This window comes from Monodelphis domestica, chromosome 3 (genome assembly GCF_027887165.1).
Source record: "Monodelphis domestica isolate mMonDom1 chromosome 3, mMonDom1.pri, whole genome shotgun sequence".
In the NCBI taxonomy this organism is placed as follows: Eukaryota; Metazoa; Chordata; class Mammalia; order Didelphimorphia; family Didelphidae; genus Monodelphis; species Monodelphis domestica.
In genome coordinates this window covers 405,949,707-406,093,885 of record NC_077229.1, presented here as the reverse complement: position 1 = coordinate 406,093,885, position 144,179 = coordinate 405,949,707, and the positions used below count along the sequence as shown (strand labels likewise).

The 144,179-nt window shown below is 35.6% G+C and overlaps 1 long non-coding RNA gene across 1 annotated transcript; it reads right to left on the bottom strand.

Moving 5' to 3' along the window:
• Positions 1-44,288: 44,288 nt before the first annotated feature.
• On the bottom strand, positions 44,289-140,043 carry LOC103101926 (uncharacterized). The gene is made up of 6 exons (XR_001628566.2): positions 139,889-140,043; positions 139,504-139,714; positions 53,537-53,590; positions 52,393-52,498; positions 49,017-49,192; positions 44,289-45,840 (listed from the first exon to the last, which is right to left on the bottom strand). It is a non-coding gene; the product is annotated as an uncharacterized LOC103101926 (long non-coding RNA).
• Between the last annotated feature and the right edge of the window lie 4,136 nt (positions 140,044-144,179).

Sequence of the window (144,179 nt, the reverse complement as noted above, 5' to 3'; positions counted from 1 at the left end):
AGCTGAAAACTGCAAAACTAAGAAGTCATTTTGTGTGAGATTAAGCCCTCATGAAATGGAGCATTTGAGTCATTGGATGGATGTAGAAAATAGCAGAATATAATCAACAGGCACTAGCATTTTCATCCTAGACCCTCCAAACAAATGAGTGTTTAGCTCTGCTGCAAATGCCCAGATGGGTTTCCAGCTCTTGGAGCATCCTGAACAATCTTTCAAGTGTCCTAGGCTCCAGAAAAGCCCTGAACACACTTTGCCCAGAGCTCTTTTGTAAACTCCCATCTCTATTAAGGGTGATGTAGTCTATACAGTTCAGATTCACTTATACTTAAACTACTCAAAATGGTATTTGGTGAGAGTCATTTGAGGCCCCTAAAGCCTTGAGTAAGTTTAATGAGACTTTTTAAGCTTTTGATTCTTTTAGGAAGCCAAAAAAAAAACATTTGACAAACAGACACCTTTGTTGGCTGCCAGATATTTGGGGGTTAGATTTTTAAATGTAGAATCCACAAAGTCAGCTTAGAAAATGACTTTTTTTACCTAAATTGCAGAGAGAGAGAGAGAGAGAGAGAGAGAGAGAGAGAGAGAGAGAGAGAGAGAGAGAGAGAATGTGTGATATTTCATTTTGGTCTCTCATAAGAGAAGATTGTGAAATGTGACCTTAACCGGGGTTGAGGTGAGGGGTACTTGAGAGTCTCTGTTATCAAATGGCTCTGTATCCAGCCTTGGATCATTACTAGATCCTGCACAGACTAATTCTTTGTCCCTGAATTCCTGACTCCAACCTCACAATGAAACACTTAAAAGCCTATGAATATAAGACATTGGTCTTTATAAGGGCATTTAAATTGTTTCTAAACATGGATTGTCCTCCTTATCTATTTTGGAATTTTGAAATCACAATCACAGAACTTCATTGTGAAAAAATGTCAAAGTTCATCTTGTCTTTTTCTTATTTGAACAAAAATCATCCAACCTTTCATTTAAATCCCATCTCAGACATCAGTGCTTCCAGAAGTCTTCCTTGATATTGATGCTCCACTAACCAGACCTTTGAAATTTGGTTTGCTCTAACTCTGATTTCACTTTGTTGAATCAGAACTATATCTCTCTTGTTCTAGTTTATACTTATTTATTATGATCTGCTAATCTGGGGCTTTAGTGCTCCTGATCTCTGATTTTATTTCCTTATACCAATGTAAGTGCCTTGAGGGCAGAGACATTTCATCTTTGCTAAGCACGGGGCCTAAGATATTAAAAATATTTGATAAAGGTTAATTGAGTTGAGTGAGTGTGCTTTACTGACATGTCAACTGTATTTTAAGCTTTTAACCACCCTGGAAAGGAACCCACAACTACAAGTCATCAGTGCATTGTTTAAGGTACAGATTATTAAATACATAAATATTATATATATGTGAAAATAAAGTATATAACATATAAATATATCATATAAAATTATATAACTAGATATTACATAAAATTAGAAATATATGTATTTTTATATTATACTACAGGTGTCTGTTAGCTATGTTATTAGGAACAAGTTATTTAATCTAAATCTCAGTTTCATTGCCTATAAAATAGGGGTAATAATAATAACTAACACCTTACTTATAAAATTATTGTGATTATCAAATGAGGTCATAATGTATTTAAAACAGTTGAAATTATTTTCATTTTTAGTTAGGAGACTTCTATTCTTTGCTTTCCTCTCCTTCTATTTTCCTTCCTTTTTCTTAAGTGGAATTAAAGCAATCCTATGCCTTCATATTTATATTGGTGGGGATCATACATACCTATCAAAATATCACCATTACTTCAATAGTGAAACAGAAATAAAGCACAATGAACACCATAGATTTATAGCGACTGTGAGACCAAAACTTGAATCCTCCCAGGGATTTTCATGGTGGTCAGAGATGAATTGATTTTTCTTTTGTCCATCTGTGATGGCTGCACCCCAAGTGACCTGTCTAAAATACTGAAGATTATAAAGTCAATAACCAATGCCATCCCAGTTCCCCCGTGTCTATCTTTTATCTTCATGTTTCTCTTTTAGCTACCCCAAGTCTAGGAGATCATATTTTATTATTAGAACTTATATGTATTCACTAAAGGGTGTGATGCACAAATGGCAACATTTCATACATCTGGCAAGATTTGGTAGGCAAGATCAGAATACTATATAAGAGAAACCCCCTTCTAATGACCTTCAAAACATGGCATGTGTAGCACTGCCTATTCTACTTACATTTAAACTTTAACTTCTGTTGCTTAGTTTAGAGAAGTCTGTCACAAGAGAAAATTAAGTACTTCCTTCCAGTATGACTGAGAGATTTGAAGGAACAAGGCTTCTTGGAAGCCAAAGTTTTAGTCTACCTTTGAAAAACACCAAACTACACAACGATTTACTGAGACAAATAATAAAGGTAAGTACTTTCAAACACTATCCAAATCAACAACAATTTTTTCATGTGAAGGTCTTATCCTGTTAGGAAAGAAGGAAACTAATGACTAATAAGTAGTTCTTAAAGGTAAGGAATATCACTCATTCTTAGTTACACACCACTGCACACATTTCGTTTCAAAATTTAGAAAAAATAATTTTGATTAAGATTATAGCCTTGTTTTTGAAATACTCCTGAAATAAAAGAAGGTATAGTTTCTGAATGAAGCCAACTGCCATACTGTCCAAGTGCTCTACTTTGGTATGATGCTAGCCCTGCTACTTGCTACCTGTTTGACCTTGGCAAGGTCTGTTGAACTTTCTTTGTCTAGGTTTTCCTTTCAGCTTCAAATCTATGATCCCATTGATCATATTTATCATTTGTCAATTACCTATTTGTCATATTATTTATAAGTAGTATCTAATTAAGTTATTAGAGAGGACAGCAATTTTAATATGGGAGCTCTAATCTTTCTTTGACAAATCATTGGTAACCTATATATAGACAACTGAATAGAATTAGTTTACAAATAAGGAAAAAATATAATTAAGTGCAAAATATATGGCATACAATTGAAGTAACATAATCCTAAACTAATCAAGAGATTATTAATGGTAAAGAATTCAAAATTCAAAACAGAAATAGTATAATAGTATCAATACTAATTATAATAATTTTCTAAGTTTTTTAAAAGTTTAAATGACAATGTTTAAATGACAAATCTAGTGCCACAAGAAGATCAAAAGTACCTCAGTAAGCAAGTATTTGACTTGCTAAGCAGAGAAAATAATGACCAAAGGTAATACTGTTTAGAATATATCTTTTTTTAACAGCTTTCAAAGAAAGAAGGTTGATAATTATAGTAGTTTTGATTATTAAGAGAAGCAATAGATAACAAAAACATATTTAAAGAAGAATTGGCATGATATTAAACTAAGAAAAATAATCTCAAGTATATTTTAGAATAAAAACAGAAGGGTAACCAAAAAATACAAAAAGATGGAAAAGATCTGCACTTTCCTAGAAGAAATAATATTCATCTTCAAGGACTATGGACCTACTGTTCTTAGGTGAGAATGTCATAGTGATTGATTTGCTTATATGTAGAATTATGAGGGATTGAAGTGATTGATTTGCTTATATGTAGAATTATGAGGGATTGAAATGCAAGCTTCCTGAAAGAGAGGCAGATATCAAGGATTAGAACAATATATTTAGCACCTTATCAATACCCACAAAAGATACCAAGAAAACATTAGCTACTGAACCATATTCCTATTCTCTAGTCTATAAAAACTTTTATAAAAACCAACAATACACAAAAAATAGAAGAAACAAGAAGGTATTGTAAGTATAACTCAACAATGGATAATATTACCATTTTGCAATTAAAAGGCATAGAAAATATAAGATAGAACTGTTATTTTTAGTGATTGTGAAGTAGCATTTGATGCAATAAAATAAGAAATCATTTATATATCACATTTGAATATCACAAACATTCAAGATGCCTTAGAAATCATTGCTATATATATATATATATACATATATATAACCCTATTCAATGATCTCCTCTGATCATAAATATAAGATGAGGCATAAATCAGAAAGAAGTATACATGCCAAAGATGTTCATCACTATAATAGAGGAGATTAAGTGGATAGTTGAAATTGAAGAGGGATTGATTATTTTCTCAGGATGGCAAAGTCATTTATTTATGCATGACATTGTGATACCTAAATCAAGTCCTTGAATGATAAAGAACTCCTTAAATGAACAAAATGTTGCTAATGAAAAGTTTTTGGCTTTACTATCCACATAAGAAAGATTAAATGGATGAAATATAATTATTACTCAAATTGTAAAATGCATTTGCATGACTAATTTATAGAGTATATATATATATATACATATATATATATATATATATATATATATATATGTATCTGTGAATGGCACACAGATGTTACACAAATCTTCGGATAGAAGGTTCCTGAGATAAACAACTGGAGAGCAAGTTGGATTATACCTATAAAATTTCAAAGATCTTTAAATGATCCCAATTTTCCCATGAAAACAAAAGTTCCAGTATTGTAATACATGCAAAACAAAATTTTATTCTGAAGAGTTAAAAAAAAATTATTATCAAGAGGTAATGGTGGATGTGAACAGGCTACATCACATATTTGAAGAAAAACTTTGAAAACCAGATTTTTGTAAAAGATTACATTAAGGAAATTTAAGATAAGAAAAATGGGCAATTTATATGGCAAGAATGAGGGATGACTCAGACAGCCAGTGTGCTCTATTTGTGTTCACAGGATGTCAGGAGAAAGAAAAGTCTCCAACATGTTGGTTGGACTCTCTGTGGCAAACTTGTGAGAAATGAAGTCTGCCACGCGGAATGGCAGAGACAGATGGATTGTGAGCTTCACTGATGGTGAGAACTTACAAATGTATGAAATCACAGATACATTTGAGTATTTCTATAGGAGTTCTGAAGGTCAAAGAAAACAGGAAAGAGTGATCGGCAGAACAACATTGTCATCCATTTCTGTTTAATGAACTAGTAGCTTGTTTTGAATCAGGAGAGTAAAATTCAAGATGCTGATTATCTTAGGTGACTCCTGAGGCACAATTCTTCAATTTTGGTGGTCTGAGCTACACCGTCAACCTTGGTTTGATGTACTCAAACCAACATGGAAGTTAGGCCATGCCAAACATATCAAACCTGATTTAACCTATTTACCCAACATGGGGATTAGCAAGTTTGGAGTTATAACCCAGGACCAGACAGGCAAACCAGGAGTGGTCATCTCATTTGACATAGAGCTAGAGAAGAACTGAAAGTACAAAACCAACATGTTTTCATATTATTGGGGGATAACCAAAATGCTGACAAAGAACTGGTTTATGTGTCTTAGCTATAGCTCTAATTACAATTATAGTAGCACCAACCACATGCTTTGCTACTCTTTGCTAAAAATTCTGATGTTGGGAACAATGTCAGACTTTTTCAGCTTTGGTCTAGTTGTCAGTAACACCTTCAGTGTTCAGTAGAGTTCAACAAGAAAGTTCAAACATGAAACTCATGAATGGTTTGACAAGGAACCCAGTTCCTTTAGGAAAAGAAGAACCAAGACCCAGGTGTTTCTCTGTGAGTTGACCCAGGAATCTTCATAAATAGACTTCAGCTTAGGGTATTGAAAAAGCCTCTTTTTCACCCAGAAGCATGGTCAGTCATAGGAATGAGCAGGTTAGACTCACATCTACATAGTATGATTTAAGAAGTGCCAGAAATAACACCCTCCCCTTCCTCCTATCTAACATTCTTCACTTAATTCAACCTAAAATTCCATCAGAGATCCATTTCATGTTCAAAAGCTCATCTTCTAAAATATAAATGTCCCTGGGAAGGTTAAGCTGGGCTATGAGTCATTCACTCCTTAATGTGAACAAGCTTAATTAGATTTCTTGTCTCCTAACATGCAGTTAACCTAGTGTGAATGACAGGAGGCAGTGTCTGTATATTTATAAGAGTCTAGAGACTTCTTAGCCTGGAGAAGAGAAGACTTTGGGGGGAACATGAACACAGCCTTCAAGTATTTGAAGGGCTGTCATGTGGAAGAGGGATTAGACTTGTTCTACTTGGTCCCAGAGGGCAGAACTAAGAGCAATGGGTTGAAGTTGCAGAAAGGCAGATATGGGCTTGATGAAAGGAAAAATGTCCTAACAATTAGAGCTGTTCAAAAGTATTACTAAAAGAAAGGAAGCTTTCTTTGGGGAGTTAATTTCTGAGGTCCTGGGGGAGGAAGGCAGGCCTGACTAGAGATCCATAGTAAAAAGAATTAGGCAGTTAGAAGAGAACATGAAGGTACTGAGCTCCTGAAGGTTATGAAAGACTAAAATCAAAGTAATCTGCAGAAAGGACTGTGGGAAGGTACCAATGACCACCTTCAACTAGTAACAATTTGACTAAAGGCAATGATGCCAGTTATGCCTTTTAGAAAATCCTATGCTACAAAAGCTTTAATTCACAGAAACTGAATTACCCTGTGCTTGAATTTTTCAAAGCAGAACTGAGACATGACTAAGAAGAGAATTAACTATTGGTGTTGACTTAGTTTTAGAAAGCATAAAAATGACCCTTATATTTCTTGTATTTGGGTAGTCGTCATTTTCCAATCTCCTCTGACCTGATTTATTTATGAACTATTTAATGTGGCTAACAGGGAGCTGAACATAGCCCTTAGAAAAATGTTGTCATAGGCCTTGTTGCCAGCTGATTAAAAAAAATACACTATATGCTTAAAGAGAGACATGGTCTCCAATTATTCTTAGGATCATTTTCTAGGCATGTTCTTCTCACACTTTGAAGATGTATATATCAAAATGTAGACTTCACTTTCCTTTTCTATGACCCCCTAAGTTGATTTGTAGAAGGGATGGGAATAGAAACATACATAATGCTCACAGAATATATTATCAGTCAGGTGGGAGGCTATGATAGGGATAGGGTTAAGAATAAAAGAAGTGAAAATATAAAAAATATTCACTAACATTATGGATGAAAATCCACTAGGTATTAAAATGGGGGGTAAGGGGAAGGACTAGAGAAAGCACATGAATAAAAAGGCAATTAGTAAACATGAAGGATATTTTTTTTAAAGTTTATTTTTACAGGACCTTTTATTTCATGGTTATAGGGAACTTCTAGGAAGGAAAAATCCTCTACGAATATAGATCAATCAGTATGTGCTCTGATATTTATAATCTTAATGAGCTAACCTAGATTTTCAAGGGGTTAAGTGCCATCTACAGGTTCACAAATCAAGTATGTATCAGAGGTAAGACTGAGCCCAGGTCTTCCTGCCTTCAAGGCTAGCTCTCTACTCACTCTACTCTACTCACTCTACTTGCCTTTCTGATAAAATAATAGAACAAAAATTTACCTTTAAGTTAGCCAAACACATCAATGGCAAGAATTAAGCATTTGAGTCATGTTTGTTACCTGCAGCGCCCCAAATCAGGAAATCTCAATAACAAATATGGTATGTGGAGAAACCTAGATTTACTTCTAGGCATGCTGATTCACTTTTTTGTAGTGGTAAAGATGCAATTGTAGCAGCTTTCTTACTCAAGTCACCTCTTTAGCAAGCTTCCACAGAGAATGAAATTTCTCAATGAGAACTTTAATTTTTCAACTAAGCTTTTGTCCCCTCTAGGTTAATCTTTTACAATTCAACAACCTCCTGTCCCTTCTACTGCCTAACTCCATCTACCACTTATCTAGAACATATTTGGTCTCTAATTTCACAGTATGATTGAGTTTTTCAGCTATTTTTCTCTCTCACAGCAAGGGGATCCAAAGCCAAGAGGGCCTGACTAAGAATCCACGTATAAATATGTGGAAATATGCTAGCAGTCATTGAAATGAATTGGGCAGAAGAGAAATAAAGGAACCCAAATGGGAGGTGGACACCAAAGACAAACTGCTCTTCCTTCTTTTCCACAAAACAGTCCCTAGAAGGATGAGAATGGATAGAAATCTCATGGAGCCCTTAAGCAATGTTCTTTTCTATTCTGTCTGAAGACTTGGACTCTTATCTATAATCAGCAGCTTGTTGTCATGTCCTACCATGGTACTAATAACAATTGAGATAAGCACCTTGGAAATAGATAGATATAACCATGAATCGACCATTTGTGTTCATGGAACCTTTTTCCAGTAGTGGAATAAATATGTTGGAACATACCTCTTAACTACTTGTTATTCCACATATTTACCCTTATTGCTAAAATAGATTACTATTGTTTTTTAAAAATTCTGTTCTCTCAAGAGAAAATGAATATACATCACAGTATATCTTGGAAAAGAGAATTTAAAATTCTCTGTTTTTTTTTTTTTAAGTTAATGCAATCAAGAATTTGAAATACTCCTCCTTTTACACTTACTTAGTAAGAGCCTTTTACACTAGAAAAAGTTCATACCAAAGACACATGCACTGCCCTCTGGGTAATGCCAGGCAAATTGGGAGGCTGCGATTAGTTCCTGTAAAGTGGAAGAGAGATAGGAAGTGATGTGTAGAAACTGCTTATAAAGAGCCAGCCAAAGGACTCCTGAAGATGCATGGATTGGAGTATGGTTTGACTAACAATTCAAAATTGGCTGAAAGATTTTTTCAGCTAAGCTCTAAGTATTGCACCTGAAGATCCTTTTGTTTTGCATGAGGTTGGAGTGCTTGCATTTCAAAATGGAGACTGGAAAAGAGCTGAAAAATGGTTTCTTGATGCATTAGAAAAAATTAAAGCCATTGGAAATGAGGTAAGTTAATAAATGGGAACCTTTGTTGAACAACTTGGGCCATGTATGCAGAAAACTGAAAAAGTATGAAGAAGTTCTAGAGTACCATCGTCAAGCCTTAGTGTTGATTCCCCAGAATGCTTCTACCTATTCTGCCATAGGATACATCCATAGCCTAATGGATAAGGCATTGGCCTCCTAAGCCAGGGACTGTGGGCTCGAGTCCCATCTGGGGTGCCATCTGTCTTAAAAAAAATTAAAAAAGAGAAGTTTCATACCCCAACGGAAGTTTGTATTTTTGAGAGGAGAGGGGGGAAAGAGAAGAGAACCCCCCTCTCAAAGCAGGTTTCAGGTGAGACAGCAGATGTAACGAGTTGGCTCAGAGAGAGGAGAGGGGGTTTGAAGATCTTCCCCTTCTGCCTTCCCTCCTTAGCTAAAGTTGCTCTCCCTAATTCATTCTTCTCCCTCTTGTTCCCCCTCCACTACTCGAGACCAAAAGGTCTCCCCTTTGATCCATTCACTCACACCCAGCTTGGGGAACAGATAACTTTTAATGTTAACTCAATCAGGTAATACAAAAGGAATAATGGGCAGGGAAGAATGGGAAAAGTAAAGTGGGGAAAGGGGGTCCCTGTCTCTATCTAAACCCTTTTTCTCCCTCCTTAAGTTTTAGGGGAACTCAGGCCTTGGCAGCCTGAAACCCCCAAGAGAAAGTCAGGTTGACTCACCCTGGGCAACAGGAGCTGAGGTAAAGTCTGCTCAGGTTTCTCTTCAGAAGACCCTTCAATTGGGAAGTGTTGGGGAGAAAGATTTCCAGTCATCAGCAGGGAAAGTGGGTAACCCTCAGGAGAAAGTCTTTTTCTAGCTTTTCTTTTTGGTGTCTCAAGGCCTAGGGCCCTCACTGTTCTCCAGCCAGAGTCTTCTCTCCTCAGGATTCCTCCTGGGGCCCCTTCCCCATAGAAGTGATCAATTTCACATAGTCTTCAGCTTGGCACTTTCTCTCTATTGCCAGCCTCTGTCACAGCCTCTATTCCATGCTCTTATTTCATGAGAAACTTCTTTTTGCCCCTTCATTATAATGATAAAACAATAGAGATGCAGAATTCAAAATGAGGGATCCCATTGTATTTTGCACTGGGCAGATGATATCTCCACAATTATGTTTAGTTCTGGACTCATATTTTAAAGGTACCTAGATAAACTAGAGTGTGTATAGAGGAAGACAACCCAAGTAACGAAGGAACTGAAGACTGTACCAAATTAGGATCCATTACTAGCTCCAAGGCAGAAAAATGAAAAGGGGTGGGCAACAAGAGTTAAGTGACTTGCCCAGGGTCACACAGGTAGGAAGTGTCTGAGGTTATAAAATGAGAAATTTTGAAAAGAAACTCTTAGAGAAGACTTAGTGAAGACATGAGCTCTACTTTCTATAGTCTGAGGGACTATCATGTTTGAGAGAGATTAGACATTTTGTGATTAACATCAAATGACACAATTAGGATCAATGTTTGAAAGGTACAGAAACAAATTTATACTTGATGCAATGATAATAAAAAATTCCCAATAATCTTTGTCCTCATCATTCTTATCATCATTGTCATCAACATCAATAAAATAGTTAACATTTTTATAATGTTCTTTGGTTTGCAAAGCACTTTACAAATATCATCTCAGTTTATGTTCCCAATAACATTGAATGGTATGTATTATTATTATAAATAATTTATAGATGTGGACAGCAAATAAAGTTTAAGAGAATTGCCCAAGATCATTTAGCTAGTAAATGCCTGAGAGCAGATTTGATTTCAGTCCCTCCTAACTCCAAGTTTAGGAAGAAAAAATAAATGACTTTCCTCTTAATTAGAAGAAAAAATACCATCACAATAATTAAATCTGGACAAAGTTGCAATAGTCTTCTTTGTGACAGTGAATTCCCTACAAGCAGAAGTCTTCAAGTAGAGGGAGAAAAGATTTTTGTTTAACCATGAATTGGGCTAAATTTTGACATTCCAGTTCTGAAATACTATCTTTCATGATCAAAATGCTTTTCATGGTAAATATTTAAAAAATTGAATGTTTAACCACAGGCTTAAAGGAGGAGATAAAGAAAGAGACAGAGGGAGAGGGAGAGATAGAGAGAAACAGAGAGACAGAAAAAACAGAGATAAAGACAAAGTGAAAGAGATAAAGAAGTATTTTCGTGGGATATATAAATTGTTATAAAATTTATAATACATTTGAGTGGGGTTGGGGTGGGAGAAACAGAAACTGGGAAACCCCAGGAGAAAGCCTGCTATTTTATGTCCTTCCTGAAGCATAAAATTCAGCAAAAATTCAATAGTGCTGTCAAAAGCCAAATAGGCAGGTCGATGTGTTAAACAGGAAGTAGTGGCACCTCCAAGAAAAAAGACAGAGCCTTCTAGGCATGCTGGGACATAAACTCTAATGATTTCCCACCTTTACATTTAACCAGTCCATAATGGATTCCATGTCTAGGGGATGTGTCCTGCTTAATTTTAAGACTTTGAGAAGAGAGAATTTACCTACAATAACTTTAGCTCTATAGTCCTGAAAGTTTCACACACCTTACATGAGCTCTAGAAGGTTCGTCTAGATGGGAAGAAATGTCATTCTTATAGATCTCCTTTCTCTTCAATAGTATGGAGTTTCTGAGAATGAACCCTTACACAGGGGGACCATAGACAGTTTTCCCCCCTTCAGTAACCACTAAAATTGGGGTAAGGCAACTTGGTACATGCAATCATCTTGTCAACGTGGAATCTAGAAGTCCCCAAACTTGTAGCCTAGAAAGATTTAGTGATTCCCCAGTTTTATTTAGCTCTGAGGTGAAAGCCTCAGGTTTGAGTCTGTTCCTGTGAGAAATCCACAATCCACTTCTGATGGTGACTAAGCCCAAGCTAAGGTTGAGTGATTCTTTGGCACTATAGGCAGTGCATCAGTCTCACAAGTTGAAGGTCCCAAGTTTGATCCCCAGAAGAAGGGTATGATTTCTGGGAGAGTCTTCTGGAGACGAGAAGTTGTTTTTTTTTTTTTTAAAGTTTGTTCTGATAAGCCTATGCTTCTTGTTGGACTAGGGACTAAGCCTTCTGGCTTTTGGATGTTTCCTGTGACTATTTTAGCCCCTACCCCCATCATAATTGGGGTTTCTGTGTTTTGGAAGTACAGTGAGTATTTTCAAAGTTTTCTTTATTAGGTACCTTGGGATTGTATAAATTTAAAATTTTGAACCCTAGAGACTACATTTCCCACAATCCCCTTTTCCTTTTCAAGTACCTGTTGATTGAAGTTTTAGTTTCAGTTTCTCTCTCTCTCTGTCTCTCTCTCTCTCTGTAGGTGTGGTGGTTGCTCTGGCTTTGTACTTTCCCTTTTGTTTCAGGTTAGATTTAATAAATATTATGAAATATAATACTTGGATTACTGATATTAATTTTAATCTTTATAGGATCAAACCCCTAATCTTTAGTTGCTAGATGGTCAATTCTGATTTTAAGACTTGGTTTTCCTCTGCCAATTTTTAGTTCTCCTTTTTCAATTGGCCTATTTCTTCTTGAGTCACTTTCATTTCTCTTCCCCACTTTTCTTCTACTTTTAATAATTGTTTTTTTTAAGTCTTTTTTGAGCTCTTCTAGAATCTGTGTTCAATCCATATTTTCCTTTTGGACTTTGGTTGTGTTTCCTTTGTTTTCTCTGTTCCCTTCTGTGTCTGCACCTTGCTCTTTGTCTCCATATAAAGTCTTTAGCGATAGATGCTTTTTTGATTGCTCATTTTTCTTTTCTAATTATAGATAGGCTCTGTTTTCTTGGGGTGCCCTCTTAAACTTCAGTCCTTCCTTGATGTTATTTTCAGCTTATTTTCTGGGTTGTTCCTAGTACCAGATGGTCTGAGGGCTGACAGCACTGAGAGTCCCCTCCCCTTGATGATTCAATTGACCCTTGAGATGGTGATAACTGAAAGACTGTCCTCAAATTAAAGTGTATGCTTTTAATCTCAGCTGGACCTTGATCAGGTCAGATGCTGATCAGGTTCTAGCCCCAGGTTTAGGCTCAAGATTTTTTTATCTCAAGGTGATCTTGATTCAATCAGGCACACCCTTGATTGCCCTGTCCTGGAGCTCCATCCTTAGTTTTGAGCAAAAAAGATACCAGGGAGGCTTCTCCTGAGAACTGTGTCCTCACCCCAACACCAGACTGGGATTCCTGGCTTTGCTCTGGGCCCACAGGGATAAGACCCCCTTCAGCCCAGATTGCCCTGGACTGGAACTCCAGACTTTTCCACTGGTTTGCAATTTCAAGGGATATTAGTTGGCTTGGACCTCTATTTGCCTGGTAGGATCTCAGGGTCTGACTTAGCCAGGACTTAAGTTCAGAACCTGTGAGAGCAGATGAGGTACTGGGGGGTGTGGTTTACTCCTCATTGCTGCTATGCCCCCTTCTAGCTCTGCTCACCTCTTACCTCATTTCCCCAGATGATCTCTGCCTACCTTTTGGGTTTTTCTTTTTTTGAAGATTTTTCCCCCTAAGTCTCTGTTGATTCTTTCATTCCTGTATTCATTTTGTGACTCTTGGTCTTACAGGATTTTTGTGGTTAAATGGGAAATGCTGCCCTAGTTACTCCTCCATATTGGCTGCACCCCTAGAAGTCTCAGGCCCTCAAACCACTAATCCTGTCCCCTACTTATATCTCTGTAACAAAGAGATATATTTCTCCCCCCAAAATTAAAATAAAACAAAGCTAAACAAACAAACAAACTTAGATATACTTTCTTTGGACTACAAATTGAAATGACATGTAAAAAACAATATATGGGAAAAGTCATTTCTTCTCAATTCCACTCATTTAATCAAAACACATTTAAAATGCCTATATGTGTCAGACACTGTGTTAGCCCCTACAATAACAAAGAAAAAAGGGAAATAATTGTTTTTCAAGTAAGGGGTCCTGATGTCTACTTAAGGGTAGAGACAACATTCACCTGTATAAGAATTGAGAAAAGAATTCAAAGTAGTTTTGAAGTAACTTTTCAGTAGGAAAGCACTAATAGATGATGGGTCCAAGATATCTCTTCTGTAGAAGTTGGAACTTAAACTGAGTTTTTAAGAAAATGAGGGGTTCTAAGAAGCAGAAAAAGTAGAAAAGGCCATTCTAAACATGGGGGACCAACCAGTGCAAAGCACTACAAAGAAAGATTGAGTACATGTGAGGTAAAACAATAGGTCAATAGGCATACATCCTAGACTATGTGGAAGTCATTGTGACCAATGCTTTAAAAAGTAACTAGGGGCCAGAATTCAAATACTTTAAAATGGCAAATAAAAGTGTTGCTTTTTATCTTGAAGGCAATTGGGATCCACTGAAAATCAAGGGAAAGAATCAATGATACCAACAACTATGTATTTTTTAAATACTCTAAATCCTTAATAATTAAGGAAGGGAGTGGAAGGCTTCTCTAAAGTTCTACCTGTCAAATTGGAATGATGTCAAAAAACAGAAAATGACAAATGTTGGAGGCACAAGGGAAAAGAGGCACACTCTGGAGATAATGGAGAAGTCCAGCAGAGTAGGCCTGTGGCTTAAATCGTAATTTTCAAACTCATCTGAGTGCCCGTCAAAACTCTAAAATTTATCATCCTAATTTTTAAGCCTTATCTATAGATATTCTACCCCTCTGCCAAAATCTAGTGGTCTCACACATTCACTAAACACTTACACCTCAAACTTTTTGCTTACAATCATACTATGCTTAACTGTATATCCTCCTTCCCCTATTCCTCTGGCATGTTCTCAAACATTCTTTAAAGTCCTAGAAATGTTCTCCCATTCACTCAATATTAATCTTTTTTTCTCAAACATATCATACAATGACAATGTGTTTAGTGTGTCAATATTGTGTTTTTCAGTCATTATAATGAACCAGAGTTATTTTTGTTGATTCTTTATGGTATTTATTTACTAGACTACAGTATCTTGAAGGCAAGAAGCCTCATTTAAACAGGGTGTATCTCCCTCCAGCTTTTAACATAGCATACTGTTGTATGTAGTAACTGTTTAATAAATGTTTGTTGTTGCTGTTGTTTTTTGTTTTATAATAAAATCCTCAATCAAGGCCCTCCACAACCAAGCTAGATTACTGTTCAACCTTTGTACACAATTCAAAACTTTTTCCCCTTCTTTTTCCTTGTATCATTTTTTAGCCTCTCCTTCTGCATTGCCATTCTGTCTGGTAGAGACTCAATCAACACTACCAGAGCCCTAAATATTATATATTTTAATATGAAAATACTCAAACAATTTTTGATTTATGCAAATTCACATTGTACAATTTAAAATACATAAAGAATCCTGAAAGAAATCCCCATTCTTACATAACAACTAGGCAAACTTTGCTAGATAATACTGTGTTCTCTCTGCTCCAGTCCACCAACGCTGTACTCTGGGATGTCCCACTACTCAGTCCCTGCCCACCTACAGAAATATATCCTACCTTACCCTTCCCCCCCCAAAAAAAAACCCTGTATGCAAAAGCAGAAGAATAATGCCCCAAAGACCCATGTATCTTTCTTCTGTCTTTGCCCAGTCCTTAAATTGTCTGTCCTCTCATATTTATACATGTCTGGCTCCTGTGAATATGCTCATCTCTACTTCTTCCTTCTGCTCTAGCTTCTCTGGACCCTACTTGTCCTTGAACCACCAGTCCCCTCCTTCTATGGACATTTGATTCCCTTCCAGTCTTCCTCCTTCCCTAAATCCATTGGCAAATTTTGATTATGTAAAGGAGAGGTTTACTGAACATTCTGCTTATATACTTCCTTAGATCTTCTTCCTTCTTTTTGGTTCTACCTCTTATATTCATATCCTGTTCTATTATAGATATCTATGTGTAACTCAACCCCAATCTTCACCACACACATACACACACACTCTTTGAAAAGAAAAGAAACCTGGAATTATTATGAATATAATGATTTACTCATTCATTCATTTGTTTATTATCTCTAGTAATACATTCCACAATGATCTGAAATCAGTATACACTTTAAAAAATGTTGAATTTTTAAATCAACAATAGCACTATATTCCTATTAGTTTTGACCCCATTGATGCAGCCAATTTCTCATAGTCCTCATCTATCAGAAAGATGGAAATTCCAATCAGGAGGTAGCCCTAAGACCCAGTTCTTCTAGGCAGATTTGTGAATCAGCCATTCCTCTATTCTCAAGATCATAGTTTATTGTACAATCCCAATGAAGCATCATCTTGAACAATCCTCTTGATATAGTAGAGAAAGAAGGCAGCGCCATCATGATGTAGGAGGCAGCAATTAATTATACTTAATGTCATTGCTCTGGTGTTTTTTTAGGATTTTATGTTTCCAGTGATATAGATACTTACTCATGAAATACTTCCAAAAACTTTCATTTATACTTGTATCTGCTACAAATTCTAATTGCTTTTACCTGAGGGTTCACAAAATCCCATAAATGTATAGAAATAGAAAGGACCTTAGTGACAATAGAATCCCATCAATTTTATTAATTAGTAATCAGATTAGGGAACTAAGATTGAGGGAAGGTTATGACTTTCCCAACATCATCGAACTAGACTTTCCCAAGGTCACTAGTGGCACAGCTGTTGCTATAATATCAAACTTTTTGGTTCCTATTGCAGTGTTTTTCCATTACACTCTAGTTCTCCTATCCTTGAATTCTGGTAACAGCTCAAAAATCATGTTTATTCTCCCCATATCCTATATGCAAGAGGCTTATTTGGGCACCTCTACTGTTGCAGTTACTGAAAACCTAATTTCTTGGCTGTTAGGTATCACTAGGAATGAATGCTATGCTAATAGCGTTTATAACGCACTGTGTGTATAGGGAAGCAATACTGACTCACAATATAACAAGTTAAACTGCATGTTGTATTAGCATTATTCTTAATGCTAATGTAATGTCTAACCACGAAGGCAGCATTGTTAGATTGTTAGTACTGTAGATTGTAATGACAAAAGGAATTAGATGGGTTTTCTATGTTAAATCAATCATTAAGCAGTGCTATAATTATTTGCTGTTGGGAACACTCTTTTTTCTATTGTAAAATTGACACAGTCTATGAACGTAATTGCTGTGTTTTCATCCTAGGGCCCTTTAAGATTAGAGTCTAGGAGGAAGATGTGGCACTTCTAATCCTTGTGACATTTCAGAGGGACTATCCTGGCAGGAATAATATCACATCACCGTGTAATTAATCAGTCCATTTTCCCATGGTCGGTAAAGCCTGTGTTTCTTCTTGTATCTGGGAGGCAGAGAGGTGGCATGCTCAAGCCTTCCACAGGTTTAATTACAATGTGATGTGATGTTGAGTCCAATTATATTCTTAGCCAATTTGGCCTCTTCATATTGCATATTCAGACCATTCTGCTGATATCTAGTTAAAAACATTTTAAGCAGAAGTGGATCTAAGTTTGAAGCTGTCAATGGGTATGTATTACCTGCATTTTGCCCTGTATGAGAAAGACATCATTCCAAGAGTCTTTAAAAAGAAAGAACGTACGATGGTAATGACGATATCAAAATTTAAAAAAAAAGAAAGGAAGAAAAGGGGAGAAAAGCTCATGAGCTGAAATGGCATACCATTTTTTTTCAAGATGATGAAACCAGTATAGTGCTGTAAGTTTTATTAATGGATGGAATTGTTTAAAGAAATGGAAAGAGCCTTTATTAAGAAGTGAAGGTGGATTTAAATGCACTTTGATTTTGCAATGTGGACAATTCCATAAGTATTTGGTCACTTTTAGCAGCATTATTTTAAAATTTCTGCCTAAACACAGGGTTTAGACATTGTTCTTGCCCTCTGTGAGTTTTATTGGCATCAATACTATCATGATCATCAGCACGATCAACAAACATTTATTAAGTACCAATGGGAAGGCGTTCTCATTTCCCTGACTGCAACTTTCAAGAATAGGAATGGTGGAAGCCTTGGAAACATTATCAAGCCTGTGCTTACTAGTAAAGTCAGGAGGGAGTGCGATAAGTCTGGCTGTGTTCTGGTTTGTCCCTCTTTTCCATAATTGAACCCACAAGATGGAACCATGAAGAGGGAAAATCTTCCACCCTCAAAGGACAGGGTCCTCAAGGAGATACATGAAACTCACACAAACTAAGGGGCAAGAAGGGTCATCTAACCTTGCCATAGTTAACAAGGATTCCCTGGGGCTGCAGGTGTGAATGATTACAGTACCTTCTCAATTCACAGTGACTACAGAGCGAAGAGTTCTCTCTGCCTGGCTACATGGAATGTCTTTAAAGGATCAGAAAACACTCAGAAAAGAGCTGCCTTTTCTGCTGGCTTTATTCCCTGACCAGTAAATCAGTGTGTAAGAGAGAAGTAGGGAATGAAAGTGTGGGCAGCTCTGCTGATTCAGAGAACTACCTCATTGGTGTGGTGGCCTTTTTCTCTCCCAACAATCCTGGGTGCTTTCCATTATTACAAAGTGGAGGGGGTGCCATCAGACTCTGCTTGTATTTCTCCCCCTTCACTTTCCCAACGTACAGTGTTTTATGTTCACGTTATTTTATGGTCAACCTATTTTGTTATAGGTACTTTGGTGTATGCAAAAGAAGTAAATTATCCAAATCCCACCTTGTAGGAATTCCAGGAATGTTGAAAGACATAATGATATTATTTCTCAAAAGCATGACAAGGCAATCTAGGCCATATATCAGAAATTGAGTAGTACAATAGTCCCACACCTGGAGTCAGAAGACATGAATTCAAATCTTGCCCCAGACACTAGCTGTCCCTAGGCAATTCCCTATATGTCTTTCAGATTTGATTTCTTCATCTGTGAAAGGCTAACAACCGTCCCTACCTCCACAAATACTGTAAAAATAAAGTTAATATTTACAAAAGACAAGTCTTAAAATGCTATTTAAATGCTAGTTACTGTTAATATGACCAGAGAAGAGCATAATTACCTTAGGAGTCCAGAAGGAGAGAACATTTCCTTTCGTAGCATTGAGACTTCATGAAGAATCTAGGCCATGAATTAGGCTTTTTCAGGATGGCTAATATTTTGAAAGGCCAGCAGGCTGAGGAAGGATGTTCAAAGGCTCAGAGAAAAAGGCACAAGTTTTATTCTTGTGATTGTAAAGTGACTCCATTAAGCTAGAGCTGAGTTTTTGTGTAGAGAGAAAGAATGGAAAATACTTTGACTCTAAGCCACAGAAGGAATTAACATAAATACAGACGTCTAAGAACCATTGCTACAGGATGAATGATCAAAGTATATAAACAAAGAGTTGTACAAAGATGATTTATCAACTATTAGAAAGCATGTAAAAGATCACTAAGAGAAATAGAAATCAAAACAACTGTGAGATGTCATTCTACATTGAACCAGTTGACAAAAATGACAAAAGATAGTAAACACAAAAGTTCTAGAGGCTTGCAGTAAAATAGGCATACCAATATGCTATTGGCAAGAGCTGTAAATCATTTCAATAACTCTGGAAAGTAATTTTGAATTATGCTAGGAAAGCAACTAAAGTGTCCATACACTTGGCCCTCAAAGAGTTCAAAGGTAGAAGCAACGATCCCATATATGCCATAATATTAATAGCAATACTTTTTGTGGACTTAATGAACTGGAAATAAAAGAGGAGCTCATCGCTTTAGAAATGGCCAACAAATAATGATGAATTCATATAATGGAATAGTATTGTACTAAAAGAACTATTGTTATTTGTTTTCCTATTTGTATAGGAAGAATTCTGAGAAGTCTAGGGAGACACAGCAGGGTAAAGTATGCAGAACTTGGAAAACAACACAAAATGAATGAATGAATGAATGAATCTGTGAATAAGGATTTATTAACTATTTCTTACATAAAGCTTTTTTTTTTCATTGTTTTTAAACCTTACCTTCCATATTGGAGTCATATTGACTCCAAGGCAGAAGAGTGGTAAGGGCTAGGCAATGGGGGTCAAGTGACTTGCCCAGGGTCACACAGCTGAGAAGTGTCTGAGGCCAGATTTGAACCTAGGACCTTCCATCTCTAAGCCTGGTTCTCAATCCACTCAGCTACCCAGCTGCCCCCCTTACATAAAGCTTTTTGATAACAACAGTAAATACAAATAGAAAGGGAAAGGCAATTCCTTCTCTCTATAAATTCATATTTTGATAGAGAGACAAAAATAATTTTGGAAATTTCTCTTGTCAGGCAGAAGGAAATGCCCCAGGATCCCTAGGGTACAGAAATAAAACAAATACTAAAGAAGTACACAGTATGTCTGATAATGTATGCAGAAAGAACAACCTAAAAAAGGAGTTAAACTTTTAAAAAATATATAATGACCAAGATTCGACTCAAAAAAAAAAAAGAAAATGTAACTTCATTTCAGAAGTTGACTGAAGTAGTTGCTCAATATTGCATATATTTCCAAAGAGACTTCTTTATTTTTATTTTTTAATCAGTTAAAAGAGAGAATTTTCTGGGAGGGAATAGATACATCTGTGATGAACAAAACAACTAAAAAATAAACCCAGAAGGCATTAATAAAAATAATAATTAAAAATAAAATGGAAAGGCAGGTTGCTGGCCAAATTCCATCCCAAGATGTTTAAAACTTTTCCTATAATGTGTAGCCATTGAAATTTCTTATTCAGGATAGTGGCAAGATGAAAATAGTGTTTTATGAAAACATGGAAGTATGATGTAGAAACTGGATCATTGGAAACTGAAAGTAGGCAGAGGTCTGTCCCTTATATGCAGCCTTCAAAGTGGTCTAGCCTGATGCAAAATGATCTGGAATAAGGGAATGAATGAGCAAGCAGGTGAAAGGAGTGGATGGAACCTAATGTGGTATGAGAGAATGGAGCACACTCCTCCCACCCTGTAATAATGGCATTTTGAGAGTTGGAGAAAAACATGAAACCAAATATTCGACCAAAATGAAAAACACCAACTTTGCTTTTCAGCTTTCAATACAAGTAGGAGGGGACGAAAGAATTTGAAGTCTTTAGGTGGAAAAGTGACACTTTCCCCTATAAATTTGAACAGATCAATGCCAGGAGGCTAGATTGGGAGACCAAAGCTTGCTCCTAATTGCATTTAGCAGGATAAACATAAACGGTGGCCAGAAAGGGTTATTGTCTGTGGCAGGCCCTGTTTAACCATCCATCATCCATTAGGGCAAGGCCATGGAGGAATACAATAAGGCTGTGATTTTGAAGAATCATAATTCAATTTTTCAAGGCAACAGAAGAGATAGTGCAGAGTAGATGAGAAAATCAGAAAATATTTATGACTTTTTATTTGGTTGACTCTTATTTATTTGGTTGTTTTTCATTTGACGAACTCCCTCTCCTCAACACTTCAGCTCACACCGATGAATATGTATGTTCAGAAGCTTCCCTGTGGAAACATTAACTTTACTCACCCATGGTCAGTTATGTCGACCTTGTGTACAACAAGTACAGTGGGGAAAAAATCACCTTTGACTCCCTCCTACTTATTAGCCCTACAAACTTGACCAGGTCAGTTTAACAACTCTGAACACCAGGTTCTGCATAAAGAAAAAGATACTGGGGGAGGATGAACCAGAAGGTCCTTTCTAATTCTAAATGTGTCACCCTCAGTTTCCCCCTTTAGTATTCTTCTTAATCTTCTAAATAATTTTCCTCTTTTATTTCTAAACTTTGCTTTCCCAACTAGCTTTTCATCGTGATGTTAATGGCTAAAGTACTATCACTCCCAGGTTCCCTGGAGTATTTTCAAATATGCAGGAACTCTTCAAGATAAAGGAGTCGAGGTTGCAGGAGTCTTCCAGGTAGTAGGGGTAATATTTGGCAGCAGATAGCTGTACTATCAAAGCCCCTAGGACCTAAGCTGTCTACCAGCTCTAGTTTTTGCCTCTACCAGGAGCCCAGATTTGAATTTTTCTTTTTCCATATGGCCAGTCATTTTCATCCCATTCTTCAATGCTTCCTGTTGCCCCAGGCATGGACCTACCTCAAAACTGAGATGAAGGTAAGGATGAAGAAGGGAATCTTTTCAGATTGTCCATCAAGTAGGCTTTTGATTCTTTGTTTCTGGTTTGAATTTTTACTTTTTATTTGGCTACAGCAAGGATTCTTAAGAAGTCTGAGTCTTACTGAAACCAGTAAGGTTGCCCAGATTTCCTTCTCCCTGAAGCTCATTCATTCCAACCTCTACTTACTAACTTCCATGTTTCTTGTCATGTGTTGAGCATTGTGGTGATACTGTGAACCTAAAATATCCCACATTTGTGGAGCTCGCAATTTAATGGAAGATAGCAAATGGACTTCAATATAAACAAGACAATAACAAACAGGTGTTACATGATTATAGGACAAATGAGTAATTGAGGATATGTCGTATCATTTTTTTGGGGGAAAGAGATCAACCCCATTTTCTTTGGTTAGTTTCAGAAGGTTTCACATAGAAACTTGTTTTGAGCTGAGACTTAAAAGCTAAATATTATCTAGAAATGTAGGGAAGAAGGTAGAGTGCATTGCAAGTTAAAAAAACAGTGTGCACCAACATTTTATTTACATGTATGAGATTTGTGGGAAGAATAAGAGGTACATAAAGATACCTCAGAGCAGACTACATGTGTATGAGAGTATGTATATGTTTATACATGTAAGTGTGTGTGAATGAGTGAACAAAGATAAAGTCATGGACTCTCAAAATTGGGAAAAACCTTTGACATCAACCTTCCTCTCAATACAAATATCAACCATGAAAGTCAATTCCTCCTAACTGCTTCTTTTCTCCAGTCTGATCATGTTACTAAATTCCCAGCCAACTATGGGGAGAAGACACTCACTAATATAAACATTACCCGCCATAACCAAAGTCAGTATTTTGGGGTCTGAGGATTGGGTTGCCTCCTGACACTCAAAGGAAAGGAAGAAAATTAAGCAGTATGCTCAACCTGAACATGGTACTTACTCTATTGGACTTCATTGTGAAATAAGGTTGCAGGAGGAGAAGGGCAGATGGCTGGTTTTGAAATGATCCATTATCTGCCAGATGTGAAGGAGAGACTTCTGGGGTATCATGAGTTGTTATTGTTCCCCTCCAATATCAATTTGCTTTTCAATTTTAATTCACCATTTAAAGTAGGTTAATTCACTACACAAATATAATCAACATTTTCATACCACATTAATAATCCTTTTTTTTTTTAAAGAACTTTTAACAGCTCAATTCCTTAGATCCCAAGTCACCCACCCAACGATGGCATGTTAAGGCAAAATCTAATTTGCAGTGAGCAGCTTGAGGCCAGAGAAGCACAGACAACAATAGATAGAACACGGCTATGTACTACATTTTTTTTCCCATGGATGCACTCAGCAGATGGATATTTGTCTTCACTTAGATCTTTCATTACTTTAGATGAATAAAACAATTCTAATATTATGATATGTATTACTTCCACAGTGGGTACCATCACAAATCTCCTCTTCTAAAGAGATGGACAATGTTTAGATTCAATCATACACACTCATAAATAGACACACACATACACACACACACACACACAGACAAATCTCATACCACATTTATGTGGAAAGAAAAAAGGCACGGTTTCAATGTTATATATATTATTTACTGCATTTTTTATATATTAGCAGACTGAAATTTAGTCTGACCAAATACTACTTAATCAAAAAATAAACAGTCCTTTACTAAATGTCTAATATGTTCGGGGAGCTGTAGTAGCTGCTAGGGAAACAAAGGGAAAAATAAAATTGTTTCAGAAAATTATTAGTTAATGAAGATTATCTCCATCTCCTGATAATCTTAATCATGCTGTCATGGAAGACTGAGAATTTATGTGACTTATCCAAATTCACATAGCTAGACTCAGGTTGAACCCAGGTTTCTAGTATCTAAGGCCAGCTCTCTATCCATTACACCATGATGCTTCTCAGTAAGGCATGTGACAAGGAGACAGAAGGATCAGGGACACTGGGGAAATTGGGAAAATCTTCATTTAGAAGGTGGTGAGTTGAGTTTTGAAGAAACCTAAAGGATAAAGGCAAGAAAAGAGAATTCAAGACAATGGAGATAGCAAAGGCAGAGAGATAGGAGAAGAAATCTCTTTTTGAGGACCAACAAGTAGGCCAGTGTACAGAGTATATGGAGTGGAATAATGTGTAATAACATTGGAAAGGAAGAGTGGAGCCAGATTGTGAAGGGGTTTCATGAGGTTGTATTAGAGGGTAAAAGGTAACAAACAGGTCTGTGCCAAGGATTACTAAGTGATTAATAATTTGAGATAAATTCAATGACTTAGGTAGGGAGGGTTACAGAGCAGGGAAAAGTGGTGCTCTCAACACAATACCCTGCTCTCAATATGGAAAATAACCTTTAAACCATCCCAGTGTTAAAGTCAGAGATCCACGGGGGCAATTGATTAACCAGTCAATCAATAAGCATTTATTAAGCATCTGTTCTGTTCTAGGCACTGTGCTAGGAAGGAGTTAGTTCAGGATCTGAGTTCAGGATCAATAGGTCCAAATCCCAGGGACTTTGACATAGATCAAATTCAGGAAAACAATATAAACAGGGAAACATAGTTCCTGAAGATTTGTCTTAAGCAAAGAATCACACCAGGGGAGTATTCTTTTTCACTCACCTGAAGGCAGAACAGTCGTGAGATCAGAGGGGGAAATTGTTGAATGTGGGTCCAACAATAACATTTCTGATTCTAGCCTGCCTACACAAATATACTAGCATATTTGTAGAAGCTTATTTATCATGAAAAGGTTGACCATTGGATGAATATGCCTTTTGATCAAAGCAATACATTAAGATCATCTACTAAAGCATTAGAGAGCAGGTGTGAGTGTGTTTGTGGGATGTATTGTAGTTTGTTCATACAATTAAAAAGTCACTGCATTTACTATGCCCAAAGGGTGCTAAAAGACTGTCTGCCCTTTGATCCAGCCATAGCATTGTTGGGTTTGTACCTCAAAGAGATAATAAGGAAAAAGACATGTACAAAAATATCCATAGCTGCATTCTTTGTGGTGGCCAAAAATTGGCAAATGAGGGAATGTCCTTTAATTGGGGAATGGCTGAACAAATTGTGGTGTATGTTGGTGATGGAATACTATTGTGCTCAAAGGAATAATAAAGTGGAGGAATTCCATGGAGACTGGAACAACCTCCAGGAAGTGATGCAGAGTGAAGGGAGCAGAACCAGGAGAACATTGTACACAGAGACTGATACACTGTGGTACAATTGAATGTAATGGACGTCTCCATTAGTGGCAATGCAGTGATCCTGAACAATTCGGAGGGATCTACGAGAAAGAACACTATCCACATTCGGAGGAAAAACTGTGGGAGTAGAAACCCAGAAGAAAAACAACTGCTTGATTACATGGGTTGAAGAGATATGATTGGGTTTGTAGATTCTAAATGAACATCCTAATGCAAACATCAACAACATGGAAATAGGTTCTGATCAAGGTCCAGGAAGGGTGGGAAGAGGGAAGGGAGGAATTGAATATGAATTTTGTAACCAAGGAATAGTGTTTGAAATTGACCAAATAAAAATAAATTAAAATATTTTTTAAAATCACTGGATTTTACAATTGTTAAGTCCTCAGTGTCTGTCTAGACTATACCATATCCACAAAGTAATCTACACTATAATATACCTAAAAGTGGTCATCTGCACTCTGTTTGAAGATGTTCAGGAAGGGGGAATATACTACCTTTCAAAGCCATCCATTCCCAAAATTTCAGTTCTAATTGTTAAAAAAAACAAACTTCAATTAAAAGAAGGTCTGCCTAGATGCTATAGATCTTCTGAAGTTTGACCAAGAATAGTTTTAATATAGATCCTACTTAATACACATGACTATGAGTTAGGATTTGTGAAGGATACAAGATTTAAAAAGAAAGACTTGTTTTCCTACCCTCATGGAGCTTATAATAAAGTTGAAGAAATATATTTAACTCCAAAAACAATTACAAACAGAACAAGATATGATATGATTCAGATTCTAAAGGCAATCAAAAGTCATAAAGTAGAGAAATGCAATAGGCAAGGAATGCTACAGAGAGGACATGAGTTTCAAGATGAGAACTTCATATAATGAGTAAGATTTAAATAAGCAGAGGGAGATATTCCAAGATGGGAGAGAGATAAGAGAGATATGAATGCATCACAATATATTATATATGATATAATACAGTATAATATAGCACAATATGATACACTTATTAAGTATCTCTGCTGTGTGTAAAGTACCTAGCAAGGTGCTGGAGAGATTGAGAAATTCTTCTTGCCCTCTAAATTCTTCAAATCTAGGAGGAAACTATGACACAAATACAGATAACTATTACAAGCAATATCATATGAGAAGTGCATCTAATATTTGCTGTAATATGGTGAAATATCTCATAAATGAAGCTATTATTAACTGAGAGAGATCCCAGAATTTCACATTTCAGTTGGGCATTAAAAGAGAGAGAGAAAAGCAATAGAATATAGAGTAAGAGGAATTTGAGGATATTTTTATTTAGGAGAGCCCATGGAGAAGGGAAGGCAGAGTCAAGGGGAAGGAAAGATAAGATGACATCCCCAGTCCAAAAATTTTGCCCAAAATTTTGCTTAAATAACATAAAACAATCATTAAAAAGATAATTTCCCTCTACCACAACCAGGTATGCACACAAATAAATTTCCCATCTGAGAAAAAAAGGAATGATATTGGTAGAAAAAGCTTCTTGGACAAAGTTTTGTTAATGTACTACATAGAGAGCTGTCTTTCAAAGCCTAAAAAGACTGCCTGATAATATAACTACTGCTTTCTGGTGGTATTTGCTGCTTTTGGATAACTAAGTCATGGTCAATTTTCACAAATCTATGAGTTAGATGCATTCAATCATTTACCGAGTGCAAGTTCTTGCCTTCCTCAGCTCAGCTTAATTGACAAATAAATCCAGGTTTTGAATGACCCTAAAACAGATCATTAATAGGAGGGACAGTGGAAGGAGTTTGATAACAGCTTTTATATTCCAATTATAAAAACTTTTACAATCTGTGAGCAGTATATTAAAGCTGGTCTAACCAACAAACTAGCAATTGTCACTCTTACAAACTGTACCCAAAGTGTCAAACATTTAAATTAGGTAGGATTTAAAATGACTGACTTTTCACATTTTAGATTCATTACACTTTATAGTGGTTGATAGAATGTATAGAAGAACTAAGGTTTCTGTTTTCCTTTCTTTTCTTTTTATTTTTTCTTCTGAATATCTGTGTATGTGCAAGTATCTAACTCACACTCTGAATGGAGATTTACTCAAAGAAAATCCTTAAAGACCTTGGCAGTTTCATTCGTATGGCCATGTCTCCCAGAAGGCAACACATGGTTCAATGAAATATTTTTTTACCTCATCCTCCTATATACTCTGTTCTCTGTGTATTTTGGGTTGCTGATCTCTCTGAGTTTCCTCCTTCATTATTACCACTCCTTCATTGTCTCCTTTGCTAGATTTTCATCCAAGTCACGATTACTAACTATGGATATCCCTTAAGGTTTTGTTACTATTTGCTCTATGTATTTTATCACTTGGTAAACACATCAGTTTTTTATTAATTTAATTATTATCTCTATGCATATGTATAGACTTCCAGACCTAGATATTTGGCCCCTATTTCTTCCTTGAGTAGCACTTCTATGTCCAACTACCTATTGGATGCTTTAAACTGAATACCATCTAGGCATCTCAAACTCAATGTTTTCAAAACAAAACTCATCTTTCCCCCAATATTTTCCTCCCAGGTTTGTAACCTCCTTGTCCATTTTGGCTACTTTCTCACTCATCCTATGTATCCGGTAAATTGCCAGATCTTGCCATTTCTACCTCCACAGCATCCCTCACATCGGTCGTCTCTCTGCATTCACAGGTCAGTGTACATTTAAAACTTACTGAGTAAGGCTTGCAACAAACAATACTATTTTTTACTGATATTTCACACTTTCAGTAAGAATATCAGGGGAGACTTTGTCATATATACATACATATATATATAAAACCTAAGAAAAGTACATTCATGAAGTTCTCTTTAACTTTGTTGTTGTTCCATCATTTCAGACCTGCCTGACTCTTTGTAACAGCATTTGTTTTTTTCTTGGAAAGATATTGTAGTGGTTTGCCACTTCCTTCTCCAGATCATTTTATATATGATGAAACTGAGGCAAACAGGGTTAAGTAACTTGTCCAATTTGACAGCTGCTTGCTGACTTAGTTCATATGTGAACTCTGGTCTTCCTGACTCCAGACACAATGTTGTTTCCCTGTTCCACTTAGGTTCCCATCCCCTTAACTTACTAGGCCAGAGAAATACAACTGAAGCTAGTCTGCATAGACAGTTTATTGATGAAGTCATGTAAGTTATTTTTTTTTAATTGAACTTTCCCATGTATGTCAGCCCCTTCTTCCCTTCCATGTACCATACAAGTCATAACCCAACAAAAAGATATATATTTCTATTTATCAGCTCATTCTCTGAGGTCCATATTCACCAGTTACTCTTCAAATATTAGTTCTGTAGTTGTACATAGTATTCTTTTCATTTCATTCTTCATTATTCTATGTAAGTCTTTCCAAGATTTTTGGAATTAATCCATGCCAGTTCTTTATTAATACTGTCCCTATTCCTTATATACTCATTGGATATCAGCATAATAATCATTAGTTCCCATTTATATTGTGTTTAAAGGTTTATGAAGTACTTTCCAGATATTACTTTCTCTTTTAATCTTCATAACAACTTTAGGAGGTAGGAGATATTATTGTTAATAATAGTTAAGGAATATGCTGTTATTGTTATCCCTCCAAAAAGTAAAGCATGTGGAGACTGAGTGCACTGTTCTCAAAAGGAACCCCAAATAAGCCTCCTCTCCTTCAATATGACAGTTTTCAAGCCCTAAAACTCCTCTACTTCTCAACTTTTACTCTAGAAGACAAATTGCCAATTATCCTAGCTCAAAGATATGGTGGATCTACCTCCTTCAGATATTTTATGAATCTACATACATCTCAGGATTTAGGACGGTGGAAAAAACGTTAGAAAATAGCTGTTGATGTTTTGTTTTCCAGGACCAAGACAAGATGGCAGAGTGGAAGAGGGGAATCTGGAAACCATCATGAGAATCCTCATCAAATAATATTAAAATAACCCCACAAAACTAATACAGGAATGAAAGAACCAACAAGGAGACAGAGTGAAGCAACTTTCATGAAGAGAACAACTTGAACAGTAGGCAAAGAACATCTAAGGCACTGAGTGGAGAGGGGAACATAGCCAGCAAGAGGCTACAGCAAGGAGTAATGAGCAAGCCAATAGCAAGCCCTTCCCCTCCATCCCACCTCTGCTGTGCCAGGTTATGAACCTGGGTGGAAGCCAACATCCATATTCTGAGACCTAACCTGGGTCAATAGGGGTCCAACCCAACATACACCTCTTAAAGTTCCAAACAAACCTGCGGTAAGGTCCAGAATTCTAGGCCAGGGCAGTCTGTGCTATGCATCCTGATCTGTCTGGACCCAGAGCAAGGCCAGGAGTCCAAGCTCCAGCTTATAGTGAGGACACAGATACAAGTTTGGAGCAGTCAGTGAACTTAGAGCTGGGTCCCCAAGTCCCTGGCAGAGACAGTTCCCAAGGTACTGGCTTGAGGAGGAACCCTGACTAACCCTTGCCAAGCTCAATGTGGATCCCCAGGGCAGGGGAATCTGCTATGTGCTGTGTTCCTGGCCTAAGCAAGCCCAGAGTAAGATCAAAAGCCTACATCCAAGCCTGAGGCTAGAATTTGAGCTGTCAGCAGTCTTAGGGGTAATTAAATCAGCAGTGGGAGGTGGTCAGAGCTCACAGCCCAGATGCCATCATACCATCTTAGAAGAACTGTAACTTAAAGAAACCCAGAAATAAGGCTAAGGAAGCACTATGTTTAAGAGGGTACCCTAATCTCCAAGAGAATAGAATCTACCTTTAAAAAGGCTGGGAAAATGATCAAACATCAAACAAAAAGAAATACTTCTAACCATAGAGAATTTTTATGGAGACAAAGAGTAAGGCACAAACACATAAGGGGACAATGAAAGCAGAACAAACACATGCAAAACCCCAAAGAAAAAATGAATTGGACTCATATTCTGGAAGAGCTAAAAAAAATTTAAAAAATCAAGTAAGAGAGGCAAAAGAAAAATGGCAAAGAGAAATGAAAGCAATTCAGAAAGAAATGGGCCAAGAAAAAGAGGCTCAAAAGCTCTTAGAAGAGCTTTTGGAAGATGGAAGAAAATTGTTGCTTAAAAATTAGAATTTTTCAATTAGTAACTAATGACTTTATGAGACATCAAGAAACAATAAAACAAAATCAAAAGAATAAAAAAAGTGAAATATATCATTGAAAAAATAACTAACCTGGATAATAGATCTAAGAGAAACAATTTAAAAATTATTGGACTACCTGAAAACCATGATAAAAAATAATAATTTAAAAAAAGCCTGGGCAGCATAATACAAAAAAAAAATTATCAAAGAAGACTCCCCCAAAATTCTTAAACAAGAATGGCTGAACAAATTATGGTACATGTTCGTAATGGAATACTATTGTGCTTTAAGAAATGATGAGCAAGATGATTTCAAAAAAAGCTGGAAAGATCTGTGGGAACTGATGCAGAGTGAAAAATAGAAGAACTGGGAGAACATTGTATACATTAACAGTAATGTTGGACAATGATTATCTGTGAAAACTTGGCCACTCAACAATACCATGATTTGTGATAATCCTGAAAGATGTCTAATAGGGAATGCTATCCAACTCCAAAGAATGAACTGTTGGAATTGATTTTCACATCAGCATCTTTTTGGCTTTATTCTGACATTTTGACTTGTTTTGGTTATATATGACTTTGCTCTTATAACAATGACCAAATGTGTTTTGCATGGCAATAAAAAAAATAAAAATAAATATTTTAAAAAGACATGGGAGGCTCTTTGCAAAAGGGGAGAAGATACCAAGAGAAAATTTAGTGATGTAAAAAAATCAATAAAAATTTATCTAAAAAAAGAAAATAGCTGTTAAAAAGCTTCATATTAAATATGTAGATACTGAAATTCAGAGGCTACCTGATTTGTCTCTGTTGACAGTCTTCTTTCCCAATCCCATATATTTTTGTGGTTTCTATATGAAACATTTCTCAACACATTTCAAATGATAGGCATTCTGAAAAAATATCACCCCTTTTATCTCTTTTCTTCATCAGTTTTGTTTTTCTAAATAGTGCTACATTTGAGCATTCCTTGGAAAAGAGATTCTCTGGCATTTTGAAACCCCAATTTTTCTAAATAAAACAGTTTTGTATTTTAAAACTCTGTGCTAAATTAAAATACTGGAGCCTTCCTTTGAAGGAGAAATTTGTGTTGATACATACATGTGAATACATTGAATTCCTCTGTCTATGAAGAAATAAAATCAACATGATGAAAAAAATATGGAGCTCATGTTATACTTTTTTATTGGAAAAAATACCAGAAGTGGGTTCATTAATGTCAGGGATGGCTAGTCTTACTTTTAGGCATGGAATAAGAGAAATTATATCTTGCCCATCATCTTTCATCTTTTCATCTGAATTTCACAGTTTGGGAATTTTTGCATCTAAATCATCAAAAAGTGTTTTCATGTGTTTCTTCTAGTATTTCCTAACAAAATAGATACTGGAAGGTAAGATTATAAACTATTACCTACTATTAGAAACTTGTTTTTTTCCCCATTTCTTATTTGTGATAGGCAATTGGGAATAAATAAAATGTTTTAGGGATGTGACATAGTACTTACAGCTGGAAATAGTAACAAAAGAAAATAAAAGCAAGGGAGAAAAATGCCAAAGTAGAAAAAGTGCTTAAAATTGCTAACTAATTGATGGAGTAAGGGAAAAATGACTGGAATTTTCCCAAAAGACAGATTTGTCTAATTCTTATTAGAAAGAGTCACCTGGAATGAAAAATTCATAATTGGAAGAGAGCAGAAAATCTTGAAGGAGTAGAGAATGATACTAAAGGCTATCTTTATATGTTGTATTTAAGTTCGTGGAATCCCAGGGGTAACTCTATACAATGTTAAGAACCACTTTCAAATGTCAGAGGATTCTGTTCTGAACATGTTTGAAGAGAAGCTCCAAAAAAACAGAGAATTCATGTCAAATCTTGAATGAGTCACTTGCCAAACTCCAAAATGTTAGCTTCCCTAATTGTTATTTTCTTTTTTCTTTTCATGAATACCAAGTTTAGGATTTTACGGGGCTTACTCATGTAAAAGGACTAAAATGTTTCAGGTGAATATAACAGATCAATGTTATTCAAGTTAAATGTCACATAATATTTATGAAACATTAGGGGGTAGAACTTTATCTCTGCTTTCCTTGAATCTCTTTGGTATGTTGCTTTCTTTTCTTTAAGGGAATCCCACTTGTTGTGTGATGACTTTTTCATGTTCAGCTACATCCAACATGTTATAAGCTCCTTAAAGGCAAAAACTATACCAAATCATAAATTTATTCAACATAGTGACTAGCAAAGTAGATTGCACACAGTAGGCACTCAAAAGTGGTCACTGTAGTATGAATGAAACAAGAGGAATTAAATTAGATGACAGAGTAAGAAAGAAACCCTATCTATCTATTCATCCATCCAGTATATTTTGAGTGGCCATTGTTTACGCAGTCTTGCCCTAGATAGTGTTGGAAATACAAAAGACAAGATGCTGTTTAGCACTTGAAGGTCTTATAATCTAGTTGGTGAGATTCACATGTAAGAAGCAGCTGGCGAATATAAGCAAGTTACAGATAATATAGTATTGACTCGTAAACAAGTACTGTGGAGTGCAAGTCAGAAGAGGTAGTGATCAGCACTAGGTGAAGTCTGTCAACAAAGACTTCTGGGAGGAAGTATGTCTTGAGTAGGCCCTTGAAGAAAGTGATGGACTTAGTTGAGGAGGGTCATTATAGGCAGGGAGAAGAGCATAAATAAAAGCATAGAAATAGGACAGTGCTAGCCAATTTGGGGAGTCAGAGTATGTACCGAGAAACATTATGGGCTGGGAATCTAGGAAAGGGACCTCTAGATGTGACCTAGGAAATTCATAACTTCTATGGATTACTTTTTTTAAATCTAAAGTATGAAATAATTTAACTAAGTCATAATTAACATCCTCTTGAGCTCTAATAATAGCTAACACATTAAGTTTTCTTTTTCAAAATGTATTTACATAAAATATTTCATTTTTACCATTTTCCTATCCATTTTTCACTTGACTCCTTGGCCATCAGCTCACCATTTCCCTAACCCAAATGCCCTTATCTCCTCATCCTCAGCATTTTCTGATTCTGTATCTAAAATTAAAATCAATGTCACTATTGTATAGAGATGGTGAGTATAGCCACAGAGAACTATAGTATATCAAACCATTCCCCCATAGTTCTACTCACTCTTCCTATAACATTACAAACAAAAACAATCCTCACTTTCTTTGCTTCCTTTCTTCCTTCATTAATCCCTCTTTTCCTTCTTCCCTTCCTTCCTTCTCCCTATTCTTCTTTCCCTCTTACTACTCTTCTACCATCCTTCACTCCCTTCCCTCTTCTGTCTGCCCCTTTTTGTATTCCTTCCGTCCCTCTTCCCTTCCTTTCTTACATCCCATCTTCCTTCTTCCTTCCCTTCCTTCCTCCCTCCATTCACTCTCTCCTTCTTTTCCTTCTGAAACAACCTAGGAGGATTATGTGACACATTTCATTATTCATATTTTATAGCTGAGGAAATTTAAATTCAGAAAGGCTAAATAACTTGCCCATTGCCACATAACTAGTAAATCCAGAAATGGAATTTTCCTATTTATATCTCTCTTCACTTCAAGTTCAGTGCTCAAAATGTTAATTTTTATGGACACTGGTCTGGCAGGAGAGAGCTAGGTACCTCCTTGGACAATAATAAATGATAACACTGAAAAGACAATGAGAACATATCTTAGAGAAGTGCTTTGTATGTCTGACTAAGTAGTTAAGGTTTGATTTAATTTGTTTATCTGTATATCTGTTTATCTAACTATCTATTTCTCTATCAATTATCTCTATTTGTCTGTCTCTATGCAGCTATTGATCTACCTGTTACTATCTCAATATTTCATCCATCTATCTATTCTTATATCTATGTATTTATCCATCTATCTATCCATCCATCCATCCATCCATCCATCTATCCATCTATCTATCTATCTATCTATCTATCTATCTATCTATCTATCTATCTATCTATCTATCTATCAATCTGTCTCTTACATTTATCACCTAGCTCTCTCTTGCCTCTGTAGTATTATTTAATCTAGGCCATCGGTATCAGTCTTTTGAACTGTAGCATCTTTTTTTTTTTTTTGGTCAGGGCTTCCTAGAGTGTGACTTTCTTCACCCCAAGGTAGCAACATCTTGAGAACATTTTATCCCACTTCTTTCTCCCTGACTGCCATAGCCTTTTGAGCAGGTATTTCAAAGTCTGTCAGAATCAAGGGAGAATGAGAGAAAAAGGCTGGGAGATGGAAATAAGAAGACAAGGCAAAGAGACAGGAAGTGTCAAGGTGGCCAGCCATTGTGATAATTTCATGCTTTTATCCCTTTAAATGCATGTTTTGGGTAATTTTATTTGGGAACTTTGGTCTGACTATTGAAGATTATGATGGTTCCATATGTTCTCATTCGTGATAAGCCTTAACTGTGTCCATGTCAGGGTTTTAAAAATATATAATTAAAAAAAGAGATTTTTTCCCCCCAGCTCAGATGGGCTCACTATGGATGCCAATAGTAATCAACTAGACTTTAAATCACTTTCTTCTCACTTCGGCCAGCTCATAATACTTTCAATCATACCCCACATAAAGAGAAGTCCATTTATTTCTTCCTTTTATGTATGATATGAGAAAAGTTAATTGTCCTCCTAAGCACAGAGAGGTATGAGGATCTCTCTCCCTCCCTTCTCCTGTATAACTGCAAAGATATTATATATGAGCTTATTAATAATTGACATTTATATAGTTCTCTAAAGTTTGCAAAATATATACATAAATTATCCCATTTGAGCCTCAAAGCAACCTGATGTATTAGGTATGACAATATTATTATCCCCATTTTACAAACGTGCAGGTGAGGAAGGATCTGAAAGGAATGACATTTGTATGGTCATACAACTAATTTATCACAATATCCACTATATTATGCTATCTCGTGGAGGAGCTCCACAAAGTATAAGAAAGATAACGCATCTCAGAGTTGTATGATAGGATAATAGATATAGAGATGGGTAGAATAATAGAAATCATAGCATCCATTTGCCTATTTTAAACATGTAGGAATTAAGATACAGTATAAAGTTTGTATATTTGGAGCCAGAGGATCTAGTAAATAAGAGAGGAACTAAGTAAATAACAGAGCATGGATTTGACATCCACTCCTCTGACAGTCAGGCATATAGTGATTGAATTACAAATGCTTATTGAGTCCAAATCCAGTTTTTGTACTTCTTCATACAATCTCTTGGAAGATACCTCAGAGGTCATTTGATCCACCATGCATTCAATCCATAAACCATGAACAATATTCTTAAGAGCTCATATAGCCTCCACATAAGGAGCAGGGTTTCATTCATACATCTGTCTTGGAGAATGACTATAGGAAAAATGGAATTTCTGTAGATGGAACTTTAGTCTAATCAACCAGTGAACAGAGGAAGTTCCTAGAAAGTAACCCCATAACAGTAATGGCAAACCTATGGCATGATTGCCAAAGATGGCATGCAGAGCGCTCTCTATGGGCACACGGCCTCCCTCCTCCCCACACCACCCTAGTTTATTACTAGAAAGGCAGAGGGACTTGGGTGGAGCTGCTCTTCCCCCTCTCCACCAAGCCTGATGACAATTTTCCAGATCCCCCTACCCTCTGCCCAGCAGCCCAATGGGAGTGCACGGAGGGTAAGGTGGGTGGCTCACAGGCTGCAAAGCTGGAGGGGAGCAGAGTGCTAAGGCGACTCCCCACCACCTTTCTACCCATGCTGAGGAGATTCCTCACTCCATCTGCCCCTCCACCCAGCAATCCAATAAAACCACTTCCTCCCTCCCCTGTGTAGGGTAAGGTGGGGGGCAGGGAACACTTGACATTTGGTGGGGGGGGGGAGGAGCATGGCACTTGGTCTCTCGGAGGGTATGGCATGACACTCAGTCTGGGGGATGGGGTGGAGGAGCCTGGCACTCTGTCTCTAAACATAAAAAAAAAAACTGTAAAAAAAAATCACTACCTTATAAAGTAATAGATTTTCATACCAGTCACCTTTTCTGCCTTATCCCTGGTCATATCACCAATCTATGGAGCTTTTTCCAAGGAATGTTATCAGCATCTACAGGGTAGAACAATTCTCCCTTGTCAGCTTGATTATTTCTTCAGCATGTGCCAGGCAAGTTAAACCAGCACCAGCATCTTGACCACCATCTTTCCTCAGACACTGATAGACACTGCCCCAAACCAGAAGACAAAAGCTTCTGGGATAATAATGTTTCCAATGCAGTGCCCTCAGACATCATCCTAGAAAACAACTCCTGTGGAGATACAGCCTAGAAAATAATACAGCAGGTACTAAAGCCATGGTTATTGAAGACTCAGAAAAGAAAGTTCTTGCAATCAGAGCCCTTGGCACTGTCAAATCGTTCAGCTGCAGAGACTGGTGTGCTTTTATCAGTGGGTGTGACATTAAAGAAGAAGCACTAACATCTGCTTTGCTGTTCCATCCTAAAGATCATGTGACCACTCCATCTGATTTATAGCTGAAATCTTCCATATGTGTTGTCTGCTCCCATTAGATTGAGCGCTCCATGGGAGCAGGAACTGTCTCATTTTTTTTTCTACTTGCATTAACAGGACTTAGCAAAATGCTTTAAGCATAGTAATCATTTAATAAATTCTATATTTATCCATTTGTCATATGGAATTGACAAAGGGGCAGGGGTATAGCAAAGAAGGGTAATAGGGTTAGGCCATGATTACTTCTAGAATCATTGAATTCCTTCCATTCATCAGTACTACTTTCCAAATCCTTCTCTTTTAAGCAATTAAAATACCAAAGTAAAAGTGTATTTATGTGCTACATGGAACTTTATTCCTTGAGATCCTCTCTGCTCTTCTAACTTCTCCTACCTCTGAGGAATTAATCCTTAATGTGAACCATCACTACTGATTGCAATAGAAAGACTATGATGTCATAAATGGGAGATTATGACTTCACAAGGGAAATAAGAGAGAAAGACAGACAATTTCAAGAAACCACGATCCTTTATTTATGAGAATGTCTTTGTTAATCAGGAGAGGAGAGAAATACCAAACATATAGAAAATGACAGCAGAATTGTAGCTAAATAAAATATTCTTCAAAATTATCCTACCAATGTCACTTTCTCTTTAGAGGATTCCATAGAAATGTTATTGCACAGGATAGAGTTTAGATTCCAGATCTCCCCACAATCGGCCTTTGAGTAAAACTGAGCTCTGGAGTAATCAAAATTTTAATCAGGCCCCAGACTCTGCTTTGTTATCCTTTGCCTACCATCCTGAGCAGAAATCAAACTTCACTAAACTGCAACCCCCCCCCCCAAACACTTTTATGTACGTGAGTTTCTAGTTATAGTCTTATGAAACCTTTATCCAGAATATTATAGTCCAGCATTGACTTTCCTTTCTTAGTCATCTTTGACTCCTAAGTGGCATCCTGGATAGATAAAGCTAGAGGCCCAGACTGAGGAAGACTTAACAAGTTAGAAAATAGCCTCACTCACTGGTGGTGTGATCACAGGCAAGTCATTTAACCTGTTTGAGTATCCTCATCTATAAAATGGGGAAAACAATAGCAGCCACTTCTCAAAGTTGTTGTGAGAATCAAATAAGAAAATAATTATTAGATGCTTATCACATTACCTGGAATATAATAAGTTATCTGTAAATATTATCTATTACTATTATTATTATTACTATTATTATTATTGGCCTGAAATTCACTTTATGTTTAAAACTGAGTTTGTTTAACAAACTGACTGAACTGGCTGGTTGTGTTAGCATTACAGAAACAGAACTTTTGAATTGGAAATTACCTTTTTCTTTTTTAAAATAAATTTATTATTTATACCTTTTATATTTTTTATTTTAAAAATTTTAGATGGCAATTCTGTCCCTCCTTCCTATCCCAGCCCTACCCACTAGGAGGTGCATATTTTAAAAATGTGTACCCTGAGGACTTCATTTCCCAGAATTCTTTACTCTTCTTGAGTCCCCTTGTCATGTGTCCCTTGTGTTGCTCCCTGGCATGGGTTTGTTTATAAATTTGCTGAAACTCACACTGCCGGGCTTTTTGCTTTGGCTGGAGTGGGGCAGGTTTGTGGGCCTCTGGATCTTTCCTCTACTCAATCGGCTGAAGGAACCCCTTTCTCTCTCACTTTGTTGTTATTAAATCTTATAAATTTAAATACTTGGGAGTATTCATTTTTTGTCTTACAGAGGGCAAGCTAATAATATCAATTCTACATATGAAATCATGCAAAATATATTTCCATACTAGCCATATAACTAAAAATAAATTTAAAAAGCAAGAGTAATATACTTCAATTTGCATTCAAGATATATCTGTTCTCTTTCTGGAAATAGCATTTCTTTCATGAGTTCTTTGAAATTATTTGGATATTGTATTGATCAGAAAAGCCAAATCTTCTCACTTAACTTTTTTAATATTTATTGGGAAAGGAAATGGGATGATTGGAAAACAGAGAATAACAAGAGGTTTTTATGGGGTAAGGAGGAGTTAAGGGGAGAGAGGGAACACTGCTTGGTGAGGCAAAGGAGGGAGAGAGGGAGATGCCCCCTGCTGAGAGGAAACAGCAGGGGTCCGATAAGGTCTTTTATTGCCTTGATGACTGAACTGATTTTCAGCTCCCTCTATGATCAGAAAAGATAGTCCACTTATCTGACTGCGAATTCAAATAATATAAAGTTTAATAATCCAGTTGGAATTGGAGTTTTTCCTTAGCTTCAGAGTATAGGGCCAGGCCCTAGAGGCTGGTGGAGGGTTTTCCCACTTCCGTCTCCTCTATATCAGTCCAGTTTTGTATACTTCAGAATCTAGCAGTAGACAGAAAGCAAACAAGAACATATCTGACCTTCAGAAGCCTGTGTCTTCTGGCTGAACCAAGAAGAGCATGCCACTCCAGACTGGGCTGACCACGCTCCTCTCTCCCAACACCCGGAAGCAAGTCCCACATGGCAGGAAGGAAGTGCTAGTCACAAGACCCAACTGCCACTCCCAGTTGGCCCCTTCCCCCACAAACCATCAGTATAATTTCCTTTCCACACTTTTATCAGTTTATATAGATCTTCCCATGTTGTTGGGTTTTTTGTTTCTTTGTTTTGCTTTGTTGTCTGAAACCATCCCCCTCATCATTTGTTTTATAGTATAATAGTACTTCATTACAATCTTAGACCACAACTTGTTCAGTCATTTGATGAGCATCATCTCAGTTTCCAATTATTTGCCACTACAAAAACAGTTGCTATAAGTATATTTGTATATATATATATCTATATATATATCTATATATAGAAATATATATCTTTTTCCTTTTTAAAAATCTCTTTGGAGTAAGACATTGTAGTGGTATTGCTGGATCAAAGGATATGCACAGCTTTGTAGCCATTTGGGCATAGTTCCAAAATGTTCTCCAGAATGTTTGAACCAGTCCACAAACACATTAATGATTTAGGCACGTACATATTTTCTTTTAACTGTTTCTAGCATTTAACATTTCTATAGGTGTGAGGTGGTACCTCAGAATTGTTTTAATTTGCATTTCTCTAATAAATAGTAATTTAGAGCATTTTTTCATAGAAATAGCTTCAAGTTCTTCTTTTGAAAACTTCCTACATATTCTTTGTCTATTTATCAATTGAAGTATGACCCTTCATTATTATTTTTCTTTTTTATAGATTTGATTCAATTACTTATGTATTTGAGATATGTGGCTTTTATCAGAGAAATTTGATAGAAAAATTGTTGCTATTATTTCATTGTCTATGGCACCTTTTAGCTCAATGTAGTTTCCTTGATTGCCTCTTCTAATTTGGTTTATTTTTGCTTTTGCTTTGTCTGAAATCATGATTGTTACTTTGTGTATATGTGTGTGTGTGTTTAGCTGAAGTACAATACATTCTGTTCTGCCTCTCTGGAAGTGACCTTTTTGAGGGATCATATAATTTAATCCCCTCATTTCCATGGTGGGGTAATATAGATTCAAAAAGGTCCAAGTTATGCAGCAAAGTGAAAGCATTTAGTCATTAGCAATTGTCCTTAGTTTTCAAATTACTGATTCTTTATTTGAATGATATGAAACTCCTACTAATTATTTTTATTTTAGATACCAATATGGCATATCGGTTACCCATCATTTGTCCCTTGTTTTCCCTATAGGAATGCCTCATTATTTTTGTGATACATTTTTCTAAACTAATTTTTCAGCATCTTATACCCAATTCTTCATTTTTAATGCATATTGGTCTGGTCACATTTACTTAATCACACCTATCCTCTTCTACCAAAATAAGTCCTGCTAGTACTCCTTTTATGAAGATGGGAAAACACAATTCTTAATAATTTACCCTGTTACTGTGGCTGAAAGACTACTATACATCATCCTTTGATCTGATCATGTACCCTAAAAGCATCAGGGTACTGTCATCTATCATTGAACTACACTTTTAGGAGTTAGGACCCCATAGCCTTTGCTATAAAGGAAAAAAAAACAACTTTTCAGAGAGAAGAAAATGAAAAAAGTTCTAGTGTATTGAAGACTGTAAAAAAAGGATACTTTTAATTATAAAACTCACTTTTTTTACTAAATGCTATTTTAAAACTTGCCAGAATAAAGACAAGAAAACATTCATCCAAAAAAAATCTTTCAGAATTCAAAAAATTCATAAATGCAAGTCACTTGGCCCCTATTGTCTAACCCATACCACTTTTTAGCATTTGATTATATACTTAATATCAATTTTAAGATAGAAGTCAACGGTTTAAAAATCATAAATGGATATATAATAATTCAACACAAATTTGAACCATATCATACATAATGAATTTATTTCCTTTATTTTATTCCAGTGACAAATTTACACATAAGTTTTCCAAGGTTATGTGATTCCTATTAATCTCCCTCCCCCTCTTGGAGTTGACAAGAAATTCCACTGGGTTATACATGCATTATCACTCAAAATCCATTTCTATATTATTCCATAATGAAAAATTAATGACTTTATTTAAGGAATAGAGATTAAAATGCTTCTATGAACTATAATGGTTTAAATGTTATTTAAACTACATTTATATCCTATCGTCTATCTAGGTTAAAATTAAGCAAATTTGACTGTTCATCAAAGACAGGCTTATATTCAGTGTGATCTGTGATTTCATGAAGAACCAGAATATATATATCAAAATATTGTGAACTCTATCCAAAACAATGGAAAATAAAAATTTACACCAGAACATATTGCATTTCTTAAAGATGTAAAATCTTGTAAGGACCAAACATTGGTCAAAAAATGTCATTACTTTACTTTTTATCAAGTAGTTTACACAACTATAGAATGTGAATTCCTCGAGTCCAAAGTCTTTCTTACTATTATATATGTATTCCATTCTTTGAAACAGTGTATGTTTAATAAATATTACATTCATTCATCCACACATTCATTCATTTTAATACTCTGTGTTGTCCCTTTGGTTGACCTTCAATTTTAATTCTTCAGACAAAGTAGTATTTCATGATTGTCAGTCTTAAGAAACTTTCTAAATGTTAAGTAAATGTAAGTATGTGTAGGTAAATAGGTAAATGTGTAAATATAAAACTCTTTTCATTATCACCATAATAATTATATTTCAATTATTTGATATTTAGAATATACTTCTTAGTATCATTCATAGCTCTTTCATTTCTATAGATGTCTTTGAAACTTGTAAGCACCATAGAGGCCAGTATCATGCTTTTTAATTCTTTGCATCCTCAAACTATTTTAGTTTTCTACTTATAGCAGGTGTTCAAATTATTCTTATTGATTGAGTGGCTGTATGTCATATATCTGTATTTAAATTCATGTATCAATGCTATTTGAAAGTTAAGTAGGAGAACTGGAAACTAAAGGGTTGTTTATCAATTGGGGAACATTTGACCAATTTGTGGTATATGGTTTTAAGGGAATACTAATGTGTTATAAGAAACAATGAAGTATGATTTAAGAAAAATCTGGAAAGATCTACATGAACTTATGCAAAGTAAATTATGCAGAACCAGGAGAACAATGCTCACATTTAAGAGCAATGTTATATAATGAACATTTATGAATGACATCTATTGATAGCAATACAGTGATCCAAGAAAATCTTCAATGACCCATGATGAAAAATGCCATGTCTCCAGAGAAAGTACTCATTGAATATGAAGGGAGACACAAATATACTATATTACACTTTGTTTCTTCAGTTTTCTTTTGTTTGATCAAGTTCTCTTTCACAAAATGACTACAGATGCACTCTTTGTGGTGGCAAAAAACTGGAAAATGAGGGGATGCCCATCAATTGGGGAATGGCTGAGCAAATTGTGGTATATGTTGGTGATGGAGTACTATTGTGCTAAAAGGAATAATAAAGTAGAGGAATTCCATGGAGACTGGAACAACCTCCAGGAAGTGATGCAGAGCGAGAGGAGCAGAACCAGGAGAACATTGTACACAGAGACTAATACACTGTGGTACAATAGAATGTAATGGACTTCTCCATTAGTGGCAATGCAGTGATCCAGGACAACTCTGAGGGACTTATGAGAAAGAATGTATCCACATTCAGGGGAATAATTGTGGAAATAGAAACACTGAAGAAAAGCAACCGCTTGATCACACAGGTCAATGGGGATGTGATTGGGGAAGTAGATTCTAAAGTTTAGATTCTAAATGATCACCCTAGTGCAATTACCAATAACACGGAAATAGGCCTTGTTCAATAACACATGTACAGCCCAGTGGAATTGAGAGTCAGCTACAGGAGGGGTTTGGGGGAGGGGAGGGAAAGAACATGATTCTTGTAACCATGGAAAAATATTCTAAATTAACTAATTAAATAAAATTTTCAAAAAAAACTAACCCAAATGACTAATATGGAAAGATGTTTTACATGATTACATATGTAAAATCTATATCAGATTGCTAGCCATCTTATAGGTGAAAAGGGGGAGAGAAGAATTTGACTGAACCTTTTTTTAAAAGAAGGTAAAAATTGTTGTTTTTTTATGTAGGCAAGAAAATATAAAATTTTATAAAAAGAAAGTTAAGTAGGAGCTGTAGTTGTGTTTGTGTAGTTCTCTCTAGATTGTGTGGGGAAAAATAGCTCCACCTACCTTCCTGGCAGCCTAAATGGCTGTTGTCAACATAGGATAGGTGTCTGGCATCATCCTAAACTTCTCTAGCCCCCTGACATTCGTCATCAGTATTCAATGCTAGGATGGAGGGCAAAGCCAGGAGGGTATATCAGTCGTGAACCATGAAGCATGCGGCCTGTTGTCTCCATGTTCCATGCTGCCTGGTCTTCCGGGTGAACTTTGCTAGGGGTCCTACATGGTGGTGACAGAATTGCAAGCTAAATGAAGCAACAAGGAAAGTAATCACTCTATCTCTCTCTCCTTCATACTTTTCCCTTACTCCTTTCTGATTGAAGAAAATCATTTAATCAAGGCTAGTCTCATAATTTTCCCTTTTATAACATAGAGAACAAAGTACAGTGCCATATAGAACCTAGTATCTCATATTTTTTTCTTTAGTGTTATAATTATAATGATGATATCCAGAATATATCAATAACATGCTTCCAAACCATGTTTTTTGACTTGTGTATGTTACTTTGGAGAGTCATACAAGTTTAAAACATGATCCTCCAGACAGTTTAAAATCAGGATTGAAAAAGCAGATTGGTCCTCTTTGAGAAACAAAGTCAATATAGTAAAGTCTTAGATAAACCCTTTGCATTCAGAACGGGGCATTCAGATTTCACATTTACTTATGTTTTAATTATTTTATTCAGTTATTATAGCATTGCTCTAAGAAAAAATCATTTTTATCATTTACACTTTGCAGTTAGAGAAATTAAGCATGGATATATTAGCATGATCCATATTCTGGATGCAGAATAAAAAGTAAAATTACTTGCCGAAACATTAGTACTTTGTTAGTAGAGGTGTGAGATGGTTTAGGCATATACAAAATGTTACTCAACAGTCTACATCCTGATATCCCACTCCTTGACCTATATTACAAAACAAATAAATGAAAAAGTTAAAAGGCAAAATATAAGTAATAGAATATTTATTATTGTTGTTGTTCAGTGTTTTTATAATTCCCAATATTTTGTAGGATTTTCTTTGCAAAGATAGGGGAATGGTTTACCATTTCCTTTTCTAGCTCATTTTACATATTAGGAAACTAAGGAAAACTGGGTGAGGTGATTTGCCCACAGCTAGGACGTGTCTGCTGCTGGATTTGAACTTAAATCCACTTGGCTCCAGGCCTAGTGCTCTATCCACTGCATCACCTAGCTGCCTCAAACAACAAAATCACAAAACACCAAAAATATTTATAGCACATCTTTATATAACAGCCCAAAAATAGAATCTAATGAGGTTGTCTCCTACTGAGGAATAGCTAAACACATGGTGGAATATTAATAACAATGGTGAAATATATTAATATGTTGTAAGAAGTAAAAAATTATTTTAGAGGAAGCTATGAAGCTCTTTGAATTGACATATAGTAATGCACAAAAACTGTATAGTACAAGTACACAGTGTGCAAAATTTGAATAATTATACAATAGTAACAATATATACCAAAAGAATTTTGAAAAACTTTAGAACTGTGATCAATGTAATAATAAATCTCAAGTCCAGAAAAACCTGACATTGAAATAAAACACTCAGCTTCTGCCAGGGAGGTAATGACCTGAAAATTAAGATAGATAGATAGATAGATAGATAGATAGATAGATAGATAGATAGATAGATAGTCAAGCATGGAAAATGAGAAAATAAAAAAAAATTGGACATTTTGTGTGTGTGAGATGATGCTTTTATTTGTTTATATTTGTTTAATATGAGAACAGTGGGAAAGATATTACAAATCCTCATAAAAATATTTTAAAGTAAAAAATAAATACTTACCCAAGTTCTCACAGTTAGTAAATGAAAAGTTAGTACTTGAACCCATGTCTTCTCATACTAAGTCCATTACTTTCCTGCTATACTACACTGGCATTTATATGTAGTACTCCATGATGGAAGAAACCATGTCTTCTACTTTCATTTTCCACATTATTAGTACAGATACAAGGCTATAACATAGTAGGTGCTCAAATAAAAATGTGCTCATTGTTTTTTATGCAGCATTTTAAGAATGTCTCAAGTTGAAGGGAAAAAGATTAGGGAACAAGTCATGTTAACTGGTTCATCCATCCTGTTTGAAAACACAATGTCCTTTAGGAGATTAAAAGTAACCGCTTGACCAAATCATCATCCACTAAGCTGCCTGAATGTAATTTAGCTGGTGATTTCTTTTCCCCATTAAAATGAAAGTGAATCAGTGCTTATACATGGAGAGCAAGTCTTACGAGCTGGGGTGACTCCCTCCACTTGCAGAGCCAAGACCGAAAAATTGCTTTGCTGCTGCTCTTCCAACTGTAGGAAACTGTCATGGGATATCTCAAATGCGAATGACTTGACAATTCAGAGAACAAGACATGAGCCATTGCATTCTGGCTTGGAGATGACATGGAACTTGTCGAGTAAGGAATATGAGCTATTGTCTGAGTTGCTCCCTTCATCTTCCATTCACATAATCTCTGGTCAATCTGGAAACAAAGGATAACAATAATAATGACTTTCATTTATGATATAATTTTACATTTTTCAAGGTGCTATTTCATTTGCCTACCACAATCTTTGTATTTAGAAGTGACTCACAATCATGATCATCTTGATCACTATCATCATCATCATCATCATTTCTCTCCTCTGTCAGTCCCCATCTCGCTTTCTGCCTCTCTGTTTCTCTTTCTTTCTTTCTTTCTTTCTTTCTTTCTTTCTTTCTTTCTTTCTTTCTTTCTTTCTTTCTTTCTTTCTTTCTTTCTTTCTTTCTTTCTTTCTTTCTTTCTTTCTTTCTTTCTTTCTTTCTTTCTTTCTTTCTTTCTTTCTTTCTTTCTTTCTTTCTTTCTTTCTTTCTTTCTTTCTTTCTTTCTTTCTTTCTCTCTCTCTCTCTTCCTTTTTCTAGCTCTATTGTAATTTAATATAAGAATGTAGGTACAAAGAGGGAGAAATGATGCCAAGTATTTTGTTACTGCCTCTTTGAATCCCCAAAATATTTTTATTCATCTCACCAGATTGAGTCTTTTAGTTGCGTGTTTGTTCAATTCTGAAACCTCTAAGTTGTAAGTAAGATAGTCCATCTACTACTGCCTGTTCTCTTTCTTACATGGTCCAGCCAGAATCTCTTCTTCTACAAATTCTAGTAGCATTTAGACTCCTTGAGGAAAGCAGTTGTCTCTCAATGCATGTATTATTTTATATCAATATGTCCAATACCTAAAACAAGCATTCAATACATAATTGTTGAATTGAAGAGATTTTATTAGCCCTATTTCAAAAATAGTAAAACAAGTTTTGTAGCATATTGTGGAATCAAATATTATCAGACCAATAATGAAAGATTTAGGAACTAGAGTCCAAGTTTACAAATATTTCTATTGCTTTTCATTACCTCCCATTGCTTCTACAGTTAGTCCATCCCTTTGAAGTCTGATTCCAGTGGTTGGAAATGTCTGAGGAAACCAAGATCTACACTGCCCCTCAATAGGCTAAGCATAGATTTGTGACAGAAATTAAAAGATTTTTTTTACAAAGTATTATCTAAAATGTGAAATTACTTAAATTTATAGAACTATGAAATTAGCAATGTACTCATCTTTCTTTTTCAGTCACACACATAGACAGATACACACAGTGATTTATTGATTAGCCATTTCAAGGAGAAGGGAAAAAAAATCTAAATTTCGCTCCTTATCTATCCCCGCCAAATGCAGCCAGCCTTCTAATTTCACCTTTCCTCTGCTATATGATGCCAAGAAAGGATGGCAAGTGTGCACCTAATCTCTTTTTTCTAATTGGAAGGTATCTCCTAAGTTTGTTCTCTGGACAAGCTCTTTAATATATGGACTCACCATTTTGCATTCCACTGTAATTTTGGTAACTATATCATATATTTTAACATGTGTGAAGCCCAAGTTAGAAAATATTTGATTCTTCCTTCAACAAATGAAAGGGAGAAAATTATATCCCTCCCTGGTCCCTGTTGATATGAATTATTTTAGTGGAAAGAGGGAAATGTTCCCACATGTTTTCCTGACTTTAAATATGGCATAGCAAAAACTTCCAAGGAAAAGTAGATGATCAAGTGAGAGTATTCCAAGGAGCTTGCCAGTTAATTTTTGTCTCTTACTACCTTATGACCTTCTACCATTCTATGAATGACTCCATATAAAATCCCTATAGGTAATTAAGAATATTTTTCTCACCTTTAATATTAATGGGAAGTATGATTTTTGATACTACACCACCATATTTTCTCAGAAGATCTGGGGAAAACTCAGTGGAAAAACATAACTTCATGAAGATATCTGGATCCCTCAGTGGGTTGTTTTAACTGTAAAATGAATTTCTTCTAACTAGGGTAAAGCAATAATAAATATGTAGTATTAAAATTGTCTTGTTATTGAAAAAGAAATTATAGTAAAATTAAGTTATCTTTTAAAATATTTTAAAATTGTGATTACATTAGGTAAGAGGATTTCCTTCCAGGTTACAGATAAATGATTTATCTACCCTTTATAGTATCAGTAATTATACGGATGGATATTGAGAGGTCTCATGACATGTATGAGATCACATAAAGTGTATGCAAAAAAAAATAGGCCTTGATCTCAGATCATCCTTATTCCAAGGATGCTTCTCTGTCCACAGTGTCATTTTATAAATTAAGTAATGAAATACATTATTTTCAGACAACACTTACCTTCTTGAAGAGCACACACATGCATGTGCAGATGTTTATAAAATATGTACACATTTTCTAGATATAATCATTGAATGATCTTTTAGATTAAAATCTAAAGATATAAAATATAAGCCCTTCCTACTTGTTAGTTATTTGTCTGAAAATTCTAATTTCTTCATAATGGAACAACACATAGTATACTGAATTTTCCAAGTCTCATCATGCTTAAATTATTATGATATAAAAAATTATAGGAATCACAATTAAAAAACCTAATTGAACTGGGTATTGTTAAAATCAAAGTAATATCAAAATTTCTTTGATCCTAAAGATTGTATTTGGTGATACAGAGCAAGAGGGGTCTAGTAACCGAAGCACTAGAATTGGGGTCAATAAAATTTAGACTTGAAATTTGTCTTAGACACTAGGAAGTTATGTGACTGTAGGCAATTCTCTTAAAATATCTGGGTCTCAGTTTCCTCATTAGTAGAATGTGGATGATGATAGCATTTATTTCATAAGGTTATTGATGGGCACAAAACAGATCTTTTCAAAGTCTTAAAGTGCTATATAAATGTAAATTAATGTTATTACTATTAATCAGGTCATTAATTTGGAAAGAGAGCTGACCATTTTGTACTTTTAACTTCAAAATATGACCAAGCAAGGTGATCTTTCTCTTGATTCATTATTAAGGAAACAAAGAGTTATTAAGTGCTATAACCTGTTGGTGTGTATTTTACTCTGTTCATATAAACCAGTGAAGCAAGATCAATTTCCTCCTCGGTTGAATTAGTTTTCTTGTGGGCACCTCAAGCATACATGAAAGTACGGCTTCCAAGAAACAAATTTATTTTCCTGAAATGATGGTCTTTATTGGCAACATCTAGTTCTTTTAATTTTACAGTTGGTTTCCCAGTTATGATCTCTGTTTTCATGAAGCATGAGAAAAATCCTAGAACAGTTCAATGTGCTTACCATAGAGTTTGTGAATTAGTTGCTCCTTCAAATTGGCAGCAGATGCACACAAACTGCACTGTTGGTAATCCAGTTCTCCTTTGCTTCTTCTTCCTTCTCTTCCTCCTGCTCACTGTATCCCCCTGGGTATCAGGAACACTTTTTTTTTTGCTCTGCATTTCCTCTTAGTCATGGACCTGATACATTTTGGTGCAGAAATAGAAAAGTAGATTCTGAAATAGTGTTGAGTCTATCTAAGTCTCAGTTTCTCCAACTACAAAAGAAGACAAATGTTTCCCTTATCTCTGACGCTGGCAGCATTCAAGCAATAGTTTAAGTTTGGGTCCATGGATAATCATCTCATGCCCTGCTGACGAGTCTATTGAAGGGCTTCTGATTCTGGCATAGCCAAACGAAATTATTTCAGAAACTTTATTTAAGTGTGAAAGGGGCTAATGAAATAAGAGAAAGAAAGGGACTTGGAGAAAGCATAAGACAAAATTCACCCTGATGGAGATATTACAACTGTTCTTTAATATCTGACCCAGGCACACATCTCTGGTAAAGCTAAAATACCATTGCATTTCAGGTTTTTTGTTTTTTTTTAGGTAAAGAAAAAATATCTTTTTGATGCCTGTGTCGCCTGTCTGTGTTTGAAGGAAGGGATGTGCATTTTAAATGACTCCTCTAGCTCTGTTCTGAGGGACTCTGGATAGCCTAGAAGGGACAACCATTAGAGAATAAGTGAGAAGTGACACTCAGACTCTCAGAGGGTTTCTTCACGTCCACTTTGGTAGCTCTCATTACATTGCTCGAATCCATTAAGACAGAAACAAGGTTATCCCATGAAATGTTTTTGTGACTAAAGAGGACATCCAGCTCTTTAATCAGTGACAGAACATCTACTCTGACAAGACTGAGTGATACAGTGCGCTCCACTACCACCTTTGCAGCTGAGGGGAAATATCACTTACAAGGACAGACAATATTCTCATTAAATTGCCATTGGTTGATCTATCAATGCTCCAGTGAAAATAATTATTCTGAATATGTTTGATGTAAATGTCTATGTCAAATGAAACCTCATTTTATATTTTGCGGATGTCTGATCCATGATAATTCAGCTAATGCCTTTAGGTCATGGAGATAGCAGTCTGCTTGCCTCAGCTCTCATAGGGGCTATGGTGACATGCTAGTGGGGGGGGTATGAGCTACTCTCCCCTCCCATTTTTAAAAAATCAAAGTTGCTATAAGTAGAGTGTGCTGTCTGCCATCTTCTTTCCTGTCAACAGAATCAGAACTAAGAATGAAATTTAAAAGAACACCAGTGGTAGTAGCTAAAAGGAAGATGGAGCTAACAAATGGGCTTGGCAGGTTGATTTAACAGAATGCATATAAAGAAAAAAAAGTATTCAGTTAGTCTTTTAGACACATAAGCAGTGGTTTGTTTTGTTTGGGTTTTTTTTGAGGGATAAATAATGGACTGAATTTAATCATAAAATTTTAGAATTGATAGAAACACTTGAGGTCATATAATATAAATTCAGCCTTTAACAAATGAGAACCAGAGAGTTGATGTGATTTGCTCAAACTCATCTAGCTAATAGCCAACAGCAGAATCCCAGTCCTCCATTCAGAAAATCATAGAATCTCTCTTTTTGAAGGGAGAGTCCCTCTGAAATAATTTATTCTGACTTGTACTTGTTGATGTAATTTCAAACCTGTGACTTTTCACTTTCACTTTAATTCTTTAGTTTAGTTTTTAGTTTTTAGTTTTTTTTTTTTTAAGCAGAATGGACCTTTAACAATACATACCTTAAAAAGAAGGATTCTAGAATCAGTGTCTGGGAAAATCACTACATTACTGTACTTTTCATTCCACTTTTGGAGAAATCTAATTGTTGGGAATTTATTTTTCTGTATGTTTTTTAAGGTTTTCTTCCTTGTATTAAACCAAATGGACTTCTTTGCAACTTTGAAATATTGATCCTAGTTGAATTAATTGCTAGGCATTAGGTGAATACAAAATGAATGTAAATTCAAAAATGAAACAGTCCTTTCCCTCAAAGAGCATATATTCTAAAAACAAGAATGTAGCTCATATACGGGGATGATGACAAGGAAAATTTGTTGTAGGAAACCATAGGAATGGTGATTAGACACATATGATAATATTGATTTGATTATTGCTCCTGAGGAGTAAAAATTAAAAGGATGTACAGATTGGATATGAATCATACTCTTCTCTAGAGTTGGTTAATTTTAGTTTTTTGATGACTTTGCACTTGCCCATTTGCTTATTCATACCCCAGTCAGAACATCTCAACCCAGGAAGCAAAGCTGAATGATTTTGTCCTCCTCACCAAATAAAACAAAGAGAAATCAGCACAAATTTAGGGTTAGAAACGAATTTAGGGTTAGGGTTAGGGTTAGAAATTGGCACAAATTTAGGACATCAATTCAATCAATTCACCTACTACCCTTCACCAAACCATTATCACGACAAACATCTAATTCCTTCAAAAATACATTTATATCTATTTCAAAACATATGGCCATCCATCCTGGTTGTCAATATCTTGTTAGATATCATCCAGCTTTTAAATGTTATTTCTAAAATCTGACCTAAAGAATGCACACAACTTTTCTCAGATAGCCTAAGCACAGAGAAGAACAATGGGATTTCTGCTTCCTTTATTCTAAAAGTCATGTTGCTCTTAATGCAGCCTAAATCAAATAAATATGTTTTCTTTTCCCTGTCATGTTATTGGATCATACATAACTTAGAAGTTATGAAATATTTTAAATGATCTAAATTCATTCAGTGGAAGAGTTTCCCTATCTCTTCATCTTGTTCACATGACTAAGGATAAATTCCTTGCTAACATTTAGCTATACTAACATCAAACATTTCCATGATTTACTAGTCAAGTAACCCTGTCAAGGGGGGAAATGAGATTGGCAATAGTTGAGTTTGACAGACTCATCCTGGCTCATAGTGATCAATGTTTCCCTTTCTAAAGAATTGAGTTTAACAACTTATAGTTTGAAGACTATGCTTTTATTTCTTTTTTTAAAAAGGTGGCCACAGTTTCCTCTCTGAAGACTTTTAGTATCTTTCTCAATAGTTAGAGTAGAGATTCCCAAGCTTCACTTACAATGGCTTAGTATTTATACAATTATTTCATTTAGTTGGAATTGTTCTTTCTCTCTGTTTACATTGTTAGTCTCCAAGTATAGGTTTTCATCACTTCTTTTCTGAACTAAAGCAAAAGTGTCTCAATTAACCTCTGATTCAAATCTCTCCCCTCTCCTATCCAAACACCATACAGTTGGAAAAAGCAATGTACTTCTTCCAGAGGCTGTACCTTATTCATATGAGGAATTCTTTTCTTACCTCTGCTTCGTAGAATTCCTAAATTTCTCGAAAGCTCAACCCAGGAGGTGGAGCTAAGATGGCCCCACAGTATCAGGAACTTTCTGAATCTCCTTCCAACTGGTCACTACAAAGCATCTCAAAAGGACAGAAATCGGAATTAGAGGAGTAAAGGGGCTCTCCCATGGGACACAGCTTTAAAGATAGGCAGTGTTTGGGGATTCCCATGCTATAACAGGGCAAATCTACATTTATCAAGGCACAAACTCGTCACCCATCCCCCACACGACCTACTGTACCAGAATCAGATGAGGGTCTGACAAATCTTTAAATTCTTGTGGTCTAGCTGGAGGCACCACAGATTTACTCCTGAGGGCAGTGCAAGGCCTTGTCAACAAGCCTAGGGACCTGAAGTGTGTGGAGCCTGGGCAGCAGAGCATGGAGATTGGGCAGAAACAAAGCTGCCCATAGCAGAGGCAGCAGGGGTTGGAAAATAGCCTCAGGGCAAAATGTTTTAAAGTACACTATACAAAGAACTTCCTGGAAGATACTACTGAGGCAAAGCTCTGTGAGACAGAAGCTAAAAAAGCAACGTCCACCAACATGCAGGAACTGCAATTCACAAGTAGCAAAAGAAATAAGCAGCAGGAAAAAAAAAATCTTTTGACCCTGAAGAATTTCAATGGAGAAAAAGAACAAAATACAGAAGCAACAGCAGAGAGTGACAAACAAGCAAACACATCCAAACTTAAAAAAAAAAAAAGTAATTGGTCACAAGCTCTCATGGAATTCAAAAAGGAGTTCAACCAAGTAAGAAAGATAGAAGAAAAATAGGAAGAAAAATGAGAATAAGAAATGAAAGTAATTCAAAAATGAAAATAACAGCTTTTAAGACAAAATGTCCACCTGAAAGAGGCACAGAAATCAAATGAAGTAATAAGCAAATTGGAGACCAGAATTGACTTACTGGAAGCCATGAAAAACAGGATAGACCAAACTGAAAAGGAAAATCAAAAGATCATAGCTGAAAATCAGTCTTAAAAAAACTAGAATTGGTCAAGTAAAAACTAATGATCTCACAAGACAGAAAGAATTAATAAGGCTAAATCAAAAGAATGTCAAAATAGAAGGAAGCATCAAATATATCATTGAAAAGATAACTTACCTAGAAAATAGATCCAGGAGAGACAATTTGAGAATTATTGGTCTACCTGAAAGCCTGTGGGAAAAATAGAAACCTTGACATCATATTACAAGAAATTATCCCAGAAAACTGCCCTGATATTCTTGAACAAGAGGGCAAAATAGACATGAAAGAGGCCATAGATCACCCTTTACATTAAATCATCAAACAACAATCCCCAGGAACATAATTGCCAAATTCAAGAGGTTCTAAGCCAAGGAGAAAATATCTTACAACCATTCTACATCCAATCTACATTCATTGTCTCCATCTTATAATCATTTCTACCCATCGTTCCCACAAAAGTCTTACTCATCATTTTCCCTATAAATTGTGCACCCCAAATCAATGAACTTTGTCACCACCCAGCAAGAGGATGTCTGTGTGTCTGGTCTGTCAGTCTTTGACCATCTTGTAGTTCCAGAAATCATTTTTCTCATCCTGGTTTGTTGACCCTTGAGTAAATCATCAAGCAGAACTTGACAACCTACCCCAGTCTACTTTTATCTACATCATCCTCAATCCTAGTCCTAATTTCTGAGTCTATTCCATTGGGTTGAACCATCTTGATTGTTAAATTTTCGTGAGGAACATTGTTGTTCATCATTCATTTTGAGGAAGACATTATATAAACAGGGTGATGTCTATACTTGTGCTTGAATTGGATTTAAATAAGGCATTAATTCTGTGAAAACTAAAAAAAATTATAAATCATGACTTGATTTTATTTTTAGCATTTAGATAAAAATCTACAAATTTTGCCTTAGGGCCAAATCTATGCCACTGAATCTGTTTTTGACTTGTCCTGATACTAAAGAGATTGCTTGTTTTTAACATTTAAAATATAATCAACTTAATTTAAAATGTAAAAAAATCATTTTTATCTCTCATTTAATAAAAACTGGTGGTGGGCTGGTGGGTAGTAATTTGCAACTACAGATTTAAGAAAATTATGGTGAAAATATTAATAAGTGCTATGAAACTAAAAATGTTTTTAATTTAGTGGGTTTTTTTTTCTTTCTATTGGAGGGCCATTAAATTTTTACCAATATGCCCCTGATAAAAAGCCACACAAATATTTTCAGAGCCCCTTAAGATCTGAATCTAATGGTATAAGCATTAGTTATAGAATCATGCTATTAGGGGAGACTTTAATATAGTTCGGGGAGACTTATTTTCCCATCATGTAAATTATGTCCTATACTTCCTACAGAGATAATTGTGATCATAGAGTCATGTATATTTATGATATGAAAAACATTATGATTGGGAAAAATAAGGTTATACTTTTGTCAAATGAGAAGAGAAAGAGAGGCAACCCCATAGAGAGTGGAGGCAATGAATCCCTCAGTTGGTATTTTAAACAGCAAATAAATAAACTTTGAGGTTGGGCAGCTTACATATACAGGAGGAATACCACTGCCTCTTTACAAGCTAAGTAAAATCTACCACTATGCTGCAATTTGTCAGAGAAGATGGCATGCTCCTTCATATTCTTATGCATTCTATTCTCTTCATTTACTCATTTTGTTCTGCTGCCTATTTACTATCATGTACTTACATTAAATGTAAGATAGAGATCATTAGATGCTTTGGAGTGTTTGTAAGACATGGAATAGGGAATCTGAAATGTAGTGGATGGGGAAGAATATCATTTTATTGTCTGTTATACTGGTGAATAGGTCAGGTAGCAAAGAAAGTTGGTATAAGAAGGATATGGGTTCTTTTGTAATAACTTTTTGGTTTATCTAGAGAGGTCTTAGAGAGAAAATTCAGATCCAAACTAAAAAGTAATGAATGAAAATGTTTTAAAAATTAAAGATGCAAATTAAATTAAAGATGTTTAATATATTTACATGTATATATTGAGATACATACAAAAATGGATGTGTTAATATATATGTACATTTATATTTCTATTTGCCATTATCTGTTTTATAATTAAATACTGTTTACTTTCAGGAATTCCTAACAATCCTATTTTATTACATTAATCAAGGCCCATCCTTTAAATAGATAGTTTCCAAGTCAAAATTACATGTGTAAGAAAAATGTCTGAATAAGTGAATAATGTGACATCAGAAATTAATCTAAATTAATAAGAAATAATTTTTCAAAAGAGATTATACTAAAACAAACATGGTAAGATGAAACAGGCTCTGAATTTATGGTAAGGGGAAAGGCTATTTAAAGATTCAGGGTCTAGTTAGTGTAATGTCTTCATTTTAAAGATGAAGAAGTAGAAAATCTAAGAAGCTGAATTATTTGCCCAAAGACATATTGACAGTTAACAACAGAACCAAGAAGACAAATCAAGTCCTTTGGTTTCCAGGCCAAGATTCTTTCTGCCATGTTGTAGAAGTTATGAAGGCTGAGGTATCAATATCTGAAATGGTAACACCATCTTCAAGGGAGAAGATATGGGGAAATAACTCTGCTGATACCTTTTAAAGAGGCAATACTAATTTGGATCTGATATTACAATTTCATTATTGTGTATTCTCATAAAAATACAGTTTTTTGTCGATTCCATAGCAACATTAGAAATGTCTGGATGAACAATAATACCCTCATCGGGGCAGCTGGGTGGCTCAGTAAGGAGTCAGGAGAACCTGTATTCAAATCTGATCTTGCACAATTACTAGCTGTGGAACCCTGAGCAAATCATTTAACCACATTTGCCTTGTCCTTGCAACTCTTCTGTCTTAGAGTTTTACCAGACCAGAAAGAAAGGATTTTATATAAGCCCTTTTTAATACAGTGTAATTCATCAAAAGCTTTTTAAGCACCTACTATGTACAAAGTCATCTACTAGCATTAATGATGAAAACACAAAGTGAAAAAAATTCCTACCCTCATAAAGCCTATATTTTCTTAAGAATTGCCTCATACAATCAGATAGGCAAACGTAAAGTTGCATAAGGAGAAAGATATAACTACAAACTGGGGAGAACAAGAAAGTCTTCCCTTTAGGTGGAGGCCCATAAGGCAAACTTTCAAGAAAAATAGGGCTTAGAAGAGGATGGTGTGCAATAAAAGTACTTTTTTAGGCACGTTACAAAGTTAGTGCAAATTCATGATGATGGAAAAGATACATTGGGTTGAGGGAATAAGCAAGTTTGCTAGTTTCTCTAAAGAAAGTATTTGAAAAGGAGAGTAATGTAAAATAATATTGGAAATGGCAAAATACAGTGAAAACAACCCTTTAGTTTCATAGGATTCAAAGTTAAAATTTTGTCTCTATCATTTTATGACCTTTTGACAAGACATTATATAATAAGTTAGCCTCAGTTTCCTCTTTTATAAAATATGTATATATGCCAAGGGTTGACCAGATGATCTTTTAGGTCACTTTAAACTCTAAATCTATAACCTAAAGTGAGAAGTTTTTATTTTATTCTATTGGTAATAATCATCAAAGTGTCATGAGCAGGAAAGAGATGTGGTCAGTTCTGCTTTAGTTAAATTATTTTTGGTAAATTGTGAAAGACACACTAGAAAAGGGAAAAAATGTGATTGGGAGACCATTTAGGAGTCTCATGCAGTAGTTCAAACAAAAGCTGACTTTTCTTCTGGGATCTCAGAGGAAAAGGAATTAGATTGATAATCATGTTTGTGAAGAAAAGGGAACTGATGTGAGGTTGTTTATTTTGTTTTAGACTTTTGGCAGAATCAACAAACTTGGCAACTGAGTAGATATGAGAGGTAAAGGGGAAAGATGAGTGGCAGATGACTGTTTTGGGGTGACTGAAAGGAGAGTGTTGTCTTCAAAATAAATAGTGAAGTTTAGTGGAGTGTAGGTTTAAGGGAAAATATAAATAGTAATATTTTGGAATGTTAAATTTATAATACATATGGTATATCATATTGGATTTATTCAACAAGAAATTGGTTATGTGGTACTAGACCCCGAGAGAGACTAGAGGCTATTTATATAGAGATCAGTAATTTGTGGTTCATTTACATAGAAATCAATAAAGGAATATGTATTAAGACCCTTGATATGGCATCTGCTCTGCCAGTATTTGAATCATTAAGAGCTAATGATACCAATAGAATAGAGAATTCAGAGAAGAGGGGAGGAGGAGAGAGATTTGAATGGGGGCACTCATTTTGGTGATGGTCCATCAGCACCTTCTTGCACTTTCACAGACACATCAAGAGAGGCCACACTAAGGATGAGGCATCCCCAAGAGAAGTGTTGTGAGTATAATAATGATAAATATTCTAACATCTTTGTCTCTTTTCCACCACTCATTCTTCTCTTTCCAAAGATCTATATGTGCTAATGAACACTGTTTCTACTTTTACAAGTATATCCCAAATGACAGTATCTTCATCTACCACGATTCATACCCGAGCTTCCTTCTGACTCTAGCATCTCTAAATAGACCAGTAGAAATGCCTGTGCCATGAGCTTCCATTCAGCTGAGCTGTTCCTGGCAGAGATGAGAGAACTTAAGGAAAGTCTCTTCTCCAATGTGTATGGCAACATACATGCTCTCTCCTTGCCCCAAAGGACCAGAGTGCTTTAATTTTTTGGCAATGCTTTCTTTCATGGGGTGATGACATAATAATACACATGTCAGGGATTGTCTTCTTTTCCTGTTATCTCTCTATAAAGAGGGAGAAAGACCAAGTAAGTACTGAGGAAGTACATTCTAGGCTTGAGTATCATCAAAGGATACATTTCCATATGATGTGACCAGGGAAGGTATTATTTATGTCTTACTTCTAATATCCAAAGATAAACAGACACGAGGACTCTTCATCACTCGGTAATACAAAGGCTTTAGTAGCAGAGCTCTGACTCCCATGTAATGAATCATGATAGGATCAAGTAATCCCACAAATTAAGAATGGAATCAGAATTGAAGAAAAAAATTGAGCATTAATCATCTGGTTCCATGACCCTATCCCAAATTGCTCAGTATATAACATAAGTACTGCAGGCTTACTCCAGATGCTCTTAAATAAGATGGTCAATTCTGAAGACCAGTAGAGATAGAATACATTATAAAACCATCTTCAACATGCATGCTTTTGTGTTCCTTTCACATAGATTTAGGGATGTAGTAATGTTTATTGGCATCCATTCCATCTGTGGTTATAACTTTTTTTGCACCAAAGTCTATAAACACTCACAAAATTTGGGGATGAAAGCAGTGATTAAAATTGCTGTCCTGGTTCTGACTATATAAATTGCACAGCTGAGTTAATCCCCAATTTCTAATACCAAGAAAAGGCTATTCAGCTGTGACCCATAGAGCCTGTGGCACTTAGTTGATAAACATTTATTCAGCATTTAATATGTGCCAAGCATTGTGCTAAGTGGAAGGGATATGAAGAAAGGCAAATGGCAGCCTCTGCTCTTGAGGAGCTACATACAAATTACTAGATATATAAAAAAGAAAAGAATATAGAGGATAATTGGAGATAATCAACAGAGCAAAGAGTGGAATGAAGAGGGATCCTGAACGTCTTCTTGTAGAAGGTTATATTTTATCTGAGTTTTGTGGAAAGGAAAACTAAAGCAAGTTTTGGACTTTCTGCCACTGAGTTGGAACAAACAGCAGTTGGAGTGTTAGAAGATACTGATAAGACTGACAGTTGGGGGGGAGGAAGGGGCAACTGGGAGTGGCAGTTAGTCTTGTGACTAGCTCTTCCTTCCTGGTCCTGGAACTGGAAGGTGCCTTTTTTTTCTGTCTGGATAGAATTGCCTCTATTCCTGAATTTTTCACCTGTGTGCTCTACCTAGATCCCTGTGATTGTGTTCATTGGACAAAAGGACTTAAGGGAAGCAGTTTAGACTGTAAGGCCAATCTTTAGGGGTGTCAGCCCGAAGAGACAGGCCCACCAGCTCTGAAGGTCAGAACTTTCTCCCTCTTGCTATCTACTGCTAAGACTTTAAACTTAAGAAATCTAGCATAGATTAGCATAGACAGTTATAACAGAAACCCTCCACCAGCCTGTGAGGCCTAGCCTCAGCTCAAAAGCTGAGAGAGATGCAAATCTTATCTAGGGAAATTCCCCCTCCCTCTTCCCTGATACCTCCCTAATCCAAACTTGTTATTAAAATTCATCTTTATTCGAATATCGCAGTCAGATAAGAGTACTAACATTCAGGGGACATAGAGGGAGCTGAACCTTAGGACAGCCATTCAACTATAAATGGTCCTTATGGGACCCCTGCTGGGAGACCTTGGTTTGGGGGGGGAGGCTTGTCCCTCAGGAGGGTCTGTACTTACCTGCTTTGGGGTATCTGCAACATCATTCTATAGAGAAGACATCCCCTCAAGCTATCATAATTGGCTCATTTCTCAGGAACCCCATTTTTCAAAAATAGTCTCTCAGCAGGGGACATCTCTCTCCTTTTACTTCACCAGCAGCCATATTCCCTCTCTCCTTTCAACTCCTCATTTCCCTATTATTAAACCTTCATTATTCCCTGTTCTTCAATTCCCAACACATTTCCCAATAAATATTACAGTTTTAAAATAAGCCACGGAAACCAGGATGTAGACATGATGTGATAGGGGTTTTCAGGTATTGGGGACAATCAGTAGCAATGGCCAGAGTTGTGATATGGAGTTTCTTGTTAGGTAGAACAGCAAAGAGGCTACTATCATTGGGTTATAGAGTTCTTGTTCAGTCATTCTAGTCATGTCCTACTCTTTGGGACCATATTTGGGTTTTTCTTGACAATGATATGAGTGCTTTGCCATTTCCTTCTCCAGCTCATTTTTTTACAGATGAGGAACTGAGGCAAACAGCATTAAAGGTCTTACCCAGAGTCACACAGCTACTAAATATCTCAGGCTGGATTTGAACTCAGATCTTCCTGACTACAGACCTGTCATTCTAAACACTGGGCCACCTAGTTGCACCTTAAGAAACATTTATCTAGTTTCTATTGTGTACTAGGCACTGTCCTAAGTACAAGAAGAGGCTAAAGATGATCCTTTATCAAATATAAAATCCTCATTTGATTTTCAGAGCACTTCATATCCTGCTTCCCTTCTCAACTTTCCAGTCTTATTACACCTTATAGCAGTGGGTAGCATATTGAGCCTGGAGTCATGAAGATACACTGTCATTAATTTTAAAAATTCAAAGGGAGATTTAATACATATAATAAACATATGCAGAACAGCACATATTACTAGGGCATGCATGTTAAGATACTTAAGGAACATGTATGACCAAATTGCAGATGCAGATCACTTATATATCTAATTCCTCAAGGCCACCAATGTCTTAAAATAATAAAACAGTGTTCTTTTAAGCCTGCTAACTTATTCCTGGTCTTATGTGGCCTCTACTAGATATACTGTCTCTGCTCAGTGGTTGCCCAATGTTCTCATGTTCACTCATATGTATTATTCTAATAGGCACAATAGAATATCTATTTTTCCTTGATTCCTTCAAGTCGCAGGTTAAATCTCACCTTTTACGCCATTTTGTTCTCCTCAATCCCCCTTTAATGCTAGTCTTACTCTACATTTACTTCTAGATTATTGTGTATAGATCTTCTTTGTACAAATTTTTTTGTTCATTTTTGTTTTGTTTTATGTTGTCTGTTTCATTAATCTGAAAGCTTTTTGAGGGCAGGGACTGTTTTTTGTCTTGCTTTGTTTCCCCAACACTTAGCCCAAGGTCTAGTATGTGATGAGTGCTAAATAAATGCTGGCTGATTTGTTGAACTAATTTTAGCTGGAGTCCTGAACCAAGGTGTTGTCTCCTCCTTATAAGGAGAGGAGATGGCTCTACTAGGTCTCTCTTAGCTTAGAGCCCAAAAGTTCAAATATCAGCTCAGAAAGTAGGTCCTAATTATCATACTAAAAAAAAATGCCTTAGCTGCTTTCTCTTCCTGAGGAGAGATCTATCAGTTGTTTATAACAACCCTTTTATCTCTTAAAGAACAATCTTTCCTTCAGAAGTCAAAATCATTTGGGACACAGAATAGCTAGATAATATTTCCCTTTCTCTCTGGGTCTCTATATGTCTCTTGGTGATTCTGTCTCTGTCTGCCTGTCTATCTGTCTGTCTCTTGCTATCTTTGTATGCCTAGTGTTTAGCATAGTAACACAGAACACAATCTTTATAAGTATTTATTAACTGATTGATTGAAATGTAGAGACACGCTCCCCTTGTCTGCCACAGATGCTATCCTGGACTGCCAGCAGAGTTAACTTTCATTGTTATTTAATGTCTCTTTCCAAAATGTCTTAGATCAAAGGAGTCTAAACAGTCTTCAGATTTTTTAGCAATATTGACTGTACCAACCAGAGGATTCCTAGTATTCTGGTTTTAGTGGTATATTTAATTATTAAATAAGACTTATTTCCTCAGATCATCCATTCCATTTGCATGGACTGTAGCCACAGCTGCAGTTAAGTTGACTTTTCCTAATGTGGGAGAGATTAAAGTGTGGAGAATTGCTTCACTAGTAAAGGCTTGGCTACATCACTTTCTTGACCCCTCCTCTTGTTTCTAAGCTCAAGATATGAATCAGGGAAACATATTCTGGAAATTAAATGTATACTACAGCTCCTGGTATTTAAATTTGTTCCTTCACACATGCTGTTCGCTTTATTTTACTTTTACTGTGCGTGGACTGTTCAAAACTGACACCCATAAAAAATAATGCCACTGCCTCGAAATAGCGGTGTCTTTGTATGTACAAGGCTATAAATAAGCATAGCAGTTAAACTTCTGTGCTTTTAAACTTTCGGCCCTTAATCTCTGTCACAGTAAGAGGCCTATCTGGTCTGTCTTCTCTTTTGCCTATGATAAAATGCTTATGCGGCAGTAATCAGTCTTGTGTCCTCCCCTCCTTCCCATTTATTTATTTTTAATTTCCAAGTTTCAGACACCAACTTGCTTGGGAGTTTTCATGGTGCCCACCTTTGCTCTCACTCCCACAGACTTCCCAGGAATTAGAGTGGGGCAGCGTGCAGCCCCTGTGGCAGCTTCCTTCATCTCCAAACAGTGTCATCTATCTGCCTGTCCCGATTTAATCTATGGTTCTGCACACCAATGATATAGCAGCTTACAGGATAGAGGACAGATATTTTCCCCTCATTTTGTTTCTTTCTAAATATCATAGACGTCTTTGCACATTCTACAAGATGCCCTGTTAGATGGATTTTCTTCTCAAGAAACTTCAAACAAAGAATTCCAATTTCTTCCAAATTTAGGTTGTTTATCTGCCTCTTGATGACTGAAGTTTACAGTTCCAAGACTCCTGCAGGTGCTTAGGGCTGCAAAACCTTTGTCTCTTCCTGGTTTTATTTGATGTTCCTCCCTCCCATCTTTTTAACACTTTAGTCAATATCTAATGTTGTAAGAACTAATAAAAAAGCTACAATATTTTATAATTTACTTTTACATCCAAAAGTGAAGAAATTGCTTGGATATTTTTGTAACGTAATAAAATATATTTTTATTAATCTGGAATAATAATAAAATGGTTAATTGAAAAGTGTTGTCATTGTATCTCTATTTCCTCATCTACAAAATAAAGAGTTTAGACTAATGATCTCTAATTTTCCTTCAAACCTTACATCTATGATTATCCTTGATCCTGCCATGTTATATACCAATTTACAATCATTTGAGGCAAATAGAAGACAAAAATGTATTGGGGTGGTAGGCCAAGAATCAATGTCATCCCCATAAAACACAAGGTATCTTTTTTGTTTCTATATGAGAACTTTCCCAGTGAGTACAAAGTATTGTAGTGACTTCATGTTAAATCAATAATAGCTATTATATCCATTGCACAACTGATGAGCATTCAGCCCTGCTCCTTGGGACAGTCCCACCCATAAAATGACCAAAAGTCAGCATTCTGACCCAAGCCTTCTCTGTAATAGAACAAATTTATAGAATGTACCAATGCAGGATTTGGAGAGAAAAGGGGACAACAGCCAACCAAATGGAAATCATATGGAGAAAGTTGGCTTCAGGTCAGTGATATTTTTCCTTAATGAAACAGTAATAATTAGGTGTTGCCTTTAGTAAAGACGAGTTCATGAGTTCAGTGATGAGGTAAATGAGGAAAAACTCTAGGTTGGGCCAGAACACAACAACCACAGATATATTTGCCAATAAAAGAATAATTCATAAAATCCAAATTGCAGGTGATCTGCAGAAATCTGTCCCTTAGTCAGTCAATAAGTACTTAATTAGAGTATATTCACTAAATGCCAGATACTTTTAAGTGTTGGAGATACAAGTAAAGACTGAAAACTAACAACAAAGCAATCCTTAGATCTTTAAAAAGCTCACATTCTAATGTCAAATGGGAGAGATAATATGTAAATAACTAGTTATCAATTTAAGGTATGTGAGTGTGTCCCATTGTTGATTATTTGGATATTCACATGCCCAGATATAAATGTGACTTACAGAGATACATGAATAGATATTTTTGGTATCTCACATACATAAACATTATTGTTCTAATAGAAATCTATACATATGTATACATACATACATACATATATAGGGTTCTAGTCCATTCCAAAATGGGTAATGAATCTCAAGCTATAAAATGAATCTCAAGCTATAAAAAGACTTGAATCCATTCCACAAAATTCTCATTGCATATAAATCATCACAAATAGTAAACAGTAAACAAATAATTTATCCGTGCATATAGAAGAATTCTCCTCTATATGTCAGCTTCTTTCCAGTGTTTTTCTCTTTCCAGAGACCTGTATTAGAATGTTGGTTTGGGTATAATGGAGAAAGTCTAGATGATCCCAGAAAGTAGAAGGAGGGTGAGACGAATTCCCCCTTCAGTTTTCTGCAAATATGTCTCTCCACTAACCCCACCTTTACTCCCCTCTAATAACCGATTAATGGGTGAATCTTTTTCCTTTGGGAAAGAGAGAGAAATCAGGTCTCTCCCCCTTCAATATGACGAGGAAGTCAATTTAAGATAGCTGACACGTTACTCTAACAAATAGTGGTTAGGGGGTAAGATAAACAAGATGTCTGAAGATCAGAGTTTATAGGAAAGAGGGTAAGGAAGTCCCTGTCTGTCTAAAATTATCTTTCTCCCTCCCCCCAAACTTGAGAGACTCAGGCTTGTCAGCCTGGTCTCTAAGAAGCTCAGGATTTGGTGACCCCTGGTCTTAGCACAGCAGAGCCAATGTCCAGACTCAGGGTATCCCAGGAGCTGTGTGAGATCTTCTGATGCTCTTCTTCTTCTCAGTTTTGCCACAACTTTTGGTGTCTTTGGGGGAGGGGGGATGGTGATCAGTATCAATGAGGGATTTTGTATGACTCAGGAGAGAAATTTCTGGTCAGCCTGCCCCCCTTGGCTATCTCAGTGTTTCAAGATTCTAAATCAATGTCTTAGGCAAGAGATAGATCAACTCTCTCCCCCTGGAATCTCCTCTTCCCTCCAAATTCCAAACCTCCTTCACCATCCCCTGCTGTAGATGCAAACCTCCTCATGTCCTCTAGGCTCTGTCCCTCAAAGTCTCTGGATCATTCCTTTATCACAGCTCCTCCATTTTGTCTTTTAGGGTGGAATCAACATGATACCACACTACCTACTTACCTTAAATTATTCCTAATGTAATCTATCTATGGTACTTATGTCTATGGTACTTATTATTCCCATCTAACCTCCCCCATCCCAAAATAACACACATCCTCTGGTGTGGAGTCATCCAGACATGAAGGTCATTTTCTTTCTATCTGTATGAGTCCTACTAGAGAATTATTTACAGATATACAATTTATGGGTTATCCTTATTTATAAGGTCAGTGTGAAATTTGTTCATGTTCTAGATATGTTGTGGTAGATGCATACTTACTTCTCTTTGGGAAATCCATGTCTCATGTTGTCTGAAGGTTTATACTTCGTTCTTCCCGTGCTGATTCTAATATGTATGTGGATCCTATATGTGAAATTAATGTGATCAGCGATTAATGTTATGTGACCCATTTTCCTGAAATTTGTTCCCCTATAATGTCTTGATTTAAAGTTCTTTCCAGTTAGTATGTCTTCCATCCTTTGGTGTTGCTTGAAATTGTCACAGGTCCAGCTGACTTTGTCTGCACTGGATACATATTTGACTGTTATCTTCCCTTGAAAGACAATCTCAGTTATCTGGAACTACAGGATCATATTGTGTAAGATTAATGTGTGCTTGCATGTAAGAATATATATGTTGTTGCATGTGAGTGAAACTTTATACAGGATGTTTGTGCCACCTTCATGTGTGCAAGTGAGTTACATATTGTTTTCCTATGTGGTCTACTGCAGATGTTAATGAGATTTTTGCATAAGTCTGGGATGGAGAGTTTTTTGATGTATGTTTACTAACTGTGTTGTGCATTATTCTGTCTTGGTTTCACTCTCATTCTATCTCTGTTCAGTATCTCTATGTCTTCCTTGTGCATTTTTGTAGGATTCATGGGCTCTTTGTTTATCAAGATTCTTGGGGTGTCTGTGTTTGCATGGATTCTGGGGCTTCCATTAAGTTTTCTTCTGGTGTATTATCATGGGTCTAGTGATGTTTAATGTGAGATGCATGAATCTATGAGTCTTTTCCTATTACTTTCATCGATGTAGGAGTGATGAGAGCTACATCGTATGGGGTATCCACCTGGGCTCTGTAGGTTTGTCTTTGGTAAAATTATTCACATATACTTTGTCTCCTGGCCTGATATTATGTAATGAGAAATCTAGTGGGACCCCTTGCAGTAGAAGTCCCAGTCTTCTCAGTTCTTCTAGCCTATCCTGTATCTGTGTCAGATAGATGTGCAACTGGCATCGCTCTCCCAGCATGGAAACATAAGCTGGTTTAGTGGTCCTTCCTATCCATACTGGCTGTCCATACAATATCTCTTATGAGGAAATATGTAAGTCTCCTCTGGGCTTTGTCCTCAGAACAATGAAAGTGGAAGAACCTCTGTCCATTTAAGATGAGTTTGGCCACAGAGTTTAGCTATTGTGGTTTTTAATTCCTTATTCATTCTTTTTGCCTATCCTGAACTTCCTGGTCTGTATGCATTATGGAAATTACCCTTTATTCCCAGAGACATATAGACTTGTTATAAAATGCTAGATGTAAAGTGACTTCCCCTGTCTGAGTCTATGGTGTCTGGAATGCCTTATTTAGCAACTATTTATTTAAACAATGTTCTCACTACAATGGAAGTGTTGTTTTTCTTTGATGGATATGCTTCTGTCTATCTAGTGAGCCTGTCCACTATGACTAAAACATATTTATATTCTCGGTCCCAAGGCATGTTAATAAAATCAATCTGTAGAAACTGAAAAGGCGTATAAATTAAGGGTCACCCTCCCAATGCCTTGCACTTGAAATGACCTTGATTGAACTTTATACAGATGTTACATGCCTGACATACTCTTATAGCATTAGTTGATATCCTTGGGCTTCCCAGAACTGGAGGACCTCATCCAGAATGGACTGAACTCTATAATGACCTCTGGAGTGAATTACATTGTATAGATCTTGGTATAGCCTTTTGGGCAAGATGGGCTTTCCTCCTTGTGCTAACCAGATTCCTTTGACTAATCTGGCCCCTAAATGTTCTTGCTATGACTGAATCTCATCTTGCAATATTCTTGTTTGAGGTCATGCTTATCCACCATAGAGAAATTCAGAACACAGATAGGACCAAATCTGGCAGCGAATCTTGCTGTTACACATGCCCTGTGATTTCCTAGGGATATCTTGTCCTTACCAGAGGAGTGAACCTTGAAATGGACCAACGACACTTCCTTTGGCAAGTTTACCACTTCTAAGAGTTGGTTTATGAGGTTTTCATATGCTATCCTCTTTCCAGATATTGTGACAAATCTCCTATTTTTCCAGGTTTGTCCTGTGGCAAATAAAATTCCAAATGCATAAGCTGTATCTGTATATATGTTAACTCATTTTGCCTTTGGACTGCACAAGTGCTTCTATGGGGACTCTGAGCTCTGCTTCTTGAGCACTGACATGACTTGGTAACGATGCATGCCAGAGGGTCTCGTCCCCCATCAGAACTACAGCCCCCATACTCCTTTTACCTTTGAAAGCATACAAAGAACCATCTGAAAATATCTGAAGATCAGGATCATTGAGTGGTGTGACCAGAACTTCCATGTTTTTGAATCTTGAATACATGTTTTTGAATGATTCCATGAATCTTCTAGCATGTTTTTGAATCAGGGGATGCCAAAAGCAAATCCTCCACATAATGCACTAGCTTGCTGTGTCTGAATTTTATTTATATTGAAGTAGGGCATATCTTGTGTGAGGAATAGGTTGTACTATTATACAAACTAATCACATTTCTTTTTTTTTTTGACAGTGTTAATAGACTAGATCAAGGAAATGCTGCATTTATAGCATACCTAGATTTTAACCAAACTTTGACATGGCTCTGTCTCTCTGTTGTTGATTTGGGAAAGATTTATATCTGTAGACTAAACAATCATACTTAAAGATGAATTTAGAACTTATGAATGATTAGACTGAAAAAGTAATCACAGAAAGATTGGTCAATTCCAACTTGAGAGAAAGTCTCTAATAAAGAACTTTAATAATCTTTTCTTTTTAAAAATATTTAATAATTTTTTCATTGTCTCAAGGAAAAAGATAGCAACTTATCAGATTTAAAAGTGTCAAAAAAAGGAAGGGTACATAACTTACTGGATGGCAGAGCTGAGGGGTAGGGAAGTAGGGAAATGGAATGCAAAAAAGAATTTTTTAACTCAATAGGTTTGTGGGACATTGTGGTCCATATCACTCCCTGGTATGTTCTGAACTAGATTAAATGTAATTAGGAACTATTTAACAAAATAAATTAAAAAAAAACATACAGTTAATGTGCTTTTCTAAGTCAATATGCTGCCACAGTGATCCTTATGTATTATTTAATGGTTCCCATTCCTATTTGAAGTTGATACCACTGGGCTAGAGCACTGAACAATCTAATAAGTAGAAATTTAATATTGATAAATGTAGAATCTTTCACATGAGTTCAAAGGAATTAGCTTCTTAAGTTCAGTATTGGAGAAGTAAGTTTAGATAACAATTACACAGTAGTGAAAAGAGAAATGGGCTTCAACAAAGAAAGATTTGTTTGAATCCTCTCTCTAACCATGAACAAGCTGCTTTACCTGTCTAGACCTCAGTTTCCTCCTCTCTAAAATGAAAACACTTGTACTACTTATTTTACCAGCCTGTTGTGATATACTTCAAGCAAGGTGTTTTGAAGACCTCTAAGTTCTAAATAAATATCAAGCACCAAAGTAATTACAATGATCTGTCAAGAAAAATATAATCTGAGATTTTTAATGCACTTCAAGCTCAAGATGAGTTAGTGCTATATGGCTAACAAAACAACAACAACAATAGCAATTCAGTCTTAGGCTATGTTAGGAAAGATGATGCCCAAGGCAAGATATTAATGTTCCATTCTGCCACAGACAGACCAGGTCTATGTGGTGGCTTTTGTTCTAGAGGGCACATTTTAGAAAGGGTAATGACAAGCTAGAGATAATACAGATTGGAGTAACCAAGATGGTAAGAGGAATCAAATCCCTTCTCTGTGATGGTGGGTAGAAAAAACTGCCTATTTCCTCTGAAAAAGACCTTAATTGGAACAGACCAGTTGTCATTCAGTACTTGAAGACCTGCGAAAGGAAAGAATATATTTATTCCTCTCTACCTCAATGGCAGAACTAGGATCAATGATAGAAAGTATAAAATGAGGATTTAGGTTCATTGGAAGGAAAACCTCCATAACAATTAGATCAATGGCAAAATGTTGTGTATTGCCCTGAGGCAGGTTAGTGCTTACTAATGTTAGTCAAGAAAAAAGTTATACTGATCAGGTAAGTTTAAATGTTTACCTTTGTCAGGTATGGATTGGACCGGTTGGTGTCTAAGGTACTTTTCACCTTGGGGATCTCATAAATTCTGGGAGAATATACTCAATTAAGGTACAGTGGGTATGTTATGTAGCAAGGTTAATGAACAAGAGAGAGATAATCTGATTTCTTTAGTGTACATCATAAGACTATAAGTAGTCAGCCAGGAGGGCAAAAACTAAGTGGAATTCAACGATGAATGTATGGAAATCACACATTTCAATTATTGTATGGAGTGACTCTGGATCTTTGTATCTATCCATGACATATCCAAATGAATGAATGAGTGATATAAACAAAGTGTTATGAGAAAAATGAAAGAGAGATTATGATGGAATTGCAGAATTAGGATAAGATTCTTGGGGCTTGACCAGGGAGGTATGTCATTTAGTTTCATTCTCATTTTCATTCTGTTATAGATTAAATAAAAAGGGATTAGTAAAAATGGGTATTCAAGGCATAAAGAATGGTGTAAGCAAAAGTATAAGAGTGAAAAAGAAAAGGACATGTTTGGGACTATCCCAGTGAAAATGTGATTTTGCTAGTACATGAAGCTATCACAGAGGAAACTCCTTCTATCAATGCAGATTCATACTTTCTTCATAACTCCTTGTCTTAGAGAGTTGGCTAAAGAATAGAGCTGTTATGAGACTTATCAAGTACTATAACCAGTATGTGTTAAAGCTGGGACTTGAACACACTTCTTTCTGATTGCCAGAATAAGTTTCTTTCCATCAGGCAATGGTGCCTCTAATATAATATTTTGAAATAAGACTAGAAAAAAAAGGTGACAGACAGATTATATCAAATGAAGACCATGGACATTCTTTGGGGGTTCTTTACCAGCTGCCTCACTGTCTAAGTAAGAATGCACCTTGTTTACATAAATGATTCATTCAAAGCTCCAACTTTTTTCAATGTCTGTTAAACTATTTTGTTTATATTTTTTAATATTTCTACTCTCTATAAGAAAAATAAATGCTCCCAGAAAAAAATTCAACAAAATTCTTTTACTGAAATAATTTTATGAAAGTGACAGTTTCTTCAGACTTGTCAGGACAACTTAGCTAAAAGTCTGCTATTAACTAATTAAGCATTGCATGTAATTTATTTTGAACAAGTTATATTCAGACAGCAGCCAATTAGAATACTCTTGAGGTTTTGGATTACATATTTTAAAAAATAGATAAGTAGGTAGACATAGATAGATAGATCAGAAAAAAAAAAACAACAAAAAGAGTATGTCATAGTAAATAGAGGGTGGACCTTAAAGGTAAATTCAAGTCCTCTCTTTGACCTATCCAGGCTATCTGACCCATGAAGTCAAAATTGTTTTTAGCTTCAACTTTAAATATTTTTTGCTTACTAGAGAATCATATATACCAAAGAGTTTGGACATTTTATAATAATGTAACTGAGACGTAGGTGGTTTTCTTTAAGTATTTTTCCATGATCATGATTCATATACTTTCCTTCTCCCTTTTCCCTCCCCCATCCCAGAGCCAATCAGCAATAACCCTGGGTTATATATGTATTATCATTGAATACCTATTTCCATATTAATCATTTTTGTAATATTTTTAAAAACCAAAACCCCACATCTAATAGCCATCTAAACAAGTCAAACATCAAATGTTTTCTTTATACACTTCTATTCCCACAGTTCTTTCCATGTGGATAGCATTCCTTCTCATAAGTCCCTCAGGATTGTCTTGTATCATTGTTATCAGTAGCAAAGTCTATTACATTTGATCATCCAACAATGTTTTAAGCTCTGTGTGCAATGTTCTCCTGGTTCTGCTCATATTACACTACAACAGTTCATAAAGGTCTTCCCAGCTTGTATGGAAATCAAGCAGTTTATTGTTCCATGTAACACAATAATATTCCATCACCATCACATATCACAATTTGTTTAGCCATTCCCCAATTGAAGGGCATCCCCTCATTTTCTAATTTTTTTGCCAGCACAAAGAGCGTGACTATAAATATTTTTTGTACAAGTATTTTTCCTTATGATCTCTTTTGGGTATAAACACAGCAGTGGTATAGTTGTATCAAAGATTATGCAATCTTTTAAAGCCCTTCGGGCATAATTCCAAATTTCCTTCCAGAATGGTTGGATCAATTCACAACTCCATCAACATTCATTATTTTCTTTTACTTTTAGGTGGATGTTTTGACTTGTCCATGCTCCCAGATAATCAAGACATATCTAGGTAAAATAAAACTAGCTTCTTTTCCTGACTCCCCTATTTTTGTTCCTGTTACTACAATTTTTCTAGTCTCCAAGGTCAAAGATCATCTCTGCTTATGGGTAATGAGGGTAAAATCCATCAGTTGCCAAGTTAAAGTAATTGTTCATTCATCATGCATCTTTAATATTTTTTTCCCCAATTTTGTTTAGCCATATCAGGGTCCAGTGACTTCTGACTTCTAAGGTTCAACAATCTATGACCCAAGCATGTTTTTGAGATTAGAGATATGTAGAAAGTAATATAATAAAAGTTGTAATTTGTATTCATATTGAACTTCAAAGTTACAAAACACCTGACCTTATGGCACACATTCAGTAATTATTACATAACCTTTTGTAACCTTTAGGCACACTCTGTATCTAAAGACTTCAGTAAGCTTACAGCTTACAACAATATGATTGGTTTTTTTTTTCTTTCATGTGTGCATAATGAAATGCAAGACAAATGCAAAAATAAACACATGGGTAAAGCTATCTAGGTGGCCATATTCTTAAAGTTGCTGTGTTGCTCCATAAAGAAATTTTATATAACTTCTTCATTCTTTTCCTTTACAAAACACATATGTCAACCTGGTTACCCCAGATTGGCTATCCTGCCTTGAAAGTAGTCAAAATAGCTCATAGAGCTAAAGAATATTATTAACTATAAATTACTTTAGTCTGTGTCCAATGGAGAAGCCATGTAATACAAACTTGTATCTTAGGGAATTGTCATCTCTGAATCAATCCTGACAAGTGTCCATTCAGTCTCTGATCAATTATCTTTATAAAGAATCACTGATTTACAAAATAATATACTTCACTATTGAATGGCTTTTGTTCTAAGATAGTTCTTTCTTATAGTAAACTAAACATTCGTTCTTCAGTAACATCACTATACATGTAAGAGTATTCATTATGTGTGTATTTTACATATATGCAAGTATATATATATATATATATATATATATATATATATACTCATGACTGTGATTGTGTATAGATTGGATGCACATTTATTCATATTTATTCACACATTTATTTATCTGTTTGTTTATTAGTTAATTTGTTTTTTGGATCAATGATGTCACTGTAGTAGTGTGCTTCCTATAAGGAACTTCCTCTATGGAATTATATTAGCACCTTTTCTCCAAATCAAAGTCTTAGAGAATTTGTGGGAGCACTGGGAATTTACATGCCCAGTATCACATACACATACTGTGTATCAGATACAGGACTTCAACAAAGAACTCTCTGATTGAGAAGCCAGCTCTCTTTCTGACAGACTACACCATTTCATATGCACTGTTGTGTATGTTTGTGTGTGTGTGTGTGTTTTAACAACAAAAAAAAACAGCCTTTTATTTTCAAAATTTTTTCATATTTTTTCTAGATTACATGAAGATACAATTTTACTAATAATTTTCTGACATTTTATGATTTATGTTCTACCTCTCATTTGTAAAAGTTAAAGGAATTGTAGGGATTGAAGAGGTACAGGGGATAAGGGTGGATTTGTAACAGGGAATGGAGGAGTTGAAGGGATAGAGGAAATATGGATGCTTGTGATATAAAAGGAGAGAGATACTCCCTGTTGAGAGGCTAGCTTTGAAAAATGGAGGTCCCTAGAAATGAGCCAATTATGATACCCTGAGGGGATGTCTTTTCTATTGATTGATGTTGAAGATACCCCAGGGCAGGTAAGTAGGGACCCTCCTCAGGGACAAGCCTCCCCCCACCAATGGTCAACCAGCAGGGGTCCAATAAGGACCATTTATGGTTGAATGGCTATCTTTATGTTCTGCTCTATGTCCCCCTGAAATGATACTCCTCCTCTTATCTGACTGTGAGCTACTTATTTTGAGATGAATTTAATAACAGGTTGGGATTGGGAAGGTATCAGGGTAGAGGGAATAGGGATTGCCATATACTTTGCCACAGATTGGGTTTGAGTCTCTCTCAGCTTTTGAGTTGAGACCAGGCCTTGCAGGATTGTAGAGGGTTTCTTTTATTCCTATTTATGCTAATCTATGCTAGCTTTCTTAAGTTCAAAGTCTTTAGCAGTAGATAGCAAGAGGAAGAAAAGATTTTGACCTTCAGAGCTGGTTGGGCCTGTCTCCTGAGGCTAGTGCCCCTAAAGACAGGCCTTAAGTTCAAATTGCTCCCCTTAATTCCCTTTGTTTGATGACAGGATCATAGGAATCCAGGTAGAGCATACAGTTGATAAAAATCCAGGAATAAAGGTACTTCTATGCAGATACAGGGAGAGAGAGTGCTCCTTCCAGTCTGAGAGCCAAGAAAGAGAGACCACTCAAGAGCAACTATCACTCTCCAAGGCTCCCCTCACCCCATCAACTGTCATCGCTGTCCATCAATCTTCACTCTAACATTCCAACTGCTGCTGTGCCACCTCAGTGGCAGAAAGGTCAAAGCTTGATTCAGTTTTCATTTCCACACCCTCACACTTCTCGTAATATGACATAGGTTGTGTATGTATTATTAGACAATACATAAATCTGTGTCTTAGTACAAAAGAAGATTATTCTAGAGAAAAATTCATGAAATAAATAAAATAAATAATAATATGTTTCAATCTATATTGGGGCTCCATCACTTCCTTCTATTGAGGTAGTTAGCCTTCTTCGTCCAGAATTCCTTAGAATTATATTGAATCCTTGTATTTCTGATAATGGTTAATTCAGTCACAGTTGCTCATCATACTTTACTGCTATTACTGGGTTCAATATTTTCCTGGTTCTGCCAACTTCACTTTGCATTACTTCAAATGCGTTTTTTCAGGTTATTTGTGATCATTGCCATTTTTATGGCATGCTAGTATTAAAATATAATCATATAACTTATTCAGTGTTTCTCTAAATGATGAGTATTCCTTCAGCCTCCAGTTCTTTGCCTCCACAAAAGGGGCTGCTTAAATATTTTTGTACAAATAGGTCATTTGCCCCTACTTTTGATATCTTTGATAGGTTGATAGTTTTATGAACCCTGTAAAACCCTAGCATGGAAATTCTCCCCATTGTGATGGTTAAAATGAAACTACAGAAACTTATAATATTTGAGAGTTTCCTGATGGTTTATTTGGTCTAATGGCTCAGTTTAAAAAATTGGATTTGGAAATTTTGGGGAAATTGGTATTCAGAGAAGCTGGTACTTCAAGATCATTATTATTATTATGTGGTGTAGCAAACAGGCAAAACAATAACACCATACTCACATGAGAGATGACAGTGTAATAAGAATGAGTTTCATCTCCATAGATGCAACAAATTCATCTAGCATAAGTGGGAGGGGGGGTTATAGAGGAAAGAATATGCTCAAAGTTGGGATTCAGGTAACAAAGGCATTGACACTAAACAAGAGCTTAGTGAAAAATAATCAGTCCCACATGAGGAAGGGGCATTCTTATTCAGACTCAGATGTGATAGAAAATGTTTTGAATTTACTTACTGATACCAGGCTTGGGTGAAGCTCAGATTGGGGGGTGGAATGAGATTCTTAAAAGGACAAGAAACTAGGAGAGGATCTGAGATGACAATCTGAAGTAGCAGAAGAGGAATGATTCAGAGACCACTATAGTTGGTCAGGAGTCTTGCCAGTTAGAAGCTGAAAAAATTAACTGCCTGACCTAGAACTAACATAGGGAATCAGCTAGGTGGCTTAGTGGATAGAGAGTTCAGCTTAGAGATGGGAAGTCCTGGGTTCAAATTTGACTTCAGATACTTCTGAGCTGTTTCTCTCTGGGCAAGTAATTTAACCTCCATTTCCCAGCCTTTATTGCTTTTCTGCCTTGGAACTAGTACATAGTATTGATTCTAAGACAGAAGGTAAAGATTTTTTTTAAGAAAAAGAGTTAATATAGGTTAACAGAGTAGAAAATTATAACTATGTCTATATTTGTCTGTATTCTTGATGGGAATTAGAACCACTTAACCTAAGTGAATTCATCATATTGAAGTCCTATCATTTTAACCAAAATAAGAATTATAATACTGAGGTATTGGATAAAGTAACTTGTACCTTATTACACTGGTAGAATCATGTATGTCAAAAATGCAATTTGGACCTGGATCTCTCTGACACCATGAATATCATTTCTTTGTATCTCAATGGTTATTTTATGTTATTAAGACAATGATCATACCTTTTAAATTATGTTTATTATATCATACTTATTATACTTTATTATATATTATTTCACTCTTATACATTTATATTATATTTTTATAGTTACTTTCACATCTATAGCACTTTCACATACAGATTTATAATTTAGTTCTTGTAATAATTCTGTGTGATATTGTGGAAGCTTGATGGCTCAGTGGATAACCAGGCCTGGAGTCAGATGGATCTAATTTCAAATCTGGCCTCAGACACTTCCTAACTGTATGATCCTGGGCAAGTGACTGAATTTCATTTGCTTTAGAAGGGTTATTTAAAACTTAAGAGTTGTTACTAGAACAGAAAGTAAGGGTTAATGTCTTCTTAGTCTTATTAAGATTAAATGTCTTCTAAAGTATGATATATGTACAAGAAAACTAAAGTGAGTAGGTGAAATACTTGCTCATAGAGCTTATAATAGAAAGAGTATACTTTCTGAATATGCAAGGAATAAAACTAGTTCCATTACATGTGGTCATAACAAGTCAATGATTTTAAGGCCAAACTGACACTGGCTTGATGAATGATCTTAGAAAAAGTCAATTTACATCTTTGAGCCTCAGTTTCTCATTTGTAAAAAAGACAGAGGTAGACCAGGTGATTTCCAAGGTCCTTTCTGTATTTAAATTCTATATAATTTCCTAGATAAGGATCATAGTCAGCTGACAATTTTTGATTCTCTTGAACTCTATTATCTCTACCTAGAAATCTGACATACATTATACTCTGGGGTAAAGTAAAAGGCTTTTTTCCATGTGATTTTTGTGCTTACTTTTAATTTGGAATCATCCTTTTGAACAGTTTGGCAAGTTTGCCCAATTCTGCTCTGGGGTAGTAATTAGCCCAAGATGCAGTATCGGTATCATTTCATATTTTCATTAAAGTGCCCCAAGGATTTCTAACAGTTGATGCCAACAAATTTAAATTATTAATTTTATTACAAGACTCTTAAAATGACAAAATTACTGAAATCACTTTTAGATTGTTTTTTAACTAGGAAAACCAAAAAGAGAAGATGTCAACACTTGGGTAATAATATAAAAGTATAATATTGAACTATTGATTCAAAATCAGGTAAAAGAATCTGTGAAAAAATATTTCAATGTACACAAATAATTGAATTGGGACAAGATACTAATGAATCTACCAAGTAGCCCTATATGACTGTGTATGTGTCTATGTGTGTGTAATCATGAAGAAGAATTTAAGTAATAGCAATTATTTTTAAATGGTACTGACCTGTAAAGAAGATAGAACCAGTAAATCAGCTAGTTAATATTCTTCTAATCTCTCTGATTTTTTTTACATCAAAGTGTATTAAAACTTAGCCTTGTCACTTCTTATTGTGCTCTTACAGAGGAATGAGAGATCAACATTTTTTTGAGCATGGTAAATAAGCAGGGACTCCCATTTTCACTCACCAGACTTGGAGAGCTCTATGAGAAAGAGTAAGGACAGTGCATATTAAAGGAGATATATCCAAAAGGGGTAAAGACAACATGGCTTCCTGATGTCACTATCAGAATCTACATGTCTCAATCCCATTCTTATCTTCTTACTTATGCTGATAGCATTCTTTAAGAGTACAGATGATGTGCTGTCTTTTTTATATAAAGGTATTACTGACTGATCATTAGAATGGACACCTTTTGCAATATATAGGTTTTATAATCATTCAGTCTTTAATCAAACTCAATTTAGTCAATGGTTTCCATACCCTGGCAATATAATGGCTTTTGTAGAATGTGAAAAAGAAAAGTTCATGGACATCTAAATAACAGTTGTATTATTATTTACTGCTTATTGAGAAATTATCTAAGTGAAAATAGCTACTATAAATGCAGTGTTTTACAATAGTCCAGTATTCCACAATATCCAGGATGATCAGTGTTCTCCCTCCAAAAGCACAGGTCACGACCTATTAATGCTAGTCTATTCTTTGTAATTTTCATGCATGGCATTGAACATATTCACCACTAGGATTCCACCCCAAACACAAGGACATTCCTTGTATCCTCCTTATTGTATATCCATCAATTGTCCCTTGCTCATGCAACATGACCAACCAATTTTTTACAAACAATAAACAAGCATTTCTATCTTGTGCCAAATACATACAATGATTAACCATACATTTTCTAATGGATTCTTTGTCATTCCCTAAAACTTGTTTATAACATATTGAAGCCTATTTATATCAAACATGGGATTAAACTTTATGCTTTGAGAGATGGTTTCTGTTCTCCAGAAATATTAAGATTCCACTATTCACAGCCAGAAAATATCTAAATGAATATTATTTTTAAAAGGAAGTTTTTGTTTCAAAGAAAGATTTTAAGTAATTCAAAAATCGTATAGTCTCTCAAAGACAAGTTGCCCCACTCTACTCATACTCTGGATTACATGTGAAGTGTCTATCCCAGATACAGATAGCATTATAGCAGGTCCATCATGTCATGACAAAGAACTATTGCTTATGAATTTATTATCAGTAGGTGTTAATTTCAGAGAATATACAGAGAAAGACCAAAGAGGATACTGAAGAACCCTCTTAGAGATCTGCCTAAACAAATTATATTTGGGGAGGTTGCTTTTGGGGTCATAATTTTAGTTCTGATAGCAGATTTTTCTTGGCATTTCTCTCTGACTTCCAAAAACTTTTCTTCTTGTTGTTTAGTTTGGACAAGAATATTTTATTTATTGTTCCTGCAACTAGTACAAGAAAGTCAAGGGTGGAATAGGGTAGGAGAAGGATAAAGGATATGAAGACACTCAGGGGAGAAGTTATTAGTTATTGTAAATGACATGGAAACTATTAAAATGGAGTTTCTTAGAATGATAGCATAATAAATTTAAAGTTGAAGGGACCTAAAAGGGTATCTTAACCTCAACATTTTAACAATGTAGTATCCATGACACATAGAGGATATGACTTGGCAAAAGTCATATTAGTAAGATTTAGAGTTGAGATTTGAACCCAATACCTTTTATTCTTTTCTCCTTTTTCTTTCTCTCACCCTAATGTCCATAAAAGTATATATTATAGATAGGACAATAGCAATTCTTTATCCTCTTGTTTTGGCTTTGGTGTTTTGTTTGGCAATGTGAACAGGACAAAATAGTAAGGGAATGCTATTTATGGTAGTATCCAATTAACAAGATCTTAATATTTTTTTTTAATTCTTCTATCTTAGAATCAATATTGTGTGTTGTTTCCAAGGCAGACGAGTGGTAAGGGCTAGGCAATGGGAGTGAAATAATTTGCCCAGGGTCACACAGCTAGGAAGTGTCTGAGGCCAGCAGGTCCTCATATCTCTAGTTCTGGCTCGCAATCTACTGAGCCACCTAGCTATCACAGCAGGTTCTTTATTGTATGTGTTGCTTGATATCAGGAACAAATTTTAAAGATGTCATTGCCCAAAGGGATTCCCTCTTTGACTTAGCCTCTGCACTAGACTTCATCCATGACAATGGCAAGCAGCTTTGGCAGGCATGCATTTCCCCAATCTATGTTTTGCTTTCGGTTAATAATCAAAAGACTGTTGGACAAACAATATCTGCTGCTGCAACGTAGGTAACTCATATGATGTTGACATGCTTAAGGGATACTGATGGAAAAAAGCTCTAAAATTAGTATTTTATTCTGTTGAATCAAATGAACTTTTTTTATTAATCGGAAAATGTTCAACCTATATTTGAAGAAGTCTTTCCCTTTTGCCTATGTATCGGTATGCACAGGAATTCATAAGCTATTTGTAGTGCACATATAATCAGAAAGGTGAAAGATGTCATCTGTCCTTAAAGACAGCAATATGCTCAGCAGTGTTGGATTACTAGGCAAATGATACTCCATAAAAAAAGTTAGGGGCAGTTATGTGGTACAGAGGATACAGTAATGGGTTTGGAATCAGGAAGATCTGAGTTCAAATATAACATGTAATTATATAGGCATTCACTGTAATTCAATCAAGAAATGAAAATAAACAAATTCATAGAAAACATATCAAAAAAGCTTTTTGTTTCCTCAAGTACTTGACATCTTGTGTTCTAAAACCAAAACAGTTCTTAGGAAGAATGTGAGCAATGTGTACTCTTGACAAGTACCTCCCTTGACACATACCTCCTCTGCCACCTCCATGCCTTAAATCACAATGAGTAGACCATCCTATTGCCAATGATCAACCATCATCCCAAGAAGTGAACATAATCAAAAGCTAAATCAAATAAATATGTCTTACTCTCTTATCCGAAGTCAGCCAAGTTCCATTTTCTGGTGGATAGCCAAGAGGAATGAGTGCCAAAGGCATATGGCTATGGGCACATCTGTGCCAGAAAGATGTCAACAAATTGGAGGGGATTCAGAGAAGAGCAGTGTGTGTGATTAAGAGGCTAGAGGAATTTACTTATGAAGGAGATTAAAAGAGTTAAGTATGTATACATTGGCTAATCAATGTATGGAGAGGCATTGATAGTAGAGGGAATTTGAAGTATCTACAAGTGTTTATAGAGAATTATCAGCAAAGGAGCAAGAGAAAGTATAGATTTGGAGCAAAGAGGGCAATGGGAAGTAAGACAAAAAGGAGTCTAGCCATCAGAAATACTTCCTAATAATAATCTTAGTTTAAAATAGAATTATCTGTACAACTGCCACCTCTAACACACACACACACACACACACACACACACACACACACACACACTCATCAACTGCAAAGTCAAAGTCAAAGATCATATTCCAAGGTTTGGTGATATGATGAGAAGCCCTTTGTAAAGTAGAAATGCCACTTCATCTCCCCTTCAGCCTCTGTCAAAATTATTTCTATACATTTGACATTTCCAAGGTAACCAAGAAAGTCACAAACCCCAGATACTCAGATGCTCCTTTCTATGATGTCTCTTCTAGGCTGAATCACATTTATCAGTGACTTGCTGTACTCTTAAATTTAACAAAAACATCATATATGTTTATATGTATGTATGTTCTGTAATGGAGGGAGAGAAATGGAGTCTTCCACCACTGAATTCAAGAACAGAGTGTGGTAGATAAGGAATGTAGCCAAGGGATGAAGAGAGGGGATAGATTGGTTTCCCTCTCTTCCCTTGGAAACCCCCACCCTGGTTGCTTTCAGATTCACAGGTTACTGTTCTCTCAGAGACTTGGTTGAAACAAAATGTAAGACAGTCAGCTTCTCTCTCTCTCTCTCTTTCTCTCTCTCTCTTTCTCTCTTTCTTTCTCTGAGGAAAGAATGTAACTTAACTCCAACCAAACTCCTAATCTTCTTTCTTGAACACTACGAAGCAAGCACTGGATTTAGTAAATGGCTATTTATTCTAAAGGAACATATGAAAGGTAGGGCAAATGAATTGTGGGATAAGGAAATTGGAAAAGTGGAAATAGGAAGTCCCTAATAATAACAATTAAACCTCTTCTCCCCCCCAAATCCTTTAGGGTCAGGCTTTGCCTGCCTGACCACCTTTGGTCAATTGTGAGAGTTGTCCTGACTCCTAGCTGTCCTAGCTATTATAAAGTTCAAGGACTAGTTAGAGGGATTTAGAGGAATTCTTCTTGTGAAGAATAGCTTTCTGGCAACGTCCTATTCACTCTGGTTTGTCTTCACCATTTACTGGGGTCTGGCTTCACAGGAGGATGCTCCAGGCTCAGAGGTTTACTCAGATCAGTCTCCCTGGTGGGCTTCCCAAAGAGAAGTGAGTTCAACTGTTGGGATCTTCTCAGTTTCTCTGTTCCTTCTCTGGAATTCTCTCTCCTTTCTGCTCTTCCCCAGTTCAAGATGGTCTTCCAGCATGATGAATCTGCTGGTCTTGTGCCTCTGGCAGATTAAGTCTTAAGTTTCCTCTCTTATTATTCCTGCCTTGGGTCTTTTCTAGGTGACTGGTTAATAAATTTTATCAACTTATTTGTGCTACCTTGCTACTAGTCAATAATTATGATCAGTCCCAGAAAATATTTACATTTTAATACAAATGCTATTTGACTAGTACTTAAAACTCAAAGAAATAAGCGACATTGGAATTCTAGGCACTGTGATTCAATATTATTAGTTGTAGATTTGGTATTATTCAAGAAACTAATAATTCAGTAGAGCATTTAATCTGCATTTGGGGTACTAAAGGTATTTTATAGTTCCATTAATCATTTGGGGTCACTAAAAAAACTCTAAGACAAGAGTTTTTAATATTTTGTATCTCACTTAAAGACTTATGTCACCTATAGAGTGGGCAGCTAGGTGGCACAGGTGAATGGCATGCCAAACCTGGAATCAGGAATACCTGAGTTCAAATCTGCCTCAGACACTTACTAGCTATGTGATTCCAGAAAAATTACTTAACTCTGTTTTTGTCTCTGTTTCCTCATCTGTAAAATGAACAAGTGAAGGGAGTTGCAAACCATGCCAGTATCTTTGCCAAGAAAACCCCATAAAGGGGTCACAAATAATCAAATAAGACTGAAAATGACCAAAAAAGTAAGTTACAAAACTTTTTCTTAGAGTAATACTGACAAATGCATAAGATAAAATCCATGGGATTACAAAGCAAACCAATTATATTGAAATAACAAGAAAATGTAAAATCTTGGACCTCTGGTTAAGAATCCCTGCTTTAGAGGGCACTGTCCCCCATTTCATATCTAAAACACTGTACTCTAATTAATCCCAGGATAGATTTCTCATTTTTTCAGATAGCCATATACCAAGAGATTTTGGACAATCACTTCTTCTAGATAGAGCTGAGAGTAATCTTCAATGGAGTGAATGCTTCCTGACAGAAAGGTGAAGACTGAAAAATAGAACAATGGAGAAGATAAACTCAATTATGTCCTCCTAGATGTAAAGGAAGCGACTGTATCACTTCATATCTCTGGTTGCCAGTAAGTTAATAATTTGGACAGCATATTACAATTCATAAAGAACTTTTCTCCTAACAACTTCATGAGGAAGATGTAATTATTCAACTCTTCAAAAAAGAAAACTAACAGTTGATAGGCTATGTAAACTGGCTAGGGTGACATGATCAATAAAAGGAAAAATTCTACTACAGTGAAACTGGAGGGAGCAATAGGGAACTTGAAGAGAGGGGAAGTTTGAGGGTTGAAGAGAGAGAATATGTTTATAGAGAGTCATAAATTTAAGAAACCAAAAGGCAGTCAAACAGTACTTGATAGAGTTCAGGTGAGACATTAGGGCAAGAAATATAGACTCAAGAAACATCTGCATAGAAATTATGGTTGATCCCATCAGAGCTTCTATTCTTGAGATCCTTTAAATTTTTATACCTCTTTATTCAGTCTCTCTCTCTCTCTCTCTCTCTCTCTATATATATATATATATGTATATATATATATATATCTATATTTCAATATATCTATATCTATATCTATGTCTATCTATATCTATGTCTATATGTATATCTATATCTATGTCTAAGTATATGTCTAAGTCTATGTCTATGTCTATATCTATATCTATATCATCTATGTCTATATCTATGTCTATGTCTATATCTATGTCTATGTCTATGTCTATATCTATGTCTATATCTATATCTATGCCTATATCTATATCTATATCTATGTCTATGTCTATGTCTATATCTATATCTATATCTATGTCTACATATCCTGCCTGTATAATTCCATTTTGACAAATTGGAATCTTTAATTTACCACATATTTGATTAGTCTTCTTTCACAGTCTCTTTTATATTATAGAGGCTTAATAAACTTTTGATAAATGGAACTATAGAGATAGAATGGGAAAGTAAGCAGCATGCTAGACTTGAAATCATGAGAAATTGTATTCAAATCCTACCTCAGACAGTTATTCCTTGTGCAGCCCTGAGCAAGTTGCTCTAACTCTACCTGAGTCTTTTTTTTAAATTTGAAATGACAGGAATTAAAACCAAGATGGTGGCTTAGTAGAAGGAAAAATTGGAGCCACTATGAAATTTCTTCCAAACTGATCATTACAAAGCTTCTCAAAAGGACAGAGGTCAAAACAGGTCGAGTAAAGGGTCTCTTCCACTGGACAGTGTGAAAGGTAGTCAGAGAGAGGATTCTCACATTGTTCAAGGGACTATCCCTCCCCCTGCTCATCCCTGCAGTGAGAACCAGAGCTAGGGAAATCTCCAAATTCTTGGGGGCTGACTGAAAGCACCACAAACTCACCCCTGAGTGCTGTGCCAAACCTGGGCAGTGAGACTCTGGGAATATCAGGGAGCTCAGTCCCACGTAGCAGCAATGGAAATAGCATCTAGGAAAGATAGCCTCTGCACAAAACACAATACAGGGAGCTACACTATTGACCCACCCTTGAAAATACCAGCCATAAGAGAGGTAGGGCTCAGAGCTTCAGCAAGACAGAAACATAAAGCAGTGACCACCAATATGAAGGAATCTCAATCTGCTAGTGGCATTTAAAGAAGGAATTTAAGATCAATCAGGAGACAGGGAACACTGCAAAATATAAAATGAATAATTTTGATTATATTAAGTTTTTTGTACAAATAAAGCCAATGCAACAAAAATTAGAAGGGAAGAAACAAATTGAAAAAAATTATAACAAATTCTACAATAAAGGTCTCATTTTTCAAGTTTAGAAGGAGGTAAGTCAATTGTAAAAAAGAAAATCAAGCCATTCCCCAATTGACAAATGGTCAAAGAACATGAACAGGCAGTTTTCAGATAAAGAAATCAAAACTATCAATAAGTATATGAAAAAGTGTTCTAAATCTCTCATAATTAGAGAAATACAAATGAAAACGATGCTGAGGTACCACCTCACACCTAGCAGATTGGCAATATGACAGTAAAGGAAAATAATGAATGTTCTAGAGGTTATGACAAAGTCAGGACACTAATACATTGCCAGTGGAGTTGTGAATTGATCTGGCCATTCTGGAAGGCAATTTGGAATTATGCACAAAGGGCTTTAAAAGAATATATAGGGAGGCAGCTGGGTAGCTCAGTGAATTGAGAGCCAGGCCTAGAGATGGGAGGTCCTAGGTTCAAATCTGATCTCAGACACTACCTAGCTGTGTGACCCTGGGCAAGTCACTTAACCCCCATTGCCTAGCCCTTATCACTCTTCAGCCTTGGAACCAGTACACAGTATTTATTCAAAGAGGGAAAATAAGGGCTTTAAAATAAATAAATGAAAACAAACAAACAAACAAATAAATGAATGAATAAATAAATAAAACAATGTATACCATTTCAACCAGCAATATCATTTCTAGGTTTGTACCCAAAGAGATAATAAGGAAAAATATGTATACAAAAATATTCATAGCCACACTTTTTGTGGTGGCAAAAAATAGAAAAATGGCTAGATATCCCTTGATTTGGAAATGGCTGAACAAATTGTGGTATCTGATGGTGATGGAATACTATTGTGCTGTAAGGAATCTGAAGGATTTCTTATGACCTGGGAGAAGCTCAATGAATTGATACAGAGAGAAATGAGGAGAAATCAGGAGAATATTGTACACAGAAAGTGAAACATTGTGGAAAAATCCAATATAATGAACTTTGCTACTAGTAGCAATGCAACAAGCCAGGTCACTCCTGAAGGATTTATGGGAAAGAATGTTTTCCACATTGAGAGAAAGAACTATGGGAGTAGAAATGCAAAAGGACATAAGACATCACTTATAATATGTATATAGGGGTATGTTATTTTGGATTTAGGTTTTAAAAGATCATTCTATAACAAAAATGAATAATATAGAAATTGTTATCAAGTAATAACATTTGTGCAACCCAGTGGAATTGCTTGTTGCCTGGGGAGGGAAAAATGGAGGGAAAGAAAATGAATCATGGAAATGTGAAAAAGTATTTAAAAATAAAGAAATAATGAAAAATAAATCTATCATGATGACTTTTCTATCAAGGAAAATGTTGATTTGTTTAAAAGTATTTAAGAGTAAATTGGATAAATTAATAACATAATGAATAAAGAAATTATAACTAAAAATTTGAAATGAATGGTTGTGCTTAATGTTCAAATCTCTTTTAATTCTAAATATATGATCCTAGAAATTTATTGCATTTAATTTTCCTAAAACAAATGGAAACAATAATCTTAAATAAATTTTTTTTACTCAAAACTTTTACCAAAACACTTAATATTGTTTTGTGCAAGGGGGCAGTTGGGTAGCTCAGTGGATTGAGAGTCAGGCCTAGAGATTGGAGATCCTGGGTTCAAATTTGACCTCAGACACTTCCTAGCTATGTGACCTAGGCAAGTCAGTTGACATCCATTGCCTAGCTCTTACCATTCTTCAGCCTTAGAACCAATACACAGTATTGATAAAAAGATGGAAGGTAAGGGTTTAAAAATAATTTTAAAAATATTGTTTTGTGCATTTGAATGACACAAAACAGCAAACAATCCCTAAAGCAAGCTTGGTCATCCAATTAGACCAATATGCTTTGAATTGTAATTATACTAGTTCAGGTTTTTTATCTCTGCACATTTTTTTCCTTATGTTCATTCTTTCTATTTCTTCATTTACATTAATATTACATCCTCCTCTTCCACTATTCTAAATTCCTTCAAGGTAATTATCCTTCAAGGTAAACCTCAAATCAAATTTCTCTGAAATGCTATGGCATAAAATTTAGATCAATACAATTTTTAATTAAAGTGTGGTTCATTTTATCTCTCTAAAACATGACATCATAGACTTAAAAGTAGAAGGTACCCCAAAGACCATATATCCCTCTATCACCTCATGTTATAGATGTGAAACATACCCAAGTAAATTATATGAATTGCATAGTGTGTCAAGGGCAAGATTCAAATCCAGGCCAATTGTCTTTAGAGGCCAGGCTCTCTCTATACTATCTTTAGTTCTAGGATAATGAATAGCAAAGATCTGAGTACAAACAAAAATGCATAATTTTTTTGGTATGTTTGGATTTAAACTTGTGATTTTGTCAGTGTTTGGGAACATAGAAGATTATCAATTTATCTCTAATTTGTAATCTTAGAACAGTGCTTCTCAAAGTGTATAGTCTTTGCACTCTTGGAGTCCCCTATACCAATTCAGGGGATCCATAAGGTTAATAATTATTCTTGTAATTATATTAACATACCATTTAACTGTTTAAATACTCTTCTCCAAATTTTTATATGAAAAAGTCCAGATTTTCTTCATATACTTCAACCAAAACCACACATTGAAAAAAGATTGGATGCAAAAGAAGTTATGAGAATCCAGTTGATGTCTATTAAGCAAGGTATTGAAGTGATATATAAATATATTTAAATCAATGCCACTCTGCTATTATTTTTTATTTGGAAAAATATAATTTTTAATGAAAGCAATGTTTCATATTTATTATTGTTATTTTAATGAATTAATGCCTATTTTTAAATTAATCAGATTTAATTTATATTCTCGCTATATGAATGAATAGTATATGTATATTTCTATATATCTCTACATGTGTATGTATATATGTATGTATATATATATATATATATATATTCCCCACATAAAAATTATTTAGACTAATCAGTAATTATCAATGGGGCACTGAAAGACTAAGTGACTTACCTCAATCATAAACAAGTACTCCTCAGAGGCAGGATTTGAATCCATGTCTTCCTATCCCTGAGAGGAGCCCCAAAGCTTCTTTTTTTCTGCTCATCTACATATTCATAAATTAATTGCTCAGTTGATAGGTCTAAAGCAAGACTCTGATTTCACAACGAAAGAGTTGAAATATTCCAGAGTATCGAAAATGAAACTGAAGGTAGCGTTTCTCAGATGTCTTAGACTATTTGCTACTTCTTCTTTTCATACTTTGCTTTGGATGCATTCTTTCTCCAGAACCCACTGTGCCAAATCAGGCTTGTGATTAAGATCAAGTCTACCGGGAAATCAGCACAGAGCTGGCAGCAAGCTTTTGAAAAGGGCCTTGCTGTCCAAAGTTTGGAAACTCTGACAAACAGCTGTTATGGCACTATTGTTTTATTTTTATTTTTTGGCTTCCTTTAAAGGCCAGAGATTAAAAATCACTGAATTTCCAATCAAAGAGAAGTTTAGCCCCTTGCAAACTCCTGTCCCTTCCACCTCCAGCTGTTTTCTTAAGAAGCAAGATAGAAAGGATAAACTATGGGAGTGGAAACACCGAGAAAAAGCAACTGCCTGAATACAGAGGTTGAGGGGACATGACAGAGGATAGACCTTAAATGAACACTCTAATGCAAATACTAACAACAAAGCAATGGGTTCAAATCAAGAAAACATCTAATGCCCAGTGGACTTACGCGTCGGCTATGGGGGGTGGGGGGAGGAAAAGAAAATGATCTATGTCTTTAACGAATAATGCTTGGAAATGATCAAATAAAATATATTAAAAAAAAAAAAAGAAGCAAGATAGAACCACAATCACATAGATACTGTATTTGTTAACAATCTTTTTATCTGTTGTTTATCAAGAAATTATTTTTATAGAAAAGGGGGAAAAGAACACATATTTATTAAGAATCTAGTAAGTGTCAGGCATTGTGCTGAGTGCTTTTAACAACTGATATCTCATTTGATTCATATAACAACATTGTTAGTTTAGCAATCCTATTCAGAATGGAGGAAACTAAGAGAAAGAAAAATTAGGTGATTTGGATAAGGAAATATATAGCTGGTAAGTGTAAGGTCATATTAGAACTCAGGACTCCTGACTCCTGAGTTCTATCCATCTATCCATCTAGCTCCCTTCTAGGCACATAGAGACAAGCAACTTGTCCTAGGTCACATAGCTTTCAAGTGTCTGGGGCCAGGTTTTAATTCAGCCCTTCTTGACTCTAGTCCCAGCACTCTAGGCACTGAGGTATCAATAAGCTGTTTCTAGGAACTGTTTCATTTTAGGAATCCTATAAATTTATAAGTATATATCTCCGAGAAAGAGAAAGGATCATTTTCCCATGTATAGAAGTGAAAATATTGAGGGATTTTGTTTTTGGCAAGAGGCAAGTGTTTTGGTTGGGGAAAAACACATATGGGCATAAACTAGTTCAAGGATGCAGTTTCTGAAATGAAAAATAAGACCTTACTCTTACTTACTCTGTAGTCAAAGGATGTGAATTCAAATTCATGCTTTGCTGCTTAATATGTTTTGTTTTTGGATAAATCACTCAAACCTCCCTAGGCATCATTTTCCTCTTCTATATAAAATAACAGGACTTTTCTAGAAGGCTCCTGAAGTGCTTTCTAGTTCTAAATTTCTGATTATAAATATGTAGAGGGGACAAATAGGCATTTTGAAAGAATATTCTTGCTCCATGCCCTAAAACCAATGCTAATTGCAGCCAAGATAGAGAAAGCTCAAATAAAAGATATCTGCTGTGATGAAGTCCCATGAAGCCTAGGGACCCTGGGAGCACACAACATACCAACCTGATGGAGTAGGGAAACATATTGGAGAAGAGTCAACAGATCATCCTGTTTCAGACATTGAAAGAGTCAGTTTTACTTTACCTTGTCGAAGTTTCTACTGAGCTGATAATACTACGTACTAACAAAAAATGTTCATGTCAGAATAAAATACAAAAATGGAGGTGAAAACACTTTCAAAAGCTCAATTACTTTTAAAGCAAAGAAATATGATATAGCTATTTAATATCATGTCATTACTAAGGCCTTGAAAAATTTACTTAATTTTTCTGTACATCAAGGATTACATCTAAAAAACTGAAGAAGTTGGATTAGATCACAAATGTCAAATTTGGGGCTTAAAAACTGACACCTGCAACATTTCATCAACACTCCCCAATTTTTCTTGAACAAGATGAATATAATTACAAAATATTTGTCAAATTAAAATAAAAATGCAATAGAATATAGATAATGTGTGTGTGCATGTGCATGTGCATGTGTGTGTGTGTGTGTGTGTGTGTGTGTGTGTGTGTGTGTGTGGTTTTCTGACTTGGAATGTAGACTTCTGGTTGCTATTTGAATTTGACACCAAAACATTAGAAAATCTTTAAAATCCCTTTCAGTGATAAATTCTTTCATATTGCTTTCTTTCTCCTCCTCCTATCATCATTACTACAATTGTAATGAACATATTATTTGTTATTACTATTATCGTAATGTCTGTATTGTTGTGATGATATATTACTATTATTATAATGAAGCATCTTTATGATATAATAGTGTATCTTGACAAATGTCTTGGAAGAACTTTTAGAAACCATTATGAGGGAAAACATTTCCTTATATTGTATATACATGTATATTTATATATGTGTGTGTATCCCATTTAAAAGGTAACTCAACTAAAATATATTTTAATCATCTATGATTTGACTTTGAAGTGACCTGCCTTTGAATTAGGAATTTGGAAGATGTTAATAAAGATATGAATCTAAATATGGAAAGACAATTTTTTTCTTTTTCATTTCTCATCAGCTATCCTATTTTATTTTTTTTTTACTTTTCACGTTGAAGTCCCTACTATTTTGCCAAAAAAGTATGCATTTCTTAATAATATTTCTTAAGAAACTTAGTAAGGGATAGTACATTTGGGGATTTAAGTTGTTAGGAGATAACTGAACACCTCAGGTATCTGTGGTAGAGAGCTGAACCTAGTTTAGGCCAATCAAATTGCTTCTTCAACTCAGCCCACTTTATAACTTTAATTAAACAAAATTAAAATTAATTATTAATGGAAACAATTAGATGAATTAGCTAAGGTGACCTGATCCTTATTTTTTGTACTCTGTGAAGTGCCACAAATGTACCCAGCCCCGCAGAGTCTTGTCTGAGCTGTGCTGAATACCAACAGAGTTCTTGCCCCAAGGAGCTTCCAAACTCTAAATGACTTAAAAAAGGACAGGTAGTGCTGATGGGAGCCAAGACATCTCAAAGAAGAGCTGATCTTTGGAGAGTTCTTAGTAATGGGAGAATTGGGACTATGGAGAAATTCGTTGAAAGTTGTACTATGATGTTGTCTGGTGAATAACAAAACAGTCAGTTGGTTCAACAAACAAAATAGTCAAACCAGCTGTTTCCTAGAGATTCTTCCAGGATGAGCTCAAATCCTCCTTCCTACACTTTCTTCTCTGATAATCTCATTTCTTCTTCCCCTAAACTCTTACTTTTTTTTCAATTTCTATATATCACTTATTACTGTTTTTCCCATTTTTTAAAATATGGTAATGCCTTATACCTCTTCGCACATACAAATACAAGTTTCAGGAACCTTATTTATAATAATTGTGTATCCTGTACAATGCCTTACCCAGTATCTAATACTTTGTATATAGTAGGTACTCAATAAGTACCTATAAATTGATTAGTATTACATAAATATAATAATTAACAAAGTGAAAATACATTTTTAAAAAGTCTCTTAGCCAGGGCCTCATTTGTGATTTAATCTCAGTCTAAGAGTTAGTGATTCAGTCACAAAGTCAAGAAGTCATAATGGAAATCATTTTTAGAGCTGGAAAGTGCATTTAAAAATCACTGAGTTTAGTTCCCTCATTTTGGAAAGTTGGAACCAACATTATAACCAGGGCAATAAGGATTTGAGAGTTCTACCCAGGATGCCTACATATAACATTATAAGAATGTTATAGCAAGGATGATGGGAATTTGAGGGTTTGACTGAAAGTGCTAACATCTGAACAGTAATAGTACTATGACAAGAAGGAAGGGGATTTAAGGGTTTCTCTAGGATGCAAGCATTTGAGAGGGTATGCTTTCTCCTCAACTGGGTAGAGTTACTCCTTGTTATGTCTATTATTCATTTGTCTTAATTACTGGTTCTCTTCATTTGTGAGATCAAAGAGCTAACTTCTTCCCATCATAAGTAGGGTTCTGTCACAATGGTGACTGTCTCCTCAATCCCATGTTCTTCTCTAATCTGAGGTAATTGTGCAGAATACAGGACAGGTTACTTCCTGCACAAAAGCAAACAAACAGAAAATTCTGCCTTCAGAGAGATTGTGTTCTCTGTGTGATTAACCCAATCTACCAATTTCACCCAATCTACCAATACAACTGTTTTTGTTCCAAATGAAATTATTATTATAGCTAAGTCTATGATTGGAATCATATTGAAAATAGGCAAAGGAACAAAGAAGTGGAGAAAGAGAAACATAAATATAAATCAAAATATCACCTCCTCCACCTTCCTGGTGAGCACAGTTCTCTTCTAAGGGTTTGCTTTTTTATACAAAGAGTTCAATGTAGTGCACCTTGTTGTGCTTAAAAGTAAAAAAAAAAAAAAGAAAATCACTTGACTCCTATTTTGAGCTTCATTCTCCTGTACTATCATAACTCCCACCACAACTACATCTCAATTGACATTAACAGGACTCACGTTGTATGGTTATCTGGATGCAGAAAAAACTAAACTAAACTTTTGTCTCCTGAGAACTCTCACTTGTAGAAAAGAGTTGGTCTACCTCTTGAAATACAGAATATAGGTCATTATGTACTGCTATTGGATCTGCCCCCTTCATAGAAACAAACAAAAACCCCCAAGAAATAAATGAGATTTTCTCTCAAACATTTTCTCTACCATTTTTCCTTTTTGACTCTGTCCTTCCTTTGAAACTCTCGCTTAAGCACCCATCTGTCCTAAGGACTATATTCATTGTGTAAGGATTAATTGGTAAGAGTTTGACAAAAGCAAGGACAGCAGTTTGATAAAAAAAAAACAGTTTAATTTGAGAAGTACAAATAGAAAATAGAAAGGAAGAAAGAGATATTATTACTCTAATACCTTATTATGATACCTAAATTCCTAATCCTAAATAAAATTTCTAAAAAAAAAAACCTTACTCTGTCTGCATAGACAGGCCAGGTCTAATCTAACCTACTCTACCTATAAATTTATTCACTAACTACCTACCTATACAATTAAATAAACATTCACCATTTACGAACTCTTTTGTGGGTTATTCTACTATATAATGGCAGCATGGTTTGTGGCAACTTGAGCTTTGGACTGAACATCAAATCAAACCATGCCTGCAGGTGTCTGGTTTTTCTGAATATTAGTGGAATTGGTTTATATGTATAGTAGACTTTATCCACTTTGAAATTTGCTCAGTTCAAAGTAATAAGCCACAACATTATAGCACTGTTTGTTTGGAAAGGATAAAAGGAGGTAAGAGATTTCTCTCTTGCCCCTGACAATTTTCAGGAGGTTTTAGGCATATGTAAAGTAACTTATAAAATGCTTCAGCCCTTTAATATCCAATGATTCCATATTTTTAAACTTACATTATCATAAAAAATGAAACCATGAATGTTAGTTGAACATACAGTAGTATACCTGTCAGATCTGTGGGAAAGGAAGGAATTTAAGACCAAGAAAAAGATAGAGAACATTACAAAATGTAAAATGAATGACTTTGATTATATTAAATTAAAAAGATTTTGTACAAACAAAACCAATGCAACCAAAATTGGAAGGAAAGTAACAAACTAGGAGAACATTTTTATAGCAAAACTCTCTGACAAAGGTTTAATTTACCAAATATATGAGAAACTAAGTCAAATTTACAAAAAAATCAAGCCATTCCCCAATTGACAAATGATTGAGGGACATGAACAGGCCAGTTTTCACATGATGAAATAAAAACTATCAATAAGTACATGAAAAAGTATTCTACATCCCTCCTAAGTAGAGAAATGGAAATAAAAATAACTGAGGTATCACCTCACACCTAGCAGATTGGCCAAAATGGCAGCAAAGGAAAGTGATAAATGTTGGAAGAAATGTGGCAAAACTGGGAGACTAATACACTGCTGGTGGAGTTGTGAATTGGTCCAACCATTCTGGAGGGCAATTTGAAATTATGCACAAAGGGCTTTAAAAGAATGCCTGCCCTTTGATCCAGCCATACCACTGCTGGGTTTGTACTCCAAAGAGATAATAAGAAAAAAGACTTGTATAAAAATCTTCATAGCAACATTCTTTGTGGTGGCAAAAAAAAAAAAAAACTGGAAAATTAGGGGGTGTCCATTGATTGGGGAATCACTGAAGAAATTGTAGTATCTGATGGTTGTGGAATACTATTGTAATGAAAGGAATGATGAACAGGAAGATTTCTATGTGAACTGGAAAGTCTTCCAGGAATCAAGGTAGAGCGAAAGGATCAGAATCAGGAGAATATTATACACAGAGACTGATATACTGTGGAACAATCAAATGTAATAAACTTTTCTACTAGCAGCAATGCAATGATCCAAGACAGTCCAGAGGAACTTCTGAGAAAGAACACTATTCACATCCAGAGAAAGAACTGTGGGCACAGAAATGCAGAAGAATAACATATAATTGATCATGTGGTTCAATGGGGTTATGATTAGATTTTGGTATTAAAAGATCACTCTACTGCAAATATAAATACTATGGAAATAGGTTGTGAACAACGATGCATGTATAACCCAGCAAAATTGCTTATTAGCTCTGGGAGAGGGGAGCAAAAAGGGATGGGAAAAATCATGAATTATATAACAAAGGAAAATATTCTAAATTTAAAAAATAATAATAAACTTACATTATCTTCCTCTCCCAAAAGAAAGGTTCTCGATCCTATCATAAGAAGAAAGCTGAAGATGGACAGTGTCCATATGAAGATGATCAGGATTATGAAAAACCTGAAGTTCACACCTCATGAGGGTCAATTGAAACAAATGAGATGCTTAATATGGAGAAATGATGTCTCAGGGTGAATATTAGTCTTCTTCAACTTGGACTATAAGATGAAATAGGGAATAAATTCTTTCTGCTTGGCCCCAGAGAGTAAAACCAGTGGAAGTTGCAAAGAAGAGAATTTGGGCTTGATTATGTTAAAATAGAATGGGCTGTATTCCCCCTCATTTTAAAGCCAGATAGAGGCCGAGTAGTTATTGCTTATGTGCTAATGGCAAGGGGGTTGCCTTTTGGTATGTCTCAATTTAATTGGTCACTGTAGTGCCTTCCAATTCAAAACTCTAATTCTGTGATTTTGTGAAACAAAGATTACTTCAACAATTCCTCCATGAAGTCAAAAACATGCGAATATAGTAGATACTATATTGTGAATTTTATCCTATCCCTTCCGCAACATTTTCTGACCTTCACTTCTCATGACCCAATTTTACTTTTCACCTTTTCTTCACCATTTTTAATCCCTTCAGCAAATGTAAGATGAGAAAAAAATTTCTAATTGATATATTTTTTCAGTTTCCAATGTTCTAAATGCAGAATCTCCCTAGAAACATATTTATGAGAATGAGAATCTGGGATCATTTACACTCAACAAAAGAACTAAACACTACAGAAGCAATGGCAACTTGATCTTTGAGAAATAAAGCAGGAACAATGGTAGAAGAGTGTGATAGAGAAGAGGAAGTATGTAGGCAAAACCAAGATAGCCATGTTTTCATCATCTACTGTAGAGGCAGTTAACATGGATCTAAGAATACCAGCATTGGGGACCACTTTTATGTTAGTGGTCTGAGAAAAATTTTTTTTTCTAATTTCATCAGACTTATACAAGACCATATGACATGAGGCATACCCTGAATCCAAGTATTTAAAAAGTTGTCACCTAGAAGAGAGATTTGATTAATTATATCTTTCCTTTATCCTTGTTGGATCAGTACAAAATTAGAATAAGGAATTATTTTTTTTTCTAAATCTGCTCTGACTATAGAGAACAAAAGCAAAAGAATATAGAGATGGATGGAAAGATAGATAGATGATAGATACAGTACACAATGAAAACAATTTTATGCTGACCTATTTAAGCAAGCTATTGATATACAAAAAAGAAGGAAATGAAAGAAAGGCATTATGCCCAATTAAGTCAATTTTCTGCAATGTAACCTATGTAAATCCATTGTCATAAGGAGAAGAACAAAAGAGCCTAAAAACTGATTTAGTCAGCAAAACACTTGATCTACTTGCTAAGTGAAGAGATGTAGTAGCCACAGGCAACACTAGTTTAGAATTTAAACTCATTCATAAAACCTTACAGAACAAGATAGTGGAAGATTATGAGCAATTTAGCCTCATTAAATAGTGAGAAACACAATAAAAAAATGTATTTATAGAAAGGTGGGTGAGAGATCCAGCAAAATGAACTCACCCCAAAAGCATTTAAGAGTGAAATTGGAAAGAAGACAATAAACAAATGAAGATGGAAAAGATCTGTAAAGGTTTATATTATGAATATTTTTCACTACCAAGAACATTTGATCTTTAACATCACAGTCCTGAACTTGAATCCTGAGAAACTGGAAAAGTGATTGAAGAAAACAAAGCTTGGATTAGCAGACACTTTAGTTCAAGTATACCTAGGAGCAAGTAGAGGCTAAAGGTCGTGTCATTAAAGGATTCTTTGTCAAAATATCTGAGGAAGGCATGATAACTACCAAAAAGTAGTGGCGAAATCTATATCTTATTATTATCACCAAAAATAAAGTTAAACAAGGAAAGACTGATAAGCATGGAAAAAATGTTTACTTTCCCATATGCACACATTTTTAATAAGCTAGACCCACACATCCAGGGCATCCTTGAAGAAAATACTAGAAGGGAACAGCAGGGAAAGACTTCCAGGAATTGATGAAGAGTGAAAGGAGCAGATACACTGTGGTACAATTGAATATAATGAACTTTTCTACTAACAGCAATACAATGACCCCGGACAATCCAGAGGAACTTATGAGAACAAACACTATCCATATTTAGAGCAAAAACTGATGAGGTAGTTTGATAGGGATATGATTAATATAGAAATAGGTTTTGAACAAATGATACATATATGAACCAGTGTGACTGCTTGTCAGCTTCAAGAGGAGGGAGAAAAGAATGGAGATGGAGGATCACAAATGTAACCATGGAAAAACTATTCTAAATAAAAAAATAAAAAATAGAAGGCAACAACAGGCTGTCATAACAGTTATGCCAAACTATATCTTTATTGTCATGCAATTATAAATTTAGAATGTTCAATGAAAGCATTTGATTTAGCAGTCGTTAGAGTCATTCCACAAGGTCATATGTGAAAATCAATCAGGGGTCCTTATAAGGTATTAGGATAAGCATTTTATAACCTCATTTTTTAACCCTAGGATTTTTATTATGAAGCAAGGCACAAAGCAGAGAGATATATTTTCTAAAGTTGTTCTACATCATCACAGAGTTTATCCAGCACAGAATCTATGTAGAAGAGAGATTAATGACAAATAGTTATAAGAATTTATCCTGTCCTAGGGGAGGAAGAAACATTAAAATAAGTGTGTACAATCAAGCTATATTCAGAATAAATAGGAAAAAATCAGTGGAGGCATGATACTAGAATTAAAATTGACAAGGAAAGATTTCTTATAAAAAGTGAGATTTGAACTGAGTTAGAAGTAATATAGAATACTCAGGATTCTCCACTGGTAGAAATTAATCCTAGAACAAAACCTCAAAGGATTTCCCAAGATAACATTCAAATGTATGAAATAATTTTGAAATAGTCACATCTTTAAATAGAGAAGTAGGGAATAAATATGCTTTATATTTTTGGAGGGGAGTAAAGCTTATATCTAAATATGGGATAAAGATTATCAAAGGAAATAAAAAGATAATTTTGGTTATATAAATTTTAAAGAAAATTTGCTTAAACAAAGTCATTGTAGATAATATTAGAAGGGAATTAGGTGGGGAGAATCTTTGTAGTGAGATGATTTTTTTTTTCAAGAAAAAAGGTCTTATTTCTAAATATGTGAAGAACTGGTTTAAATTCATATAATAAGTAGAGTGATTCTCTAATTGATAAATATTAAAGAATATAAATAGGCAATTTTTTGAGAAATAAATCCAGTCTATCAACCTCTATTAAAAATGCTTCATATCACTAATAAGTAAGAAATGTCAAAGCAATTCTGAAATTCTACCTCACACTCATAAGATTGTCAAAGATGATATAAAAGAAACAAGACAAAATTGGAGAAGCTCCAAGAGAACAGACACATTAATGGACTGTTGGTAGAATTGTGAATTCGTCCATTTATTGTGGAAAGCAATAATTATGCTTTAAAAAGCCACTAAATTACCTTTGATGCAGGCTTGAAACTACCATACTTAAAAATGAAAAAGATAAAAAGAAAGACTATAAAGACCCATGAATAAAAAAAAAATATTTATAGCAGCTCTTTTTGGGATCATGAAGAACCAGAAACTAGAGAATGGCAATCCATTGAAGAATGTGTGATCAAATTATAATATATGAATATATAGAATAGTATTGTACAGTAAGAAATTAGTCTTTTCAGAGAAATCTGGAAAGACATACACAGAATAAAATGAACAGAACTGAAAAAATTGTTACAGTAACAAATGAAAATAATAACAAAAAAGATACATGAAATGACCATCAATGTTTCTGAAGGTGAGACCCTCAAGATTCAAAATGAGAAAAACATTTTAGGATATAGCTTATGTGGGATTGGGAAAAATTTTTTCTTGACTATATATATTTGTTCATTTAAAGCAATGATTTTTAAGAGAATAGATAAAAGATAAATCTTTAAAAATGTTTTTGAGTAAAATGTTAAAAAATTATTTTTTCTAATCCAGCCTGACCTCTTTCTTTTAATTAATTCTAGGCTTAGTTTGGCGTTCATTTGAATTGCCTATAGGCATTTTAGGCATATATATGTGCCAACACTTTGGGTAGTCTTTAAAATTGTATATCCCAGTCTAGACAATAGACATTTTTATTCTTTTAATATTTCTTGTGTAGATTATATGAAAAAATATTCTAAGCAATTCAGGTGCTAATTTAGGAAGTTCTGAAATGTTCTGTGACTAATGCAATCATCACAATTACCTACAAAAAGAAAAATTCTGGAAAACTTCATTGTTTATGCAGATTCCTTAAATTTGCCTCTGTCTAGGTTGACCACTTCTGTGGCCAATGCCTCTGATGAGCAAATACCTCCCTATTTTATGCTTCAAAAATGTTTTTAATCATTTATGAATCAATACAATTTTAAATAATACTTTGATGACATTTTTCAATCCCTGTTCTCTCTCTCCTTTCCACACCTCCTCTCTCCCCAAGATAGCAGGGAATATGATATGTATTGTACATGTCTTAACATATAATACACATTTTCATTATGGTGTGAAAGAAAGCATATTGCTTGCACTAGCAAAAGAATAATGGAGGAAATAAATTGAGGAATGGCATACTTCCACCTGGATTCAGACTTTCAGTTCCTTCTATTCTGAATGTCCTTTTTCACTATAAGTTCCTTGAGACTGTCTTGGATCATTTCATTACTAGTAATAGTTCATTCATTCACAATTGATTATCATAATTTATTGTTGTTACTGTGTACAACATACTCTTGGTTCTGCTCCCTTCACTTTGCATCACTTCATACAAGTCTTTTTTATTTTTTGTATGTGTTTGTCTTTTTCATCATTTCTTTTGGCACAGTAGTAATCCAAATAAAATCATATACCACAATTTGTTCATCCATTCTCCAGCTGATGGACTTTCCTTCTATTTCTAGTTCTTTGTTACTATGAAAATAGCTGCTATATTTTTGTTCAAATAGGTCCTTTTTATGTTTTCTTTGATATTATTAATTATAATGTTATCAAGCAAATTTATCTCTGCCATATATTTAAAGACTGCTGCATGATTTTGAAATGTACATTTTGAAATACATATACTGTATTAAAGGAAAGTCTTTAAAACAATATTTAACTAATCTTTTTTCTTTTAATTGTTAGCAATAAGAGAGCTACATTACATCTTTATACTCTTTAATCACTCGTGTGACAATAAATAAATGATCATCTATAATATTTATGAAACCCATTTGCTTCCATATTTATCTTATCACTGTTGTCCTTTATATATAAAGATAATTCTCATAAATGTTTTCAGAGGATGTTATTCCTCTTGATGTTGCATGTGTTTGTGTGTTGTAGGGAGAGGCTATTAAATATTTTTTCAAAGTTTTTGATAACCTCTCTTATTTTAGATATCTTCTGAAATGATTACTCAATTCCTTTGAAACTGTGCCCCCACTACCATAGGCCTCTGTATACTGGCCACAGTCCAGAATCTTCCCATATTTCCCTCAGTGATATTTCTATTTTCCTTGAAGCTGACTGAGAGGTAGCTCCATCCATCCATTTATATTTCAGAGTGGACTATTACATAGCATCTTATAGAGTATGGTGTTTGAGTCCAAATATAATGATGACTATTCCATGTCATCATAAAAATAATTTGTTGTAAAATATATCCATTTTGCTAATTTTATCTGTTCTATTATTTTAAACTTCACCTTCAAATGTTCTCAGTATGACTATGTGAAGTTGAGTCTCTCACTAACCTCTTATTTAGAATACAAACATTTTATGGACAAATATTATCTTGTTTTAGTGTTTGTATACCTAGTGCTTATCCTAATAACTTGGCATATAGGAAATTCAAAATAAATTCTTTTCATTCACCTATTTATTGCAAACTTTAATTTCTATATGCTGTTTTTTTTTGCTATTTTATGTGCTAATAGTGTGCACAATCTTCCAATTCCTTGTCTGTAACTTTTATTATGAATATTGCAAAGCCATTATTGCTTTTTGGCTGCCATATTCCTCTGCTGGAAAAAGGAGATCAAGTATTTTCATTAGATTTTGTTTGTTTGTTTTTCTAGATGCTTCTCTTCTCTTTGTTGTGATAATAGATTTACGTTGGTCAAACTTCTTTTGAGGATGACAGTAGCTTGTATCATCTGTTGCTCTTTTGTATAACATTTGATAGCAGAATATCAAAATAGGTCTAGTTTAAGTTCTCTAAATTTTAAGCTGTATCTTCTCTTTTTTTAACTCTAAATCAGCAATAATGGTAAGAATAAAAGGTGGGATGAAGCAAAAGTTCATTGTAAATTAAAGTAAATTGAAAGGCATTATGAAAGAACTAAAATTTAATTTGGGACTTTGAAGGATGAATCCATCAGTGAGTCAATAAATATTAAATGCTCACTATGTGTCATGAACTAACTTCAGAGAATAAATTAAAAAAAAGACTTCTTGAGTTTAAAACTTCAAAGAAGCCCATGATATAATGGGTAGACAACACAAAAACAATTACTTGTGATTTTGCTCTCTTTTTCCTCTCTTTTCCTCCCTATATACACACATATATGTGCATACACACTATATATAGTATATATATATATGCATATGTATGTATATTTATTCTCTTTATAAATCCAGTATGTATGCTATTCATATAGACATGTATATTTGTACATATATGCATATATGCACATGTATATACATACATATTGATAATCACTAGAAATAAGATATATTGGAAAAGACTTCCTGCAGAAGGTAGAATTTTTCACTGGAGGACACCAAGGAGAGTAGGAGAGAGAAATGAAGAGGGAGAATATTCCCTGTGTGAGGAAAAGCCAATAAAAATGCCCAGAGATGGGAGATTGAGTTTCTTGTTGAAGAATAGCATGGAGCCCAGGGTAACCGTATAGGTATAAGTGGATAATGAAAGCTTTGAATGCTAAACAGAGGATTGTATATTAATCCTATAGACAATAGATAGAGACTTTATTTTCTTGAGTGGGGAATGAAGACCATTTAGATTTCTGAGTAGAGGATGGACTGAAGTGGGGAGAGTCTTGTATCCAAAAGACTAATTAGTAGGCTACTGTAATAGTCCAGGGACAAAGTAATAAAAGTCTGCACCAGGGTAGTGGCTGTCTCAGAGGAAGTGGCTTAGATTTAAAAGATATTGCAAATATAAAATCAACAGATCAGAGCAACAAATTATATATGGAGTTAGCAAGAGAGAATGAAGAGTCTAAGGTGATAGTTGGGCTATGACTAACAGATTTAGAGAGCGGTAGTACCCTCAAATATAATGAAAGTTTGGAAGGGGAGATGTGTTAAGCATAAGGAATGAATTCAGTTTTTAACCTGTTTAGTTAAAGCTGGGTAGGACATCTAGTTTGAGATGTCTATTTGGCAATTGGAAATGTGAGATTATAGGTGAATCGAAAAGTTAAGCCTTGATAAGTACATTTTAGAATAGTACCATAAATATGAGCATTGAATCCACAGAAGATGATGGGGTCATGAAGAGAAATAGACTAGGAGAAGAAAAGAGGGCCCTGAACAGAGCCCTGTAGGACATTCATAGTGAGCAGATGCTACCTGGATGAAGATCCAGCAAATGAGATAGACAATAGAGAAGCAAGAAGATAACCAAGTGAGTGTAGTTTCATAAAACTGGAGAGTATGAAGAAGTGTTTTTACAGTGTAGTGTTAAAAGGGACAGAAAGCTCAAGAAGGACAAATATTCAGAAAAGGTCAGTGAATTTGGGAATTAAGAGATCTTTAGTAACTTTAGAGAGTACCATATTGGGTGTTGTGATGAAGTTCAAAGCTAGATTGTAGAGAGCTTAGAAGAGAGTAAGAGAAAAAAAAAACTGGGGGAATCAATTGTGGTCAGCCTTCTTTTGGAGTTTAGATCCTAATGGAAGAAGACATATGGAATGATAATGGGAGTATAAAAGTAAGAGGATAAACCTTTTATTTTGAGAATGGTAGCAACATGGGAATGTTGGTAGGCAGTAGGGAAACAGCGATTAAAAAGAGATTGAAGAAAAATGAGAAAATGTGGATAACAGAGGAGGGAATCTCTTAAAGATGATAGAATAGAATGAGATCATTTGTGAAAGCATATGGGTTTGCCTTCACAAGAAGAAGGGCTATATTTTCATGTGAGATAGGAGTTAAAGAGAAAATAGTGGCAGAAGTCAGCTGAGTGATTATAAAATAAGAAGGAAGGAAAAGGGTCAGATCTTGGTAACTGATCTCAATTTTTCCAGTAAAATATGAAGAGAATTTCTTGGTTTGCAATATGAGAGGGGAGGGGAGCCATGGAATGCTTAAGGAGAGATCAAAAGTCTTAGAAAAGTGGGGTATGTACATGACTATGTGGGATAGTTAGTCAATTAGGGAGGCATAAAAGAATTGGCTCTGGTGCATAGGGTACAGTGGTTGGTGGTTGGGATCCAAGGCTGAGGCTTAGCAGGGCAAGATTGGCAATATGACTTTAAGTGAGACTCAAGAGAAGAGGATAGGGAAGAATTCAACTCGTTCTAGATGGAGAAAAGAAAATGTAGCTAAAGTGGGAGAAATGTGCTGAGAAGCAACTGTAGGTCAATGAATTGGAAGCAGTTCTGTGGACAAAGAATAGGTTTTGTTGGAAATTCTGATCATGTAGTAGATATGAACTGAGGGAACCTTAAAAAGAGGAATGGTTCATGTTGACAGTGGTAGAGGAAAATCTGGAAGTAGAAATTGAAAGAAAGGAGTATTTGATTTCTCCCATCTTCACAGATGTGTGGAAGAAATGAGTGAAGGACAGTCAGTGTGAAAAAAGATGGCCATGGAATCTGTGTCAACAGGAGTACTGAGTGAGAGCCAGAAGATGGATAGAAGTGGAAAGGAAAGGATTTAAGATGAAAGCAGTTCTTTTACTTGTCGAACAGGTATACCAGAGAGCATAACATAAGGATTAGTTTGGGTGGGACATTCTGAAGGGTGGGTTGAGGGGGGACAGCAATAATTGAGGCAATGGGAGAATGGGATTTGATTGATAATCAAAGAGGTAGTACATAATTACTAAGATAATTATGGGTAGAATGTGCCAAGGCCATGTAGAGCAAATAGGAGAATGCTCTTTTTATGAGTTGTAGAAAATGCAAAGATACTGCAAATATAGCATTTGAAGAGGGAAAAGGAAAATTGATCTTTATTCGGTATAGAGTCATTGGAAGATAAAGTTAGATAGATTGGGGACAAATTATGAAGCTTCTTGACTGTCATTCTGAGGAATTTGAACTTTTTGAGTACTGTATTGTCACTGAAAACTTTTTGTGTATGGGAAATGAGGGTGTCCAGATTGGTGCTATAGGACAATGAAACTAGGGGATTAAAGAATAATGGTATATAATCATGAGGGAAGTGATCATGAGGTTTTGCATACCTGTAATAGATTTTTGGTAGGAGAACGGATAAGAAGGAATATAAATGTGAGAAATTTCAGAAAAGATTTAAGAGGACTTGGTAACTATCTGAATATAACTATTACGCCTACAGTACTTTACAGTTTACATAATGTTTATACATGTTTCAGTTGATCTTCACAAAAAAATAAAAAACCTTTAGAGAGTTGTCAGACAAGTATTCTTCTCTCTGAGAAAACTGAGGCTCAATGAGTTTATTATATATGTTCCTCAGCCATTATTATATAGATGTTAGGTGGCAGAACTGACTTTCAAAGCCAAGTCTTCTTATTCCCTATTCAGGACTCTATTTAGATAATGGAAATAGATTTGTCATAGATGAATTGAAATCATTTCAATTTCTGTGGGGATTAGAATTATGATTTCATTGGAATAGTAGGAACTTGAATGAGGACATTCCCTTCACTAATTCAGGTTGGTATCCTGTCTGTCACTTAAGAGGCTTTGCCTAAATAATACAGCATTTACATGACTTGACTGAATATATACAAACTCTCTGTATCAAGGTTGAGATGGAAGCCTTATTTTTCTTGCTTTGAGTCCAGCTTTCTATCAACTATAGCATTCTACTTCTTGGCATGATAATCAGGAAGAAAAAAAGCAGTCGTTACAAGATAAAATGAAACATGGAGAGAGAATTAATAAAATTGGGAATGGTATACAAATTTGGTTTGTGCATAATAATAAAAAATATACAACAGGAAATTGAACACACAGGCCTGGAGTTCAGCTGAGAGGACAGAGCTGGAGATATGGAATTAGGAGCAATCCTCTAGGATAAAGGTGCCAAACTCCAATAGAATCTGGGCCAGTAAACTATTCATAAGAATCCTTGCAGATTCTATATTGACAATTTTAAAATATAATATTATCTATGTTTATTGTATTTTCATTTATTTTGTTAAATATTTCCCAATTACATTTTAATCCAGTTCAGACCACAGTGCGAGTGTTGCAGGCCCCATGTTTGACATTTCTGTTCCAAAAGAAGTACAAGAATGGCTCAGTTCTTTCTGTATCAGGAAAGAATAATGACCAAATATGTGAATTCTTTGTTTACTGTACAAGGAAACAAATATTTATCTAATTAATAAGGCTGCACCTAGTTAATAGGCCACCAGTGACCATCGATGGATAAAGCAATATTTAAATTTCATATACCAGGGAGGCAAACTAAAGGGTTTATTTTTTTTTAATGGAATCATCTGTGATTAAGGAATGAATCATGGATTACTCGAACTAACATTTGCCCTTTGGATTTGATTGATAAACAGAAGGATAATTAATAGTTTAGCTAATTGTACTGCTCTGTTATGGACATCAGCTGGCATGCATGCTGTCATGTGGAAGAGGGATTAGCCTTGTTCTGCGTGGCCCTGAGGGCAAAAGTAAGACCAACGTATTGTAGAGGCGAATTTCAACTTAGCATAAGGAAAATAAATAAAAAATCATAACAATCCCAGTCCAACCGAACTGGAAAGGGATGCCTCAGGCAGTAGTGAATTCTCTGGACCTTGATGACTGCTTGTCAGAGATGTACATGAGAATCAGGCTTTGGATAATGGTTGGACTAGATGACCAGTGAGAGTTCCTCAACATTGTTATCAATTACCTGGATAGAGGTATAAGTGACATGCTAATTAAATTTATAGATGATAGTGATGGGAGAGATTGCTAACTTGTAGGATGACAAAAATCTGTATCCAAAAAAGGTTTTGATATCCTTTTTTTCCTATTTTAAAAGCATGGGCCAGATAATGAAAATGAAAGGAACATACATGATAGGGTACAAAATGAGGAAAGTAAATGTCCTGCTAGTTACCTGACTTAGAATGTACTTGAATGTTCTTTTCTGTTCATTATGTTTTAGAAAAGACCTACTTAAAATATGATGACCAGGAATGTAAGGGAATTTAAAATCCTGCCACAAGTAAAGTATTTGAAGAGCCAGCGGAGTAGGATAGAGTGTATTTAACTTGAAGGAAAAAAGGCCTTGAGCATCAGTGTATAGAAAACCCATATCAGGAAATCTCATCAACTGCCACGGTTTCAAAAAGTTTCTTTATAAATATGGCTTCCAAAATTAAATATCCAGCCTGAGTTTCTCTCCTGAACTATTGTCTAATGAACTGCCTATCAAAAAATCTTGAGTTGGATGTCCTTAAGGCCTCTTCCACTTATCAAAACCAGACCTGCTATTATTTCCTTCCAAGTATCAGTCATTGCTTTCAAGAGCCCAACTTTCCTCTTAGTCACCCGAGCCTGCCTACTCAGTTTCATCCTCTATTGCTCCAATCATTTCCTATACCCAATTCATTGGCAAATCTTTTATCTAACTTCACAACATATATCACATATAACATATAATATTTCATATGTTTTTCCTTTTAGTCACACAGGTAACATAATTCAATCCTTCATCACCTTTCAACTAGTTTATCAATATAATTTCTGTCTGGTAAATGTGTATCAAGTGTCTCTCAACTCCACTCCATCCCCTACCTAAATGCCAATGAGATTTTCCGACTTGTTTAACCATGTTTCCTTTCTCCTTAATAAACTACAGTGATTCTCTGAAACTCTTAGCAGTAAATATGAAATCCTCTCCCATTTAAAATGTTTCCTATCTTTCCAGTCCTCTAGCACAATTCCATTCCACAACTGACAATCTAGCTATAGTGCCTTAATTGCTGTTCCTCACCTGACATTCCACCATGCATTTCATTTCTTTGCACTGGCTGTCTCTCATGTCTGCCTTTGGAACTTCAAATTTCTCTCTCAAATAACTTGTTCTCTTTTCATTTCCATATTGTTGCTGCATTGTTTCCCTCATGATAGTAACAGTTAAATTGTCTCCTCAAAGGTCCAGGGTCATGTCTAAATCATCTCTGTATCTCCCATAGTGCCTAGCATCATGCAAGAAACTCAGTAAAATAGACAAAGCAATGTGTACGACCTTTAGATTTCAGATGTGGACAGCCACAATCACACTTCATCACCACATTTAGAGAAATTACTTTGATACCACAGTCTTCATCTCTCTGAGAAATGGGACAGAGACTTGGGCCAAGAAAGTTCTCATTTTCCTTTTTTTTTTTTAATGGAAAATGAAGGTAGCGATCATTTGAAACAAAAGTTTTTCCTATGAAGGCTATCTGTTCATTGGCAAGAGCTTGACAGTAACATGGGCACTCGATAGGAAGGATAGAATTGGAATTTTTTTCAAGATGAGAGAGGGGAGAAATTGTCTTTCATTAACTTCACTCTAAAAACAATATTTAACATGTCTACAATTAATTATTTTTTGTAATTTTATGTTGTCAAATACAGTGAGTCACTTGATCTTTATAAAATCTTGAGAAGGTTCAGATATTATTACGCTCTTTTTTCAGATGAGTAAACTGAGTTTTAGGGAGGATAAATAGCTGTTCTAATGTCATATAAAATTATCTACATCTACACAGAACCATAACTCAAGTCATCTGACTCCACCATCCATGTTTTTTTACTAGTACAACCTACTTCCACTATTTTGCACTTTTGCAAAGGGCTGTACATGCTCCAGATAATTTAATACTTCCAGACATATTCTATAAATATTGCAATTGACTCTCCTTCCTCCAAGTATATTTAAATTTAAAAGGCAATTCTGAATTCTACTTTAGTGAGCTGCCCTGCCTTATAGTTTTAAAAGGATCATTCAACTCTTTAAATTCAGCTCATGTGTAACTGATGAGCATTTTAGTCAGTAAACAGTGCTCACACATAGTAGGCACTCAATAAACATTTGTTTAATTTGAATTTGAATTTAATCAATTGTAATTTGCCATGTTTGACTTTCCTCCTACAAACTTCCCTTTCATTGCTGCTGCCTAAGCCCCCTATCTACAAACTAAAGCTTAAGAAATGAATATTTGCATCTGAGGCCCTAAGTTCATTTGCCAGGATACTTTAAATTGCCTTAGTGATCCAAATGGATCTATTTAAAGCCAGAAAACTTACTCTTGTTGAGATTTGGTGCCTGAAAACTAGTATGATCTTGGAAGAAGCACAACTTTGAAATTCTTATCTCTTTAAGAAGCCTCACAGATTTTGTTCCCATTATTGTTACAGATTTTCAGCTTTCTATTTTACAACACAGGGAGCAACCCAAGTAAAACATGTTTTTATTTTCATTTTCAACTTGCATATATTAGCAAATGAAAGGCAGATCAAGCTAGGAGAGCAGTTCAAGTTCTGCCTCCCTTCTTCCAACTGCCTTTTAGGAACTTACAGTAGGGCTACCAGATTTTTTTCCCCCTAGCAAATCCAGGGACACATATTTGCATATCAGTTTGCATGTATTTGAATTTTCATTTGCATAAATTTGCATGCTAAATGACAAAACCCCAACTTCTGAGCATGGAAACTAAAATAAAATTGATTAATTAGTGCAACCTACTACACTTGTATTGGAGCCCAATAATCTGCTGAGGCTTTAAGAGTTGGAGCCAATAGTGGCCTGAAGGATAGAGAGCCAGCTCTCCAGCTGTTCCTTTATCATGTAGACAGTCTTGTGGACAGAATACACTAAGTAATAGAGTGACCCAAAAGAAGACTGCTTTGGAAACCTCAGGAAATTTTGTCTCCAAATAAATTGATAAATTGGAACGCAGTGACAGTTAAGTATGGGATTTCAATGCGCATGTTTTCCAAATTTAATTTAAAAAAATGGTTTTTTATCTAGCTATATCCAAACCCTGAACCAGTCTTTGTAAGAATGCCTCTCATATCTTAGGGATGGTAGTACATTGAGAGCTAAAAAGGATTTTGCAGATTATCAAGCCCCAAACTTTCTTTTCTTATAAGATTAGAAAACTGAGGCACAGAGAGATCAAATGACTTGTCCAGGATCATTCAGCTTAGAAGCATTAGAATGAATGTAAACTGGATAAAGAAGTATAAATGGTTTAGAATTAAGGCATCAATGCCTCTAAATTCCAGCTTACTTTTACTATCTATGGTCACCTGCTACACACACACACACACACACACACACACACACACACACACACACACATCCTCTGCTCCAGCTAGTTGTTACTTGTCATCACATTTTTCAGTTACCTGTTTTGCTTAATATATTCTCCATAACTTTTTTCCTCCTCAGTGTTTTTCAAAATGTACCTATTCTTTAGGGCCCTATTGAAGTTCTACTTCTTTCTGGAATCTTCCTAGATATTTTGATCTCATATTTCATCCTACTTTGAACTTCAATGGCTCCTATTGTCTATGGTTTAGCACTTATCCCTTGTGATCTTTAATTAAGATATACAATTTAGTATTTAAGTTATTGTACCTCTGACCTCTATGTTAAAAATCAAACCAAATGTCTTCATGACTATAACCACAGAGATTATTACCTTGCCCCACAATCCTCTCATAAAATCAATATTAAGTGAGATATTTTAAAAAAGGATAGCATCTCTGTTGAAGTTTGCCTCTTTAATAAAAGAGATCCAATAAAGAATCTAATAAGCTGAAGATTCAATATAGTTAGTGAAAACTTCCAGAGGGTTCTAGTTTCAAAAACCATTTTTTTTATTTTCATTGAATTATTAGACAGAGGACAATATGTCATCAGATAGCTCATTGACTAGGACTCTGTATATATAAATATAGATTATGCAATGTACATATATGTGTGTGTTATATGGGAAATATAGAGAGACAGGATTGGCTATAAAGATAAGAATGGGAGTCCTTCCTAGTTCCTCTTAGTCAGAAGCCATCATTCCTCTGAAATTCCACTGCAGCCTATAACATTTATATAGTATTTATCACATTTTAACACATACTTTACAAATCCTATTTTTAAAGTATTATTGTTGTTATTATTATTGTTGTCAGTTGTTTCAGTTGTGTGTGGCTCTCTGTAACCCTACTGCAGTTTTCTTGTCAAAGATATTAGAAATGGTCTGTCATTTCCTGCTCATTTTTTACAGGTGAGGAAACTGAGGCAAACAGGGTTAAATGGCTCATCCATTTCACTTCCTCCTCCCTCCAAGTGTGGCATTCTATCTATTGAGCACCTGGCTGCCTTTCTAATTCATATATGTATATGTCCATACACACATATGTAAACACATTGACACATAGACACTTTAGCTTCCCTGCTCGATGTCTTCCTGAAAGTAAGACACGTAACTTCTTCATCTTTCTATCTCACACCACGTTTAAACATGTTAGCCCTGTATGGCTGGAACATAGTAGGCACTCCATAAATGTTTAGTGAATTAAAAAGTGAATTAAGGTGTGAAAAAAGTGGTGAGTCTCCTTTCGTGCTCTGATTCAGAAGAGGACTCCACACTGGCCACTTGTCAGAGTGACGGGAATGCATGTTGACATCAGCAGGACACAGAGACTGGGGTCACTTCCCTTGGCTTCTCCAATTACCCAGCTTGCCGGGAGGAGCTGAATCAACCATGAAAGTCATCTGACTTTGTGCTGGTGAACAGGGTGCTCTCTCTCCCTCTCCGGCCCTTGGCATTTAACCATGTTGAATTATGAATGTGCTTCCAATCACACTGTTTGCCTTGGAGCTGGCTAGGATAACTACAGAACCGCTTTTGGAATTAGATTTTTTAAGTGGACCATGCAATTTTTTAAGCAAAGTTTATTCAGAAAGCCCTGGTTATCACAAGATTTGTCAGATCACAGGAAATAGCATTGTCTCATCACTGCTTTTGAAAATAGGCTACCGTGCGGCTCTCTGCATGGTATGTACCTTTATCTAATATTAAACAAAAGTGGTCCACACAGCCAGGGCAAGTTTTGTATAATCAAACAGCTGACATTTCGCTATCTCTCTCTTCATACAAAGTCTGGTAGCAAAACTTGCGTAATGGTTTTGTGTCAAATAGGACCTCTCCTTAGGTGGGGACATGAACTCTGTTTTACTGTTAAAAACAAAAAGTGATTAAAGTCATCCTAAAAAGCAAATAAACGTGTATGAGAAGCTGGTTTGTTGTGTGTGGATTTATTACTTAAGGTTATTTTGCTCAAGTCAGAGTGAGGGCTTGTGTATGAGATAGCGAACTCTATTTGGGTATGCCTGAAATAATGTGAATTAAAGCCCAAGAGAGAGGATTCCTTCTATTATGTGTAGCACAGGCAGAGACGGAGAGAGATCTCACTCAAGTCTAATCCCAGATAAATTTGCCTTCTTTTTGCATCCAAAAGAGTAAGAGAACACCTGGCTGCCCTTGATGGGTCCAAGACATTAGTTCAGATTAAATGACCTCCTCAATATGCATCTAAAATTCCAGAGCACAGCTATACAATAGGGCTATCTCCATATTGGTTGTGATGGGGATTTCTGTGAGAGATTCTCATACCAACTAGAACTTGGGTGACTTTAGACAATTCCTTTATTCTTTGTAAATTTCACATTATGTGGGGAATCAGATTCAGTGATCAAGTTAACTTTGATCTATAAAAGTCATTTTATTAGCGTGGCAGGAATGTATACTATTAAGGACAGTAGACTTGGAAAAAAACTCTTGGGTAGCCAAATGAATATGCAAAAATAATTTAATCTCTGAGTGGAAGTAACTCATCTATAAGAAGCAATATTGATATTCATTTTATCTAAATATGTTAGAAAAAAACAGTTTGTAAAATATATCTACATAAATAAAAGCATTTAGTGGTATGAATCTCACTACTCAACAATAGCAACTCCTTCAAATCTTCCATATTGTAAAAAATAGACTCGAATTCAGGACTCCAATCCCCAGAATCCTTTGCTCCACTTTCCCAGAGTGCTTTGTAATCTCACTGAATTCTCAAGTGGGCCGAGATCGAGAAGGGATTTAACCTGATTGCAAAGGCTTTGGGGCTCTCTTTAATAAACTCATGGTACACAAAAACTGAGAAACTTATAAACTTGGACCTAGTGGCTCTTCCATAGAGTCCCTTCTTCCTTTAAAATTCAATGTGGGAGTAAACAACAAAATGTCAGACTAGATTTTTCCCCTAATACCCACAACCTTTCAAACCTATACAAAACAAAAATTATGAGCCAATGATAAAGTAACTTTAGTTGTTGACATTATCTAGGACACACAGAACTCAACTAACTGAACAAAGGTTTGAAAATCTGAAAGAACACAATATTGTGTTAATAACAGAAGAAGGAGAAAACAGAACTTTTAAAAAGTTAGGTACAGATTAGAAAACTATAAACCTAACTCATAATTTTTTAATTAAAAATGTTATTTAATTAATTAATTTAGAATATTTTCCCATGCTGTCCTCCTCTCCCCCCTCCATAGCTGACACAGTCTACATCCCCAATCATATCCCCATCAAACCATATGACCAAGCAATTCTAACTCATAATTTTAAATGTGAATGGATTAAAGATTCCAACAAAATGAAAAAATAATGGCAAATTCAATAATAAAAACTCAGGCTATCAGAAGATCAGATAGAGATGTTAAATAACCTAGTCTAAAAACAGTACATAGATTTAGCTCTAAAGGAACTATTTAAGAAAAATCTCCTAGATTTAAAGGACTCAAGGAAGAATTCTGTCAAACTTAAAAAAAACAACTAGTAGTCATACTTCCCAAAAACTGCAAAAAGAGCCACACAGAAATCATTTTTGTAGAGCAAAACTAAACCATAGAGAGAAAAAAATGAAAAGAAATCAATAGTCCAATATATTTAATGAACGTTATCTCAAAGATTTATAAACAAAATCCTATCAAACATCCCAGAAATTTACAAAAGCTCATTCATTATGATCAGCTGGTATTTATACCAGGAATGCAAGGATGGTTCAATAGTAGGAAAACAATCTATATAATTATTCATATTTAAAACAAAATAACATAAAACAGGAGGTTCATCTCAATAAACACATAAAATCCCTTGAGAAAATACAGTACTCTTTTATGCTAAATATGCTACCACATGATAAGCATAGAAGGATTTTTCTGAAAATTTTCATGGAAAGCATCTATCTAAAATGAAAAGTGAGCATTAAATGAAATGGGAAAAAACTGGAAGGTTTTCTACTAAAAGCAGGAGTTAAATAAACATGTCCACTTTCTCCACTATTATTTGATATAATTCTGGAAATTTTTGAAAAAGCAATTACAAGAGTAAAGAATTGAAAGAGTAAATATAGGTATCCCTGTGTACTGTTGATATGATGATTTACTTGGAAAACCATAGGAAATCATCAAAGATGATATAATTAAGATAATTAATGGCTTAAGCAAAGTTGTAGGCTACAAAATACATCCTAAAAAAATCAACAGTAGTCTATATAATAGCATTAAACACCATAATCAATAATAGGAAAGGAAATCCCATTCAAAATAACTACACAATATATAAAATATTTGAAGATTAACCTTCTAAAGCACACTGAGGACTTGAGAAGATACAATTATAAAGTACTCCTAAAGAATTAAAGAACAACCTAACAAGCTGAGGAATATTCCATGTTTATGGCTAGACTCTGATAATATGATAAAATTGACAATGACACCAAAATTAATTTTGATTTTTAATGTTGTATCAATCATGTTTCAAGAGGATTCTTTATAGAACATGAAAAATAATTAAAAAATCTCTTGGCAAAAGCAAAAGTCTAAAATATCAATCATTTCCAGATCTCAAAATATATTATGAAGCAGAAGTCATCAAAAAACATTGGATATTAGTTAAAGAATAAAGAAATAGATCAATGGGCCAGAATAGACAAGAGAGATTCAGAAACAAAGCATCTCAATGACCTATTGTTTGCTAAAATGGAAAATATAAAATTACCTGGGAAAAACTCACTATTTGTAAAAACTGATAGAAAGAGTATGAAAGAGTTTGGAAGAAATTAGGTTTAGACTAACACCTCACATCTTATTACACAGCACATTCTAAGTGGATGCATGACCTAATTATTTAAAAAATCATTCTCAAAAACAAAAACCAGAAAAAAAAAACAGATTGCATATATCTCACAGTTGTGAGTAAGAGATGTATTTTTAACCAAACAAGATAGAGATGTAATAATGAAAGGTAAAATGAAAAATTTGGATTTCTTGAAACTCAAAAAGTTTTGCATAGACAACACTAATACTTCTAGAATAGAAGGGAACATGGTTGTAACAGGCTTTGTATCAAAGTTGTCTAATAAAAATGTGGTACTCATGAGATATAAAGAGTTAATGAATATACATAAAACTAATAGCAATTCCCTAATAGACAAATGATCAAAGAATATAAACAAAAATTTCTCAAAAGAAGGATTTCAAAGTATTCGCAAACTCAGGAAAATTCTCTAAATCACTAAAAAGATAAATACAAATCAATGCAGCTCTGAAATTTTACTTTACTTTGTAATTTGTGAAAAATGATAAAAATTTGAACAGTCAGTGATGGAGAAAATGTGGGAATATAATCACACTAATACATTTTTGGCAAAACTTTCAAATGGAACCATCAATAAGCAAATTTTCAATTATGCAAGTAAAGTGACTAAAACGTCTATACCTTTGAACTAATATGCAAAAGGAAACTATCATATCTATATCTATATCTATATCTATATCTATATCTATGCTCAGTACTCATAGTAGCATTTTTTTGTGATGGAAAAGGTTGGAAACAAAGTATATCCCCATCAATTTGGGAATGATTAAACAAATTAAACAAATGATATATGGATGTAATGAAATATTATTTTCCATAAGAAACTATATTGTGAAGAATACAGAGAAGCATGGAAAGATTTATATGAATAGATGCAAAATGAAGTTAGCAGATCCAAAAAAAAAAAACAATCCAAAAAGTAACTACAAACATTTTAATAGAAATTAATGACAAACCAAAAAATTAAAAGGAAATGAAACAAGAGTTAAAAAATTAAGTGGGATTCAAATGAAGAGATATCAGAAAGAATTTCTAAGCTCCCTTCGTGGAGTTGTGTATTCCACAGGTATTCCACATTCACATGTTTTTGGATTTTCTCAATGTATTGATCAGTTATGTTCACTTTTTTGCCTCTCTAAAAAAATGCTATTTGTCATGATGTGCTGACTTCCCAGCAGAAGAATGGTGAAGGATACAAAAGGATACTATGGTGATGTAATAAACAAAAAGCTTTTTTAAAGATTCAGAAATTTAAAAATTCAGAAACATTTTTTAAAGATTCAGCTTTAAGGGTCTTTGTCTGAATAAAATTTAGTCTAACCCTAATGACCTCCTTCCCACATTACTTTGTAACTTTATATTTATATTGTATCTATTTTTATATTTACTTTGCTTCTTATTTAGAATGTAAGCTTATTACAATTAGGAATTTTTTTCAGTCCTTGGACTTATATTCCCAGAGACTTTTATACTATCTACACAGTAAGCATTTAGTAAATAGTTGATTGATTGGCTTTTTTGATTAAGGGATTAAAAAAAATTATTTCAACATTTTCATTTTACAAAAGAAGAAACATTTTTATCAGATCTGTATGGAAAGATCTATATGAATTAGTGCAATCTGAAGTAAGCAGATTCAAGAAAATAAAACAGAAAGTAACTACAAAATTTTGAATAGAAAGAATTATGACATACCAAAAAATTAAAAGTAAATAAAACAAACTTAAAAGATTAAGTGGAATTCAAAAGTGATTCAAACAAAAAACTTGATTGATTATCTATGTATATAATAAATACATATGCTTTAAAATTAATTTTTAAAAGTTGGAGTTCCAAATTATCTCTCACTCTAGCTCATCCTTCACCCATTAAGAAGGTAAGCAATATAAAATCAATTTTAGATGTGAAGTCTTGAAAAACATATTTCCATATTAGACTTATTGCAATAACAACAAAAAAACAAGGAAAATAAAGTAAAAAGAGTATGCTTCAATCTCTACTTGGTATTCATAAATGATCCCTCTGGATGTGGTTAGTATTTTTTTGTCATGGGTCCTTTGAAATTCTCTTGGACCACTGTATTGATTAGAATAGTCTTTCACAGTTGACCATTATTACAATATTGCTGTTCCTGAGTACAATGTTTTCATTCTGCTTGCTTCACTTGCTCATATAAACCTTTTCGTGTTTTCCTGAAAGCATCCCCCTCATCATTTCTTAGAGCACAATAATATTCCATCTGAACCATATACCACAACTTGTTTAGCCATTCTCCAATTGACAAAAAAACACATTAATTTCTTATTTTTGTCACCATAAAAAGAACCACTATATATACATATATACACTATATATATGCATACATATTATTTTTCTTTGATTTCTTTAATATATGGAAATAGTAGTGCCACATCTGTTTTAAAAGGGATAATTTTTTCAGGTATGAGTTAAATTTTAATGGCCACTGATACCCCTTCCAACTTTGAAATCATGTTTTACAAGTGTTCAATGAAATATCTACTTCTAGAACTTATAAGATAAGCTTCAGAAAATGCACAATGTCCAAGACGTACTCTCTGATTCTCCCAATTTATTAAAAGTCCTCTCTTTGTAACCTACCCCAATGCCTTATTCCTCTTGAATTTGCTTTATGCTTTCATTTTGCCCTCAAATCCTTTCATATTTCCCAATTCCAGTGTCACATTTATTTCTTCACAGACTTTACCTTAAAGCTACATAAATAAAACATTATCTCCATACCTGAATGCATTGCTTCCTTGTTTATCTGATCTTCAAGCTGTCATTGCCATCATCTCCCTTTGTGCATTGACATTTGCTCTTTCTCTTGTGCCATATTCTTCAGACCTACAGCCTAGGACCCTAGGCTATCTTTTCTGACACTGTGCCTTCCAGATTCCCAGATGTTAGCATCTATTATATGCTAAGAACTACCATTCCTTACCATCTAGCCCAAACCTGAATTCTCCTTTTTATATCACCCCTAATACAATATGATTTAATTAATATCAAGGATTGCTTACTTTTTCTATGTCTGAAACAATGATTAGTATAGATTGTCAAATATAAAGTTCTCTATAAATACTTTTTTCTTTCATTCTTTCATTTATTTCATAAGTCCATTCATAATATTCTTGCCTCTATTATATTCCATGGCATCTCTCTCCTTTTATTTACCTGAATAATTCTTCCTGTTCTCTTCTACTGATTCATCTTCCTTCTATTTTCTATGTGTGGTTGATTGCCAAGGCTCAATCCTTTCCCATTTTCTCTTCTCTCTCTTCCCCAAGAGAGAGAGAGTTATCACAGTACCTGCTGTGGTTTTAATTATCACCTGTATACCTGCTGTGTTCTCCTCCACAATACCTCTTGTATTTATCTTCTTCTTCCCAATCACACTACCACCAACATAGGTCAGGGCCTCATTACTCCTTCCCTCTATAATGGCAATATCCTCTTATCTGTCTTTTTCTGTATTTCTTTTTTTTCTAATTCATCCTTCATAAGTCTGTAAAATTACTCTTCTTAAATGCATATGTTGCCATGCTACTTCCCTATTCAGAAATATATATTACTTTTAGGAAAAAAATACAATCTCTTTAACCTGGCACATAAGACCCAACCTACAATTCCATCATTATTCCATACCATTTTCCTTTTAGAAAATTATTTTCTAACAAAACTGGACTACTGGTCTAAAAGCCATTTCCTATACACTTCTGCCTGCTGAAATCTTTCCCTTCTGTCCATATCCAGTCAAGTACTTTCTTTTTCACATAGCCCTTTTTAATACCTCCAATCCCCTAGACGACAGTGAAATTTTCCTTACTTGCATTATCTTATACAGCTTGTTCCAAAGCCCCCCTGTGCCTTTATTGCATTCTGCCTTATATAGATACATTAAACCTCCTAATACTTAATAAGCTCCTTAAGAGCAGGGATGGTTATTTCTTTTTTCATATCTGTGTTCACAGTAACACATCCGAAGACTTCCTACCTCGTACCTATGGAATGGACTTCAGAAGTCACACGGTCCTATTCTTAACAGAACCCACTCTCATAAAACTTCCTTGATAATTAATCATACAGACTGACTGGAAACTTCCAAAAGAAGGAAACCCATCTATTTCAAGTCTGCCTATTTGTAGTTCTTCCTTAGGACAACTGATCCATCTTTCTACAAATTCTACCTATTCTACAACTTCTACCTACTCTAGTTTTATCTTGTTCCTTGTAAGACTTCGCTTTTCCATGCTACATACCCTAAGCTTCTTCAATAGTTCCTCATTTTGTACATTCTCCATTTCCCTCATTATCCATGTTATTCTCCTGTAGACATGCTCAAATTCAGTCTCTTGCCTTAGGTGAAAACACCTAAATTAGAATCAGACAGTATAAATAGGTTACTTGTTTGAGGTTATATAAATTAGACTGACAAAAAGCTGTCATATCCAAATGTAACTTGCTTTACAGATCAGATATGTTCTTGAATGTTTATAAATTGAGGGCATATGATAATTTTATAATCTATTACTACAAAATAGTCTTTATGCGGAAAAAAAGAGAAGAATGTGGAAAAAATAGCTTAATGTGATTTCAGTGAAAAATCATGTTCCCAATTTAATGGTTTCATTAATTATCTATTTAGGTAATAGTTGAGTATCTAGGTGACTCAGTTGGTAGAGAACAAGCCCAGAGTCCAGAAAACCTGAGTTCAAATCCTATTTCAATGCTTCTCAGTCATGTGTTCCTGGGAAAGTGATTTTACCTTGTGCCTCAGTTTCCTCATCAATAAAATGATGTGGAAAAGGAAATACCAAACCACTCCAGTTATTATATATATCTTCACCAAGAAAACCCCAAATGTGGTCGTGAAGAGACAAACATGACTGAATTGGTTAAACAGCAACCAGGTAATAGTTGGGTTCTTAGCCCTCTAAATATGCAATATTGTTTAGAAGTAGAACTTAAATTCAGGTGTTCCAAACTCAGCATTTTATCCATTATATGATGCTTCCTCGAAATAGGCCAGCAGGGATATATACTTAGCTGGCTGGCCATTGTAGCTGGATCAAGTGTTTGGAAGGAAAATTAAGCACGACTGGAAAGGCAAGAAGAGGGTTGTTCCAGAGATCTTTAAAGAGGAAATAATGTGGTTCATATTCATTCCTAGTAGAAATAGGGAACCACTGAAGTTCATTGAGTAGAATAACAACATAAACATGTATTGTGAAAAGGGAACTCCCTCCCCCTGGGTTGTCGCGTGAACACTCCAAAGGTAGGTCACAGGTGAAGAGTGCTAGAGACATGACCCAGAACTAAAGGTTATGGGTTGGGACAAAAGAAAGGATAAAAGAGGGCATGTGAGAGGAGTGTACTCTCTCTATTTCCTTGGAGGGTGGCAGTGGAGGACTCTGGCTAAGAGAAATAGTCATGTGGAGAGACACATGATTAGAATTAGATTAGAAATAGGCTTTAATCTCTACCTATCTGCTTCCTCTATTTCAAGGGAATATTAATAAGCTCTATGGAAACTAAGAACGAGGAGTTTTTCATTTAACTTTACCAGACAATTCTATGCTTTAGGAAAATCACCTTGGTAGTTGAGTGAATAATAGATCACAGTAGAGAGAGGCTCATGTCAGGAAGACTAGTTAGAATGGTATAATAATCACACACAAATGATGTGATGAGAATATGGATTCAGGTTGTAACAATGTGAGAAGAAAGAAAAGGCCAAACTTTAAAGATTTTGTGAAGGTACGAATGAGAACAGTTAGAAATGGAATGACTATATATGATAAATGAGAGTGAGGAATAAGGATGGCACCAGTGTTGCAAACCTAGGTGACTAGCAGGATGGTGGTATAGCTCGTAGTAACTCAGAAGTCTGCAAGAGGGAAGAGTTTGTGGTGGAAAGATAAAGGCATATTTTGGACATCTTTACTTTGAGAGACCTAAAGGACATCCAACTCAAGATACTTCAAAGGAAGTTGGTGGTTTATGACTATAGCTCAGGAGAAAAGAGCAGGGCTGGTTGTAAAGACCTTGGAAAGTTCTGCATAGAGATTTTAATGTAGCTCTGTAGAGCTGACAATATAATTAAATGGGGGGGGGGCATACAACAAAATGAAAAAGGAAGAGTAACCATTATGATACAACCTCTATTAGTGGGAATGACTTGGATTCAGAATCCACCAAGAGACTGACAAGGAGTGACTGAGAAGATGGGAGGTGAACAAGGAAAGAACAACGTCAAGAAAACCTAGAAAGGAGAGGGTATACAGGAGAAGAGACTTAATAGTGTCACAGAAAGTCATGAATGATCAGGACTGATGAAAGGACATTACATGAAGCCTTTCTTGATCACCTTCCCTCCCCCCAAGCAGGCATACATCTGTGTGTGTGTTACACTCTCTCTCTCTCTCTCTCTCTCTCTCTCTCTCTCTCTCACTCTCACTCTCACTCTCACTCTCTCTCTCTCATTCTCTCTCTCTCTCTCTGTGTCTCTCTCTTTCTCCCTCCCTCCCTCCCTCTCTCTCTCTCTCTCTCACTCTCTCACTCTCACTCTCTCTCTCTCTCTCTCACTCTTACTCTCTCTCTCTCTCTCTCTCTCTCTCTTTCTCTTTCTCTTCCTCTCTTCCCCCTCACTTCCCTCCTCTCTCTCTCTCTCTCTCTCTCTCTCTCTCTCTCTCTCTCTCTCTCTCTCTCTCTCTCTCTCTCTCTCTCTCTCTCTCTCTCTTTCTCTCTCTCTGTCCGTCTCTGTCTCTCTCTCCCTCCTATATATAATATATATTGAATATAGATGCAGAATAAAAACATGCAGAATAGGCCACAGACATTTTGTATCAGATTATGAGCTCTTTTGGGAATAGATTTTTTTTCACGCATTGTGTTTGAATCCACAATGCCTAATATGGTACCTGAAACATGGTAGGTGTCTAAAAAATGTTTGTTGGTTAATTTTTTCTTTATTCTCTCTCCTTCTATCCCATTGTAAGAGTTGAGGAAAGATAATATTCTTTTAGAGGACTCTACACAAGTGTGACAGAATGGAGGGAGAAGTGAATTATTCTATGAGGCTGACCAAAAGAGAGAAGGACCATAGACCTGTTTACCTCCACTGTTTACTAGCTATATGATCTTTGGTAAGTCAGAATTCTTGAAATACATCAAGAAGAAATCATTATTACTTTCCTTATTAGTACTGTTGTTAGTACAGACCTATGACTTCACTGATGCAAGGAAATCCTGCTGAGAAAACTTTGCCAATACTGATTGCTACTTCTATGGACACTGGAAAGTTGGGTAACAACCAGAATCACATGGCTAGTATGTGTAAGAGACCATAGACTTGAACTCAGGGCCTCCTGACTAAGGAGTCAGTTATACACTCCACAGCATTAACTATCTAGGGTGTCAATATAATTTATGTAAGCCATGACTATGTCTATATTTTGAGTATGAGTGTGTCTATGTGTATTATACATATTTTGTATAGGTTATATATAAATGTATATGCATATAAATAATTATATGTATGGATCATCTGGCACATCCATATATATGTATATGCACATATACATATACTCAGATAAACTCATACATGTATTCTGGAACATGAGAAACAGAAGACTTCCTGGTATTATCAATAAATGGTGGGAATGATTTCTTGAGCATCACTGTTGTTTAACTTCCACATATATAGCATATATGGGCATAGGATTCTACTGGACTTGGGATAAAGTCTGGTTGGACTGAGGCTCTTTCCCTCAGAAGAAGGAGAGAAAACATACAGACTGAAAGTACTATATAATACCTAGAAAATCCCTTTACTGTATCCCCTGACCTCAAAAAAATGTTAATAATCCCTTTGTTCATTCAGACAACTCATCAGTAGCCTTTTGAGAAATGGCTAAGATCTGCTTCTCCTGGATTGGTTCATTTTAAAAGGCTCCTGTTCTCATCGTCTAATTTAGTATTTCGACCAACTAAAACAAGCCAGTAAAATTGTTGCTTGGCACTATCACAAATGCTGCTGCTTCTCCTGGAGTCCGTTAATATATATATGGACCAAGGATGACAGTGAGGCAGCCAGGGAATATTCATCCTCATTTTCTCCCTACAAAGTCAGTCTATATTTTACAATAAACCTAATAGCTTGTTAAGTATGGGAACATCTCTGTAATTTTAAACCCTGATTTGAACTGATGGAACTACCACAACCCTCAGACAACCCCAAAAGAGTTTAATTTACTTTTGCCCATATCAATGAAAATGATTATTGAATTGTATTACACTGGAAAGCAAAGAATCCAGAACTGATTTGCTGCCTTTTATATCCTTGAAATATGTTTCCTCAATACTAAAAAAAGGAAACTAAGTACCTTAGAGATAAAATAAAGTTTCATCCACCTGGACAGAGTCAACATTCTGCCTCAATTTCCACACATGTAAAAAGAAGGTAATATTTGCCAGTCTTCAGAAATACAGTATGTCTATATATCTAAAATGTAATGGTGTGTCATATGAAATTAAACTAATCTCATTGTACATTCTGAATTTAAACTTGACAAGAACCAATCATAACTCTGAAGAACAGAGGTAAAAAAAAGAGAACATCAAGGAATATTTAAAAAAAGAAACAGATGAGCTGATTGCAGAGAGAAAGTAAATAATGACAGATAGAGGTTTTGATTGTTCCATGAAAGGGGAAAGCTACTAAAATGTTGGATGGCCCATTAGGGGTTATGTTTTCTGGAGGATATGAATGGTTCACTCACGATGGGCAGCTATGGGTAAGTTGTGGTGTGAATTGTCACAGGGAATTCCCAAGTTAGTGAGATCACAGATTTTTGTCAATATTTGGATATATTGAATTTCCCAGTGTAAATTATGAAGCTAATATTAATTACAGAATTCAGGCTGTGGTCTATGTCATGAACTGGTTTTACTTCCCGCTCACTATACTGAAAGAAGAAATCCTAGATTATATTTTTAATTCTGAAGCTCCTCATCAGAGATCATTAAAACTTCAACTTAAGTTAAGTGGTTATGATGTAAAGACTACTCTAACTTAATCAGGCCACTTCAGCAGTTGGGATTGTAGCAGCTCCAAAATGAAAATATTTTTGACATTTTTTAAATATGTTTGGCCATTCGTCACTTTCTAATGATGAACATGAAAAGAACTGCCTTAAGAGGAGTCACATGATACAGTTTCCATGTCATCAACTTGATGTGGAATGCAGGTAGAGCCCCTTAGGAAAACTGGATAAATGAGAGCCTGAACCCTGAAAATGATCCATTAGGGATTGATCACTAACTCAGTACCTGGAGTCACCAATGAGCCCTCTTTAAAAGAAAACTCAACTAGAATATTTCAAAGGTGATTTAATTTACACAAGAAACATGAGATGCACATTCACTAGTACAGTTTAGATTCATGTACATACAAATAGATACTAACTCAGAGACACAGTTTGGGATAGCATGGGAGCTAGAGCTCTTAGGTCAGTAAGAATCCACGTGTTTATTTTCACCAAGATAATCAATATTGTTGGTGGTGTTTATTGCCAAACATGCCCTGTAATTTAAATGGGATTATCTCAGATAGTCATCAGCAAATTATGTCTTTACTCTTTTCTCAATAAACCACAGTAAGAAAATGTTACCTTTGGTTCAAATCTAGCCTCAAACACTTCCCATCAGTGTGACCCTGGGCAAGTCATTTAACCCCCATTTCTTAGCCCTTTCCACTGTTCTGCCTTAGAACTAATATACAGTCAGAAGGTAAGAGTTTAAAAAATAAAAAAAAGAAGATATTATCTTAAAATGTGTCTCCTGCCCCTTTCCCCAAATCCATTATTTTAAATATTTGCATAGTATCATTTGACAATGACTTTCCTGGTCCTCAGAATATCACCTTGTAACAAAGCTATGTGTATCCCCATGTCCTTTTTTCAACAAGAAGCTGTATTACTACTTTAAAAAACAAGTTGTCCTCTGAGGTATCACCTCACACCTAGCAGATTGGCTAACATAACAGCAAAGAAAAGTAATGAATGCTGGAGGGGATGTGGCAAAATAGGGACATTAATTCATTGCTGGTGGAGCTGTGAACTGATCCAACCATTCTGGAGGGCAATTTGGAACTATGCCCAAAGGGTGCTAAAAGAATATCTACCCTTTGACCCAGCCATAGCACTGCTGGGTCTGTACCCCAAAGAGATAATGGACACAAAGACTTGTACAAAAATATTCATAGCCGCGCTCTTTGTGGTGGCCCAAAACTGGAAAACGAGGGGATGCCCATCAATTGGGGAATGGCTGAACAAACTGTGGTATATGTTGGTGATGGAGTACTATTGTGCTAAAAGGAATAATAAAGTGGAGAAGTTCCATGGAGACTGGAACAACCTCCAGGAAGTGATGCAGAGCGAGAGGAGCAGAACCAGGAGAACATTGTACACAGAGACAAACACACTGTGGTATCATCGAACGTAATGGACTTCTCCATTAGGGGCGGTGTAATGTCCCTGAACAACTTGCAGGGACCCAGGAGAAAAAAACACCATTCATAAGCAAAGGATAAACTATGGGAGTGGAAACACCGAGAAAAAGCAACTGCCTGAATACAGAGGTTGAGGGGACATGACAGAGGATAGACTCTAAATGAACACTCTAATGCAAATACTATCAACAAAGCAATGGGTTCAAATCAAGAAAACATCTAATGCCCAGTGGACTTACGCGTCGGCTATGGGGGGTGGGGGGGGGAGGAAAAGAAAATGATCTATGTCTTTAACGAATAATGCTTGGAAATGATCAAATAAAATATATTTAAAAAAAAAAAAAGTTGTCTAACCTTGTTTCCCATACCTCTAACATAAAAAAACAACAAAACCCACAATGGGTCCACGTCAACTTTTTCAGTTCTCCAAATAAAAGAAAAGGGTAAGTGTTCATTCTCTCCGGAAAGGAAGCTCTATGTAGTTAGTTAATACCAAGAGGGAACTATTTGTAGCTATATGACTCAGTGGATAAAGCACAGGAGGGGCTGAGTTCAAATCTGGCCTCTGACACTTTCTAGTTATATGACACTTGGCAAGTCACTAACCCCAGTTGTATAATCCTAACCACTCTTTTGCTTTCAATATTCAGTGATTCTAATGCAGAAGAGAAAAGATTTTTTTTAAGTGTAATATTTATTGGGAAAGGAAATAGGAAGATTGGAAAACAGGGGATAAATGGGGAAGTTTGTATGGGGGTATGGAGGAGAGAAGGGGAGAGAGGGAATATTGCTAGGTGAGGCAAGGGAGGGAGATGCCCCCTGCTGAGAGGAAACAGCAGGGGTCCAATAAGGATGGTTTGTCTTTGAATGACTGAACTGAAGTTCAGCTCCCTCTATGACCAGAAAAGATAGTCCACTTATCTGACTGCGAATTTAATATAAAGTTTAATAACTAGTTGGGATTGGAGTTTTTCTCAGCTTCAGACCTGAGGCCAGGCCCCAGAAGCTGGCAGAGAGTTTGTCCCACTCCCATCTACTCTCGTTGTCCTAATTCAGAATCTTAGCAGTACACAGAAAGCAAACAAGAACAAATCTGACCTTCGGAGACCTGTGTCTTCCGGCTGAATCAAGAAGAGCATGCCACCCCAGACTGGGCTGAACAAGCTCCTCTCTCCTCCAACACCCGGAAGGCAGTTCCACCTCACAGGAAGGAAGGACTAGTCACAAGACCCAACTGCCACTCCCAGTTGGCCCTTCCCCCACACAAACTGTTAGTCTAGTTTCCTTTCCACATAAGGAAGAAACTATTTAACTTACTCCCTTATAAGAAAAATAGTAAAATCAGTTTTTAATTTATTTTGGTTGAGGAGAGAGGGGATTTGAGGAGGAGTGGGGTTTTTAACACCATATAGCAAAGGGGAAGAACTGAGGTCATTAAAATGATTCCCATTTGTTATCCTTTTTTTTTTTTGCACTAAATCTATGTTTATTATGTATGAAGGTATCCTTTATTCCTCTCCTGGCTTCCCTTTCCTTATCTTCTTATCAATCCTTATTTCCTCTATTTATAGATGATTTGCCCCCTACTTTTATTCCCAGAAGAATTCTTTATTAAAGACTTCATTGACTGGCTTTCCAAAGTACTACCACGGGCAGAGATGGGAGGCTAATAATGAACTGGGTGAAGAAAGAGAAGAAAGGTTGGGGCCATGTAGGGAACCAGTTAATGAATGCAAATACCATTTCTCCCATGTTCCTGATGATGGAATGGCTCATAGGGGCCTAGGGTGGGAGAAATACTGAAGCACTGCTTATAGCCTACAAATGAGGTATGCTCAGCAGAAGAGAATGTGTGGTCCAAGTAGACAGTCAAGTCCTCCACCTCGTCTTGCAGGTTATGGTAGAGCATGACTTCCTTGGGCTTGGGATCCTGGTGTCCCCATGACAGGCCTTGCTTCAGCAAAGTCTCTGGTAGCTGGGGACAACTAGGTGCCTCAGTGGATTGAGAGCCAGACCTAGAGTTAAGAGTCCTGGATTTCTATCTGGCTTCAGACACTTGCTAGCTTTGTGACCCTGCGCAAGTCACTGAACCTGCCACTCCAAGACCTTATTACTCTTTTGCATTGGAATAAATATACCATATTGATTCTAAAATGGATGGTATGGATTCGAAGAAACAACCTATGGGAGCTGCTCTAAGACTTTCCACATTTCCCATGGTGATGATGGCAGTAGCAGTGGCTCCTTGGACCCCTTGGTAGCTTCACTAGGTCCTGTTATATCACTGTGCATGGCAATGGGAGTGGTGGTGGGTCCTCTTGGGTCAGGTGAAATCCCAGAGCTAGAAGCAGTGCTACTACTAGACACAACAGACAGGGTAGAAGTAGTGGCAACCGTGGTGTTCTCTGCAGTGATTCCTGGAGCGATGATAGATCTGAAGATTGGGAAAGGATATAGCCAGCCCCAAACAAGTGGGTAGCCCACACAAGTGTCTCTGCTTGCTCAGACTGTCTGTACTGGCCCTCACCAGGACTCTCTCTGTGGAGCCACTTCCCTCAGCTCCTGTAATGGAGGTGGAGCAGAGTGGGGGGCTCACAAATAACTTGAATTTGCCCTCTGAGCACTAGAACTCAAACTTGAAAACCATCACCAACCCAATCTTATATATTACTAAATTTTGCATGTAATTTCCCCATTAGAATACAGATTCATTGAAGAGAAAAGACTATGTATTTGCCTTTCTATTTCTTGTACTTAGCACAATGACTGGCACTTGGTAAGCTTTTCACAACTGTTAGTTAACAGAATACTTGTTAACTGACAAAGGAGACAAATTCAAACTCTCTAATCACAAATCCAGAGTCCTTTGCACTATATCATAGCCCCCCTCCCCTCTCTTCTGTCTCTTGAGATTGGTCATGGGGAAAATAATTCCCTTTATTCTGATAAAGATGCCATTATTGGTCAAAATACTTTAAAAATTCCTTCAAGGGAATATCTTTCAGAGATGTCCAAAAAAAGCATCTATCTCATTTTTATAGACATAATTCTTTTCCAATGCAAAATGATGCAATTTGGTCACTTACCTTATTCTCTAGTCTCTCTAAATGCTCTCCAAATGAATTCTGGATGTTGCAAAAATTCTAAAATCAAATCCATCTCATAAAGAATGAAAATATATACACACTGAAGATATTTAAAAGAATAAGCAATTTTCTCTGGGGAATATTTCCTAGAAGAGAAGTCTTAGAAATATGGTAAGTGATAGCAGCATCCCATGAACAATGCTCTAGGGCCTCCCAAGGGCTCTCTGAAGGGACCATTCACTTGGACTTATCCATTCTGTTACCTAGGGTTTTTAGTTAGCTTCATTACTTTACTTGTAGTTGTTTAGTTTAATAGTTTTAGTTGGGTCCAACTCTTTGTGACCCCATTTGGGTTTTCTTGGTAAAAAGATACTGGAGCAGTTTGCCATTTCTTTCTCTGACTCATTTTACAGATAAGGAAACTGAGGCAAACAAGGTTAAGTGAATTGTGAGGGTCACACAGCTAGTAAGTGTCTGAGATCAGATTTAAACTGAGAAAGATGTGTCTTCCTGACTATAGGTCCAGCACCATATTCAGTGTGCCATCTAGTTATTCTTCATTACTTAGTAGCCACATCAAATTTTCTCTATATTCTCAGATTCAAGACTGAGTTAGTAGGCATTATTGCCTACCTAACACATAGCTCTTAGTAGATACTTTCCATTACACATTTATGATCCTATGGAATGATTGTTGATTGATTAGCAAGTGCTTGAATAAATCAATGTAAGACTAAAATGATGTTCCTTTGCAAAATGAGCTACTCTGGGATTCTTTTCTAGATCTTGTGGATTTTTATTGCCATCTACACCCACCCCTCACCCCAAATCCTTTTAGGCAATGTGGATAAAGCATTTTGGATCAAATCAAGATTAACTGTTCTAAATGGGGAACACTTCAGATAGGAGGAGGGAAAAAGGAAGAGAAACAACTCCTTGGGGATGTCTCATTCGTTCTGCAAAAGTTTTATTATTATTACTATTATAAGACAAATTGGAATGCAACTTAATTGAAAACATTACCAACCAGATGCAGAGAAAGAGAATAACAAGCCAATGTTAAAGTGTGTATTTATTTGGAGAATACCCTGCGAGCATAAAACATGCTTCAATTTTGAATTTTAAAAGACAAACTCCAGGCAAGGCCTGGAATGAGAGAGAGAAGAAATTAAAGTGTGTAATGATTTTTTAGTAGTTGTTTTTTTAAATGTCCTGCCTGTAGAGCTAACACCTAAGATCACTGAAATGGAAAGTCTTTTCTAAATACAATCTGCTTTCCCTGAGTTTGCTTTTGGCACTTTACTCAGGCTGTGTCTACACAGGCATGCTAGAAAATTGAGTTATTAACCAGTCCTTTTGATCAATATAGACAGCCCATATGGGTAATTCAAAACAGTAAGGATTCTCTTTTCCTTCAATAGCTGGCTGTTTTGCTTTGGTTTTGCCTGAATCGTCATGAAATTGCCTTAGTTCTCTGCCCTGTTTTATCGGTAGTCACAAAGTCTTTCCTGGGAGAGAGAAATAGAAGCAATTTCACTCTTTTTTGCATTTATTCAACAAGAATGTTGGGAAAACTTGCTAAATGGTAAAACTATATGATGCCATAGAAGAAACTACCTAGTCTTTGCTTGAATACTAATTACTTGTGTGACCTTACCTAATCTATATAGGCCTCAGTTTACTCATTTGTCAAATGAAGTTAGTAATACAACAATCTTGGGAAGAATATAGAGCAGGCAACAACCTGACAGAATAACTAAAACTCTATAGTTATATGATTGCTAAATAATTTTCAAGGCAATTTAACACACATTAAGAAAAAGGCATGAGGCAGTTAAGTAGCCAGGCCTGGAATCAGAAGGACCTAGGTTCAAACATAACCTTGGATACTTCCTAGCTGTGTAACTCTGGGAAAGTCACTTAGCATCAATTACCTATACCTTTCAAGAAAGAAAGAAAGAAAGAAAGAAAGAAAGAAAGAAAGAAAGAAAGAAAGAAAGAAAGAAAGAAAGAAAGAAAGAAAGAAAGAAAGAAAGAAAGAAAGAAAGAAAGAAAGAAAGAAAGAAAGAAAGAAAGAAAGAAAGAGAAAGGAAGGAAGGGAGGCAGGAAGAGAAGAGAAGAGAAGGAAGAAAGAGAAAGAAAGAGGCAGAGAAAGAAAGGAAGAAGTAAAGAAAAAAGAGAGAGAAACAACAGAAGAGGTACATTCTTACTCAGTGTTCTCAATCTAAGTAATAAAGCATTATTATGAATAGAACAAGTGACTAGCAAATATAAATCAATATGGAATGACTTCATGCATCTTGAATTAATTGGACTTGGTGTGAATATATGAAAATACTTATCAGTCATCAAGTTTCACAAATGTGCTATTATTCAATCTTTTCAGTATTGTCCAACTATTTATGGCCTCATTTTGAGGTTTTCTTGGCATAGATAATGCAGTAGTTTCCATTTCTTTCTACAGTTAATTTTACAGATGAGGAAACTGTGGCAAACAAAGATATGTGTAGGGTCACATAACTAGTATTGTGTGAGTCTGGATTTGAATTCACAAAGATGAGTATTCTTTACTCCAGACCTGGCCTGGCACTCTATCCACTGTGTCACATAGCTGCCTTCAGATTTTAATTATAGAAATATTTTAGTGTCTGCTATGTTGATTAGTGTACCATTCTCTTCAAAGGACTAGCTGGCATAGAAAAATTACATACCAAATATCTAAATTATATCAAAGATCTGAAGAGACAAAGCTGAGTTCCTTGAAAATGATGAATATAAAAAGGTATTTGTATCTACAGCCCTAACACAGTGGCTGGCACAAAACAGGCACTTAAGGAATGTTAATTGATAGACTAACTTAATACAAATAGAAGAAAGATGGGGGCAGAGGTTTCAAAATATTAGTATTTTTGTTTGTTAGTTGGGAAAGGCTTCTTTGCAAAGGTAGTATTTTAATAAAATTTTAAGGATTGGTGGAATCTTCCTCTCCCGTGTAGTATGGTGAAGAGAGAACTGAGTCTAGAATCAGGAATCCCTGAGTTCAAATGTAGCCTCAGACACTTCCTAATTGTGATCCTGGGCAAATCACTTCACCTGATTTGCCTCAGTTTCCTCATCTATAAAATGAGCTAGAGAAGGAAATGGCAAACAATTCCAGTATCTTTGTGGAGAAAGCCACAAAAGTAGTCACAAAGTGTTAGACACAACTGAGATAAATCAACAGCATACCCTTCTTCCTTTATCCAAATCAGCAAATCAGGGATTATATTATATATATATATAATATATGTTATATATACATTATATATATATATATATAAACACTGATCCTCAGATTGAAAGTATATGTATATAGATATAGCTATAGATATAGATAGATATAGATGAATATGTGCACGGGTGAAGTGAAAAATGAAGTAAAAACTAGAGAAGGCTGAAAGAATTAAATAATAAAGTCAAAATGAACAGAGAGCACCTAGCACCAGCATCACCTAGAAATTCTAGTTAATGAATATTTATAGATTTCAATGAAATGGATCAGAGTTCTTGAGGTGAGGGTAATGAGGAGAAAGGAAGTTGAAGAAGACAAGTGTGGTAAAAAGAAATGTTCCTAAAAACTGGTGATAGAAAAAGAAGGTTGTTCTTTCTTTCTTTGTTTTTCTTTTCTTCCTTTCTTCTTTCCTTCCTTTCTTCCTTCCTTCCTTCCTTCATTTCTTTCTTTCTCATTAGGCTATAAGCACTACAAAATTAGGGACTAAGCTTTGGAATCATAAAATGTCTGACCTGAAAGGTAAACAGATCATCTTGTCAAAATTGCTGAGTAAAGTGAAGCCAAGAGAGGTTGTGATTTTCTGGAAGGAGGTCTCAGGGTCACATAGTTAAATTTGTGGCTGGGCCTGGATTATAATTCAGATCTTCTGATAGCCAGTCCACTGATTTTGAATTATGCTGCTTAGTTCTCTACCCCACTCCCTCATCAGAATGCTAAAAAGTGATAGTAAGTGTTTGGATTAAATATCATCATTCTGGTCACCAGACTGTGCCTCAGTAATTCCCTATTAATCCTCTGAGTTTTATGATTGAGGAGATAAAAAAAGAAAGAAAAGAAAATTCAGAAGGCAAGAAGAGATTAATCCTCAGTCCAAGTTTCTTCTTTCTTTTAGAGGCCTGGGTTGCTTTGTACATAGCTTAGAAGAGTACCTAGCACACAGAAAGCTCTACTAAATGCATACTTACTGCCTAACTAACTATACTTCCTGATACTACTGGATAAGACCCCCATTTTGCCTTCCAAAGTAAACTCTATTTTTTTAACTTGAAGTTGGGGAGTGGAAATCAAATCTGTGATTTCATAGGCTCATAAAAATAGTCTTCCAAAGTTTCCTGGGTATTGAGAGGTTAAGTGATTTGCCCAGAATCACACAGCCTTAAAGTATTATTCCTATCTGCTATGCCAAGCTGTCTCTACTTCAGTCTAATCATGATTTTTTTTTCAATTGCAATAGCTAGAAAAACTGCATTCCTTTGCCATGGTGACTAACACTGAGATCCAATTCAAGAAGCATTTATTAAGCACTCCCACCTTCAGAAATTGATATTCCTGGTTCGTGAAGAAGCAGATGAATGGCAAACTTGAAAGGCTGAATGAAAAAAAAAACACCCCAGTATTTCTGTGGTAGAAGATCTGAACTAGAATCCCACCTCTAATATTTACCAGATGGGTGACCACAGTTCAGTTTCTTGATCTGTTAAATGGGGAGAATGACACTTTGATTACCTATTCTACAAGATTGTTGAGATGAAAGCATTTTATGACCCTTAAATTACTACAGAAATAACATGCCTATAATAATTTTAATAATTATTAAAACCTTATTAGCCTCTCAAAATAGAGCCAGAAAGGTGATTGATCAGCCAGCCAGAGGAGAAAATGCCAAGAGTGGTGGCAGGTAAAGGAGGTGCTCAATAGAGTAAGGGGCCTGAGAGGGGGTGGTTGAGACAAGCCTTCTGACTTCAAGAGACTCCAGACCTTTGTGTCACATTCCAAAAAGAGCCCCCCAAAAGACTATAGCCTGAAAGAGTAGAGAAAAAAAAAGTTTCTCAAATTAGGAGATTTCACCAAAACATATTCTTTTATAGTTTGAAAAATAAGGATGTAGAAGTGCCAAGACTCTCTTTCTTCATAGCCTAAATGATTTGAAATAAAGTTTGCTCCCTTTCTCTCTCTGAATTAGAAAAAATCAAATGACAATACAAAAACTTAAAAAAAGAAAACAGCTAAAAAGTTAGATCCCCACCCTTGCATAAAGCCTCTATTTTACTTCTGATATTGGGTCTCTGCCTCCTCTTTGTTTCATCTGGTAAAGAAAAGCATCTGGAGAGTGAGATTGTCCACATTTTTCCCATATAACTGCTTCTCTATACTCACAGAGCTATCACCTTGGTTCAGATTCTCTCTTTCCTCAATTATTAAAAAACAAACAGAAAAACCCTTACCTTTCATCTTAGAAATAATATTCTGTATTGGTTCCAAGGCAGAAGAACAATAAGGGATAGGCAGTGGGGTTAAGTGATTTGCCCAGGATCACACAGCTAGCAAGGGTCTGGGGCCAAATTTGAACTCAACTACCTGTGCCTAGTCCTGACTCTCAATCCATCCTCTTTACCAGAGGTCTCAATCTACTTCCCTTGAGTCACAAGCATCAGTAAAACTCTTTCCTGGGAGCTGGAAACAGATTAAAATGTAATTGGGAAATATTCCTTTAAGTACAATACAATATAGATAATACTAATTTGTGGTTTTCTAAATTATTGTGCAGCCATAGGATTCCATTTCTATTTTGAGTTTGACACCACTGAGGTCTATACAACTGAAAAAGCTGTTTTCCTTCTCTAATTATCTCACTACTCAAGAGAGTGGGATGGAGAAAGGAGGGGACAGAGATCTATTAAGCTCCTACTATATGTCAAACATACCACTAAGTCTTTTACAAATATTGTCTCATTTGATCTTGACTGCCTCTAGGATAAAAAATATATTTAAACCCCTTCACAAACTGTTTTTGTTTTTGCTACTTCCCTTTTCTCTTCACTCAGATTTTCACTGGTTAAGATATAAACATTTTGGGGGTGGCTGGGTGTCTGAGATTGAGAGTCAGGCCTAGAGATGGGAGATTCTGGGTTCAAATCTGGCCTCAGACACTTCCCAGATGTGTGACCTTGGGCAAGTCACTTAACCCCCATTGCCCAGCCCTTACCACTTTTCTACCTTGGAACTAAAACCAAATATTGATCCTAACACTGAAAGTAAGGATTAAAAAAGAGAGAGAGAGAGAGAGATGTCTTTATGTGTTTTAAAAATTTGCACCCTGGGGACTTCATTTCCCAGCATTCTTTACTCTTCCTGAGTTCCTTTCTCATGTGTCCCTTGTGTTGCTCCCAGGCATGGGTTTGTTAAAAAATTTGCTGAAACCCAAAATGTAGGGCTTTTTGCTTTGGCTGGAGCCCGGCTTGTGGGTCTCTGACTCTTTGCTCTGCTCACTGGGCTGAAGGAACCCCTTTGTGGTTATTAAATTCTATAAATTTAAATACTTGAAGTATTCATTCATTTATAATCTTACATCTTCTTTGTATTTGTATCCTTGCTGCCTTGGACAGTGTCTGGAGCACAGAAAACACTTAGTAAATTATTGTTGATTTGCTTATTCCAGTATATGTCTGTCTCTCCAATGAATCCTTTACCCTGTTGACTAAATATTTTTCCTGTTGTACTCCTTTGATTATGCTACTCCCCTACTCAAAATCCCTGACTTTCTAATTAAAAAGCATAAATGTCTATTGTCAGGATTCAAGTTTGTGGCCCTTCTGGCTACAACCCACCATTAAAATCTTGATTCACAAAATTGGTCTCCATATCCTCTATGTAAAGTACAGCCAAACTCTCTCTCTTGTTCCCATTTTTTCACTTATGTTGTTCCCAGTGCTTTGAGTGGACCCACCTCCCCTTACCTCTGTCTCTGGAAATTTATCCTTTCTTTGACCTTAAAGTCCAATTGGGATGTCACCTCTGCCAGTCTCTCCTGACCACACCAATGAATGCTCCAGGAAGAAGGAGTGACTTCCTTCTCCAACTTTTTATTACAGGGTTGGAGGGTGTCTTTGGCACCTGCAGATTGGTTCTTTGTAATGCCATCAAATACAATTGTCCTATAAATCACAAGTTTTGTGTAGTAGGTATATTTACTTTCTCTGCCCTGGTAAAATGAATTGAAGTGAAACCAGGGAACTTCTTGATGTCCAGGCTCCCTCTTTTCTTTAAACAAAGAGTATATTTCCTGCCCCACCTTTCTCATATAAATACTGTTTTTCTTTTAAAAAATAATTTGTGATTACTTTCATATATGAGGAATTCTAGTGAGGAAAATCCCTCTGCCAATTTAGATCTGCTCAAGCTTTGCAACTTAGAATCTCAGAGAATTTCCTGGGTTTCCTTAGGGGTTAATTCAAGATCACAGGGTCACACATGAGTGTGTATCATACACAGGAATTGAACCTATGTCTTTTGTTATTCACTCTATCATGCTTCCTCTTTCTATCTCTCCTTCTCCTTTTCTCCTTCTCCTTCTTTGTCTGTGCTTAACTGTCTCATCCCTCTCTCCCTTCTCTTTTTGCCTCATTTTATTTCTTCTATTCCTCTCCCTTCTCTTTTCTGTCTCTCCCTCCTTCTATCTCTATCTCCTCTCTCTGTCTCTTTTTCACCTTCCTTCCCTCTCTCTCCTTTTCCCTCTGTCTCCCCTTCCCTTCTGTCCCCCTCCCTTATTCATTCTCTGGGCATTCATATTTTATACCAGATACCAGCTGCTTAAAAAAATAAACTCTTCCCATCTGTAAATTGACAGAAAAGCTCAGTCTTGCCTCTCTCTGTGTGCCTTGGCCAGATTTTGGGATTTGGGGGAACCTCTGGGAGACTTGGGTTAGGTAGGTGAGGAAAAGACTATTCAGAGGGAATGAGGCCATCAAAGAAATGGTTCAGAAAAGGTCACATAGGCAGGATGCATCAGAGGAGGAATAGCATAGAAATAAAATGGGATCGTAGATTAAAATGGGCTTTGGGAGAAATATAAAAGCACTATACAAATTCCAGGTGTTTGTTGTGTCTGGTATCAGCAAACAGGAGAGTCTATCAGGGTTTCTCATGATGGGTTATTGCTGAACAAGGGCTCTGGGTAAAAATCCCATGCTCGAAAATTATGACAGCCTACAGTAGCAACCAGGGCTCAAAGAGCAAAGAAAGCGCTAAGGGGTCCCCTGGCATGTATGGAGAACCATATTCATGTTATTCTCGCATTTAAAATGTCCCAGTCGACAGGGCTGGACTGAATAAAAGGAAGGGTCTAGGTTTTCTGTTGTGAACAGCATGATGGAACCAGACCCTAAGAAGGCGGAACTCATCATAAGAGGAAAGAGTGTATAAATATATATAAAAGTTAGAAAAGCCTAAAAAGAAACTTTGCCTACATTGTAATTTGGCGAAGGCATCTTTCCCACCCCCACTTCCAATCTCCCAGGATTCTGTTAGGGACTCAGAATCCATGTCACCCAGCAGCAGGCTTCTTCCCCATTTTTATCTTCTCCCTGCTGATGAGGCGAGGGGAACTGTGAGAACTGTATTTCCAGAAAATACCATATGCTTTGCTCACAACAGAATCTATTCACAAAGGCGAAACTTTGAAGAGAAGCTGTTACCCAGTAAGCTGCTCTGTGCCTTAGCTGTCTGTGTGGCAGCCTGGATTGAAGCTTCCCTATGAGTAGAGCCACGAGACCAAACATTGCTCCCCCTCCGAAAATAGCTGATCTCATTTTCTCTCCAGCAATACGTCTGTCTGTCCAGGTTCACCACTTCTCAGAAATTGAGAGACCTTCCTCTGCTCTCCTTTTCCCTTCCTGTTATTTTAGTCCGTCTTTGATCCAGGCTTAGGATGCTTCAAGACTACACAGCTTTAATTAAACCTTTCCATAAACTCAGAAGCTTCAAAAGAGAGCAACAAAGCTTTCACATCCTCTCTGCCCAGAGCCAGTATCTCAGGCATCCGGCAGAGACAGCCCAGTGCTGATTAGCTCTGGCTCCCCATTCAGCCTGATGTACGGAGGGCAGATTGACTGGGACCTGGGGGAAGAGCACTGAAGTCAGGATTCTTCCGCCTCCCCCAAGAGAAGAAAAGACAACCAACGGCATTACCAGGGCAAGAAAGGGGACGTGCCCCTTGAAGATAGGGTGCGATCCTGGCATTTTCACACTGAATTCCAGGGGGTTCACGTGTCACCATTCACCTCAGGCAGTTCCAGAATTATGTGGATAAAGTCAGAGTCAAGAGTTTCAACAATCAATAGATAAATACCCAAGCATTTATTGAATAGCTTTAGGTCATCAGCATCTGTGAGGTGCTCACATAGATGGAAGAGGAGAAATTCTATTTCTTGCCCTTTAGAAATTTAGCATTATTGGGGAGGCAAACCTAGACACATGAAACAGAGAGTAATATAAGGCAGTATCCATTCAAGTCCTAAATTGTGATGTGCAAGCCATGAAGAGTCAGAGAAGGGAAAAAAATATATCATGATGACTTCGTGGGGTCTGTACAATTTGAAACCTCATCTGGGTAGAGAGAAGGAGGATCAAGATTTTTTTTAAACCCATACACTGTATTGTTTCTAAGGCAGAAGAGTGGTAAGGACTAGGCAATGGGGGCTAAGTGACTTGCCCAGGGTCACACAGCTAGGAAGGGTCTTAGGCCTCATTTGAACCCAGGACCTCCTGTCTCTGGGCCTGGATCTCAATCCACTGTGCCACCTAGCCACCCCCAAAGACTTCTTTTTTTAAAAGATTTTATTTTCCCAATTACATGTAAAAATTTTCAATGTATGTTTTCCAAAATTATAAGATCTAAATTTTCTTCCTTCCTTGTCCCTCTCTGAGATGCAATTTAATCTGGAAGATAAGACTTCTTGAGAGCTCCCAGGGGGTGGATTTTAAATTGGAAATGGATGAAAGTATGAGTAAATGAACTGAGATTAAAAAGTACATGGTGAATAGGGAAAACAAGGCTACAGAGGCACTTTGAATGAGAGGAACATATATTTTAAACTGGAAAAGGTCTAAAGAGTTTGTTGAGTGATATATTTAGACTCAAAAAAATTAAGTAGCCAATTCAAAGTTACATACAATATAAATGGTCTTGAATGCCAGTCTCGTGAGGTGAGATTTTAATTTAAGCAACCCATGGAGATTTTTCAAAAAGAGAGAAATAATATGGGTTTTGATTTCTGTGTGTTTTATTTGTCTATGCTTTATTCTCAGGCCAAATACTGGGCCCCTCAGAAGTCCATGCCAGTTAGTCACAAAAAGGTCAAGCAAAAAATAAATACATAGATATGCACAAACCTATTCTTTAAAAGAAAATATATCCCCAGTTCTTAACCCAATTTCTTGAATACAGTAAGTGCTTAATAAATGTAAGCTAAATAGAATTGAATTGTATTGCAGACAAGAAACTCATAATTTATAATAACTGTTAATAGTATGTTGATGCTGTCATCCCTGTAGTAAAAGGACAGCAGTTCCCTGATGCTTAATTAAATTTTAAAAAATCTAAGAAATAATCATTTATAGGGTAGTTATTTTGACCTCAGTACTCACAGTGCAGGCACTGTGCAGGGCAAAAAACGAGAGACAAAAAAAAAAAAACAAGAACAACATGGTACTCTTCCATGTATAAGTGCTAAGAGAACCTTGTGTGAAATAGTTAAGAATTTCTATAGGTGGAGGTCAAGATAGTGATTGAATTAGGGGAGTCACTGATTTCACTGATGGGCCCTGGGATTCCTCTTGAAGGAAAAAAAAAATAGGATTTAAGATAGTATTTAAGAAGAAAATATTCCATGCTTTGGGATAGAATAAGAAGAATTGGGAGGGAGTTTCTGGGGAATGATCAGAGGACTGGAATGACTAGACAATTATATTGTTAGAGTGTTTGGTGTGCATGGGGCCACACTAACAAGGAAATGGAAATTTACCACCCCACCCCACCATAATTAGACTTTCATCTGGTCAAGTAAAGGCACCTCTCTGAGTCACCAAGTACTGAAGTTGAGCAGATGCTGTACATAAGAACAGAATACCATGAAAAGAAGACCTTGCAGAGGATGAATGAAAAGAGAATCCAGGAGCCACATAATTGAAAGGGAGGGAGGTGAGTCAGACATTGTATGTCCTAAGGAATCACACACAGTGTAGGCAGTTCACTGATCTGTATCAACACATTAATGATTTATGTAGCTTTTAATTTACAACACAGACATATCTAAAATAATCAGGTAGAAGTAGGCATTAAAAATTCACTGCATGGGTCATAAAATGATTAGTTATTCAAGTGACTTCAAATTTGTATTTCATTAAGGAATAATTTTAATTTACTTTTAAACAGTTTATATACAGAGATTTAGGAACTCTTGCAAGACGATTATGCATACTCTAGCTTTTATGTCTCCAATATATTTGAGACACTTGCATCTTCCTTTTTCTTCCTTGTAAGCAGTTTTAATTTGTTTGAAAGCATATCCAAAAAATATGGCTCAATAATTTAGCAAAAACAGCTTTAATTTACAGAAAATGCTTAGTATTTCTTTCATTATTATTTCTATTATATACTATTTATGTTTGAACATGGATCTAGGATGGGGAGAGACTCTGATCAAAATGAAATGGAAAGCTCTAAGCATCCTTCAAACCCCCACCATCTCCCAAATCCAATATCCCATTTCAAAAGATGGTTCACATCACTGACTAGGATATCCAGAAGGGGCCTTCGAGATGATCATTGAATCACAAGATTACAGAATATCTGAGCTGGAAGGGACCTCAGCGATGACCTACTCTGACCTTCTTTTTACACATGAGGAAATGAGACCCAGATATGGAAAATCACTTACCAAAGGTCGCATAATGAGTCTTGGCAGCACACCCAGCACTAAAACCCAGGTCTCCCAACTCCCAGCTCAGTATTTCTCTGCTACTGCATCACTGAAGTATATCAGCTCCATCTTAGCAGTTGCATCTGTCTCTACCGTTAAGGAGCCGACTTGCTGGTTCACTGCAAGTGTTTATTTTCTGCCTCCCATCTTGATCAAATACTGCGACAATCTGTAAAAACAATAACCAGGCTAGGGGCAGTTTAACTCCAAATTAATCTTGTCTAGGCTATTAAGCACCTAGTTTCTCTGGTTTCTGCAAAGCTCTCACAATAAACATTTTCAGATGTCTCTCTCAACTCTGAAAACGAACACAATTATGTCAGAAAGCATAGCCATTACCAACCTTATCTGGAAGGCAATGTAGCTTCATCATGTAAGTAGCCCCTCTGTGTTCTGTTTCTTAACTAGCTCTTTATTCACTTCCATGCCCTACCCTGGATCTCTGTAGCTTTTGCCTTAAACGGACGTCTGTCATGTGGAACTTTATTGAGGGCTTTCTGAAACTCCTGATAAATCATGTTGGATGCATTGACACTGTCAACCTTGTCTGTACCCTTCTCAAAGTCAAAGAAGTTTGGCAGAGTTTTACTCCAGCAAAGCCGTGCCTTCTCTTTATCTCCCTTTAGAAGATGATAACTCTTGTACCTTCCACGCTGAACAAAGTTTCTATTTTTGACACAAGTTATAAATGCCAAGTTAAATGATCCAGTGAACATTTACTTAAAATATGTAACTGGCGATACATAAGTTATCCATGCCAGGCTAATGTTCCCTGTGTCTGTCAACTCTCCGTATTACTTCTAAATTCTCCTGCCTCAGATTCCCATTTTGTCCTTAAAAATTAAGGATGGCAAATGACAATTTAAACATTGAGTTATACATTAGCACTTTCAGCGATGTGCCAAATATCCTAAAACCAGACTTGAAAGTCTCGCGGCAGATACTGCTATCTCTCTACTTTTGCCATCTGGAGCTCATCATGGCTACGTCAGTGATCACTTTGAGAAGAGTCCTATGACTCTCTTCTAGCAGAAAAGATGTTAGAACTAACTTTTCTCCAGGCTTTCAGACACAGGCTCTTCTGCCATGTCTGATTTTGGATTTATATGTTTTTAACCCTTCAATGGTAGCCAATCATCTATAAGATAAAGTCCAAGTTCATAGCCTAGAATTTAAGGTCCTCCGCCATCTAGTCCCAGCCTTCCATTCCAAATTTAATTCCTCCAACATGTTCCGTATCCTGGCTCAAATTTCTCTCTTCATGGTCTCCCATTTTTAACTTGTGTTTGCTCATATCTGTCCTTTAGCATTTCTCCCTGTCTAAAAAATGTCGTCCTTGCTATTTACCTATATGACTCCTCCCCACCTTTCAAATGTCAACTAAAGGCTCATCTCCTTTATGGAACTACCCACTCCATGAGAATCTTTCTTTCTCCTGAATGCCTAAATTTGTCATTATCACGATTATAGCATTGTGAATTATATTCTCCTGGCTCAATCTGGATAGTCATTCCAGAACTTCAATAGGATTTGCAAAAGATTTTTGAATGGCCAATTTAAGAAAGATAGAGTTAGTCAGTCAACAAATTAAATGATTAAATGTTGATTTGTTGCATCCATTTGTTTAAAAGCACGTTGAAATTGGAGATTAATATACTTCTTCCTATTTTCTACAAGAACCAGCATATAGGCTCTAAATCACTAGCTCTACATAAATAATTTTTAACTTATTGGATCATTACCAAATTAAAACATATTTAAATTAGTTATAGAACCAGGATACAATATCATAGATTTAAAGATGAATGAGATCTTTCAAATTCATTTAGGCCAAACATACATATATATATATTTATATTTATAAATGAGAAAATAGACAAAAACTTTAAGTGACTTTTCCAAGGACATATAGGGAGAAATTAGCAGAGACAGGATTTGAACCCAAGTTCTGGCATCAAATTCAGATCTTTTTTACTATACCAGAATCTAATTAAAATATATTTAAATTATAAAGTAATTTAAATAAATGACGAACATTTTGATGAGAGAAGAATCAAAAAATGGGACTAGGGACCTAAGAAGTGTAAAATAAGGTCTAAAGCAAAATAGATAGTATCTTACACAATCCAAGAAAAAGATGTGAGGAAAATGAAAAAGATTCACAGCTGTTCTCTAAATGGGCTGTAGCAATGGATGAGCAAGCTACTTAGAGAGTCAGTTTGGGGGCTTTTGCTAAAGAGAAAGTGAAAAGAATAAGGACAAATAATCATAATTTTGGTTATACTTTCTGGGACAGCAGACATTTTACAGCAATAAGTCCATAAAAGTTAGGAGAAAAACTGGACAGATGGTGGAAACATACTTTTGAAAAGGATAAAAAAGACAAAGAATGCATATTTCAGTATATGTATGTATATATACATATATACGTGTATATATAAATAGGTATATATTTTATATCTCTTATATAAAGACAAACCTCTAATTATTTTTTGGATAATCCTCCTCTGGAATCTTTAGGGAAAACATATATGATATTCTTTCCTAGTTGACTTAGATATTCCCCTACCTTAACAAGAAGCTTCACAAAATAAATTTCAGATGGGTACCCCCTGTGCTGAAATTGCAAAATTCTACAAAATGAAGAAAGTCACAGGATGGACAACATGTCAATCTTTTCTCATTAGTACATACAGTCCTACAGCTGTGCCTGGTATGTTTCCCTAAAGTACCTACCACATGGTGGATGCTCAATTAAGTATTGAACAATCAATCATACTTTTATTTAAATTTCTGCAGTCATTTTCCATTTTCTCCTAATAGTACTAGTTGAGTCCTTAATATTACTTAGAGCCTTTTAGTTTTTTTCCACTCAAATCCCTTCTTGGCCCATTATTTGTATTGGCATTAGCATTATTAATGACTGGAGGACAGCTATTACTGATGATGATGTATGTTTATTATTTAATCATTTAAACAACCTGTAGGTACTTATTAATGGCACTTTATCTTCCATATGTGTCTTGACCTGTGTGTGTTTGTGAGTGTGTGTGTGTGTGTGTGTGTGTGTGTGTGTGTGTGTGTGTGTATCATAATGGTTAAGTTGAAAGAGGAAAAGAGAAGAGAAATTGAAGGAGGTAAAGGGAGAATACATTTTCATTAAGTAGCAATAGAGGTTGAAAAAGATTTTTGAATAATCAATTTAGGAAGGTTAGAGTCAGTTAATCCATAAACATTTATTAAGTAGTTACTACGCACCAGGCACTGTGCTAAATTTTGGGAATGCAAAGAAAGGTAAAAACAATTTCTACCCTTGAGGAATTCACATTCTGGTGGGGAAAAGAACATGCAAATAGCCATGTACAAACAAGATGTAATAAGTTATGTAGACAATAACCTCAGAAAGTGAGTGGAAATTACAAATGTCTCTTGAAAAAAGTTGAGTTTGAGCTGAGTCTTGAATGCTAAAATGAAAGCTAGAGGGCAGGTATGTAGAGAAAGAAAATTCTAGGTATTAAAGGAAAGCCAGTAAAAAGACAGGAAGTTAGGAAATGAGGTGCTGAGTTTGAGGAACAGTAAAAGGGACAGGATCACTGGATTACATGGAAGGAAGCTAAATTCAAGAAGATTGGAAAGTAGGAAGTGGCAAATTTTAAAGAACCTTAAAGTCAAATGAACAATTGCATTTGAGCGTGGAAGTAATAGGGTGACATATTTTGTTCTTACTCCTTCATATGAACATCTAAAAGTGTACTGTGTTACTGACTGAATATTTCAGTATTAGATAGTGTCTCTAGCCTAAATGATGTCTTCCTTGTTTACTGGGGACAAAACCATATCATGGATAGAATAGGTAAGGATATAAAGATTTTTTTTGACATTCTTTATCTCTCCTATAGACTGATCCAAATACAAACACGCTCAATAACCCCTAGGGGGTCACTAGAAAGATTCTCCATAAGTTTAAGCTGCTCCTTAAATGTCAGTGAAAGAACAGAAGACAAGAGACCTGGTTTTTAATGGTGACTTCACCACCTACATGTAGAATTGGACCAAGTATCTAAGTTTTGTGGACCATAGTTCCTTTGTACATTAAAAAGATAACCCCCTGGGCACCCTTTGTAAATTTTTAAGAGATAAAATGGAATAATATATATGACAATAACTGGAACAAAACAGGACTACAAAGTTAATGCTATAATTCTTAGCATTAACTTTAGAAGCTGGAAAACTTCTTTCAAATCATGATACACACATACAAACAAAAATGGCTTCACTCATGTAAATTCATTTTAAAGGAGTTTAACTCTGGTGAAATTATTATTAGGGAGAATATAAGCATCTACTATATGCCAAGTATCATGCCAAGATTTATTAAAAATATAATTTTTTGGATCCTCAAAACAACCTGGGAAGTAAGTGTACTTATAATCCCCATTTTAGAGTCGATCAAACTGAAGAAAATAGAGGTTAAGTGACTTGCTAAGGGTTCACACCTGCATTGATTGAGGTCATTTGAATTCAAGTCTTCTTGTCTCCAGGCTTTTCCAGGAAGCTGGGACACATAGCTGTTTTTAGTGGCCCCTGTATTCGATAGTATTTTCCAATAATCTACAAGAACCCTCTGTTTCAGC